Source organism: Nyctereutes procyonoides, unplaced genomic scaffold (assembly GCF_905146905.1).
Source record: "Nyctereutes procyonoides isolate TBG_1078 unplaced genomic scaffold, NYPRO_anot_genome, whole genome shotgun sequence".
Lineage (NCBI taxonomy): Eukaryota > Metazoa > Chordata > Mammalia > Carnivora > Canidae > Nyctereutes > Nyctereutes procyonoides.
This window is the reverse complement of record NW_026575126.1, coordinates 20846227-20957819: the sequence shown is the minus strand read 5'-3', so window position 1 is coordinate 20957819 and position 111593 is coordinate 20846227. Positions and strand designations below refer to the sequence as shown.

At 36.4% G+C, this 111593-nt stretch overlaps 2 protein-coding genes across 2 annotated transcripts; both read right to left on the bottom strand.

Annotated features, from left to right (window-relative positions):
* Positions 1 to 5610: 5610 nt before the first annotated feature.
* Positions 5611 to 99384, bottom strand: BTBD8 (BTB domain containing 8). The gene is made up of 18 exons (XM_055341362.1): positions 99145 to 99384; positions 93323 to 93520; positions 74244 to 74479; positions 70971 to 71088; positions 50299 to 50388; positions 41265 to 41345; positions 39990 to 40086; positions 35354 to 35442; positions 34818 to 34920; positions 23427 to 23609; positions 22604 to 22741; positions 21609 to 21738; positions 19130 to 19191; positions 14176 to 14878; positions 13836 to 13920; positions 13279 to 13418; positions 9089 to 11401; positions 5611 to 7833 (listed from the first exon to the last, which is right to left on the bottom strand). The coding sequence occupies exons 1-18, from the start codon at positions 99291 to 99293 to the stop codon at positions 7364 to 7366; spliced, it is 5385 nt and encodes a 1794-aa protein (XP_055197337.1). The 5' UTR covers positions 99294 to 99384; the 3' UTR covers positions 5611 to 7363.
* On the bottom strand, positions 61741 to 62403 carry LOC129519271 (creatine kinase B-type-like). Its single transcript, XM_055339651.1, has one exon. The coding sequence runs from the start codon at positions 62401 to 62403 to the stop codon at positions 61741 to 61743; it is 663 nt and encodes a 220-aa protein (XP_055195626.1).
* Positions 99385 to 111593: the final 12209 nt, after the last annotated feature.

Genomic DNA, 111593 nt, shown 5'->3' with positions numbered 1-111593 from the left:
GTACTTCCTTCCCTTTTGTGGCTAATAGTCCATTGTGTGCATGCACAACATTTTGTTTGCCTACTTGTTAGCTGATGAGCGTTTGAGTTGTTTCTACTTTTTAATTACAAATAAAGTTACTACATGAACGTTGTGAGAAAACAAAAAAATAAAATGGATTAATGGTTATTCATTTATTTTACTTATAATAGTCTCACTTATCAAATGTATTACTACTTTTACTACTTATTGAATCTATTCATATTTTAAAAACCTTTTATGGTTTTTTCTAATGCTTCTTTAATGAGTCGGTTAAACATCTTTTCATTGTTTACCAGCTGTTTGCATTTTAATCTAAGTAAAAAAAAATTTATAAGGGTGTTAGACATCTTTTCCCTAAGCATGTAGTAGTTTAAATGTAGGCATATTTCTATTTCAGTTTTTTTATAAAGTTCTCTTGCAAGGCTAAATTTGAGCAAAAAATTTATATGAAAACTCAGGGAAAATGTCTTTGTGTGAAAGTATTTATTTTTCTTAATATCTTCCTGATTTGGAAATTGTTTGGGATCTTAATATAAAAATGTAGAATCAGAGTAGAATTGAAATTCTCAGAATTAAAATTCTTATGTTAATGTTGGCTAAATTAGTAGTTAAGGAACCACTTTATGGAAGATGAATTATGAGCACTAAAAGTAACTCATGCAATATTAACATGATAAAAATGTATACTTCTCATATGTAGGCCAGATTCAAAGTACTTTTGGTATAAGAATTTACAATATGAAAATAATATAATTATCACTGGAGAAGAATGTGTAGATAATTCCAAGTTGAAAATAGCTCCTGCAATAGATCATTATTAAACTGAGACAAAACAAGTCCTCACTTCCACTTGTCCAAACCCCGCCACCCCCCCAAAAAAAGTTGCAGAAGATGGGATGGAAGAAAGGTCATAATTTGTTGGGTTTCTGAATTTTGAAAGACATTATACTGTATACCCTGGTTATCTTAATTGTGATATGTCCAAATTTAAAATTGTCTTTTTTCCTATCAGGAACCATCAGCCTTCCTTTTTTTTTTTTTTAACTTGTTATAATTATGGGACATGTGCAGGGGATCATTCTTATCCTTTCTCCCAGGTCTTCACCCTCAATTAGCAAACACATCTTGTTTTTTCTACCTCTGATTATATCTCAAATCCATCCTCATTTCTATTCTTGCTATTGCTTCCTAAGCTTGGGCTTCTTCTTTAATTTTTCCAATGACCCCCTTACAGGCCTTCCTTCCTCCAGCCTTTTCTCATCCCAAAATATACTCACACTCTACAGTTAATCTTTTTTTTTTTTAAGATTTTAAAGATTTTATTTACTTGAGAGAGAGCATAAGCAGAGGAAGAGGGGAGAAACAGACTCCCTGCTGAGTGGGGAGTCTGACAGAGCTAGGTCCCAGGACCCTGGAATCATGACCTGAGCCAAAGGCAGCTGCTTAACCAACTTAGCCACTCAGGGCCCCCACCGAAAGTAATCTTAATAAAAGTCCTATAATGTATTTGCCTTTAAAAAATTTAAATATTTTTGCCTAAATGGCTTATTTATTGTGCTTAGCATGACTTACAGGATTCTTCATGTTTTGGCCTGCCTGTATTTTTCCAGCTTTATCTTCCAATGCTGTACTTGGCATTCAGTGCTTTAGTTATATTAAATACCTGAAGTTCCTTAAAGTGCCCTGTGTTAGTTAGAACTCTTTGTGTTTGATCCCACTGCTTCCTGCCTCTTCCTTAATGGTCCTGATTCAGTGATTATTCCCAACTTCTTATTTTCAAAGTGCTTAAGTTGCTTCTAACTTAAAAACAAACTACCACTGTCTCCTTTTCAGGCAACTTCCTTGAAAGAGTAAGTTCTATTTCTTTACTTCCTGTTCATCTTTTTGCCCTTCCTACTACTCTAAAAAACACCAATTGACAAAAGCTGCCAGTAAAATCATGTCCAAATCTAATGAACTAGTCTAGGTGCATACCTTAGCTGACATCTCAAACAGCACTTAACACTGTTAACTATTACTTACCCCCAAACAAACCTTCTTATTTTTCTGCACCTTGTAGAACACATGGAAAATATGTGACTTAAAAGATAAAATAATCAGTACCACTTAACCACAGCCATCATTAACATTTTTATTTATTTCCTCTCTTTTTCTATATACTCTAAGTATGGAAAATTGGGATATTATAAATATGTATTTTGGGTTTTTTCATTTAAGCATCTTCCCTTGGCATTAGACAAATGTTCTGGAAACAATTTTAATCATTGCATAATGTGTTATAGATGTATCATACTTTATTTAGCCTTCTGCTACTGTTGACATTCAGCTAGTTTTCAATTTTCACTAATATATCTAGGTCTCAGATCTTATTTCTTAATAGGAGATCCCAAGAAGGGAAAAAACTAGGTTCAGGATAGGTAATAAGCATTCATGATATAAGTTGCCTAATTACTTATAGGAAAGGTAATTTACATTCCCATAGCAATGTATGAGTATCTGAAATTTATAATTCTCTTCCTAACATTGTAGTTTTTTAAAAAATACTTTCAGTTTGATAGGTTCAAATGGAATCTCGTAGCATTCATTTGCCCTTCTGATTATAGTGAGATTATACTTTCATCACTTTCATCACTCTTTCCTCCTCACTTTAGCCTTCTAGTTCTCTTTGGAATATTCTTTTTCATTCTCTTTCTCAGGCTTTTTTCTATTCCACAGTATTTTGTCCTCAGTCTCTTGAATGTCCCACAGGCAGCTCAAATGCAGTATGTCCAAAATTAAACTCATCCTAAGCTTGCTTCAATTTTTGGCTAATGATATCATCAACCACCCAGGCACCCTAGTCAGAAACCTGAGTCTTTTAAGATGACTCCCTCTTCTCATCCCCACATCAGTCCAACCCACATGTTAAATCTCTCAAATATGTCCACACCTCTCTTTCTCCATAGCCATTGCTCTAGTCTAAGCCTTGGTTACTGTAATACTTATGACTGGACTCCCTCTGCCTTGTCACCCTGCTCCATTTCATTCTATATACTGCTTCCAGAATGATCGCTCTCACTCTCTATTTAAAAAAATTATTTGAGGGAGAGAGAAACAGTGTGAATAAGGGGCGGAGGAGGCAGAGGAAGAGAGAAAATTCCAAGCAGATTCCCTGCTGAGTATGGAGCCCCACTAGGAGCTTGAGCTCAAGACCCTGAGACCATGATCTGAGCCAAAACCAAGAGTCGGTTATTCAACTGACTGATCCACCCAGGTGCCCCCAGAATGATCTTTATAAAATGCACACCCAGACTCAATTGGTCAAGTGTGTGACTCTTGATCTCAGCTCAGGTCTTGATCTCATGGTTGCGAGTTCAAGCCCCACATTGGGCTCCATGTGGGGCATGGAGCCTACTTAAAAACAAACAATAAAAATAAAATGCAAATCTGATTGTTACTCCTTGGACTCTACATCACCATCCAACTTTATCCCTTGCCCTTACCATCTGTTCCCTTTTCTCTAGCCATATGGAACAACTAGAATTCCCCACTGCTTCTAAACTCTTTCTGCCAAGAGTATGCCTCTTTTGTCTTGTGAACTCCTACGATAGTAAGGGAGCCTATCCAAGTATCATTCCAACACTTCCCTCTCCTGTATGCATAGATTACACTTTATTTTTTAAAATTTATTTATGATAGGCACACAGTGAGAGAGAGGCAGAGACACAGGCAGAGGGAGAAGCAGGCTCCATGCACCAGGAGCCCGACGTGGGATTTGATCCCGGGTCTCCAGGATCGCACCGTGGGCCAAAGGCAGGCGCTAAACCGCTGCACCACCCAGGGATCCCCAGATTACACTTTATACAGAGTTTTATTATGACACTTAACATTACAATTTCATAATAATAAAAAAAAGACTTTATTTGAGAGAGAGCATAAGCAGGAGGAGACAGGCACAGGGAGAGGGAGAAGCTGGCTCAGGGAGCCTGACTCAGGGCTCGATCCCAGGACTCTGATGCTTAATCAACTGACCCACCGGGTGCCCCTAAATAAATGCCATTTTTGAGCAATTATAAAATTCCTTTCAATCTTCTCCCAACATCTAATTATTCACCAAGTTCTATAATCTCAATCTATCTGATATCTGCGTTACCAGATCCTCCTCCATTTCCCATTTCTAAGGTTGATTAAACTATTTTAATTGCATTCTGAGACTTGGGTGCTTCTCCAAACCAGGCCATTGTCACTAGAGCTGACAGTTACCTTCCTAAAACACACCTGGTTATGTTACTTTACTTAAGAAAACAACTTTGATGACTACTCATTTTGATTATAGGTGGGTATTTCCTCAAAACATGAAAAGCTTTTCTATGGAGTTAAAAATAGAAGAATGCACTTTTCTATGAAAAGAAGAAGAAAAAGCATAGAATGCTTTTCTATGGAGTTAAAAATAGAAGCATGGAAGGAGACACAATTCTCACTAAATTCAGGATTTTTACTATTTAAACATTATAGCATAGTATTTAGTAACTTTGAGAATCCAACCCCAGCTCAGCTCTTTAGCTCTATCTCCTTTCACTCTTCCTTCTCATCCTCAACACACATCCTGGATACCATTCTTTAATGCACTGTTGTGTCTAGTATGGCCTATCACCAAGCAAATTCTTACTCATCCTTGAAAGCCAGCATCTGGTTACTCGGTTGCTCCAAGAAATGGTATAAAGAAGCTTCAAACTGTTTATGTAATCTTTATCAGTCCTCCAAAGCAAGCCAAATCAAAGTAAAAATAGGATTTTTGGGGAGTATGTTCAATTGGACTTTTTGCAACGTGATGTAAACTATGTATAAAAGCATCTTTTAAGGACATTTCTATTTTTATAGATCTATAACATACAATTGAAATAAAAACAAAGTACTTTCTATACAAGTACAACTTCAAACTAAGTCCCCTGGCCTACACTTCTGACTAGATTGCAGTCACTAAGCCCTTTATAGAAATTCTGAAGGAGTTACAGAATACTAGTTGCTCTAAGAAGCTTTCTCTAATCTTCTCTTCCTGACAAGCTGTTCATAGCTTCTCCTTCTGGGCTCACACACTCTGATCATATACAACTCTTATCTTACTAAACAATAATATAGTATATTATTTCTTAGTTTCTTCCACTAGGGTAACTAGTCCAGGGTAAGGACTCTCTCAGTTTCCTCATGTGTCAAATAAAAATGATAAGAAGATAAATCTCATAGAATTATTGTGAGAGTTAAATATGTTACTGCATATTTAAAGCACTCAGCACAGTGTATAACATAATAAAATGTTAGCAATTTTTTTACCTTTGTGTTTGTTAGATCATGAAGTACTAGCCTGAAGAGTCCCACAGGAAACAGACTGGTAGATGTGTCATTCACAAAAGAGCATCATAAGAAAACACACACATCCTGAAATTACCTAAGAGGTCACTACTTAAGCAAAATGCCTTGCAGATGTGATACGAAACTGAATGGCTTTTTAATGTATACTAGTATAAGAAGAAAGTTTTTAAGACCTTAAAACTGGGAAAGAAGTTTCATTTATAAAGTTTTGAACTTCTGAGCTATTTATTAAAAATAACATAAAACAATTTCACATTTGGAGAAAAGGAAATAACACAATGTCTTGGGAATTTGCACTGTTTCTGACTCCATCATACATTACTTCTTTATATTATAAAATATACTTTATTTTCAGGTTTTATGACAAAAATCAAATGAGTGTGTTGTATGGTAGAAATAACATATTAAAATTAAGGAATATCAGATTCTAGTCCATAAATTAGCTGTGGGACCTTGGGCAATCTTTTAACTCCTCTGGCCTTCAGAGTTCTTCTTTAGAATTTGAAAGGATTAGACCAATCTCTAAATTCCCATCCAGCTTGAAAATACAATGTTCTTACAAAACTATATTTTAACCTTTCTCTTACATGGTTTTTCCCCTCATTAGAAACTAAACACTCTTTTTTTGAGTGGGGAGCAGGAATCAAACCTTATTTATTTTTGTACCTTAGTGCCTAGAACCAATGCCTGTTTCTCGACTGAATGAATGAGTGCCCCTACAGAGCTTCTAATTTAAAAAGGCATAGCAAATTTATGGTATAACAGGTTAGTGGCTAATGTTAATGTTATTATACAAGAATAACAAATGATCGTGCATTAATATGATGTGGATATTCAATATACAGATTCATTCTATTGTTAATTTGTTGAGAACTGTTATTTTAAAAAAGGAATTCTAAACCAAAAGTTTTCCTTACTTTTGACATATTTTAGAGAAGTTATATGTAAGTTATATAGCTTTGAGGAGAGAGGCTAATTCTACTAAATCTCATCATCCTAAGGGCAGTGTCCACTTAGATCAAGTAGGTATCCAAGTGTTTGCTCTCCAGTACCATTTTGTAAAAATGATTATTATTTCTGCCTTGCTACCAAAATTACAGACTGAAAGACAATGTAATCAAGGAAATAAGGAACTAGAGCATATAGATGTGTGGAGAAAGCAAACACACGTGTGTATGTACACACATACATACAGTTTAACTCAGTAACTCAATTGCCTCATGTACCCATTTTACAATTAGTATTTAGTGCAGGCTTATTGCTGGAACAGTTCCAAAATATCTCTAATATGGAATAGAAAATGAAGAGCAATTATCTAACTATAAAGTCTATATAGATGAAACAAATGGACAGTTCTCCTGCTTCTTTTGAACAAGGGCAGATGTCTCTCTCTGGAAATACTCCAAAAATAGAGTTACAAGGGATTCTATTTCCGTTTCAGTATCAATATGATTGAAATTTGAGGTGCATTTACTTCACAATTTCTTGGACCTGCACTGTTGGGAAAGTGAAGGGTTTTTTTCCTAATATTTAGCTCTCAGGCTCAATCACACCAACCTGAGTTTCAATGTTACTCACTGATTAACTCTACATAAATTGACACAAGCACAATAAGTTTTTATTTTTAAATTATTATTACCATATGCAGAGCAAAAAGTAAAGGGACTGATCTACTTGTGCATTCACATTTTAAATTCTTGAATTATAAACAAGTGAACAAATGATCAGTTAGGAAAGGAAAACTGAAGGTTTTCTTTATAAGTCTACTAATTTGTCTAATAATTAATAAGACATGCTCAAATTTTAGAAAAACACCTTTTCCCTATATGTGATATCTTATTAATAATAAATTATGTTTACCCCATAAATTTAGAAAGACTCCCTCAATATTAAGGACAGTCTATCTCTGGCTAATGCAATTATTTGGATATAATATAAGCATCAAAAAATAAAATGGTGGCATAGTTCAAAATTTTCCAAAGTGTTAATACTCTCAATGTTGAGTTTCCAGTTCCAGAATTGTCCATTCCCCTTGGGGTGAACAATCTTCAGAGGAAAAACTAGCCATGGTGATGCTTGCTGAGGAATCATCAAGGGGAGAGGTCAGTTCACTCCATCTGTTCAAAGTGTCAACATGTGCTTTACCCTGAGGTTTTGAGCTATCTCGTGCTAAAAGTAGTGTCTGGTTGATTAGATACTGTGCTAAATTTAAGTCTTCAGGAACAGAATTCGTAATATTTAAGTTTGAATCCTGTTCAGAGAGCAATTGCTTTAATAGTGTCCAATCTTGTTCTGCAAAGTGCTGATCATCTTCAAAATCCATGTCTGTAACATGTGTTTCTGATTCCATTTTCTGCTCAAATGCTTCTATTACATCCATCTCATATACTGGAGAGAGGGTTTTTGAAGGCCGATGGTCATACATGTAGGTTTGTGCCAGTGTGTCACAATCATCTATGTCTCCTGAAATAATTCATAATACTACACAATGTAATAATTGCACATGTTGGTATCCCTCAGAGTTTTGTAGAATAATATTAAAACAATATAATATAGTCCCAAAAAACAGAATGGAAAAAATAACACTTATACAAAATTGACAAGATTATTGAGGCATTTCTTTTTCTACGTAAAAAAAAAAAAAAACAACCAAAGAATGTTTAGCAGCAAATTAACATAGGCAACTAATAATAATTCTCCATACTTTAATTTGAAAACTTGTGATACAGAAAACAAAAATTATTTAAACATAAACATAGAATATGCACATGTATCTAATTCACTACAATAGGAACTTAAAGAAGAAAAAAAGACATGGTTATTTGATGGTGACTTTTAAGGTGAGTCAGTTCCAAAAGGGGAATACATACATTTTGTCTAAAGCCTTATTTGTATATTGCACATGCAAAGGAGGATGCAAGCAAGGACAAACAAAAAAGTACAACTTTAAAGAGCTCCCTGTTGTGATTTTGCTGAACAAGGGCTATTGATCAGTATCTTTCTTAGTTCTGATATACAATAGCTATGCAGTCAGCCACTATTGCATATTTTAAATGTGGGTCATTAGTTCAAATTACTGTAATAAGGAAGACAAACACACAAAACAATTAGACAGGAAATCATCTATTCATATGAAATAAGCCTGGGCTTTTTTCATATATTATCATTGCTTCTAAATATAATCTCTTTTAGGAAATTTATCTTTTTACTTGAAAATTTTAGAATTATAGTGATGCTTAAAGTCTTAATCTCTGTAAAATGCATATAAATTATAATAATTAATCTAGTTAAAATAGTTCAGTGCTTTTAGTTATATTACTATAGTTATTGCACAGCCCTCTTAGATATATACTTAGCATAGTCCATAAATCATATCCAATGTATAATAAAATTTCTAATAGTCAAGAATTTTATGTTAGACATAAATAATAGCAAACTAAGTTTTTCTCTTCATTCTTTTATGTAAAATCTCTTAATAGATTAACTCTAATAATAACCAAAATTTTACTAGATCTTAACTCTGCACTAGGATTTTCAGTGAACAATAAAGATTAACTAGCTAGTTTTCATATTATTATGAAATTTAAGTTTTCATTTGAATTTCAAATCTGTTGCTTAATTATTCTAACTAAAATATAACATTCAGGGCTACATACAACTTTAAAATTCTATAAACTCATTTTCTTATGGATTTAGTATTTCTATTTCTGTACATTACCTGCAGATAAAGCAATATTAGCTTTTTTGGTAGCAGTAGAATGGTTCTCTTTCACTTGACCTTCCTGAGGCAGAAGTTGACTCCGACAGGAGTCTAGAAATTTTGTAGAGCTGTTCTTTGGTATGTCAGAATTGGGTTCTCTTTGATGAAGCTCCAAATGACACGGTCTTTCTTGAGATTTTATATCACTATCTGAGAGTTTGCTGCGTTGCTGAAAGTCATTATCCACATCGTTTCCACTGTTTACTTTATCTTCTGGAAGAAGCTGTCTGCCTCCTTTGGACAAGACATCTACTGTGTACTTTTTTCCTGTGGCTAAAGCACTCTGTTTATCTTTTCTTGATGAGTCAGTGCTACTGGGACCCAAGAGAGAGCTTTCGTTTTTATATACACTCTTACCTTTATCTTGTTTACATTCTAAAATACTACCTTCACTTCCATGTGTATACCTGGAATAGCAGGTCCTTCCGTGATGTTCATGAGAAATGCCATCAAAAACATCAGAAGGGGAAAGAGAATCTACAGAAGGCTGAAAGGGAGTATGGGCTTCCCCTTCATCAGATCCTAGTTCTTCACATTCATCTACTGAAAGTAAAACTGATCTTTTAAAATTCTTAGTTGCAGAAAACTCATGACTTTCATTTTCTGTTGCATCTTCAAAAGCTAAATTAATTATTCCCTGAAACTGCTGAGGAGCTGAGTTAGATGTAGAGAAATTTTCTCCAACATTTTCAGCTTCAGATCTTTCATCTTCTGTTTCATCTGCTGAGGAAGAAACTTGATCTACTTCTTGAGCAAACTGGATGCTGCCTCGTAGAATATTTTCTTTTTCTCTAGGGTGGACTACTGTAGATCGAGACCAAATTTCTGGCCTTTTCCTAGGAATCTCATCATCACTTGTTGAATTGACTTGGAAAAGATCATTACTACTTTGCTTTTTCATTTTCACTTCAATTCTTAAGTTACTATCATATATTTTTAATTCCTCAGGTGTACTGGTATCACTACTACTTCTTCCAAGAAAATCATGGCACAGCATAGTGCCACATTTAGAAATACCTCTGTCATTTGACCCATCATCATCCTGAGACCCTCCAGCATCATAGTCTTCAGATCTGGGCTTTATGTCATCAGAGGATGTGGTAGCACTGCCAGTATCAGATTCAGGACTCTCTCTCTGATGCAGACCACTGGTACTCAAATTCCAGTGGCTCATAAATGGAACTTCTGGAGTTTCATGGCTATCTGGAGTTTCTGTTGTTTCCATATCTTTAGGAGAATTTTTTCCTGATGTATGTTCCAAAACACACTTGGAGGAAATATCTGAGTCTGCTGTAGCATGTTTGATTTCACTCATAGCAGAATCATCAGATAAGTGCCTAGGAATTTTCTGTTCTTCTACATGAATTTTAGATTTTCTGTCATCTTGGACAGAATTTAAGGTGCCATTTGTCCTTCCAGGAACACATGGTAAAACATCTTTGACACATTTAATGCTTAATTTTTTATTTGTATCTTGTTTCTCTCCTTGCTTCTCCCTGTCTGATACTGAATGGATTTGCTTTGGATTTGCTGAGTCTAAATCACAAACAGGATTAGAATTCAAAGAGTTTTCACTGGGATTTGAAATCATGGATTTTAGGACAGTGGTGGTATAAAATTTTGAATCTACATTAGCACTCCCATCAAAATGACAATATATTTTAGCTGTGTTGGGATGATCTGATTCTTTGCCAGAAAATTTTGCTTCATTTTTATCTGAACCAGTCTGTTTTGATTCCAGTTCATGTTTTATTGATTTATCCAGATTTGAAATACTTTGGCATTCTAATACTAATTTCTCTTTCCCTTGGTTGCTTAATGGCTTTTGTGGCTCAGGTTTGCATGATGACTGGAAAGCTTCTGTACTGCTAATTTCTGATGTGAGATTAATTAGAGGTTCATGAGGCTTCTGTTCAGAAATATCATCCTTGTTATTATTTTCATGTACATCATGAAGCATACTTTTTTGGACAACACATGTTTCACTTTTTAAAGGTCTTTGAGAAGGCTGAGTTTTCAATATAACCTGTCCAGGATGCATTTTCTGTTTTGAATCTTTATTACTCAAAGTTTCACTTTTCTTAGACTGATTTAAGTTTTTAGGCATTGCCCCTATTTTTGCATTAACCTTGGGCAAAGGTGTGTGTCCTTGCTTGACAATCTTTTTCTTAGGTGTTTGTTTATCTGTAGTTGTATTGAGGTCCAATTTTGTCACATTTTCTTCAGACTGCTTTGAAGAGACTGAAGATTTTACTGAATTTGGTGAGTCTCCTTGAGATCCAAAGAAAAGAAAATTTAAAAATACAACGTATCTTACAATTTGTGAATGAAATGCAGTATTTATTTTCAAATTACTTTATAAGAAATAAAATAAACAATGAAATGATATATCCATAACAATGGACAACAAAAGATTAGGTGTTAGTAACATGATAAAATAAAAAATATTTTTATTACAAATATAGGTTGATTATTCCAGCATCTTAGTAAAATTATTTAAATAGGATTTTTCTTCCTCAAGTAAAGAGTTTTGATCTTTATGCCAGAATTGGATTTGCATAAATATATGAGGGTGGAAAAATCTGATTTTCTTATATTACAAAAGAGCAGGAAGGGTCTTCCCTTTGAAGTTTTTCTGGGGAAAAAATACTATTCCACACAGCTGAAAAAGGAGAATCAAACTAAATATAAAATAGAGGGATGCATGGGTGGCTCAGCAGTTGAGCATCTGCCTTTGGCCTAGGGCATGATCCTGGAGCCCTGGGATCAGGTCCCACATTGGGCTTCCTGCATGGAGCCTGCTTCTCCCTCTGCCTATGTCTCTCTGCCTCTCTCTCTCTCTGCCTGTGTCTTTCATGAATAAATAAATAAAATCTTAAAAAAATATATAAAATAGAAATGTTGAAATTACTGCAGTTTTTTCTGTCAAACATGAACAAAACTAATTTACTTTTCATAACTAAATCATTATTATTGTAGATCATTTGGGTTAACGACTTAGATGTGTAATAGAAACTAAAACTGATAATTGGAGGGAAAGGATTAATTATGAGACTCTATTTGTTTACACTGGTTAAGTCCTAGAGATGATATTTAAATCTATCAAAAAGAATTGCCAAGTCTTTTTAAATGTTTAATTTTTAGCTATTACTAGAACAAGAATAATTTTTCTGTGGCTTATTTTAAAATATACTTTCAGTATTAATTCATTATCTAACTCAAAATTGATTTTAGGGTTTTTTTAAATTTTTATTTATTTATGATAGTCACACAGAGAGAGAGAGAGAGAGGCAGAGACACAGGCAGAGGGAGAAGCAGGCTCCATGCACCGGGAGCCCGACGTGGGATTCAATCCCGGGTCTCCAGGATCGCGCCCTGGGCCAAAGGCAGGCGCCAAACCGCTGCACCACCCAGGGATCCCGATTTTAGGTTTTAACAAACTGCTCTTACCTATGTGAATGCTTAATGCATAAAGCAAGTTAATTTTAAAATCAGTTATTAGGTCAGCAGATTATGCAATCTGATCATTATGCTTTTCTTTCTTAGAACACGGCAAAACAGGCACAGAACAGAAGGAAAATTCTTCTTCCCTATATAATGCAGCTCTCAAGACTATACCATTGCTTTTGTAAAGGGCTCTAATATTAGTGCTGGTTTTCTGTATGGAATTTCTGTAGTTGTCAATGAAACTGAAAAAACCTAGGCATAACATATTAAAGGACCAAAAATGCAGATAAATTAGTGACTCTTTTAATTATTTCTCATAAAAGACAATTAAAACTAAACCCACACCCTGAAATACCAAAATACTTATCTAGGGGCAGCTGGGTTTCACTCTTGGTTTCAGCTTAGACTCAGGTCTATAAATCCATCTGCCTGCCTCCTCCCAGCTCTGCACTCCAAAGGCTGCTTGGGCCTCTTCCTTTGCCCCTCCCCATGCATGCACTCAGGCACTCTCTCAAATAAATAAATCTTTAAAAAAATATTTATCTAAAAGTTAAAGTGTAAAATCTTATCTCTATAGTATGATACAAATATAAAATGAGTGAAACCGTGTCATATTCTTATTTGTTGCTAAAGTTCCAAGTCAGAGTGCTGTTTATTCAATTTAAACACAGATGTAATACACAGGACCATATCAGCTTTACCTTGAGTTTTAGCAAGATTAGATGAGGCATTTTTTGTCCTCTGTTGAGCTGTAGCACATCCACTGCCATTTCCTTTTTTCTTTATAATAGCCTGTGGTACTGGATCACTATATCCTTTGCTAGTGACCTTCTTTAGCACACTAAGAAAAATGATTTGCATTCAGTATTATACTCAGATGGCGACACATGCACTTTTTAAAAGACCCATATATGAAATACATTTTTTTCAAAGAAATTAAAAAAAATATCTTTTTTTCTAAAAATAGGAAAACCTTATATTCATAGGTCTTTAAGTTTATAAACCTATAGGTTAATTAAGTATGATAAAGCAATACATAATCAAGTGCCACAAGTGTAATATATCATTTTGTATCAATAATCATTTTTCATAAATATACTATCTTCTAATAAAGTTTTAAAATATTGTATAAATAAATACATTAAATTTTCTAACAAAAAAGAAAAGATATTTTAAAAATATTTGGCTAGAAGTTAGCATATAATTAACTTTCAGAGAAAGCTAATGTATAGGTAAAAAAAAATGAATGAAAACTTACCTGTTATTTATATTAGTTTCTTCTTGAATGCTTTTTTTATTTGAAGTTCCATTGGCAACTTTTGAAACAGGTTGAGATTTTACTACTGTAAATTAAGAAAAGTCAGTCATGAAACTGAACACTGAATATGTGAATGTCATGCATAAATTCACTGGTCAGACACTATATCCAAAAATAAATGTTAATGTTGGAAGAAGTATGTTTTCTCTCAGTTTGTATGAACACATGTAAATAAATGCGTCTTGGCATTTGAAACTAAATAAACATCCAAACATAGAATCATTTTTTCTAGGAACTTTAACTGTCAGGAGCTATTAAAAATAGGGGTACTAAAACCCACCTACAGAAGTTTTGATATTTTCCACATTGTTTTTCAGTGTCTGTCCTGGAGGTTCACAAAAGGACAATTTATCACCAGAAGGCTTCTCTTCTACTGCTCCATTTTCTTTTGGTTCATCCAGACATTCAGTGGAAATCAGTAATTCCATACTTGAATTGGTCGATCTGCTGGCAGGCTCTGCAATGCTGAGGCATGGAGAATCTTTTCCTGTCACTTTCTTCAAAGGCTTTGCTTTGGCTTGCATGTTTAAGGTTCCAGTGAGTACCTTGGGTCTGGCACCTGTAATGTGCCCTTCCTGATTTCTCACTCTTTTCTCATTTAATGAATTTTTCTGTCCATTTGCTGCTGCTGCTGCTGATCTTTCCACAGCTTGTCTAGGTGACGCATTTGCTGACTTAGCATTATTACTGTTTTCTGTTTGGGACTTTATTACAGCTTTGGGCTTTCCAGAGACATTTTTCCCCCCAGTTTTAAGTTCTTTTGTAACTTTAGATGCTACTTTTGTACCACCCTTTTCCTTTAAATCATCATGTTTCAAAGTTTTATTTACAGTATTTCTATTAGTATTTGATGAATGTCCAGATGCTCCCAATCCATCAGATTTCATCTTTTGCTTAGTAGAGGGATAACTCCAACAATCCTTGGTATTTCCTCTCCAAGATTTGTTTTTTATAACACCAGAGTCAGAAACTTGTCTCCTTTGCTACAAAGAAGAAAAAAAATTTCTTTATAACTTGACTAAAGTCTTTGACTTATAATACTTTGTCTCAATAAGCCAACTTTTCAAAGAGGAAAAAGTAAAGATCACATTAGGATATAGGGTCACTTGATGGGCACTGAGGGGAGCACTTGACAGGATGAGCACTGGGTGTTATGCTATTGGCAAACTGAACTCCAATTTAAAAATATATTTAAAAATGTAAAGAAAGGATATAGGGTCACTCAAAATTGGATTATTTTTGATCATCTGAGTGTGTCTTTCATGACATTACCTTAATTGAATCTAAAATACAGCATAAAAAATCAAAAGGCAATGCTATTTTAAAAAGGCATACTATTTAGCTTTGTGAAGTTATGCTAGAGATTAACACCTAAAGGTGTCAGGATGCCTTGGGCCAATGATAACTATGTACAACGTTTTTTGAGGGCCCACTCCCAGGTTCCTTGCTAAAACTCTTCGTATTGTATGAAGCAACAATAAGCTCCTGTTGCTATCTATATTTCGTAGACAAGAAACTGGGAGTTAAAGCTGGTATGTGATTTACCAAGGTTACATGCTTGGTAGGATGGAAGTAGGACTTGAGCTCATGATTTACTGCTTTAAGCAGGCAGTCATCTACATGGTATAATTTGTGGGACATTATAAAGATTTTCACCAAAAACCGTCTCTTCAATCCTACCCCAAATGCCAGAAATTTTATCACTGAAGATTTAATCTTTGGGGGTGGGGGCTGGGGGCCACAAGCCTCTGGGAAACAAGACAGTACATGTGACAAGTTTGGCTTTTGCAAGAAACAAAATAGTAATACGGCACTGGCTATATGGAGAAAGTGGAGGAAAAGAGGTTCTAAAAACAGATGAAGTGGGCAAAAAGGTGAAAAGAGAAGGACCAATGTTTCAAGGTCCTTCTAACAGGTCCTAACAACATTTTAAAAAGTGGTAGGAAGTGCAGAATAAAATTTTAAAATTACATTGCTACTCTTTAGGCAATACGTCCCCCTGCTTTGAAAAGCTGTATGAAACTGCAAAGGTCTGAGGAAAAACCTGTGTTGTCTTCGTCTTTGTGTCCTTTACCACTGTGCCCATAACATACTGGGTACTCAAAAAAAATGTGATGCATGTTGACAAATCTGAACATATACTGACACATAGTTCAAGGACTAATATTCCTGAATATAAAAAACTTTTTTTACATTAGAAATTTGTCCAAGTTAAAGATAACATATATATGGGAGTGGGAATACACACATACACACATACACACACACACACACACACACACGCACAAAGTAATAACCTGGCTAAGTTTAAGGAAAAGCTAGGTGTGGTACTAATAAAGGAATTACTGGGTTCCTGTCATGGCTTTACCTACTTGACTTAGGATATCTAAGAGGTCATTGACATGTCTGAGCCTCATATTATATATTTCTAGGGGGTGGAGACTTGGTCCTACTCAGTGTAATGTTCTAGGATTCTATGTAATATTTATAAAGTTCAAATAGGTTTGGCCCTCATTTTTTGTTTTCTTGATCAAATCTTAGCTCAAAAAATAACCATTCCCTATTTTTAATATCTAAAACCAGGTAGAGGGATCCCCTGGGTGGCGCAGCGGTTTGGCGCCTGCCTTTGGCCCCAGGGCGCAATCCTGGAGACCCGGGATCGAATCCCACGTCGGGCTTCCGGTGCATGGAGCCTGCTTCTCCCTCTGCCTGTGTCTCTGTCTCTCTCTCTCTCTCTCTGTGTGACTATCATAAATAAATAAAAATTAAAAAAACAATACATACATACATACAAATAAACCAGGTAGACTTCTGATTCTAGACTTCTTCTCACCCTTAAAATTGATCCTACTTAATTTTCTGTATCCTTGAATCTATTTTAAAGCATCATGCTATGGGTGAGATCTATGTAGTACATGGGGTAACCATAAGAAACTTTATATTAACATGGTATAGCATGATGAGGATACAATATATACACACATCAACTCTATGTATTCTCTAACTTCCATCTGCAAAGTTTACATATATTTCTTATATACGAATGGCCAAGTGGGAAGATCACCGCATGCTATTGACAAAAATGAGAAAAAGAGTCAACCTTTTAAAGAATTCCCCTTAGACACCCTTTAGTTCCAGTTACTATTCCTTTTGTTTAACTTTTTATTGTAGTAAAATTCACACATAATCAAAAGATAGAATAGTATAATGAATCATGGACCTATTATCAGCTTTAACAATGATCGGTTCTTGGCCAAATTTGTTTCATATATAACTACCATTTTATTTTGAAACAAGTCCCAGACATCATTACCTTAAGTATTATGGTACCAGAACTCTTCTTAAATCTTTCTGTCTTATCTCATTAACTTTCTTCCACTTCCAGAAGATCTCATCTCTTTTTGTAAAACACATTTACTCATTCCATACCTATTGAGCATTTACTGCATATCAAACAATTGCACATAAATTATTTCACTTAATTTTCACAATAATTCTGCTAGGTTTTATTAGCCCATTTTACAGACAAGAAAGCTAAGACTCACATATGGCAGAGATAACAAATGTGAAATCAAGGCTGCATTGTCCTGGCAACTGCCAGGCAGCAGAGTTGTTTCCCTTGCACTTGACTAGAAAACCTTCCTCCTCTACCCATCCTTCCCTCCCACACTCGCACACACACTTCCCACCTCTGTGTAGGGGTAGGCAAAAACACCTTAGGCAGGTAAAGAATGATGCTGAAAGACCCCAGGAAACCTGTACCCTGCATTCAGCCTTTTGGCCTCATGGAGGCCACACATTTTCCTCTTCACTTCCTCACAAAACCAATAAAAATCTAGGTAAGGATAAAAAAAAAAAAAAAAAGTGAAGTCAAGATTTTAACTCTTATTATTCCATGTCCAGCACCCATTTCAGTATACTGTCCTTCAAAGGGAAATGTATTACCCTGTTTTCTTCCCACTGTGGTTAACAGTATAAATCCATGGACAACCTGAAAGTCAGGAAGGTAAGGAAGAGTAACAAGACTTTGTTCTATTTCACTGTAAGGCAAGGAAAGAGGAAAAGACTGGTTGATAACAGCTAGAAGAACAGCAGAAAGAAAGGCAGGTAGGATAATTATAGGGGAGCCTAAAAAAAACCCACTGGGGATAAAAGGGAACTAGTACATAGAGAAAAATGGTTCTAATGTACCACTTCAGAGTATGTTCTGTGGAACTGTATAATATACCTAAGAATGGTCAAGGGGGAGTCTAGCAGTGTTCCATGCTTAGGGAAGAAAAATGTTCAACATTATAACAAATAAAGCAAGTGATTTGTGTGTGGGAAGGGGTTAAAAAAAAGACAAAATTAACCATCTTAATCATTTTTAAGTGGGAAGAACAAAAATGCTCACTATATAGATCTTGTGCAACAAATATCTAGAACCTTCTCATCTTGTAAAACTGAAATTCTATACCTACTGAAAAATTGCCTTTTTCCTTATATCTCCAGCCCTGGGAACTGCTATTCTACTTCATGTTTCTAAGAGTTTGACTACTTTTGATCACATAAATACAGCAAGTAACTTTTAAAGTAAAACACAACCAACTATATTCTTGGTATTAATTGCCTTTTTCACACCAAAAATGTGTTATATGAATTAAAATCTTAGTATAGAGAAAACTGGGACAACTAAAATCTTTTGTAAGAAGTAGGTTAATTAGAAAATTAGACGCTGAATTAGGTCTAGGATTTTAGACAATTTCTGATCTGTCGGAATAGCTCCAATAGATTAGTTGCCAAAAAGGTTTTCAAGGAAATAAAAAAGGCTGAATATTTCACTTCCTATGCCAGCTGGATATTAAAAATTCACATCATTTAAAAATGTATAGAATATTTACTTGATTAGAGAAAGACCCAAAATTATTTTCATTAAGAATCAGCTTTATTTGGGATGCCTGGGTGGCTCAGTGGTCGAGCATCTGCCTTTGGCTCAGGTTGTGATCCCAAGATCCGGGATTGAGACCTACATCAGGCTCCCTGCAGGCAGCCTGCTTCTCCCTCTGCCTGTGTCTCTGCCTCCCTCTCTCTCTGTGTCTCTGCCTCTCTTGTGTCTCTCATGAATAAATAAATAAAATCTTAAAAAAAAATCAGCTTTACTTAAAGAATATATTTAAGGAAATCACTGAAATATAAAATAATAAACTTTAAATTATTCAGCATCTTTTTTCAGACCTGTAAAATTTTAAGTTTACCTGAGAACTACTGAATACAGGCTTTTTGCCAAGTCTTCGATCATCACCTTTGTCAAATGCAGCTGTAGAAAGAAACAATTTATTTTTATAGAAAACACTATCATTGCCATAAAACTAGAAAGAAAATAGTATGCTAGCAGAAAAAGGTGGTATTTTAGTGGAAGTAACTTTAAAAAGGCTAAAAGCAATCTAGTACACTTAAATAATTGCATATTATATTTTAGAATTTTTTTTAAGAATCTCATTTTCAATCTTATTTTCTGGTCTCTGGATTTTACATTATTAAAATAAGTAAAATAAAATCTTATGATAAGATTCATACATTTACAAAAAAACAATTTTATCAAGCTGTAATATTATAATTGGTTTCATTAAGTTTTCCAAATTTCAAAAAATCTCAGGTTGTGGCAAATTAATATTTTATAAATTATTAAATATAAGAAAGTGTCTATCCTAAAAAAATGTAAAAATACTCTGTTGAAATTGACTACAAATATTTCCTGTTTTTGCAGGTTTTTCATGAGGAAAAAGGAAAGAAAAGAGAAAAAACTAAGATACTGTTGGAAAATAAAACAAACAACCCTCAAACGCATTATCATTCTTTTTAGAATTACTTAAAAACTCACTTTCTAGATTGGGTTTATATGGGAATTATTGCAGAGCTCATGTTTTTATGTTCTTCAAATAAGAATTTGAATGACGTCAGGAAAATATACAGAAATAATGAGATGAAAGCTATAAATATAGTTCAGCTAATGTATTTCTTTCTTTTGAAGGTTATAGTTCAAACTATTTAAAACATAATTTGAATATAGTCTCCAAAAATTATTTAATATTTATTAAAACAGCTGATAAAAATATATTAAATTATACGTAACACTCCCATTGTATCTTCTATTTGTGTTCTATAGAATCTGTGCTATAAGACAAAGCAGGATCCTAGAAAATGGCATTATAAGGACTGATTTACAGTAAGCAAATGACTTTGCACAATCCTATACAAAAAGAAATTAATATAGGATTTCTCCCAAAGGTCAGTAACTCAATTAGACTATAAGAAATGCTATAACAAAGACAACCTAGAATCACTCCTTTTTCTGGGGTTTCCCAATGCAGTAACTATCCGTAAGTCAGGACTCATTATAATTCAGCATACTGAAGATTAAAAAAATATTATTACACTGATAGGATAGATTGAAAAATTCTTTTTGACAATTAGTACAATTACCAATAATTTTGTTTTACATATGTGTGTACTTATATGTATTTGAATTATTTTTAATTAACATCTTATAGAATTAAAATAAAGAACATTGTTTAAGGCATAACTTAACTATGAAATCCTTTAAAATGAAGAAAAACAAAGTTTACTACCAATCAGAAGAGAGTTGAATGACACCTACTCATGGAATGCTGATCTTATCCTATTTCTTCATATTGAATAGATTTCATAGTAAAAATTAACTGTCATCTAAAAATCAGTACAGAAATAGTCACAAGAAAAAATCTCAAATTCCTGAAGACCTTGAGATTTTTATTATTTCATGATTTTGTTCTTTTATTATTTTGTTGGAATGTCTTTGAAAAGTGCTCTTCAGTTCACATCTAGCTACACTATCATGTTATGCTCAAAATGCAAGACAGAGCAAATCATATTCTGACTATTCCATTAAAGAATTTAACATATCTATGTACTATCAAGAAATATATCACATATGGCTTTCATGTTTTATAGTGCAAAATGTTCGCTTCCTAAAATAGAGTCTCTTAGAATGTTTTTAAAAGTATACTTGCTGAATCTGCAAATATTTTTTCTAAGGCACCTGCTTAAACCCAAAAATAGTCATGAAGCCATTTTTAGTTCCACACCCTCAAAATTTTTATCTTAATGTTTTTGAAACAAACATATATTCTGAGCAATATACATCTTTTGTTTAATGGTAACATTTCAAATGGTACCTATTAAATGTCAGAGACCACTGTGCAGCTCCTGAGGGACACTCCGCAATAGCACACATTGTATCACTGAACCAATCAATTGTGAAATAAAGCCATCTAATTTAGACAAAACCACAAGAAATGACACATTATACAAAACACGGAAAAGCTCTATGACAAAATATATTTAAAAAGGAAGAGAAAGTATGTTTAGTAATATGTTCTATGTGGATTACATTTCCTATACTTCTAATCTCTTTATAAGAATGCTTTTTAAGCAAATTTGGCTGGAATATTGTTGCTAATATAGAGTAGGGTTAAAAACTGATAAACATATATGTAAAGGAAATGAGTCATTTTCTAAGAACAGCAAAGCATGATTTATTAAAACTGCCTAAACATACTATCACTAGTTTCAATTAGCAAGCTATTATTGAACAGAAGCAAACAATGTTAATCCTATCACTTATTAGCATCCTCTCAAAATATCTCTTGCACAAAGATCATAAAATAAGAATAAAAAATCCCAAGGCTAACATACCTGCTTGGATTTTCTGTTGATCATCTGTGCTCATCAGCTTCCAGCTTTCTGTGTGACGAACAGCATAGAAAGACTGAACCAGGAAGATCCACAGCTTATCACGCAGAGCCTGGATCTTGCACGTAAAACCCTGTGTTCAAGCAACAAATCAGCAGCTGGTGAGAGCCACATTGTCATAGCAACCAGTCATTATTCCTTTCCGAATCTACTTACTCCTAAGCTAGATCAATGATGTCATCACTTAGACTTTTAAAATCGTCGAGTACATGTTATTTATGAAGGCTTACTCTTCAAAAACAGAATTTTATAGTGAACACGAAGCTAAACCTTATCCTTTCAACCAAACATTATTTTAAATCACCAATGGCCTTTACATGAATACCTTCTACAGCAAGTCAACTATGACATTACAAGGTCAAATACTCTATGTAATAGTAATAAATATGATGAAATTTTTATCATTCTTGTTAAACAAATACAAAATGTCAATAATTTGCAATAAGCTAACACTAATTACATTTAAAAATAATATTTTAATTTTGCTTTTTCTTAGTCAATCCAATTTTAAATATGATTTTTTCTGAAGATGAAAAGGAATTAAAATATACTATAAAAATAAAAAACAAGGAGTACTGAAAATTCTAAAAAATTATTTAAAATTTTCTGTAAGTTTTATATTTAGGCAATTTAATAGTGACAGGGGAGAAATACAAGTTATGCTGTACCAATTAATATTGTTAGTACCAAACTAACTTTAGAATTAGTGAGTCAAATGCCAAATTCTGAACTTTTACAATAAGTCTATTGAGAAGTAAATGAAATTTAAAATTTTTTATTTAATAAAAAGCTCCAACCAGATACAAAACTAGAGCCTATAACCAACCCCCATCACCTAGTTTCAATGAACCATGCAACATTTAAAATGGGCATATATTTTAAAGTCTTGAAACAATTCAATATTATATCATTTAAATGAACTTTATCATTTTCAATACCATTTCCTTTGTACTGTCAGAGTTCAGTAACATGTCCAAAGCCATTAGAAGAGAGCAACTATTCTCAGTGGTAATATTTTCTTCAATTGCTTTTAAAATTTTGTCCAATAGATCAGCTGTGCTGCTCATTGCTTGTGACTACAAAACACAGAAATTTATATTTAATAGGAATACATGTAAAATGTGTAAGAAATGTGAAAGTCTGGCTTAACAATAGGCCATTCATCATAACTGGCCATATGCAGTCAACCAGAAATCTTATTTCCTCTGTTAATAATAATTATAATCACATAATTATAATCATAGCCGTTATTATAAAAATCTTTTTCCTTTAAAAAAATCTGTAGACACACACACACACACACACACACACACACACACACTGTTCCTAGGAGCCAAAATAGTCCCAAAAATGGAACTAGAAATAATCAAAATTCTTTATTCAATAACTAAACTTAGGAATAGTGAGTCCCCAGTAAAACTGAGAATTTTGCATGGATCATAACTGTATTACTGACAAAACAATATCTTTTTGACTGATTTCTAAAATATGGCTTATGCTAATTGAGGGCCACTGCTGGCCAGAGTTACATTCTATCTTGCCAGTGCACTCAAACCTGTTCCCTCCTGCCTTCATTATCTTGTGAGCCAAAAATCCTGTCCATCATTGCTCTAAATCCTATACAAGCATGCCATCTGCTATGGAATTTATTTAAGTCACACTAATTTAATCAAAGGCAACCTGCATTTAAAAACTCTTACATAATTGTAATCAGAACACAAAGATGGGGCTAAATATAGGATATAATTTTAGACACATTACCTGTAAGAGAAGAGCAAAATTTTCACTTTGAATGATCGTGGAGAAGTTTTCTATAATAAATGCAATACATTCTTCTTGCAGCTGAGATGCCATAGTCAGTGCTACTTCTGTCCACTTCACTCTGGGTAAACTGATGATTAGCCTGTCGCTTTCCATCAGAAGAAAAGCAGCATTCTCATCATTCTTATAATTTTTTAAAAATTGGAAAAAAGTTAGATTACTATTCATAATATAACTTTCTATGAAAATACTTTTCTTATGATGTTTCCTGCAAAAAAAAAAATCCCAAAATTCCAGGTAGCAAATGTTTTTGTCATTACTTAAAATACTTATTTATTCATCCATTCAGAATTATCCAAAAGGGCAAACTTTGAGCTGGGAATAAACTACCTCTAAAAGATGACTAAAACAAGCCTGAGAGCAGAGATATAATACAACTACAAAGAACAACTTGACCTCTCTGAGATTTTGACTATTAAATTAGTTTTTGTGCTTATAGATATCATTCATAACTGTATGCCTACACTGACAAAACCTTCTTTTCTGACTATAAAATACATGTTATTACAAATTTAGAAAGGCTAAAAATTACTTATATTCTCCAGTGATTTTCTTTCTCCTCTCTAATTAGGTAAGATTCTATATTTTATTCATTTAATGATGATTCATTTTTATACCACAGGAAAAAAATATTCATGAATACTGATCTCTTTAGTAGAATGACAATTTACAAATACTATGTGCTCCAAGGAAAAGGAAAAAATGGCAACATATACATTACTGTATCTTACTCATATTTGATTTCTAGTTCTTAAAACAATCCTTAGTAAATAACTGCTTAATGAGTAATTACCTGATAGATTGTAGTAGACTGAAAAAACATGGCCACAAATTCTTTGTAGCTTCATCTGTAAAAATTCTTTGGAATTTATTTACTCATTCCTTGAATCTAGACTGGCCTTTTCACTTGCTTACACAAATAGTGGCACTGTGCAAGTTCCAGAGCCAAGGTTTTTAAGAAGCCCTGCGGATTCTGTCTTTATGCTGTTGCAATTGTGGGACCACAAGGCCATGAAGAAGGTGGGTAAGGGAGACCCTATAGAGTAGAAACCCAAGCTCCAACTTAGCCACCAGCTGAAAGCAGTTCCAGAATGAACTCAGGAAGAATCAGAAGAATGACCCAGTCAACCCACAGAATTGTGAGAAATAATTATAATTTTAAATCTCTTAGTTTTGGAGTAGTTTGTTACAGAACAATAAATAACATAAATCTGGAAGTGACAGGCTGAAATCCTCAACATAGGCTGCATGATGTAAACTTTGCACACCCTCTGTATGTTTCAGATCTCAACTCTATCTTCCCTCATCTCTGGCCCTAAGTCAGATTCCTTTTATACATGCCATCAGAGAACTGTCCCTTTTCTTTTGGGTAGTTGATTCCTTTGTAATTATTCGATCATGAACACAACTACTTGATTAATATCTGTCTTTCTCACTAGGCTGTATGTTTACTGAGCATAAAACCATGTCTGTTTTGGCTCACCACTATATCCCCAGGGCCTAGTACAGAATTGGGTTATAGTAGACCCTCAAATATTTCTTCATTTCTTAACATCATCAGAGAGTGAGAGTCTATATGTGAATTCCTAAGCTGAATTAAGTTTAATCCTTGAACAAAACTTTTTAACATTTTACCCACTTACCAAGAATTCTTTTTAAATATATTATATAATTCCTTGCCTTATTAGAGTAAAAAAAAATCATACATTGATATAATTCTTTTTTTTTTGATACCATCATCCTTTTCTCCTCTATGACATCCTGAATAACTGTGCTTTTAGGCAGTAAGTCCAATTTGCTCTACTGTAGGGATTGTTCTGGTGGTGAAGCCAAATGTAGGGTATTCAAATAAACATGGTAAGTGTCTACAAAGTGCTTACTATACACATAATGTCATATGCTATGATAATTTTTTGATAATTTTTAAAAAATACAGATACATAGTTATAATAATTTAGGTTGGAATCTACTGGAAAACCAAAATATGGATATAAATGATAATATAAGTGGTATGTGATCTTATTCCATGCAGATCTGAATATACAACATTAAATGTTAGAGTTCAAAGGAAGAAAATGTAATACATTTCTAGACCAAATATATAAAATTTTAATCCAATAGTTAATATAACATATGCTCCAAACTTTAATATATAAAGGGCAGTACTAAGTTTCTTTCCCTTTCCTTCCCCAAGCCACCCATTTTCCCTCCTCCCAATTAATATTATTTATTTTCTGCATCTTTCCAAAGCTATTTCATACATACTCACCCAAGAAATATATGTAATATTGCCTTTATGTTACTCAAATGAGGCAACAATATGCATAATACTCTCTACCTTGTCCTTCAAACTCAGTGTACATCCTAAATATTTTTCTAATCTGAATATGAAGAGCCTTTTTATTTTTTTAATAGCTAGAACTAGCCCACAATATGGATAAGTCATTCAACTAATCCTCTACGTATATTTACGTTGTTTCTAATTTTTTGCTGTTACAATGTTGTAAAAAAATATCTTGTAGATGAAATTATTTCACACAGATGTGAATATTTCTATAGGATAAATTCCTAGAAACAGAATTGCTGGGTCAATACTATTTGTTTTGGCCTGGGTTCTGCCTGAACCCTGAGTCTGAGAAACAGGCTTATATGAAGATAGTTTATTTGGGAAGTGACCCCAAGAGAATCTGAGGCATTAGAAGAGTGAAACAGAGAAGGAGGGAAAGCCAAAGAAAGGGTATGTTTTCTAGCTCCTTACAACTCAGTGTGAGCCACAGCATCTGCATCACCTGGAGCTTGTTAGAAATAGAATCACAGGCTCTACCTCTGACTTACTGAATAAGAATATACATGTAACCAAGATTCTTTTTTTAAAAAAAGGATTTTATTTATTTATTCATGAGACACACACAGAGAGAGAGAGAGAGAGAGAGAGAGAAAGAGAGAGGCAGAGACACAGGCAGAGGGAGAAGTAGGCTCCATGCAGGGAGTCCGACATGGGACTTGGTCCCAGGTCTCCAGGATCACGCCTTGGGCTGAAGGTGGCGCTAAACTGCTGAGCCCCCCAGGCTGCCCTGTAACCAAGATTCTGAAGTGTTTTGTGTATGTACTGAAGTCTGATGAGCACTAATATAGCATTCACTATTACAGGCAACTGGGGCTCAATCTTCCTGGGGACCCTCTGAAGAGCCACAGAGAATGCACTTTGAATTATTCCGCCCAAGGGACAAAACAAGGAAACATTTAACCACTGGCTCCCATCTCCCATTAGTCAAGGCTTATCCCCTGTGGTGTTAATTTCCTTCTACTTCCAGGTTTGCATGCCAGAATTACTGAGTTGTAGGTACCCTGTGTGGAGTGACAGTGAAGCCTTAGAACAGAAAGTGAGAAATATGTGTGATGTGCCTGAGGGAAAGTGCTGCTGGACTGCATGCATATGCAGCTGGATCCTGCAGAAATGGCTGGAGTTCACACATTGGCCAAGAGGATATGAGGTGGGGCACCAGAAGTATCCTAAACATTGCCAATATATATTCAATAAAGAACTGTTTTCCAAACTGCAGATTTCTCTCCTAGCAACCTAGGGAAATATTTTTCGCGGCTTATGATCAGCATTAGAAAACAAAACAGAGAGAAAAGAGAAAAATAGGAAATATCAGTACATCGTGTAATAATAGTAAGTATTCTTTTGTAAAACTTGTTTCAGTTTTGTATGTTTGAGTGTACTAGGTTACAATGTAAAAAAGAAATTCCTAGTCGCAGTCAAAAAAGTGTGAAAAACACAGCAAAAGTTATACTAGTTATTTTCATTCTAAAAGATAGAAAATAGTTTGATATTGTAATTTTCATGTCCATTTCTCTTAAATGAAGTGAGATTTATTCATCAAATTAAGAAGTGTCTGTATTTTCTTTGCAAATGATCTAATTTTGCCCTATTTTTAATAATCAACTTGTAGATATCCTCTATATTAGGAAAATTAGAATCAAAAGTATGATATGAACTGTGATTTGTCTTTTGACTTTGCATATGGTCATTTTTACTACATAGAAATCTTGCATTTTTATGTAATCAAAAATATTTAAGGCTTCTGAATTTTATATCTCTACTCACCTGCCAAGGTTATAATTCTCCCAGAGTTTATAGTAGTATTTTAATTTTTTTCCCCTTCATATTCAAACCTTTGATCTATTTGGAATATATCGCTGGCATATGAGGATATGAAGAATAGATCCAACTTAAAATTTTTCCAGCTAGCTTCCTGGTTGTCTTAATATCCTATACTGAAAAAACACTATGATTCATATCATTTTCTAATCCTTATGATACTGCATTAATCAAATAGGTCTTAAGCTATCCTTTGGCCTTAGGACTAATAGCATAATATATATAACTTTGGTTTTTCACCCTAGGGACCATGCCCATACCTACTTTTTTTTAACTTTCCTAAATTTAAAAACTCTTCATAATTTGTTTTAAAGTGCTTAAACAGGGCACCTGGGTGGTTCAGTGGTTGAGCATCTGCCTTTGGCTCAGGTCATGATCCTGGGGTCCTGGGATGGTGTCCCACATCAGACCCTTGCAGGGAGCCTGCTTCTCCCTCTACCTGTATCTCTGCTTCTCTCTCTGTGTCTCTCATGAATAAATAAAAAATCTTAAAAAAAATAAAGGGCTTAAAGTATTTTGACACAGAAAAATTTAATGTTTTGAATTAGTTCAAGTAATTACACATTATAAAATCATAACTTTTCTGACACCTCTCTCTTAGACTCATCCCTCCACCCTGCTTTCTCTTCTCAAAAGCAATGGTCGTACATCACACCTTACTGAACTGCTGCAAATTGATCAAGAAAGAGAAAAACCTTAAAGTCTCTCAAATTAATAAAAAACAAACAAAACCCTCAAAATATAGTTCAATGCAGCATTTTCTTATCTCCCTTGGTATATGACAGTGTTGGTCATGTCACCAATGGAGTAAAGTGCCCACCATAGCACATGTACCTGAACTGAATTAGAACTAAAGGAGACTACAAAGATCACCTGCTCTTTCACTTTTTGAATAACTTATTTCCATTTTAAATTTGAAAAAATTAAAAATATTCTATTAAGAATTTTTGAATATAGTTGACATACAATGTTACATTAATTTCAGGTGTACAACATAATGATCCAATTTTCCTATACATTGTTATGCTCACCATAGTGTAGTAGCTCCCATCTGTCATCAAGCAATGCTATTACAATACCACTGACTATACTCCCTAAACTGTGCCTTTTATTCTCATGACTTATTCATTCCATGACTAGAAGCTTGTATCAACCCCTCCCTTTCACCCATTTTGCGTGTCCTCTTATCCTTTCCTTCTAGCGACCCCCAATAGGTCTGATCTTTTTAAAAATTTATTCATTTTTTTTTAGATTCCAAATATAAGTGAAATCATATGGCATTTGGTTTTCTTAGTCTGACTTATTTCACTTAGCATAATCCCTTCTAGGTCCATTCACATTGTCACAAATGGTAATATCTTATCCTTTTTATGGCTGCCTAACATTCCTGTGTGTAAGTGTGTGTGTATGTCTGTATATCATCTTTATCCATTTGTCTATCAATGGACATTTAGGTTGCTTCCATATCTTAGCTATTGTAAATTATGTAGCAATAAACACAGAGGTGCATATCTTTTTCGAATCAGTGTTCTCATTTTCTTTTGGGTAAATATCCAGCAGTGGAATTATTGGACCATATGGTATTTGTGTTTTTAATTTTCTGAGGAATCTCTATACTGTTTTCCACAGTGCCTGCACCAGTTTGCATTCCTACCTATAGTGCTTGAGGGTTTCTTTTTCTCCACATCCTCTCCAACACTGGTTATTTCTTATCTTTTTGGTAACTAGTAATTCTGCCTGGTGTGAAATGATATCTAATTCTGGTTTTGATTTGCATTTCCCTGATAATTAGTAATACTGAGCATCTTTTCATGTGTCTGTTAGCCATTTGTATGTCTTCTTTGGAAAAAATACCTATTCAGGTCTTCTGCCCATTTTTCAATTGGACTGTTTGTTTTTTGATGTTGAGCTGTAGAAGTTCTTCATATATTTTGGATATTAACCCCTTATTGGATATATCACTTGCAAGTATCTTCTCCGACTCAGTAGGTTGCATTGTTTTTTTTTTGTTTTGTGATGCTTTCCCTCACTGTGCAAAACCTTTTTATTTTGATGTAGTCCTAGTAATTTATTCTTGCTTTTGTTTCCCTTGCCTGAGGAGACCTATCTAGAAAAATGTCACCATGACCCTGTTAGACACATTATTGCCTATGTTCTCCATTAGAATTTTTATGGTTTCAGGTTCCACATTTAGGTCTTTAATCCATTTTGAGTTTATTTTTGTGTTAGAAACTGGCCCAGTTTCATTCTTTCACTTGTAGTTGTCCAGTTTTCCCAGCACTGCTTAAAAATATACTATTTTTTAAAATCAAAAGCTAAGTATATTTTATGAAGAGTTTATGAAGTTAATGTTTCTTAAAGCTTGACTATTCACAAAGACATAATTTCACATTTTCATTATAATCACCAAGATTATTATTTTGTTTCTTAAATTCCATGTGAATGAAAGCATACAGTATTTGTCTTTCTCTGACTGACTTATTTTGCTTAGCACAATACACTCTAGCTCCATCCATGTCATTGCAAATGGCAAGATTTCATTCTTTTGATGGCTGAGTAATATTCCATTGTGTATATATACATCTTATTTATCTACTCATCAGTTGATGGACATTTGGGCTTTCTCCATAGTTTGGCTATTATTGATAATGCTGCCATAAATATCAGGCTGCATGTACCTGTTCAAGTCTGTATTTTTTTTTTTTTTATCCCTTGGGTAAATACCTAGTAGTGCAATTGCTGGATTGTAGGGTAGTTCTATTTTTTACTTTTTGAGGAACCTTCATACTATCTTCCAGAGTGGCTATACCAGCTTGCATTCCCACCAAGCAAGGTAAGAGGGTTCCCCTTTCTCTGCATCCTCGCCAACACCTGTTGGTTCTTATATTGCTAGTTTTAGCCATTCTGGCAGGTGCAAGGTGGTAACTCATCGTGGTTTTGATTTGTATTTCCCTGGTAATGATGTTGAGCATCTTTTCATGTGTCTGTTAGTCATGTTTTCTTTAGGAAAGTGTCTATTCATGTCTTCTGCCTATTTCTTAACTAGATTGTTTTTTGGGGTGTTGAGTTTGATAAGTCCTCTATAGATTTTGGATATTAACTCTATCTGATATGTCATTTCTCCCATTCCATAGAGGGCCTTTTAGTTTTGTTGCTTGTTTCCTTTGCTGTGAAGAAGCTTTTTATCTTCATGAAGTCCCAATAGTTCTTTTTTTTTTTTTTTTTTTTGCTTTTGTTTTCCTTGCCTCTGGACACATGTCTAGGAAGAATTTGCTACAGCTGAGGTCAAAGAGGTCACTGCCTGTGTTCTCCTCAAAGATTTTGATGATTTCCTGTCTCACATTCAGGTCTTTCATCCATTTTGAATTTATTTTTGTGTATGATATAAGAAAATGGTTGAGTTCCATTCTTCAGCATGTTGCTGCTTTCAACACCATTTGTTGAAGAGACTTTCTTTTTCCCATTGGATGTTCTTTCCTGCTTTGTCAAAGATCAATTGACCATATAGTTGTGGGTCCACTTCTGGGTGCTCTATTGTGTTCCATTGATCTATGTGTCTATTTTTGTGTCAGTATCATACTGTCTTGATGATTACAGCTTAGTAATTTAGCTTGAAATCTGGAATTGTGATGTCTTTTGTTTTGTTTTCTTTCTTCAGGATTTTGTGCTCTTGTGGTTCCACACAAATTTTAGGATTGTTTGTTCTAGCTTTGTGAAAAATGCTGGTGATATTTTGATAGGGATTGCATTAAATGTGGACATTGCTTTGGGTAGTATAGACAGTTAAAAATGTTTATTCTTGGGGGATCCCTGGGTGGCTCAGCGGTTTAGCACCTGCCTTTGGCCAGGGCACGATCCTGATGTCCCGGGATTGAGTCCCGCGTTGGGCTCCTGGCATGAAGCCTACTTCTCCCTCTGCCTGTGTCCGTGTCTCTGCCTCTCTCTCTCTCTCTCTCTCTCTCTCTCTCTCTCTAGGTCTATCATGAATGAATAAATAAAATCTTTTAAAAAAATGTTTATTCTTCCAGTCCACAATTGTGGAATATCTTTCCTTTTCTTTGTGTCCTCTTCAATTTCTTTCATAAGTGTTCTATAGTTTAAGAGTACAGACCTTTTAACCTCTTCAGTTAGGTTTATTCCTAGGTATATTATTGTTTTTGGTGTAATTACAAATGGGATCCATGCCCTGATTTTTCTCTGCTTCATTATGGATATACAGACATGCGACAGATTTTTGTAACATTGATTTTATAACCTGCAACTTTGCAGAATTCACGTATTACTTCTAGCAGTTTTTTTTTGTTTGTTTTTTGGGGTTTTTTTTTTTGGTGGACTCTCAGGTTTCCTACATAGAGTATCATGATGTCTGCAAATAGGGAAAGTTTGACTTCTTTCTTGCCAATTCTGATGCCTTTTTAATTTGTGTTGTCTGATTCCTGAGGATAAGACTTCCAGTACTATGTTAAATAGTAATGGTGAGAGTGGACACCCTTGTTCCTGACCATAGGGGAAAGGCTCTCTGTTTTTCCCCACTGAAGATGATATTAGCTGTGGGTCTTTCATATATGGCCCTTATGATGTTGAGGTATGTTCCAACTATCCCTACTTTGTTGAGGGTTTTTATCAAGAATAGATGCTATATTTTGAACTTAATGTTAGTACTCACATAGTCTAATTTGTATTTTACTTAGTTATTTAAATGCCTTTTTTCAGGGATCCCCGGGTGGGGTGGCTCAGCCATTTAGCGCCTGCCTTTGGCCCAGGGCACGATCCTGGAGTCCCAGGATCGAGTCCCACACCAGGCTCCTGGCATGGAGCCTGCTTCTCCCTCCGCCTACGTCTCTGCCTCTCTCTCTCTCTCTCCCTCTCTCAATGTCTATCATGAATAAATAAAATCTTTTTTTAAAAAATGCCTTTTTTCTATCAACTTGTGAAATGATGAAGTCAAGGTCCACACTTCTTCAGAAAAAATCTTTGCCCACAGTGAAGACCTAGCATATTATCTTTAGAATGGCAGCAATTTGTTTTAAGATCTGCTTTGTCATTTACTGATATTGTGAACTTAAATAAAGCACTTACTTCTCTGATTGTCTTTTCTGATATATAAAAGAGAGATAAGGGTACCTGTCTTATATAAAATTTTTAAAATGAAAGTATTTTTTGAACTGTGAAGATCTAAAAACACCTATTAAATAATAATGACAGTAGTAGTAGTAGTAAGTGATGTTTCTACTTCTAGTAAACTGAATTATAGCTAGGCCATTTGTTTGCCTTCATGAACAGGGAGTAACTATTTACTGATCAAGAAACTAATCCAAAATATTAAGCAACAAAACTACACAGTCCTTCATTAGCATAAATATAGATCTATATTTATTTTTTGCAATGGTATCTCACTAGCTGGTGGCCTACCCCAGTTAGATTTAGATGTATCTTCCATGTAACCCAGTCTGATGTATCATTTAGGGTTCAATCAGAGAAAGAGAACCACTAGGAGCTAAAAAAAATAAAAAATAAATAAAAAAAAATATATATGAATCTGTTACAGGGATTTGACCATATTCAATTGCAGGAGCTGGCTACTGATGTAGTTTGAAGACCACAGGGAAGGCAGCTAAGGGAAGACAGATATAGGACAGCAAGAACAAGTTGACATCCAAGAGCACAAGCTAAAACCTACAAGAATGGACTCATTTCAGTTCTCAGTTCCTCCAACCTGGATTAAATGGATGTCCTTCAGGAGATTCTGGTGCCCTTCATCATGGAACTAAACATATCCCCAGCAGAGGGGTAATGAAAGCCAAAAAAGGACACACGGCATGGTGGAGCAGTTGCAGCCTGTCTGCTGTTTCATTTCAACAAGGTGAGCCAGTAAACAAGCAACATGTATGAGATAAAAGTGCCTACCCCAACAGTCCTGGTGTTTAAATAAAAAAAGGCTGCTGCTTCACTTTTACCCTTCAAATCTCACGCCAAATTGTCTCTCGTGGCCACTTCAACTGGAAATATTCAAAGAGGAAAATTCTGGGAAGCATAGTTCATCAGAGCCAAACTGACAATGATACAAAACCACTGTAGTCTGCCCTTTGTCAGCTTGGCACCCATACACTTCTCTTTATACAATACTTAATTCTCAAATGGAAACAATAACAAAGTTGTGTTTTCACCTAACTTAGTATAACTATCCTCTATACAACAAATATGCTAACCTTTTCCCTATAAGAGGATATAAAACCCCTTTTTTGTCTTTGGGTGATATTTATTGTTTCCAGACTGATTCACACTTCCCTTTGGTATCCTATAACTTTAACATGGAAATATAAAATTAACTATTATTAATACATCTTATATTAGATGGTAGAGATATGAGACAGTAGAAAAAGTATACACAAATACTGGTTTATATAAACAAATATTCAAATAAAAAAGGGAAATGAGTATTTATATCATCACCACTATAGCACTCATTTCTGTAACTGGTAACTTGGTTATAGCTGGTTTTTATCAAGCCAGCTGTTTCAGGATGATATAAAACATGGAAAGGCCATTGAAATCAGGAGCATCGGCTCACTGCCAGACTTGATTTACTGTGGAGTTTATTAGTCACAAGTGATGCTGTGTGAAATACCATGATTGTGAAAAAAGCTGTCTGTAAGTCCAAATAGTGGTTTTAGCAGAAACACTGGAGGCAAGGAAGGCAAATATATAGCCAGAGCAAATGTCTACTCCACTGCCTACAGAGCACTGCCTTTTCCATGATGAAATGGTCCAATATAATTAACTGGCCGCCACGTAAATCCTCTTGGGAAATGTTGCCATAGAGAAGTTTCAGTGTTATATCCCAATCTACCTTAGTGAGTGAAAATCCATGTTGTTGATACCAATGTACAATCTCCATCTATGGCACCATCCTCCTTTTGTTCATGAATCAAAATATACTTCTCAGTGGTTCTGCATCTCTGAACCCTAACTAATGAATCTGGTACAGGGGAACAGAATCTTAAGGACAGGTTTTCAACTGGTTCTGTGTTATCTGGAATTGCTTTTCTCATCTTGCTTTTATAATATAATTCTATATTTATATTTTAAACATTGAAAGTACCTATATAAAACCAAATAAACTTTTTGATGACAAACACAAAGAAGGATATTCAGGTTATACTTACTAAAGACTGAATCAACATATTAAGACAACTTTTCTGAATCTCAGGAGGTACATTTGCAAAACTTCTCTCAGACCAAAACCTTGCAAAATGCTTTACAATCCATCTGTTAAAAAAAAAAATCAAAGAATCCTGAGTTAGAGAAATATTTTTAATTATGATACTCAAATAATACTTTTATTTTCCGTGACATAAGTTGTACACATATATGTGGATGACTAACCCTTATAATTAATTTTGTGAGTTCTCTGATGGACTTAATTATCCTTCCTTTTCTGTGAACACATTTTAAATCCACCGAGTTATATGCACAGATTTTAACATAAATAATTATGGTTCAGCTAAAATAAAATTGATCCCAAGCACCTTGAGTAATATCTAAGTCAATACTTCTCCTTACAATTGTTACAATGAGTTAAGCACTAAGCTACATAGTGTGCCCAAGAAAATAGGCCAATTCCAAAATTTCTCAGAAAATTAGGAGATGGAAGAACAAAGTCCCTACATCAATAGTATCAACACTACTTCAGATCACTTACGTCATGCAGTCAGCAAAAAGACTGTCCACTCCAACTGTATGAGCAATAATCAGGCATTCTAATACAGATGCCAACCTTCTGGAAACCGGCTAAAATTGATAGAAAACAACACATGTATTATTTTTCAATTTACAGAGGCTAAAAGTGTTTGGTTCATAAAGATGACCTGATTTATATACCTAAACTATAGAATGTTTATGATTCAAAAGTCTGTTCTTTCAAAATTATCACTAACAACCTTTAGTTTTATAGAATGGTATTTGAGCTCTCAGTGTCAGAATGCATACAAGTTTTTTTTTTTTTTAGATTTTTAAAAATTTATTTATTCATAATAGACACAGAGAGAGAAAGAGAGGCAGAGATGTAGGCAGAGGGAGAAGCAGGCCCCATGCCAGGAGCCCGATGTGGGACTCAATCCCAGGACTCCAGGATCGCGCCCTGGGCCAAAGGCAGGCACTAACCCGCTGAGCCACCCAGGGATCCCCTACAAGTTTTATTCTAATTTCATTTAGCTTAATTTTATTTGTTTTATTTATTTAAATTCCATTTTTTTTTAAAATTCAATTAGCCAACATACGGTACTCCATTAGCCTCAGATATAGTGTTCAACAACTCATCAGTTGTGTATATTTAAATTCAATTTAGTTAACATATAATGTATTATTAGTTTCAGAGGTAGAATTTAGTGGACTCATCAGTTGCACATAACATCCAGTGTTCATTCCATCATGTGCCCTCCTTAATATCCATCAGCCAGTTATGCCATCCCCCTACCTACCTCTCTTTCAGCAACCCTCAGTTTATTTCCTATAGTTAAGAGTCTCTTATGGTTTGTCTCCCTTGGTTTTCATCTTATTTTTCCTTCCTTTCCCTGTGTTCATCTGTTTTGTTTCTTAAATTCCACATATGAGTAAAGTCATATGATATTTGTCTCTGACTTACTTTGCTTACATTTAGCTTAATTTTTTGTAAAATGGTATAATAATTTCTAGCACATCTCAGTGCAATGCAACCATATGGTCTAATCCGCTTCATATAAACATAACTCTAAGTATATATGCAAGGGGAGGTCCTACACTGACCTCAGACAAAATTATAGAAGTTAATTAGATCATAATTATATAACACATTTTTAAAAGCTCAAATACAGAAGTAAAGAATCAAATAAAATGTAGATATAAATAGTGACAACTCACTGCTCTTGGTGTTAAGCCTCTGTGCGACATATAGCCCATATCATTTATTTTCAGGTTTTGGATTATTTCCTAAGCATATCTATTGCCTATTAGGGTGAACAGAGTTCAGTTTCTCTCTGTACACATTCATTTGTTGTAATGCGAGGTTTATACACTTAATAAAGATCAGTAATCAGTCAATTTATAGATATAGTCTCTAAATGTGTCCTTCTGAAGATCCCCTGCTCTCAGAGAAGAGCAAAAGCTTCTTTTGAATTGCATCCAGCATTGTATTTCTAATAAGGTCAGTGATTTCCAACTTTTAAAATTATGAATTGCTATTATTTGAGTTTCTAATACAGTTCTCCTAAAAGTATATTAGTTTAATAAATTGAATATAAATATTTTGCTTTGTATATTAACAATTTGATTATCCCCTTTAAGATAACTGGAGGTACTCTAGGTTATTCTAAAATCAGAAATGGCTGTCACTATATAGATTATACAGAGATAATTCTACAAAGTTAAATAATTTGGTTTTCTGAGCCACTTTAGATAAGAGTATCAAACTCATGCGAAGAAACAACTGGTATAAACAAAAACACTCAGAGTCTAAAAAACTGCAAAAGTAAACACAAGAGTTAAAAAAAAGTCTAGCAATCTAATTCTATTTAGGAATAACCAACCATTTACAATGTGAAGTCCATTAATTGATGTATAACTTTAAAATTTTTTCCATAAAAAATATTAAAATACAAAGTAACTTAAAGCAGAGACTAGCAAACTACACTTGTGAGCCAATCTAGCTCACCACTGTTTTTGTGAATAAAGTTTTATCCAAACACTGTTACACTGTTTCATTTACATATTATCTATAGTTGCTTTTCTTCCAGAAGGCAGAGCCCAGAAGCTGTGAAAGAGAACAAATAGCCCACAAAGCCTAGAGTATTTGCTATCTGGACTTTTACAGAAAAAGTCTATTGACCACTGGCTTAGGAGATTATCTTTAGCTCTCTGAGAATTGTAATTATATAAAAATGCCAATTCCCAAGGGTTTTGTAACAGGATGACTGACTTTTAGTCATTTTCAAAATCTGCCTGTAGAATCTGGGAAGATGTGCATTTAAATTACTACCTAAAATACGTTTTTAAGAGGTGGAAAGGGGCATGTGGCTGGCTCAGTCAATTATAAATGTCCAATTCTTGGACACTTATATTTTGGCTCAGGTCATGATCTCATGGATCATAGGATCAAGCCCTATGTGGGGCTCCCTACTCAGTGGGAAATCTGCTTGAAGATTCTGTCCCTCTACCCTTCTCCTCACTCGCACACCTGCGTGTGTTCCCTTCTCACTCTCTCAAGTAAATAAATAAATCTTAAAAAAAAAAAGAGGTGGCAAAAAAATATGTAATGTAATGCTGTGATTCTATAAATGGCTATATAATTAACGACGCAACATGGTAGTAGGTTGATGTCACTTAGTTTGCTCTACTTAAGATGTCAATGACTTTTGCTGGTGACTCTTTTAGGAGCAGACTGAATTTCACCCTAGTCTCTTAGTGGATAAAGATTCTTCCAGTGGTTCATGATGCACAATGCTTCCCTGGGTGGATACAGCATCATTTGGCCCTATACCAGCATTCTCTAATCTCACATACCCACTAGGGTTCTCCTCCTGCCCATTGTACCATGTATAACTGGGGCAGGGTGGACGCCCCATACTTCTTCAATGTATGACCATAGCTATCGTCCCTAATCACCAAGCTTATACTGGCTTCTCCCTTTAAAAATCTCCATATTAGAGTATACTCTCACTGGTTTATATTCCAGGCTCTTGGAAGAAATCTCTTACCATTTTCTTTTATTCTTTAATGGAAGCTCCAGAGTGGGCTGGTTTTAGAGATATGGTATATGTCCATGTTAGGGATAAGACATATCTCCTCATTGCAGATACCCTCTATCTTTAATCTTTATTCAGGATATGCTTGTATCTTCCTCCTAACTTTCACTTGGCTGGGAGATGAGGGAAGCAGATGAATGAGAAGGAAAATCTTTCATCAAAATTCTTCACCTTCTACATATTTGAGGATACCACTTACTACCCTCCTTCTAGTTCCCTTACTTCTAGAGGCTGGAATGAATGGCTGATTAAAGGTGGCTGAGAAGTTTAACTTTTTCAGTAAACCCTGAGCGGGTGGTAGTGGAGGTGGTGCTATATGCAACTATTCATGGCTCTATTTTAGTACATGGAGTGCTTTCTCAGCTACAACTTATATAGAGGTAGGAAAAGTCTTACCTAACACAAAAATGTAAATTTAAATATTATTTAAATTACCTAATTAAAATTCATACAATGCATACTGTTGCCTCAAGTACCCAATAAGACGGGAATGATGTAAAACAATTCTGTTAAGATTTGTTTTTCTATTACTAAAGTAATACATGACCATTGTAGAAAATGTAGAAAAGCATAATTAGAAAATAAAAAAATAGGGTAGCCTGAGTGGCTCAGCAGTTTAGCGCCGCCTTCAGCCCAGGGCACGATCCTGGAGACCAGGGATCAAGTCCCACATCAGGCTCCCTGCATGGAGCCTGCTTCTCCCTCTGCCTATCTCTGTGTCTCTTGTGAATAAATAAGTAAAATCTTAAAAACAATAAATAACCTATCAGTCACAGAATAAATTAAAACAATGGAAAATCTATGAATAATGTACAAAACAGGATCTGTACAAATGCACAGTATGATATCTTTCTTTAGAAAATAAATTTATGGGATCCCTGGGTGGCGCAGCGGTTTGGCGCCTGCCTTTGGCCCAGGGCACGATCCTGGAGACCCGGGATCAAATCCCACATCGGGCTTCCAGTGCATGGAGCCTGCTTCTCCCTCTGCCTGTGTCTCTGCCTCTCTCTCTCTCTGTGACTATCATAAATAAAATAAAATTAAATTAAATTAAAAAAAAAAGAAAATAAATTTATGTTTGTATAAACTAAAGTTAAAAGTTAGTATTCATACTCTATCTGGGGAGACTGAGAGGAATATATTCGACCCCAAGTACATGCTACAAAGAGAAGTCACAGGAAGGAAGAGCACTTTCAGGAAAAAGAACCAATGAAACACTTCTAATAAATGTGTTTTGATAAATGGAGAAGGTAACTTTGGTTCCTGACTTCCTTAGTTCCAAATCCTGACTGAGTCCCAGCTATACCTTCTACCTTTGAATTATAAAGGATACTCCTATATCCTTTTAATAAACCCCATGTCAATTTTATTTTACTTAAATGATCTGAATTAGTTTTTTTGCAGACATACCATATGAGCTATTTCTTAGAGTTCCCATTAGTTAAATTGACTTAATATTTTTAAGATTCAAAGCACTATTCACTATCAGAGTTAAAAATCTAGTAGGTAATAATGGGTGACTTTAAGCATTGGGTAAGATTTCTGAGACTCAATAATTACCTTCTGAAAGAAATTACAGTAATCTCTTCTTAAAATATAGATTGCTACTTCTTTTAATCCTTCTAGTCCATACATATCGGCCATATTGAGTATCTGACTAAAATAAAAATAGATACACTGTTAATTCTCCAGTTTAAAAATCAAGAAATAATACATAGTAATTTCCTGATTAGTCTGTTTTAAAAAAAATAATAATCTGAATTATGTTAACTCTAACTTTCTACCCTATATATTTTCTTTATGGATAATAAAAAGGACACAGGTCAAAAGTTGAAAGCACTGTTACATGACTTGATTAGTGGAGATAACAAGAAGTAAATTTGGAGATGTTTCAATCAAATTCCCCTCATATTTTCAGCGACATATATAGCAAAGTTCAGGAAGCTGCTTCAAAGGCTGTAAAAGCTATGAAATTCTTTGCAACAAATTTGTACAATAAAAACTTACTTGGGAGAAGAGTAATTAATTGATGCTTATCATATTGAAAATGCCTACAAAGAGACTTTCCATTGCTTCTTTCATTTGGTAAGTATTTCCCAGCACCATACTTACTTTAGGTAGTTAGGAAACAGACAAGCCTTAAGAGCATGATAAAATTCCATATAGATTTCCAGGCAGGAAAACTTCAGTACTTAATCCCTGTGACTTATGATACTTTCCCTCCAAAATTATATTAATCAATTTATAATTAAAGGAACCAATGAATTTTTAAATTAAAGAAGCAGCTTTCATTTGTTTGATACTAGAACAGCAATAAAAGAAGAGAACATTCAAAAAATTAGAAGAGCAAGGTAGATTTCACTTTCCAGTATGATTTCAGCAACTTAGCATTTCACTAAAGAGCAATGAAGAACCATTGTGGTTTTTTAGGATACCTATATTCTTAAAGTAATTTTCGGTTTTTTTTTTTCTTTTCTTTTGCTGCTTAAGAGAGTAATCCTAAAATTTAAAAATAAAGTAGTAAGATAATTATTCCAAATTTGATAAAGATTCAACTTTATAAAAACCTGTCATTTTTCAAACAAATATAAGGTTTTCCTAACAAAATTTAAGTCAAATACTTTTCCTAATCTTATCATTGTGAGTTGCTAGATCATCTTTTCTTCTAAGGTGACTTACTGTTTTTAGATATTCCCAACACACACAAACAAGATATGGCAAAATAATAAAAGTGAAGCTTTTATTTCATTGACACTTTAAAACATAGCTCAATCAAGCAGAAACCATTAAGTCTTAATACTTCTATATTTAAAATCATTAAAAAGTAATACGCACCCAACATTAGCTTTGTCTGGAAAGTCCAAAATTCCTCCATATATAAAATGCATCATAACATTCATTTCTACATGGTTTATACTGAAAAATAAAAGAAAACTTAATTCAAATCCAGAAATAATTAAGGTTTGACTGATATCAATGATACATTCTATTTTCTTGCAAAATTTTAGCCAAGATAAAGTTTTAATCACACTTTTATCTGAATATATTATTCAAATAACATCTATACAGTTATTCCATTAATTTAAAATTAAGTATAACTGTAGCTATAGATTTTTATATAAGTTATAAAATGTTATTTGTATGTTATCAAATCACTGATTACTTGTTGAGCATCTTCTGTAATGAACTTTTAGAGTTAGAAGGGATCTGAGAGGTCACAATACAACCTCTGGCTCATTAGGAAATCATCGCTGACAAATGGCCTCTAATCTTCTTAAAGCCTCATATGAACAACTCTATTTACTGGAAAGATTCTTGTTATGCTGTATAGATTTCTTAATTTGTAATACCTATCCAGCAGCTCTAGCCTGACCAACATCCTCATTACAGATGAAAAGTAAAGATAAGACTTAAGTAGTCTAGAGTGATAATTTCTATGTCCTACTGACTACTGGATCTCAAACTGAATTCATGGCCTCCTTCCTCTTCCCCATTTCCCCCAGTACCCCAGATTCAGTCCTCTTCATGCTATTCCTAATTTGTTCATAGCACTGTAATAGGGCTTCTTGCATCTTGTCTTATCCTCTGCCTCTGTACCAAAGGGACTGAATTATCAGGTTTGTGGGTAACAAGCACTGGTCATTGGTCAGGAGGAACTTGATATGAGAGGTAACTGGATTTCTTTTTCCTTTCTTCTCTATTGAACAAGTGTGAAGAGGTGATTGGGAAGAACTCCATCTACTACTATACAGTTTCAGACTTTCTTTCAGGTGGGTTGTTATAGAGGGGACATAGTAAGCAAGTAAACTGTGGTTCTTCCATTTAACACACATTTTATTGCTTTAACAGTTTTTATCGATAATAAAGGAAATGTTGGAGCCCCTGGGTGGCTCAGTTGGTTAAGTATCCAACTCTTGATTTTGGCTCAGGTCATGATCTCAATGTCATGAGATGGAGCCCATATAGGGATCTGTGTCCAGCAGGGAGTCTGCTTGAAATTTGCTCCCTGTCTCTCCCTCTGCCCCTCCCCCTGTTCACACACTCTCTAAAATAAAATCTTTAAAAATAATAATAATAAAGGAAATGTTTTCTTACTTCATCTGCTAGTTCTTTCATATTATTTTGAATAGGAAGAAAGTGTATTATTTATTGTCCACCCCAACTCTAATACCATCTAGATTATCACCTACATACCTACGTTAGAGCCTGAGATTCATCTTAATCATCTCCCTCATTATATCCCATCACTTTCAAAACTTCTTGAATTCAGCCTCTGCTCCCTCTTTCTCCTCTCACTGCTCTGGGTTAGCCTCTTATTTTCTCTCATCTGTATTATGACTATATCTTCTCTCTCATGTGGGTTTCCTACCTGAAATAATCTCTTCATATCCCATTTCCCACACTGCTATTAGAGTGAAAACCTTTCAACAGTTCTCCATAGCCCATTGAAAAAAAAAGTACAAATTCCTTAGCTTGGTGTATAGTGTTCTTTCCCAAATGACCTCGTTCTCCCTCCCTCTAAAGAGGGAGATGAATGAACTACTCATTTCCTATACTTGAACTACTTAGAATTCCTTATATGTCTATGGCTTAGTACATCCGTTTACTGCTTAAAATTCTCTCTACTTATTTCATCTTCCAGACACCAGACATGTGGCTCTTTATCTCTGATTCTTTCCTTAATATCCCAAAGGCCAAAAAATAAAAATCACCAAATAGTAAACAGTAATAACTAACATTTATTGAGCACTTATAAGCCAGTTACTGAGCTAATAAGCATTTTGAATGCCATTTGCTCATTGAATAATAACTTAATAATAGATACAATTATTAGTCTTATTTTATAAGTGAAAAACTGAAATTAAGCAACTTGCCCAAGGCCAAATGGCTAGTGATACACTATAGTTTAAATCCAGGCCGACTGACTCCAAAGTGTAGACTCTTAAGCAGTACACTATACTATATGCTTCCATTATCACATTTATCAAACTGACTTGTAATACCTTTGTTTACACATTTGTTTCTCCTTCTAGACTGAGTTATGTTAGGGCAGGCTATACCTTAGATTTATTCTTGCATTTCTAATAGCAGCCAAATGTCAGCAATGATTCAGTAGCCCCAGGATGAGAAGAATTTTCTTCACCCATACAATATTGCAGTTCTGCAGTGGAATCAGGGTGGGAACAATGCTAATTAAGATTTCCACAATTCATTAAGTATAGTATCTATGCTAAAGGATATCTGCTAAATAATATCTGCTAATAATATCTGCTAAAGGAAATAAAGAAGGAAGGCAAGAAAAAAAGAAATAGAGTCCCACAGGGTAGGACTCAGAAAGGTGTTTGATTCTATTTCTTATATAACATATGCTCAATAAATGTTTGAAGAATGTTTAATGAATGGCTTATTAGGACACTTATAGCATCTTTCTGACTCTTCAGAGGAATACTGAGTTGCAAATATAAAGCATTTTCAAAAAAAAAAGCATTTTTCAATTAATTTAATATATATTTACTGGCCCCCACTATAGCTAAGTACTGGTTTCTGCTGATTCAAAAATCCCAGGGGATCCCTGGGTGGCGCAGCGGTTTGGCGCCTGCCTTTGGCCCAGGGCGCGATCCTGGAGAACCGGGATCGAATCCCATATCGGGCTCCCGGTGCATGGAGCCTGCTTCTCCCTCTGCCTGTGTCTCTGCCTCTCTCTCTCTCTCTCTCTCTGTGACTATCATAAATAAATAAATTAAAAAACAAAACAAAAATCCCACATCTTTAATACTTAGGAAAAAAGTCAAATCTCTACATATTCTCATTTATGTACTATGGATATGAGAAAATTTGATCTCAGACTAATTATGCCACATTATCTGTAGTCTGTTAATCTATGACACTAGCATAATTACTACAATGCATATGCCATGCACTTTCCCTCAAAATTTCAAGAGCCATTCTTATTATTGTTAATGAGAACTGGTCATTTATGTTTAATAATGGTTTCTTTCAAGATTTGACATATTTAAGCAAAAGATAATAATAATTAAGTAAAAACAAAAGTAGTGTTATTAAAATAAATAGCAAAATTTAGACATTTGAGCATATATATGTTATAAAAATGACAAGAAACCATTTTCCTACAGTTTTACAGATGTTTTACTAACCTGCATTCTCATTACAGTGTTTTAAGTCATATGTATTTTTACTAAAATTATTTATAAAGACATATTCAACTGACCTAGAAAAACAACAAATCACTTCAATAGCCTACAGTTTAAATGGAAAGACTGAAAGCACTATCTCCATTTAAATGTAATCAGAATAAAAGCTTTTAGGAGATGAAAACTTTATGTATACTCCAGGGAGAAAAACCTATGAGAGCTCTAAGACCAGAGAATAAACATGCGCCTCATTTACTAAAATCTTTGTGCTTAATGTGTGCTTCCTAAAGTTTTAGGGTTCGATGTGTGTGGGCTAAGGTAACCTAAGGACTCATCCATAAATTAATTCATTCACATTTAATATTTATTGAATGATAGGCTCTATTCTAGACCTTGAGGCTATAAGAAGCTTACATTCTAGAGGGAGAACATGGACATTAAATATATAAACAAATATATAAAGAAGATAATTTTAATAGTGAAAAGTGCCATGAATATAACACAACGAGATAATATAAATGAGAGTAACTGGAGAGTTGGATTATAGTTACTTTAGGTGGGGTAGTCTGGAAAAACCAAGGAGCCAGATCACATAGGGTCTTCTAGGTTGTAATAAGGATTTGGGTTGAATTCTAACTGTGAAGAGAAGGCACTGAACAATTTTAGTCAGAAGAGAAATATATCTAATTTATATTTCAAAAGATCATCCTGAAAATTCAGTGTAATCCCTGGAATCTCCTAGGGAAATGAGAAGATCCAAATTTATGCTCCAGAACCCCAAGCCACTATTCAAAGACTTTTATTTACATAAAATGTAAATATGTAGAGTTACAGAAATATTGGCTGTGGTTCGATTTGCAGTGCAGGGTGTGGAAAACTTCCCCCTTCTTCCATCAAAACTGGAAAAGTTTCTTACACTTTCCAACCCTGGGGCATAGGTAGAACTAGGGTTATAGGACTCTACTACTCCTACCTCAATTTATTGAAGGTTATCCCTCTTGAAAAATATCACGTTCATTTCATCTCTGAGTTACCAACTCATTAAAAACACTATGGTTCTTTTCTATAAGGACAGACAGGATTTCATTCTAATCTACTGCAGAAAATATCCCACAGACACACAGTGGTACAGTTCAAAAAAAAGGCTGCTGATCAAGCAAAGCAGGTATTGCTGTCCTGGTATTGCTAATGGCCCTTGCTTGAACCCATTTCTCTCTAGAAAATGAGAACAATCTAATCTAAGGAAAAAAGAAAAGACAAATATTAATAAACACTATATATTATATACCAAGCACTATCTCATTTAATCCTTTCAATAACCTCAGGAAATTCAGGGAAGGTAAGCAATGTCTCTAAAGTCATGTAACAAGTTAAGGCTGGATGTTGGACTGCCTATAATGACATCAAAGTCCATGATCTAAACTACACTATCCATGGAAACAGCTATCCAGGTTTACAATATATGCTAATGTGGAAAAAATTTGTTTTGTAGATTGCTTTGTTATATAAATTTCTAAAAGGTGTGATTTTTTATTTATTTTTTAAGGCTTAATTTGTTTTAGAGAGAGAAAGAGAGCACATGTGCATAAGTGGAGATAGGGACAGAGGGAGAGGAAGAGAGAATCCTTCAAGCTGAGCAGGGAGCCTGATGTGGGGCTCAATCTCACAATCCTGAGATTATGACCTGAGCTGAAACCAAGAGCCAGCTGCTCCACCTACTGAGCAACCCAGGTGCCTGAAAAGATGTGATGTTTTAAAAACCAAAATTCCTAAATCCCTTTTAACCGCAAAATTCCTAAATTCCCTTTAGCCTTCCTATAGCTTTATATCCCATGATACTAATAACATTTTAGGTGATAATTTGACACAGCGAATTTGATATGTGATGCAAGAGGGAAAAGCAAACATATTGTGTAATAAGAATAAAGGTTGTATACAAAACCCAGCAGCTTGGGCAGCCCAGGTGGCTCAGTGGTTTAGTGCCAGCCTTCGGCTCAGGGCGTGATTCTGGAGTCCCAGGATCAAGTCCCACATCAGGCTCCCTGCATGGAGCCTGCTTCTCCCTCTGCCTGTGCGCCTCTCTCTCTCTCTCTCTCTCTCTCTCTTTCTCGCTCTGCCTTTCATGAATAAATAAATAAAATCTTAAAAAAAAAGAATATAACACAATGATTTAACAACTCTGTATGTTATGTTATGCTCTCAAGTGTAGCTCCCATATTCCCTGTGCTGTGCCTTTTATTACTGTGACTTATTCATTCCATAACTGGAAGCCTGTATCTCCCACTCTTTTATCCATTTTGCCCATCCTCCTAGGCCCTCCCACTCTGGCAACCATCAGCATTCTGTATTTATGGGTCTGTTTCTGCTTTTTGTTTATTTCTTTGTTTTATTTATTTTTTTTTTGATTTTGATTTATTTTTTATTGGTATTCAATTTGCCAACATATAGAATAACACCCAGTGCTCATCCCATCAAGTGCTCCCCTCAGTGTCCGTCACCCAGTCACCCCCACCACCTGCCCACCTCCCTTTCTACCATGCCTTGTTTGTTTCCCAGAGTTAGGAGTCTCTCATGTTCTGTCTCCCTTTCTGATATTTCCCACTCATTTTTTCTCCTTTCCCCTTTATTCCCTTTCACTATTCTTTATATTCCCCAAATGAATGAGACCATATAATGTTTGTCCTTCTCCGATTGACTTATTTCACTCAGCATAATACCCTCCAGTTCCATCCATGTCAAAGCAAATGGTGGGTATTTGTCATTTCTAATGGCTGAGTAATATTCCATTGTATACATAGACCACATCTTCTTTATCCATTCATCTTTCGATGGACACCGAGGCTCCTTCCACAGTTTGGCTATTGTGGACATTGCTGCTATAAACATTGGGGTGCAGGTGTTCCGGTGTTTCACTGCATCTGTATCTTTGTTTTGTTTTAGATTTCACAGTGAAATCATATGATATTTGTCTTTCTCTGACTACCACTGACCAACTTCAGTAGCTTATTCAAGGGAAAAACAAATTGAACTGTGAAACAAGTTTGGCTACTTCTATTTGGCTTTTTCTTGGGCAAGCTACTAAAGTTGGTCAGTGGTAGTCAAGCCATATTATAACAGGAGATTATCCATCACATCCATCATAATCAAGGATGGAAAATTACAGGTAAAGTCGTAGAGACCAGTAGTTAATGATACCACTTGTTTCTTGTCTACTCACTTCTTAACAGACTTCATCTTTAAAAGCCTTGTATTTTGAATGTTTAATCTGATCACTCATGAGGGCTGACTAAGGACTTCCCTTATTCCCATAGCTAAACTCAGAGGTCATCTTAAACAGTACAAAACAGATAGAAGCGGAACATATCTGGTTGGAGGAGTGCCCTTCCCCATGTAGTTTTCCCTCAGATCCCTATCCCATGCCATCTGTTCCCTAACATACCTACCAGGAACATTTAGGGTCCTATGGGATGAAGTTTAAAAATCATTGATTTAAACAATTAGTTTAAATTAGTGCATTAGCTCAAGAACCCAACTCATTCCAATAGGAAACTTTTAAATTCTTTAGTGACTATGGTGGAATGGACACTGAATTAAGTCCCCCCAAATCATGTGATTTATATTCAGGATAAGCTCTTATTTACCAGGTGACTCCAGGAAGACATTTAACTTAACTGATCTTGCTTTTACTCATCTGCAATATATGAATACACCTGTTCTATCAAAGACTGATTCTAAAAATTAAAGGGCATAGTAAATGTGGAAGAAGCCCAGAAAAAGACATGGTGTTACTATAAGGTATTATTATTACTGGTGTGGACAGAATCTATTTGGAGAAAGGAAGAAAGAGCTACATAATAGGTATCAGATAATAAAAACTGTCACTAAACCTACAAGGAACTAAGATTTCTTCTAGGAAAAAAAAAATTAGACATGTGCTTTCTGTAAATTACTTTCCCCTGCTGTAGAAAAAGATCTCATAATCATACTCTTCTGTTGACTTTTATCTCACTACACAGGATCATGTGATTTTTAATGAATGTCAAAAGTTGCATTTTGAATCAAACTACTGTTACTTCTCCATTTACATTTCTATTGAATTCAGTTCTAATGGGAGTGGATTGACAGGTTTTTTTTTTAAATGATGTCTAAAATATCTGAAACACAGACCCTGGAAAAGTTTTCAAAATTACACCAATGTGATTATCCCTAGGAATGGCACACAAACTCTGGCCTCTACTAGCACTATTCTTTTTTTCTATATTCAGTGGATATTTTAAATTCATCAAAAAAGAAAGAGATCTTAGGGCAGCCTGGGTGGCTCAGCGGTTTAGCACGTGGCCTTCAGCCCAGGGCCTGATCCTGGAGACCTGGGATGGAGTCCCAAGTCTCCCTGCATGGGGCCTGCTTCTCCCTCTGCCTGTGTCTCTGCCTCTCTCTGTGTGTTGTCTCTCATGAATAAATACATTTTACAAATCTTTAAAAAAAAAAAAAAAGGTTGCAAAATACAGGGATATGTGTATTAAAACTGTGGTAGTATAATCAAAACATAATCTCAAAGGCCCTAGTATGAAGAAAACAGGGTTAGGACCTTTTGCAGATGTTTCATTTCTACTAAATGGATAAAATATGAAAAAAAAGAACAAAATAAGAACACATTATATATTCTTACAAATAACAGTTCCATTTTTTTATAGAGTGAGAAATTACAAAATGATAGGCATTTGTAGATATGTTCTAGATAGTAAGAGAACCAGATGACTGCAACCAAGAATCAAGATTATAGGTCAGGATGACAAAACAAATGGTAAGAATTTATCAATACTTTCTGTGCATCAATTGTCATGAAATTACCACTATCACTATTCCACACCCAAATCTCTGGCTAAGATCTAGAGCTGAGAGGTTCCCTCAGAACTCCTAGGCAATTTTCCTACTGAGAAAGCCCTCCCCCATACTATAGAATCTTGCAGGGATCATCCATGACCAAAAAAAAGGTTGCTTTTTATCATTTAAGGTATTAGTTCATCTCTTAATAACTATTTTGGCAGTTTACATAAACTGCCACCAATGTGTAGATTCACCATTGCCTCATAATAGGTCAATGAAATCCACACCTATCCAAATTATTCTTTAAAAAAAAAAAAGAAGCAAAACTACCTTTTACAGCCCAACCCACCCAAATTGATATACCAAGGCCTAATCCTCCAGTGTGGCTATATTTGGAAATAGGGTTTATGAAGGATTAAGATTAATGAGGTAACAGGGTGAGGCCCTGCTCTAATGTGCTAAAATTAGTGTCCTTATAGAAGAAACACCAGAGAGTTCTCTCTCTCCCTCTATTTTCATCTCCCCTTGCCCCCATGCAGTAAGGAAAGGCCATTAAGCACATACAAAAAACTAGCTGTCTGCAAACTGAGGTAAGAGCTCTCAAAGACCCAAAACTTGCTAGCACTCTGATCTTGCCAAATTGCGAGAAAATAATTTTCTGTTGTTTAAGCAACCCAGTAGTAGTATTTTGTTATAGCAGTCTAAGAAGACTAACACATTATCTCTATTACTAAATGCTTCCTACTATGTCATTTTCAGAAGATGCACTTTAATGAATTCCACAAACATGAGAAACATTCCATTGAACACATGGGGAAATCAGATCCATAAAAAGTGCTTTGTATGAAGGAGTATTTGTAGTCAAGTTGCCTTATAAAAATTATGCTTACCCTTGAAGAGTAATGTACTCTTGGGAGCTTTCAGCCCAACAGCCACTCAGCATTGCAGCAAAATAACTAGATCTGGCACTTAAAATGGCCCTAAAGGGAAGAGAGTGGAAAACACAGATAAACATTTATATACTATGCAAGATATAATTTTTTATGAAACTCATCTTTACCTCTTAAAATATAGTAATCTATTTGTCTTGTTTACATTTACTGGTAGGATAATAATAATAAAAATTATACATCTATATTTATACCTAAATATTTTTTTATTTTGTTTTTTAGAAAATGAGAGCATGTGCATGCGTGAGGTGGGGGGGTGGGAAAGGGAAGGAGAGGAGGAGGAGAGAAGAGAAAGAATCTTAAGCAGGTTTCATGCCCAGCAGGGAGCCTCACATTGGGCTTGATCTCACAATTCTGAGATCATGACCTGAGCTGAAATTGAATTCTACACTTAACCAACTGAACAATCCAGGTAACCGATTATACTTAAATATTTTGATCACTTAATTAAAACGTTAATTCTAATGTTTTAATTTTTTCCCCTTGAAAACTCTTTACCTTCAATGATTGAAACTATTTTCATGAATAAGAGAGTAATAAATCATTTGCAAATGGAGAAATAAAGAACAAAAGATGTTATTTAACATTTTAAGAGAGTAGCAACAAGAAAGGTACTAAAACTATAAAAGTCCTGAGTTCAAGTTCAGAACTCACCTAATTATGCTAAAGAACACCCATATCTTAGATGTGAGAAACGACAAGAAAGATATTTTCTTTTAAATTTCTATTCTATATTCTCACATAAAATGTCCATTCACTCTTTAATTCAACAAATGTCTATTGACTTCTGTTTTGTGCTAGGCACTACTCTAAGTGCTATGTATACATCAGTAAATGAGATACACAAAACAATATTATATTCTAGTGGATGGTATAGAAGAATGGAGAGGGACAAGGAGAAGAAAAATACACTTCTGGCAATGCCTTACTGGGTTATCTCAGACCAACATTCTTCAAAATAGCTAAGAAAGGGATGCCTGGGTGGCTCAGTGGTTGGGCATCTGCCTTTAGCTTAGGGCATGATACCAGGATCTGGAATCGAGTCCCACATCAGGCTCCCTGCGAGAAGCCTGCTTCTCCCTCTGCCTGTGTCTCTCATGAATAAATAAATAAATCTTTTTAAAAATAGTTAAGAAAAAAGGGAGATACATATAAATACAGCCATATACATAAATATATAAATATATAAATATAGTTTTTTTTTTTAAGCAAGATTGATTTGAAGGCATCAGGAAGATACCATCATGGCAGATTTTGAAACAACTTCTAAGAGAGAAGACAAAAGAGCTCATCAAAGTATTTTAGGTAACTTTTTTCCACTGAGGCAATTGCCAGTATCTGTGATGAACACAGATGGAAAAATCCTTAACAATTAGCAAACCAGATCAAATAATGTATTTTTAAAAAACCATTCACCGTGATCAAGTGGGATTTATTACCAAGATACAAATGAAGGGTGGTTCAGTAACTGCAAGTCAATCAAAAAGCCATATATCACACCAACATGAAAAAGGACAAAATCCATAAAATCATTTCAACAGATGCAGAAAAAGCATTTGACAAAGTACAACATTCACTTATGATAAAAACCCTCAACAGAGTAAGTTTAGAGGGAACATATCTCAACATAATAAGGGCCATATATAAAAAACATAGCTACTATCATGCTCAATGGTGAAAAACTGAGACCTTTTCCCTGACATCAGAAACAAGAAAAGGATGTCCACTCTCACCACTTTTATTCAACATAGTACTAGAAGTCCTAGCCATAGCAATCAGACAAGAAAAAATAAATAAAAGGCATCCATATTGATGAGGAATAAGTAAAACTGTCATTATTTGCAGATGACATACTACATATAGTAAACCCTAAAGAGCCCACCAAAAACCTATTAGAACTGATAAATGAATTCAATAAGGTCACAGGACATAAAATTAATATATAGAAATCCACTGCATTCTAATACACTGCTAATGAAGTATAAGAAAGAAATTAAGAAAACAATCTCATTTATAATTATAGCAAAAATAATAAAATATCTAGGAATAAACCTAACCAAGGATATGAAAGACCTGTACTCTGAAAATTATAAACACGGAATATGAAGATAACACAAACAAATAGAAAGATGCACCATGCTCATGAATTGGAAGGACAAAAATTGTTAAAATATCTATACTACCCAAAGCAAACTATAGATTTAATGCAGTCCCTATCAAAACATCAACAGCATTTTTCATGAAATTTGAACAAATAATCTTAAATGTATATGGAATTACAAAAGATCCCAAATAGACAAAGCAATTCTGCAAAAGAAGAACAAAACAGGTGGTATCACAATCCCAGATTTCAAGATATTCTATAAAGCTATAGTAATCAAAACAGTATGGTACTGTAATCATACAGTATGGCAAAAACAGACACATAGATCAATAGAACAGAATAGAGAACCCAGAAATAAACCCATAAGTAATCTGGACAAAGATTAATTTTCAACAAGGGAGGCAAGAATATGCAATGGGAAAAAGACAGTTTCTTTAACAAATGGTTTGGGGAAATGGGACAGCTACAGGCAAAAGAATGAAACTGGACCACTGTCTCACACCATACACAAAAATAAACTCAAAATGGATTAAGGACCTAAATGTGAGACTTGAAACCACAAAAATCCTGGAGAGAGCACAGGTGGTTAATTACTCTGACATTGGCCATAGCAACACTTTCCTAGGTATGTCTCCTGAGGCAGGGGAAACAAAAGTAAAAAACTATTGAGACTACATCAAGATAAAAACTTGTGCACAACAAAGGAAATAATCAACAAAACTGAAAGCCTACAGAATGGGAGTAGATATTTGTAAATGATATATCCAATAAACAGTACCCAAAATATATAAAGAACTTACACAACACCAAAAGAGCAAATAATCCAAGTTAAAAATGAACAGAAGATATGAACAGACATTTCTACAAAGAAGACATATAGATAGCTAAAAGACACATGAAAAGATGCTCAACAGCACTCATCATCAGGAAAATACAAATCAAAACCACATGAGATATCACTTCACACCTGTCAGAATGCCTAAAATAAAAAACATGAGAAACAACAAGTGTCAGTGAGGATATGCAGAAAAAGAACCTTGTGCACTGTTGGTGGGAATGCAAGCTGGTACAGCCACTGTGGAAAACAGTATGGAGGTTCCTAAAAAAGTTAAAAAAAAAAAAAAAACCTACCCTACAACCCTACTAAACTACAATATTAAAGCAATTACTCTAGTAGGTATTTACAAAAAGAATACAGAAATACTAATTCAAAGAGATATACACACCCAATGTTTACAGCAGTATTATCTACAATAGCCAAATTACGGCAGAAGCCCAAGTTTTCACTGATAGATGATTGGATAAAGAAGAAGTGTGTATTTTTATATATATGTTATATATAAAAGGAATGACATCTTGCCATTTGCAACAACATGGATGGAGCCAGACAGTGTAATGCTAAGTGAAATAAGCCAGTTGGAGAAAGACAAATACCATATAATTCCACTCATATGTAGCATTTAAGAAACAAAAGAAAGAAAGAAAGAAAAAAGCCACAAACCAAAAAGTAGACCCTTAACTCTTAGAGAGAACAGATGACTACGAGGGGAGGAGGGGAGGAGGGGAGGAGGATGAGTGAAGTAGCTAAGGGGGATTAAGAGTACACTTATCATGATGAGTACTGAGTAACGTACAGAATTGTTGAATCACTATATTGTACATCTGAAATTAATGTAACCCTGTATGATAACCATATATCCTGCTCACATAACTACATGCTCAGTTGGCTGGGCATCTGCCTTTGGCTCAGGTCATGATCCCAGAGTCTTGGGATGGAGCCCCACATCCAGGACTCTGCTCAGTGGGGAGTCTACTTCTCCTTCTCCCTCTGCTACTCTCCTCCCACACTCCCACTCATGCTGTTTCCCTCACTCTCTCTCTCCAATAAATAAATAAAATCTTTAAACATTTTTTAGTTTAAAAAATTCATCAAATTAGACTTTTAACTCTGAATTTGATTATATGTGAATTCTAAATATAATAAACTTAATTGTAAAAAGCAGAATAAAAATAAAACTTAATATAGAAAATTACAGGCCAAGATGGCTTCCCCAGTAAAGTCAAATAAACTTTTAAGGAAGATATAAAATTAATCTTACTCAAAGTTTTATTAAAATAATAAATAGAAAAAAAAACACGAAAAAATACTTTCCAACTCATTTTATAAGTTAACATAACCTTGAGACCTAAACCTAAAAATTTCTCTCAGAAATATAGATGCAGGGCAGCCCGGGTGGTTCAGTGGCTTAGCACCACCTTCATAGTCCCGGGTGTGGTCCTGGAGACCCGGGATCGAGTCCCATATTGGGCTCCCTGCATGGAATGGAGCCTGCTTCTCTCTGTGTCTGTGCCCCCCCCCTGTCTCTCATGAATAAATAAAATTTAAAAAAAAGAGAGAGAAATATAGATGCAAATATATTCAACAAAATATTAGCAAACTGAATCCAGCAATAAATACATTGAATAAAACATCACAATCAAGTTGAAATTATTGTAGGAGTACAAGATTGCTTTAATATTTCAAAATCAAGCAATATAATTTAGCACATTAACAAAATTAAAAAGTTGTGGTCATTAAAATAGATATAGAGAGGCAGTTGACAAAATTCAACACCAATTTATGATTTTAAAAATTAAAAATTTAGGCAATTCCAATCAAAATCTCAGAAAGTTATTTTGTAGGTATTGACAAAGTGATTCTAAAATGTATATGGAAATGCAAAGAACCAAAAATAGCCATAACAATACTGGAAAAGAAGAACAAAGTTGGAGGATTCAGACTACCTGATTTCAAGAGTAACTGTACAGTAACAGTACTCAAGAGAGAATCAACACAGATCAGAGGCCAGAAATAGAGCTACACAAATATAGTTAACAGAGTTTTGACGAAAACACCAATGGAGAAAGGACAGTCTTTTCAACAAATAGTGCTGGAACAATTAGACACCCACATACAAAAAAGTAAACCTAGATACAGATCTTTAACTTACACAAAAATTAACTCAAAATTGATCAGAGATTTAAATGTAAAATATAAAACCCTACACCTCTAGAAGAAAACACCAACATAGGATCTTGGGTTTGGTGAAGAATATAGATACAATATCAAAGTACAATCCATAGAAGAAAAAACTGGTAAGTTGGATTCTATTAAACTTAAAAACTTAAGCATGGAAACTAGTCAGTAATATTTTATTATATATTTGAAAGTTGCCAGAAAAGTAAATCTTAAAAGTTCTTATCACAAGGCAAAAAAAAATTTTTGTAACTTTGCATGGTGATGGATGGTAAACAGACTTAGTGTGGTGATCACTTCACCATGTATACAAATATTAAATGGTTGTTGAGCATCTGAAACAAATACAACATGTCAATTTTAACTCAAAAAAATTTAAAACTTTTCTTCTGTAGAAGACTTTGTTAAGAGAATGAAAAGACAAGGCTCAGGGAGAAAGTATTTGCAAATCACATTTCAGATACAAGATTTCTATCCAAAATATGAAAGAACTCTTAAAACCCAACATTAGACAACAAGCAACCCACTTGAAAAATGAGCAAAAGATATGAACAAAAAACTCCCAGTGATATACAGATGGCAACTGATTGTATGAAAAGATCCTCAAGATCTTCTGGCATTGGGGCGCCAGGGTGATTCAGTGGTTGAGTGTCTGCCTTTGGCTCAGGGTGTGATCCCAGGACCCTGGTATCAAGTCCTGCATCTGGCTTCCAGCGGGGAGTCTGCTTCTCCCTCTGCGTATGTCTCTGCCTCTCTCTGTGTGTCTCTCATAAATAAATAAAATTTTAAAAAAGAACTAAAAAACAAAGATCCTCTGGCATTAGGGAAATAAAAAGTAAAATGAGGGCGCCTGGCTACCTTGGTTGGTAGATCATATGACTCTTGATCTCAGAGTTGTGAGTTTGAGCTCCATGTTGGATGTGGAACCTACTTAAATTTCTTTTAAAAACTAAAAAAAAAAAAAAAAAAAAAAAGTAAAGTAAAATGAGATATAAGTACATCTATTAGAATGACTGAAATCCAGAAAACTGACAGTATCAATTACTGATGAGGATGAGAACCAAAAGGAACTCTCACTCACTGCTAGCAGAAATGCAAGTAGGGGGTGCCTGGGTGGCTCAGTCAGTTGAGTTACTGATTCTTGATTTCAGCTCAGGTCAGGTCATGATCTCAGGGTTGTGAGATCGGGCCCCACACATCAGGCTTCGCACTGGGAGTAAAGTCTGCTTAAGATTCTTTTCTCTCTCTCCCTCTGCCCTCCCAGCTCATGGGTATGCTTGCTTTCTCAATCTCTCTCTCTCTCTCATAAACAAACAGGAAGGAAGGAAGGAAGGAAGGAAGGAAGGAAGGAAGGAAGGAAGGAAGGAAGGAAGGAAGGAAGGAAGGAAGGAAGGAAGGAAGGAGGTACAGCCACTTTGAAAGATAGTTTTGGCAGTTTCTTACCAAGTTGAACATAATCTTATCAGACGATCTGATAATCATATCCTATTTAACCAGCTGATCTGAAAATTACGCCCACAAAAAACTTGCATACAAATGTTTACAACAGGGATCCCTGGGTGGCGCAGCGGTTTGGCGCCTGCCTTTGGCCCAGGGCGCGATCCTGGAGACCCGGGATCGAATCCCACGTCAGGCTCCCTGTGCATGGAGCCTGCTTCTCCCTCTGCCTGTGTCTCTGCCTCTCTCTCTCTCTGTATGACTATCGTAAAAATAAAAAAAATTAAAAAAAAATTAAAAAAAAAAAAAACAAATGTTTACAACAGGGATCCCTGGGTGGCTCAGTAGTTTGGCGCCTGCCTTTGGCCCAGGGCGTGATCCTGGAGTCCCGGGATCGAGTCCCACATCAGGCTCCCTGCATGGAGCCTGCTTCTCCCTTTGCCTGTGTCTCTGCCTCTCTTTTTCTCTCTGTGTCTCTAATGAATAAATAAAATCTTAAAAATAAAAAAGTCAAAATAAAATAAAATAAAATCACCAAGTCTAAGGCAACTATAATGTCCCTCAACAGGTGAATCAATAAACTGTGGTATATTCTTAACAACAGACATTATTCAGTGATAAAAAAAGGAATTAGCTCTTAAGCCACACAAAAACATGGATGAATCTTAAATGCATATTTTTAAGCAAAAGAAACTAGTCTGAAAAGGCTACATACTGTATGATTGTATTATATGACATTCTGGAAAAGCCAAAACTGTGAAGACAATTTTGAAAATTGCCAGAAGTTTGGGGAGGGCATCAATCCCAGGAAAGTTTTAGGTGAAACTATTCTGTATGATAACTGCGATGGTAGATGTAGGACAATATCCATTTATAAAAACCCAAAGAACTTTAAGCACAAGTGAACTTTAAGGTATGTAAAGACAAAATATTTTGGAGGAGGTCAGGGGACCCTGGGATGAAATGCAGTCTGTGACAAAAGAATCTAACTGCATTACAAATGTATGAAATAACCTCACTGAAGGGAGTGGAGAAGGAAGGTCCTGGCCTAAATAACTTTGGAAATGAGTACAGACTACAAGAATAAAGACAAAAGACCCAAATACAAACACTGTACGCCAGTTGGTGAAGCTGTTTCTCATAAAATAGAGATTAACAATTCTGTTTTTTTTTTTAAGATTTTACTTATTTATTCATGAGAGGCACAAAGAAAGAGGCAGAGACTTAGGTAGAGGGAGAAGCAGACTCCCTGCAGTGAGCCGGATGTGGGACTCCATCCCAAGACTCCGGGATCACGACCTGAGCCAAAGGCAGATGCTCAATCCACTGAGCCACCCAGGTATCCCTGAGATTAACAATTCTAAAACCATTATGTGTGTGTGTGTGTGTGTGTGTGTGTGTGTGTGTGTGTGTATACTAGAATTGAACAATTAAGTACTAGATATTGGAATGTGAAAGCCAAGCTTGTCACTGTTATAGAAGATTACAAACAAGTAAGGGAGTAGACTAGGATGATCTATGTGGTGACAGATTAGTATTGGAGACATAAATATGAATTTATACTTAGCTTAATATAAAGATGGATTCATATATAAATATTTATAGATAGGTGCATATATGCCGGTGAATATAACACATATATTTCTTTGCTCTCTCGGCTGAGAGGACCTAAAAGAAAACAGCAACAAGCACACCCAGTATCCAGATACTAGTTTCTAATTCCATTAGAATAAAAGAACCAGGGTTCATTAGAGAAATGGTTGATTCTAGGACAGATGAGTTTAGAGTATTTTTAGTGTCAAAAAGTAAGGAAATGCTACACACACACACACAATGATGTGGGGGTTGTTAAAGGGATATAAGAACACATTGAAAGAGCTCCTGTAGCTAAAGCTGGAACAGTTTCAGCAATAAAATAAATAAGCCAAAGTAAAGAATAAGCCAAATTACAAACCAAAGCACAAAATGTAAGTCAAAGTACAAAATAAATTTTTTTCCATAGACCAACAGAGTTAATATAATATTGCCATTTCCAGTGATGCAGAATACAGCTGCAGTTGTGTTTCAAGGAGAAGCTTATTGAGGATGGCCATCCCAACAGCATGATGCCACTCCTGGGCCAGTCTGCAGCCTCAGTAGATACTCTTCCATAGTGGTGAGGCCCTGGCTCCACCTCTGGTTATCCTGTACTGTCCATATCATTATAGTTCAGTGCGCAAGACTTTTCCTTTTTCATCAAAAGCCTCTGCTCAGTGCTCTGCAGCTTAGTTTCTGTTTGTCCACTCTGGTCTGTCCTTTATCAAAAGATCTGCTGAATCACTCCTGAATTTCTGTATATACTGATATATAGAAATGACTGAATAAATAAATGGGGAAAAGATGCAAATTTCTTGTGCAAAAGAATTCCAAATAATTTAGATACATACTATTCCCTCAAGAAGGTGAGCCCTAACTCCCATCCCTTAAGTGTGGGCTATATACAGTTCTTTCCAGAGAGTATAGTGTGCAAATGGGAGATAGGGGATGGTGATGAGAATAACTTTACAGTGCAAAAATCAAACAAAAACTACCTCAGCCAGGTGATCAAGGTTAACATCAACAGTAATAAGTCACTATCATTACATGTACCCATGAAATGATATAATAAGAAATGACACTTTATCCTTTTGAACTTCCTCACCAAAACTTATAACCTATTTAATGGTGAAAAAATTCAGATAGGGACGCCTGGGTGGCTCAGTGGTTGAACGTCTGCCCTCGGCTCAGGTTGTGATCACAGGGTCCTGGGATCAAGTCCCACATCAGGCTCCCTACAGGGAGCCTGCTTTTCCTTCTGTCTGTGTCTCTGCCTCTCTCTCTCTGTGTCTCTCATGAATAAATAAATAAAATCTTTTTAAAAATCAGATAAACTCCAATTGAGGAATATTTCTACAAAATACTTGCCCAGAGCTCAAACTGTCCAAGTCATCAAAAACAAGTAAAGTCTATGAAACTGTTACAGCTAAGAGAAGCCTAAAGAGACATGACCATTAAATGTAATGTGGCATCCTGGATGGGACCCTAGGGAAAAAAGATATTAGGCAAAAACTAAAGAATTCTGAATAAACTATGGACTTTAGTTAATAAGGTCTCAATGTTGGTTAATTGTACCAAATGTACTACACTAAATGTATATAAAAGATGTTGATAATATGGGAACTGCGTGAGGGCATATGAGAATTCTCTGTACTTTTCCCAGTTTTTCTGTCCTAAAAAATAAAGGATATTAAGAAAAAAATTAAAGGGATGCCTGGGTGGTTGAGCATCTGCCTCTGGCTCAGGTTCGAGTACCACATCGGGCTCCTTGCATGGAGCCTGCGTCTCCCTCTTGCCTGTGTCTCTGCCTCTTGTTCTGTGTCTCTCATGAATGAATGAATGAATGAATGAATGAATGAATAAATAAATAAATAAATAAATAAATAAAGTCTTAAAAAAAATTAGGAATGCCTGGATGGCTCAATGGTTGGATGACAGCCTTTTGGCTCAGGGCATGATCCTGGAGTCCTGGGATTGAGTCCCACATCGGGCTCACTGCATGAAGCCTGCTTCTCCTCCCTCTGCCTATATCTCTGCCTCTCTCTCTCTGTGTCTCTCATGAATAAATAAATAAAACCTTTTTAAAAATATTAGGGATTCTGCTTCCACTTTTGAAAGGTAACTTTTCTACATTAACAAGTAGAAAAGTGAATAAAATATGACACTGGAAAAAAAAAAGGTAGTATAGGACTGATTCCTAAATGAGGGAAAACTAATTAGGTAAGTCTTATAGTTATGATACTTTTCTTCCTGGAAACAAATTGTAGATCATGGCATAGGGAGAACAAACACAAGAAGAGCCTGGTTGTCTTCCTGAGTTGAGAAGACTAATATAGGAGCTTCAGGAGGATAAGTCAGATGGAATTTATGGGGCACAATACAATGGAGGAGGGAGTTATGAGAAAAAGAGCTCCAGAAATGACAGGAATTAAGTTTTGTCTGTATATAATCCCCTGCCCACCTCCCTCCTAGTAATCCTCAGTTTTTTCTCTGTAATTAAAAAAAAAAGCCTGTTTTCTGGTTTGCCTCTCTCTCTCCCCACCCCATGTTCACTTGTTTCATTTCTTAAATTCCACATGAGTAAAATCATACAGTAATTCTTTTTTTTTTGACTTATTTTGCTTAGCACAATACACTCTAGCTCCAACCACATCATTGCAAATGGCAAGCTTTCATTCTTTTTGATGGCTGAGTAATATTCCATTGTGTGTGTGTGTCTGTGTGTGTGTATATATCACATCTTCTTTATTCATCAGTTGCTGGATATTTGGGCTCTTTCCATAAAATTTGGCTATTGTTGATACTACTGCTAAACACTGGGGTGCATGTGCCCCTTTGAATCTGTATTTTTGTATCCTTTGGATAAATATCTATTAGTATGATTGCTGGATCATAGGGTAGTACTATTTTTAACTTTCTGAGGAAACTCCATACAGTTTTCCAGAGTGGCTACACCAGTTTGCATTCCCACCAACAAGGTAAGAGGGTTCTCCTTTGTCCAAATCTTCACCAACAACTGTTGTTTCCTGTATTGTTAATTTTAGCCGTTCTGACAGGTGTGAGGTAATATATCATTGTACTTGATTTGTATTTTCCTGATGATGAATGATATTGAGCATCTTCTTCTTTTTTTTTTTTTTTTTTGACTGGTAGTAGCAGGCCGAAACCCTAGTTTATTTCAGCATCAGCAACATCTTAGCCGTCACAAAAATAAACTCTACCAAGGGTGACAGAAGTCTCTACAGCGAGGCTAAGGGCTCAGCTGCCAAGTGGCGAACAACAGAGGGATGCATGGCGGGCACTGCCCAGGCAATAAGTTAGGAAGCAGCGGGGTTGGTGGTGGTGGCAGATGCTGCTCCATCTCGCTGAGCAGCTTCACACCATCCACCACTATCTGTACCAGCTCCACCTCTGAGAAGCCCAGGCGGTCTGCGTTGGAGACATCAAAGACGCCACCCACAGCAGCTGTGTCCACACCACCTGTGCCTCGTTTCTGAAGCCGCAGCCACTTGAGCACCTCCAGGAACTTCTCATGCTTGCCCAGGAGGGGCAGCTTGATGTGCACACCTGCCCGCAGGCCTGTGCCCAGGTTGGATGGGCAGGTGAGGATGTAGCCCAGGTGAGGGTTCCACATGAATTCATAATTCTTTGACTTGAAAAGTGTTTCAATCTGGGTGAGGCCGTTGCAGAACCGAGCGAACACCTCCTTCATGTTGCCCCCTTTCTGCATGGAGATGACCTGCAGGTGGTCTTCCTCATTGATCCACACCAGGAAGGTCTTATTGTCATTGTGCCAGATGCCACAGGCATCTGGCCAGTCGCAGGCCATGCCCGAGGCCAGGAGCAGGGGTGACATGGGCTTATCGAAGAGGAAGTGGTTGTCGATGAGCTGCTGCTGCTCCGCCTCGGTCATGTGTTGAGCATCTTTTCATGTGTCTGTTAGCTATCTGTATGTCTTTGGGAAAATGCCTATTCATGTCTTCTGTCCATTTCTTAACTAGATTATTTGTTGTTTGGGAGTTGAATTTGATAAGTTCTACATAGATTTTGGATACTAACCCATTACCAAATATATCATTTGCAAATATGATTACATCTTCTTCCAAAAGAATAAAATCTGTGAAAATCTGTAGTTGAGTGTAGCCACCTTCATGAATTATCTTAGCTAGATCTTCTGTATAACTTGCTATAGCTTCTACACCAGCACTTGGCGCTTCACCCTGCACTTTTTTTTTAAGATTTTATTTATTTATTCATGAAAGACACACAGAGAGAGGCAGAGACACAGGCAGAGGGAGAAGCAGGCTCCATGCAGGGAGCCCGACATGGGACTCGATCCTGGGACTCCAGGATCACACCCTCGGCCAAAGGTAGGCACTAAACCGCTGAGCCACCCAGGGATTCCCTTCACCCTGCACTTTTATGTTATGAAGACAATTTCTTTCCTTCAACCTCATGAACCAACCTTTACTGGCTTCAAAATTTGCTTCTACAGCTTCCTCACCTCTTTGAGTCTTCATAGAATTGAAGAGAGTTAAAACCCTACTCTGGATTAGGCTTTGGCTTAAAGGAATGTGATGGCTGGTTTGAGCTTCCATCCAGACCACTAAAACTTTCTCCGTCTCAAAAATCAGGCTGTTTCATTTAACATTTGTTTGTTCATTGGAGTAGCACTTTTAATTTCCTTCAAGAACTTTTCCTTGGCATTCACAACTTGGCTAAGTGTTTGGCAAAAGAGGCTTAGCTTTCAACCTGTCTTGGCTTTCAACATGCCTTCCTCACTAAGCTTAATTATTTCTAGCTTTTGATTTAAAGTGAGAGATGTGCAACTCTTCCCTTCACTTGAACACTTAGAATCCATTGTAGGGTTATTAACTGGCCTAATTTCAACACTGTTGTGTCCCAAGGAATAGGGAAGCCTGAGGAAAGGGAGAAAGATAAGGGAATGGCTGATTGAGAGAAGTCAGAACAAACACAATACATATCAATCAAGTTTGCCATGTTTTTATGGGTGTAGTTTGTGGCACTCCAAGACAATTATAATAATAACATCAAAGATCACTGATCACCACAACAAATAATGAAAAAAATAGAAATATTGCAAGGATTACCAAAATGTGACCAGAGACATGAAGTGTGCAAATGGCAGTTGGGAAAGTGGCACTGATTGGACTTGTTTGCTGCAGGTTGCCATGAATCTTCAATTTGTAAAACAAAAACAAAAACAAAACAAAACAACAATAACAACAAAACTCATACCATCTGCAAAGCACCATAAAGCCAAACGCAATAGGAGGTATACCTATATAAACATATAGCATGTCAAAACTTACATGTGTGGCAGGCATGAGAATGCATCTCTCTGATCTTTGACTGCATAATTGACCAATGGCTCCAGTAGGGCACCCTGCATTCGTTACCACGAAGCCTTGGGTACCAAGGCTTTCTCACAGGCTGTTCTCTACTAGTGACTGAGGACATCCAGGACACTATTCCAGAGAGATAGGGCCTTTTCTGATGGGTGACCTTGGCCTGGGAACTTTCTAACACTCTGCTGATTTTCCTCAGAACATCACTGTAGCCTAAGACAAATACTACCCAAGCTTCCTTCCTTTCCCTGTTCCTTCCATCATAGGCAGATCAACACAGAAGTTTGACAGCTCCTTCAGTCACCCCTGGGTTCCTTACCATGTTCTCTCACATGCATTTAGCCTACTAAATTTCTTGCAAGTATAAACCCTATCCTCATGTCTGCTTCTCAGAATATTTGCACTAATACAGCATGCTATTTCCTTTAAGTAAGATTAAAAGCATTTGAGACTTAAACAATTTCCCCGACTTTAAGACAGAAACTTCGAAAATATTCCTACTTAATTAGATACAAGCCTCAGTTTAAAAATAATGCTATATGGGGAGGCCTGGGTGGCTTAGCAGTTGAGTGTCTGCCTTCGGCTCCTGGAGTTCTGGGATCAAGTCCCACATCAGACTCCCTGCATGGAGTCTGCTTCTCCCTCTGCCTATGTCTCTGCCTCTCTCTTTCTGTGTATCTCATGAAAAATAAGAAAAAAGAAAAGAAAAGAAAAGAAAGAAAAGAAAGCTGTATGAAAAAAAATGCTGTATAAGGTGACTGGGTGTCTCAGTCAGTTAAGCATCCAACTCTTGGTCTTAACTCAGGTTTTGATCTCGAGGTTATGAGTTCAAGCCCCACACTGGGCTCTACACTGGGCGTGGAGCCTACATTTTTAAAAAAGTGCTATGAGATGGCACAGCATATTAAAAATCTTTGCCAGATTTTTCATTCTTCAACATGCCAAAAAACATTTTCTCCTTTTGATTAAATTTAATCTCAACTGACAAGGCTGCTTCTGCTTCTGGCTCTGTCAAGATGCCCTAATTTCCCCCTTGCTCTTGCATTAGCACATTGCTTGCTATTCAATACTTCCTGATGTTAGCTGAACTAGATTCACTACTCCAGGCAGAATAATGGCCTGGATTACTTGGGGAAACTCTAAAGAAGGAATTTTTCACTAAGACTGTTTTTTGTTGTTGTTGTTGTTGTTGTTTTGTTTTGAAGTACTCTTGCTCCAAGAATACTTTTTAAACTATTTCTATATAACTAAATAAAGTTAAACCCAGGGTAGTGAATCAAACTTTTTGGAGTTGTCACTATTACTGCACATCTTTGCAAGCATCTTAGAGAACACATACTTTAAAAAAAGCAAAGAGCTTTTTCTTAAGACATCCATTTTGACATCCATTGATTAAAGCTTTCATAAGATTAGCCTTCCTAAGTAAAAAAATTATTTGTAAAGTGTAATGGATGGATGCCCTATTATCCAACAAAATTAGAACTGATAGTTGTTTGGCTAATCAAAAATAATTAAGAGAATTTAATTATTTGTATATGTCATAATCATTTTATAACTTAAAAATAAATATGGAAAAGTACAACATAGGAAATATAGTCACTAATACTGTAATGACTGTGTATGGGGACAGTAGTAACTACACTTATTGTGGTGAGCACTGCGTAACATAAGTTGTTGAATCACGGTTATGCACTTGAAACTAATACAATATTGTATTAGTCAACTGTATGTCAATAAAACAATCATTTTACTGAGCATTAAAATTCCAGAAATTCCAAATTATACAGGTAGAAGTATGCTAAAAAAAAAAAAAAACTTCTATACTCTTCATGGGGAGAAAACCACCAGTAATCACTTGATAATGACCTTAACTTCTTGCAGGAAATTAGCAGTCTCAAAAAACTCTCTACCCGGGGATGCCTGGGTGGCTCAGTGGTGAGCATCTGCCTTCAGCTCAGGGCATGATCCTGGAGTTCCAGAATCAAGTCCCACATCAGGCTCCCCACAGGACGCCTGCTTCTCCCCCTTCCTATGTCTCTGCCTCTTTCTCTGTGTCTCTCATGAATAAATAAAAAAAAAAAAGAAAAAAAAAGAAAGAAAAGAAAAAGCCTCTCTACCCCTAACACTGAACAATCCTTTCTCTTTTGAAATTCTCCAAACTGTTTTCATGCTCACTTGCAACCAACCAATCATTAACAAATGTACCTGAAGACCAGTTAGAATGTCTGTCCCACTTCCAAAAACTGTATCTTAATAAAATATCTGCCAATTCTTAAAAAAATACATATGGATTCATTCACAAATCTTTCACCATAAGGCCAATCCTTTTTTTAATGTGAGTTCACTGATTAGAGCCTCTCTTTTCTCACAAAAACCATATGTATATACATCTATAATTTCGAATTCAAATTTCTCTAAAATGAAGAATGAAATCTAAAACTTTTGTGAAGCACCCGATGTATAGAATCATTTTAGATTTTTGTAACTTCCCCCTCAAACTTTTACATTGTTCATCTATACTAAATTCAGTAACAATTTTTAAAATGTCTCTTCTTTATTAAATCTTCCCATTCACTTTATTTTGTACTGGAATAACTTTTTTTTTAACTTTTTAAAATACTTTTAAGATTTACCTATTTTATAGAGAGAGAGAGAGCGCGCACCAGCGGGAAGAGGGGAAGGAAAGAAAATCTCAAACAGACTCCACACTGAGTGCAGAACCCAACGCGGCTCAATACCACAACTCTAAGATCATGACCTGAGCCAAAATGAAGAGTAAAATATTTAACTGACTGAGCTACCCAGGTGCCCCATAAAAACTCTTTCATACTCATGTATCATTGATTTATTTAATATTTCATTAAGTTATGCTGTGAAAATGATAAGTTAAATGGCATTAAAAGGTTTGGGAACAACCCAAGTGACTCTTAGAAGATACAAACTCAATGACAAGAACGGAAAGATCTAAGTACAGAGAAGAGCCTCCTAAACCTTGACAGTTCTGCCTCCTGTGCTGTTAGTATGTTCTATAGAGAATATCTAAAGAGCAGTTTTAGTCAAGTTCAATCAAGGAGATTGTACTGCATCGGGCACCCAGTGCCTTTAGCTTTGGTACCCCACTGCAACCTCCCTTAAAAGCCTGTGGCACTCAGGAATTTTCTGTTTTCCTTCGATTGTTATCACATCAAACCTCACAAATGGACATGGCTGACCACTTATTACTAACAAAGTAATTAATATTAAGATATTAGTGACTCACTTCATTGCATGGTAATTTGGAATTTTATAATTATTAAGGCTTCCTGGCAATCTGAGTAAGATAGCAAACTTTTTCTGTAAAGGGACAGATAATAAATATCAGATTTAAATATCAGGCTTTACAGGTTACTGTTGCATATGCTTGTTTTTTGTTGTTTTATATAAAAAGAGGGCAGTGACCAGATCTAAGCCATAGTTTGCCAGCCTCTACTATAAGGTATAAGACACAACAATGTGTCTCCCTTCCAGATACCCAATACATATTTATATCAACTAACATTCCCTAGAAGCTTATAATGTGCCAGCCATTAGGTTATTTTGTGTGCATTACCTCATTCAATCCCCAGAGTCATCCCATGCTATAATTACTATTATTATTCTTTTCATAGATAAAGAAATTGAGACTTGAAGGCACTTCCTGACCATTCCATAAATGATGGAGTCAGAATCTAAACCCAGAAAGACTAACTTCTGAATTACTAAACTATACACTTCTAGAAAAGCTTCTAGTTGAACATAAAACTGATTAATACTATGGCACAAACTAGAACACTGACCTTCTGACTGAGTGCCAATCTGCTAAATATTCAGAAAAAAATCTACATTTTAAAAGGGGAGTTGGATACTTTAACTCACTGAATGAAAAATCTAATGGTATAATATCAGGCACTGAAAAGAAAGGCATTTTGGAAAGGATATCAGATTGAGCATCAAAGCTAAAATCAGGAATCACTGCCATGCTATTTCAATAAATCAGCCCAAGAAAATCTTAATTATGGAACACAGAAGTACAACAGACAATCTTAAAAATGAAACAGATTCAATCTCTCTGGAAACACTACAATAATAAATAATGCCATAAAATGGGAGATCCCCAATAGAGTGGGTCAGGTGTGAACTTAGGGGTAGGCTGAAGATGATAGGAGGAAATAAAGACAAAAATGTACAATATCCAGATAGTACTCATCTGGTGAATGAGAGCAATTCAGGCAGGAAAGTAATGTTACAGAGGTCTACAAAAGTAGGTAATGCGTAGTAGCATCCCAGGAAGCAGTACTCAGAAAAGGAGTAACATAAAAATAGGATCAATGAATTCTAAGGGGTTCTCCATTTATTATAACCCCCATCCTTTCAAATAAAAAGCGCTCTCTTCATTTCTCCTTTGAATAGAAGTACTAGAGATAAACAAGGACAAAGATGTGAGAAGAGTGTAGAATATGCTTCAGAGGGGAAAAGGCCTGTGTAGATGGAAAAAAGTAAAGTAAATTTGACTTTTCCTGAAGGCCCACTGCTGTTCCATCCCTTCTTGGATTGGGGTGAAATGTAAATGATTCAAGCCACATTTCTCTGCTTGTCCCCCATAAGTGCATACAGGTTGTTGCTACTTTCTACACAAAAACTTGTTATCAAAGGCCTGTTGCCTGGATGATGATAGCAAACACCTATATAGTACTTTAAAGTATTTTAATCCTAATAATCACCCTGTGAGATGAGTACCTTGAGAATATCCTGTTTGATGAAGATCTGAAGCACAAAATGGTTAAATGACTTGCCCAAATTCACAGAGCTAAAAGATGGCAGGGCTAGAATTCAAAACCAGACAGAAAGGCTCCACACAGTTCACACACTCTTAATTACTCTATTATAAAATACTTCTTTGGCTTAATTGTGCCACCACAAGCAAGTGACTGGCATCAAACTGCATATCAAGGGCTCCAGGCATTAAGCTAGGGATCAAGATAAAGACTGGACAGAGCAACTAGCAATGGGAGAGATAATCTTGGAAGAACCAGGTATGGGGATGTTTATGAAGAGAGAGCATGAGAAACAGGGATTCAAGAAAAGAAGAAACTACCTCATTACCACATCAATTTAGACATATTATACTAGCAAACTATTTATAAAATAGACCCCTAAGGTGAATATAATTCTGATCATAAATCCTGGTAATTATTAGTACTTGCACTGATCTTTCAATATATGAGTACATATAATTTAAAAATGAAAACAGCCATATTACAAACAGATTTTTAGCCACACCACTAAGATAAATGTGAACGTTGACCAGCTAGAACAAGAAGTAATTCAGAAAGGTCTGATGCTGGGCTTTAAATTACATGACATGAATATATGTCTTCTGAACTACTGACATAATATTCCTTATATTGAATAATAAAATTATGTACTAAACAGAGAGTTGTTCAGTTTGGAGTAGGAAGGTAATGAGATTTAGATTTTGCCATTGTAACTCATAGAAGTGTACTAAGTAGTAGAAAACATTAAGCCAGATCTTCTTGTAACGTGCTCAGGAAACTGCCCTTCTAGTTAATATACATTTATTTTTTATTGCTAGGTGAACAAAATAATCCAAAAGTGTGAGCAAGAGCTCTCCAGAAATGCAAACCTAATATTCTAGATCCAGTTCCTAAAACAGTCCACTGTCAGGCAGCGCACAGAGAGGCCAAATATAGACACTGTTTGAGGATATATTGCAAATGATCACAAGGTCTTGCTTTCCCCGTATGACAACCTTTGGGCTCTATAAGTAAAACCTTGGTATGATCCCCCTGTGGTTTCAAGAAAAACCTGAACACAAAATAAAATTAAATTAATTTTTAAAATAAAACTGTGTTGCCCCCCCATAAAAAAGAATGAGAGAAGCAAACAAACACATATGCACACAATATTTGGAAATATATATCCATGATATGGAAAACATATTACTAAATCTGTATTATATCCTGTATTTTACTATATATATAATGCAGATTTCATAAAAATTGGAAAAATGTGCATATGTATGTACTTATAAAATACATGTTCCCCAGAGAAAAGCTCAAATTGTGAATGGTAGTCTGACTGAAACTGGGAATCCTAGAGTTTAGCAAGGTAATGCTGTCAATTAACTGGCAAAGCCAATATGAAGTTTGAGAGCACAAACATCAGTACTGTTGGCATAGTTGAATCCTATAATCTAAACCCATTGCTAATTTCACTAAGAATGTGCACTCTTGAGCCTAGAAGACTGGTTCTTGCCATTGCAAATAGCCTGGTTCTTCCTCTTCAGAAGCACCAGAATAACTTATTGACATTCTATTTAAACACAAAGAGAGGGAGGAAGAACACTGGGCTCCTCAGTGTTCTGGTTCCATTTTTTGTCCATTGTGAGGCTCAGCTGTACGTCTTTCCCTTGAGTTCCCAAACAAAAATCTGTATTTCTTATTAAAAATTTTTCTTCTTTTAAGCAGATTTTAGTTACTTGCAAAAAAGAGCAGGCTTTAATTTGAAATCTAAAAGCCCAGAATGTTGAAGCAACCCAATTCTAAAGCATGATAATGTTTTTTTCAAAGTACATTGAAATACTAAGCCTTCTAATCAATGCTATTCATAAGAATATCTATTCTGAATCAAAGACTTTGAACCAAAATGCATCCAGAGAAAATATATGTCATTCAAATAGAAATAATAGTTTTCAATACTATAATGCCTGTGAAATTAAAAATTGCATTTAATTACATTTTCTGTGACAGTGGCTTTCAAACCTATTTTAGGCAATAGAATATTTCCTTCTAATGAAATCTTAGGTTCATGCCCAATGCAAAGTAGAAATTCACTCTGGCTAAAACATGCGAACATGTCTGGGGAAGGGATATGTGTGCCTATGTGAACCTGTGGGCAAAAATCTCTACCCGATGTACAACCTCTTCCCCTGTCAGGGGCTCCCTGAGGTACAACCATGACACCTCTGTGACTTTTATGAATCAGAGCTTGAAAACCACTGTGCTAGAAAAAGCCACCCCTTTAAACTTTACTTTCACAACCAAGACACCAAATCAATCACATGCCTATTTACCTGTGAGCTTTAAAACATTTTCCATCAACATAAATATCAATATCTGGGCAACACTGTTTCACGTAAAGTTTCAATAAATCTTCTCCTAATTCAGATGCAGGATCCAAGTCATAATTATCTTTAAAAGAGAAAAACAAAACTAAAAAATAGTTTCTTTCTTATAAATATCCCAAAAAATGTGTTTTAATATTAACTAAAGGTTTTCCATATAGTTATCATGATTAGCTACTAAGAGAGAGCAATAGTAACTAAAATATTTAACTGGTAATTTCAAAATAAAACAACATTAAAATCATATATATCTTGCTTTGAAATATAAATTTCAACTTAAATAATGAAATATACCTTTTAATATAGATTTACATTTAAATATAGGTAATATTATCACAAAATATACCCAAATTAAAGCCACTTCATGAATATCTGACATAAGAAGTTAGAAAATTTTCCAATTTTGATGCCCTTTCTTGTTACCTATTACCTTCCTATTCCTGTTCATGACTTTTTTGGTGAAAATAACATTTGAACCAATAGATATTCAACTAAAATCAATGGGAAACTACTTAAGAATTTTAATAAAGGCAGTGCCATGATCAGACCTGTAGTTAATAAACATTGTTCTACACGGTATAAATGGAGGGTGGCACAATGAAAGGCCTAGCAACTAGCGGGGGTACAAATGCTCAAGAAAAATTGCAAAGACCTGAAATAAAGAAATGGCAGGAGGATAAAAAAAGAGAAGTGTGTAAAAATATTTAAGAGAAGGGCACCTGGCTGGCTCAGCTGGAGGAGCATAAGTCTCGATCTCAGGGTCCTGAGTCTGAGCCCAATGTTGGTGTAGAGATTACTTAAATAAGTAAATAAATAAACTTAAAAAAATATTTAGAAGACAAATCAACAAACATGGTTATGAATATAATGAAGGCTAAAAGAGTAACTGAGTAGAATGACAGTGATAAAATTTACATGATAGAGTACTTAAGAACAAATTATGTTCGAGGAAGATGATTAAGTCGGTTTGAGGCAGACTAAATTTTGAAATATTTAAGGTATATTTAGACAGATATGTCTAGTCAGTGGTTGGATATGAAGCTTAAAAAATGGGAGAAAACCAATTATTTAGGGGGTATAAAGACAATGTGCCAGTGAAGGAGGCTGACGAATGGCCAAGAAGGAGAATCAAGAGAGTACAGTGTCATAGAACACAGGAAGCTTCAAGGAGGGTGACACTCACAGTAGGAAAGCCTGCAAAGAAGTTAGTAAGATGTGGACAACGAGTATCTGCTAAACTGGTCAACATGGGAGTTTTCCACAGAGGAATAGAGAAATAGTTAAGATGGGGGTTGAACAGTAAATGAACTCTTTTCACTTACAACTGCAATGTGTTTGGCCACTTTAATGGGATGCCGTGGGGCTGTGACAGAACTTTAGACAAGAGGCAGGAAAAATGAGTACTAAATATCAGCTCAACCAACTGCTCTGGGTGGCCTTGAGAAAGTCCTTTATGCTCTTAGAGTTCTCATCTATAAATTAGCTTATAGCCACTTACTCCTTAGAGTTATCTGAGACTAAATGAGATAAACTGTATGAATGGATCTACCTTAAAGGCTAGAAGACACATCCATTCACTTATTCACCATAGTTAGATGTTGTTAACACACAAAAGAGGATTCTAAGTGGGCTTAAATCAATTTAGTTATTCTTGTTGTTGTACTAAATATTAGTAATAAAATCCTTTAGTTAACAGATACTTTCATATACATTCTGCTACAGTCCCTGTTTTGAAAATACCAGTTTGATCTAACACAACTGATATATTAGGAAACAATCTGAATGTAATGTGAAATTTTCATTTGCTTATGTGCATTTCACCTCCTCGCAGCTCATTCACAAGAAATACTAGGTCAATGCAATAAACCACACCCAGCTGAACGGAGCCATGTAAGAATACACAAAATACACAGAAACATCTTAAATATCTACCAGATACCTCAATTCACTGCATATGTTATGAGCCACATCCTCCATATCTGGTGTTATACATTTCCATCTGATTTCAGATAACCAACTGTTAGGAGACCATTTTCTATAAATATTTTTTGTGTTTCCCTATGGTCTGACCTTTCTGAGCAAAGCATTGGAAAACTTGGACAAAGAATGATTAAAGAACAAACAGGTTTGGAAGCTAGAGATAACTGTGAGGTTCCAGAAAGATTTACAGGTTTTCTTCCCCTTAAAACCATTTCCCTATACTCCTGGGTGGTGAAGCTAATATGTTCCTCTCTGTTCATCAGGGAAGATTTATTTACCTTCCAAAGTAAAGACCCCTCCCTCCTACTCTCTCTTTCTCTGAAGATGGGCAGATCTGCCAGTAATCTATCAGAGTCTCCTAATTTTAGTGTTCCTCTTTTATAGTGCAATCCCACTTCACATGTAGGGTAACATCAGGCCCTCACCACCTAACCTTGTAGGGACTGGGGTTTGGGAACTCAGATGCTCTGTAACTGACAAGCAGTCGGTTTCTTGATCCAGAGATCTCGAGTTTCATGTCAGAATATCTACTATATGTCTCTAACTATATCATCTATACTTCTATCTTTTTTTATACTTATATTTATCTATACCTTCCTATGTCCTTAACATCCTCCTTCTGCCAATTCACAATAATTCATAAGCTGCAACCCTTCTGATAACCACTTCTACAAACAAACTGAAATTCTTTTTCAAGGTCAAATACCATATTTATTGTAGTAATGTATTTCTTAACAATTCAACCTGTGTAAAACCATACCGTTTTTATTATATTCCTATCTTTTTACAACATGTCACAACAAAACTGTAAATTTTGTGCTGTGACAAAATATAATGATGATTTTATGTTGCATGTTGTTTTTAAGTAATACATATGTTATGTTATAACAACTGAATCTATAGTCTGCTTAAAGCTTTTACTGGTGTAGATTAGAATAATGATGATGACATGTGGAGGCTTAAGAGGACAATTGTGAATTATATGTGTATTATTCATAATAACCCCATCTCCAACTGTTTGGGAAAACTAGGAGTTGACTATAGGATTACTTTCACTTACCCATATAAATTTACTTTCACTTACTTTTATTACATTTACTTTCATTTATTTTTATTTTATTTACCTATTAGAAAGAAACCAGTATAATTGATTTTTGAAGTATGTTTTTCTCCAATTGTATCAGAATATAATTACTATCATGGCATTGCAATTTTATAAAAATCCACAAAAAAATGCCTCACCAGTAGAAATTAAATTGTTCTCTCCATCACTGATATCCTCTGGAACTTCATGCTTCAGAAGAGAACAATGAGATGACTTTTTATCTAAGAACTCAACAGATGATCTTACACCATTGTCAGGGCACTTTCCAAAACTGAAGTCGTGTGTCTTTTGTGGCACTCCCCTCTCCACTATCTTTTTCTTAAGAATTTCCTCTTCATAGTTTTTTATGCTTCTGTTTGATGAATATACAATCCTAAAAGAAAATGTAAAATATTAATAAAAATAATGTTGGTGACTCTTAAAACCTAGTCTCCCAAATGCTGCTTTCATATAATACGATATAATTTTTTCTAAGATTGATTGATTGATTGATTGATTTATGATAGACATAGAGTGAGAGAGAGGCAGAGACACAGGAGGAGGGAGAAGCAGGCTCCACGCCGGGAGCCCGACACAGGACTCGATCCCCGGACTCCAGGATCATGCCCCGGGCCAAAGGCAGGCGCCGAACCGCTGAGCCATACAGGGATCCCCCAATGACATAATTTTAAAACCATTTTTATCTGGACCAACTGGAAAAAGATCTCAAATAGCATAAAGTTTTAAAAGTAGAAAATGTTTTAATGTTAGAAAGTAATATATAATACAATCACACTAGATAACTTAGATAAAATGCACAATTCCTAGAAAGACACACACTACCAAACCTGACTTAAGAAGAAACAGAGTATCTGAACAGACCTATACTAACTATAGAGACTGAATTAGTAATTAAAAACTTTCCACAAAGAAAAATCCAGGACCAGGTGGCTTCACTGGTGAATCTACCAAATGTTTAAAGAAATAACACCAAACCTTCACAAACTTTTCCAAAAACTAGAAAGCGGCACACTTCCTAACTCATTCTGAGGCCATTATTATCCTGATACAAAAGCAGAAAGACACCATAAGAAAACCGTAGATTAATATTCCTTAGCAAAGTAACAGCAAATTGAATCTAGCAACATTTCAAAAGAATTATACACCACAAGCAACTGGGGTTTATCTCAGGAATTCAATGGTCGCTAAACAAATGAAAATCAATGCTATATATCACATGCTATGGTCTGAATGTTTGTAGACCCTCAAAACTCATATGTTGAAACCTAATGCCTAATGTAACATTAGGCAGGAGGTAGGGCCTTTGAGAAGTTAATTAGGTGAAGCCCTTACAAATGGAATTAGTGCCCTTATAAAACAGGCTCCAAAAAGATCCCTTGCCTCCTTCCAAAATGTGAGAACACAGTGAGAAGTCAGCACCTACCACCCAAAATAGGGTCTTCATCAGAATCCTACCATGCTGGCACTCTGATCTTGGACTTCCACCCTCCAGAAATGTGAGAAATGAATTTTTGTTGTTTATAAGCTATCCAGTCTGTAGTATTTTTTTATAGCAGCCCAAAGACATCATAAAACTTTTTAAATTTAGTTCTCTTAGCAGGACTAAGACACTATATCAACAGGACAAAAACCATATGATCACATCAATAGATGCAGAAAAAACCTTTGACAAAATCTGATACCCTGTCATGATGAAACACTCAACAAACTAGAAATAGAAGGAATGTCCTCAACCTGATAAAGAACATCTATGAAAAACCCACAGCTAACATCATATTTAATGGCACAAGACTGAAAGCTTTCCTTCTAAGATTAGAAAGGAGGTCTGCCTGTTCTCATTACTTCTATTCAACATTTAACTGGAGGCTGTAGCCAGGGGATTAGGCAAGAAAAAGAAATAAAAGGCATCTGGATTACAAAGGAATAAGTAAAGCTATCTTTATTTACAAATGACAAACTTGTATATAGAAGTCCTTGGAAATCCACCCCAAAACCTATTTGTTAAACAAGTTCTACAAGGTTGCAGGATACAAGATCAATATGCAAAAATCATTTTTATTTCTAAATACTAGAAATGAACGATCTAAAATAAAATTAGAAAATAATACCGTTTACAATAGATTAAAAAAATGCTTACGAATATATTTCACAAAAAAGCATAAAACTTGTTCATTCAAAATTACAAAACAAGGGCAGGCCAGGTGGCTCAGCGGTTTGGCGCCGCCTTCAGCCAGGGTGTGATCCTGGAGACCCAGGACAGAGTTCCACATCGAGCTCCCTGTATGGAGCCTGCTTCTCCCTCTGCCTGTGTCTCTGCCTCTCTCTCTCTGTGTCTCTCATGAATAAATAAATAAAATCTTTTAAAAAAATTACAAAACAATGCTGAAAGCAATTATGTAAAGGGAAACATTCTAGATGACTTTTGATTTTTAAATTTTATTTAAATTCAATCTGCCAACATACATCTTCCAGTGTTCATCTCATCATGCACCCTCCTTAATGCCCATCACACAGCAGATGATTTAATATTGTTAAAATGGCAATACTCTCTGAATTGCTCTATAGATTCAATGCAATATCTATCAAAATTCAACTACCTTTCTCCAGAAATTGAAAAGTCAGTCCTTAAATTCAAATAGAAATGCAAGGTACCCAGAATAGTCAAAACAATCTTGACAAAGAACAAAGATGGAGGACTCACACTTCCCAAATTCTGTTTCCTACAAAGCTACAGTCATCTGTACTATGTGGTAGTGGCATGAGGATAAACATATAGATCATTGGAATAGAACTGAGTATCTAGAACTACATATATGGGCAACTAACTTTTGACAACAGATTTGTGATATTGTGATTTATAATATGAAATACATAGTTGGTCTTTGTCCACTGTTCCTAGCACATATCTCCTAATACTCTTGTAATCTTGTAATTTCCTATGCAAGAGTCATAGAGACATCTTTTGCTATAATAATTAACTTTGTTCCCAGCTTCTGAAGTAGCTCCAGATGGATGGAAGTGGAATGGATGGCTTTTCTTACTCATAACAACAAGCCCTTGAACCACAGCAGAGTTAACATTAATGAGCTAGGTGACATTTGGAAAACCCTCAAGGATATGGGCCAGTTGGCAAAAGAGTCTGAATTAATCATCAATGGCCAATAATTCCATCCATCATGCCTAGGAAATAAAGCCTCCACAAAAACCCTAAAGGATGGGATTTGGTGAACTGAGTTGGTGAACACGTGGAGGTGCTGGGAGGGTGGTGTGCCCAGAGAGGGCATGGGAGTTCCACTCCTCCTCCCACATACTTGCCCTTTGCATCTCTCCCATCTGACTGTTATTAAGTAACATCCTTTTATAGTAAATTGGCAATATAGTAAGTAAAATCTTTTCCTGAGTTCTGTGAGCTATTCTAGTAAATTAACTGAACCTAAGAAAGGAGTCATGGGTACCTCCAATTCACGGCTGGTTGGTCAGGAGCACAGGGAACAACCTGGACTCACAATTGGCATCTAAAAAGGGTTGGGGACAATCTTATGGGACTGAACTGTTTACCTGTGGGATCAAATAATATCTCCAGGTAGTGTCAGAATTGATTTGTACTTGTAGACACCCAGCTGGCATCTAGAGAATCTCAGAATTGCTTGGTGTGGGGGAAAACTCCCACACATATGGAGAGCAGAAGGGTAGGAAGTGAAGTATACTATGAGTAGAGTATTAAAAGTAATGGAAATACACAGTAATGTGGTTTTCCTTTACAGATGTCCAACAATCCAATATGAAAAGAATAGTCTCTTAGAAAGATGATGCTGAGACAACTGGATATCCAAATGGAAAAGGTGAAAGATCTAAAAGTAAGAACTAAAAAAGTATACACAGGTATAAATCTTCAAGACTCTGGATTAGGCAACAGTTTTTTACACATAACACCAAAAGCACAAGTGACAAAAAAAGAAAAAGAAAAAAAAGAAAATGAAAATCACAGAAATTATTATAAACTTTTGTACTTTCAAGGACACTATGCAGAAAGTTAAAAGACAACTCACACAATCAGAGAAAATGTTTGCAAATCACATATCTGATAAGAGACTACATGTAAAGAATTTTAATATCCTTTTACAGGGCAGCCTGGGTGGCTCAGCAGTTTAGCACTGCCTTCAGCCCAGGGTGTGATCCTGGGGGCCTGGGATGGAGTCCCATGTCAGGCTCCCTGCATGGAGCCTGCTTCTCCCCCTACCTGTGTCTCTGCCTCTCTCTCTTTCTCTGTCTCTCATGAATAAATGGATAAAATATTAAAAAATAAAAATAAAATAAAATCCTTTTACTACAATAAAATTCTTTAAGATTTTATTTATTTATTTGAGAGAGAGAATGCTGGTGAAAGAGAGGAAGCATAAGCAGAGTAGAGGGGCAGAGGGAGAAGCAGATTCCCCATTTTGCAGGGAGTCCAATATGGGGCTCGATCCCAGGACCCTGGATCATGACCTGAGCGGAAGGCAGATGCTTAACCGACTGAGCCCCTCAGGTGCCCCAGAATAAAACTCTTACATAGAGACTATGTATAGAATGTAGAATATATAAATAATTTAAAAATATAAACAATACGGGATCCCTGGGTGGCGCAGCGGTTTGGCGCCTGCCTTTGGCCCAGGGCGCGATCCTGGAGACCCGGGATCGAATCCCACGTCGGGCTCCCGGTGCATGGAGCCTGCTTCTCCCTCTGCCTGTGTCTCTGCCTCTCTCTCTCTCTCTCTCTCTCTCTGTGACTATCATAAATTAAAAAAAAAAAACCCACCATGGTAAGCCAGGGGGGCACCTTTAAAAAATAAAAAAATAAAAAAATAAAAATATAAATACAACTCAATAATATAAACACAAATGGCCCAATTTAAAATGGGCAAAGAATGTGAATAGAGTTTACTAAAGAAGATATATAGTAGCCAATATGCACATGAAAAGATACTCAACATCATTAGCCATTAGAGAAATACAAATCAAAATCACAATGAGATACCACTTCACACCCACTATGATGACATAATCAAAATGACAGATAATAACAAGTGTTGTCAAGAATGTAGAGAAATTGGAATCCTCACACATACTAGTAGGAATGTAAAATGGTGTAGCCTCTTTGGAAAAGAGTTCTGGCATTTCCTCAAAAGTTTACCGTATGACCCAGCAATTTCACTTCTATAACACAAGAGAAATGAAAACATATGTTCATACAAAACTCTGTGCATGAATGTTCATAGAATTATTCATAACAGCCAAAAAGTCAAAACAACCCAAATGTCTATCAACTGATGAATGGATAAACAAAATATGGTATAGCCATATGCACAGAAGAGGTTTAACATAGCAGCCCTATCTTTTAAAAGACTTAATTATAAGGTTGGTCCTTGGCGGACATTTGGGAACATGATTTCAGGAGTGTTCCTGGCATTCTATAAATGACAAGCATGGCTCATTCTGCCTGAACTATTTGTATAAATAATATGGTTTATGCTTAACACCTGCTTTCCTTCCAGGAGTCTGCAATATGGATGCACGATAGATACAGGGTGCCTACATGACAAACACCTAGTAAAACTTTGGACAGAGCCTCTAATGAGCTCCCCTGGTTGGCAACATTTTAGAAGTGTTGTCATAACTCATTAACTCGGGGAATTAAGCATGTCCTGTGTGACTCCACTGGGAGAAGACTCTTAGAAGGTTGTGCCTAGTTTCCCATACTTCACTTCATATGCCTTTTCTTTTTATTTCTTTTGTAATAAATCATAGCCCAGAATAAGACTATATGCTGAGTCCTATGAATCACCAAATCATCAAACCTGAGGATGGTTGTGATGATCCTTTATCCATCATACGATGAAATATTCAGCCATGAAAACAAATGAAGAACTGACAAACACCACAACATCAATGAATCTTGAAAACATCACACTAAGTTTAAAAAGCCAGACATAAAAGGTCTTTTATTATATGATTCTATTTATATGAAATGCCCCGGATAGGCAAAACCATAAAGACAGAAAGTAGATTACTGACTGCCAGGAAATGGGAGAGGAGAGAGTGGGAAGTGACTGTTGGGGACATGAAACTTCTTTTTAGGGTGGTGAAAGTATTCTGGAATTGGAGTGGTGGTAGTTGCAAAACACTGCATATATACTAAAGCCACTGAATTATACAGTTTAGAAGGGTGAATTTTAAGATGTGTGAATTTTGTCTCAGTTTTTTAAAAGACTGAGAAAACAAGGAGAGGAACTGGAGGCAGTGTAATAGATAACTCGATCTTTATTACAAAAGGGTGCAGAGCAGGGATCCCTGGGTGGCGCAGTGGTTTGGCGCCTGCCTTTGGCCTGGGGTGCGATCCTGGAGACCCGGGATCGAGTCCCGCGTCGGGCTCCCGGTGCATGGAGCCTGCTTCTCCCTCTGCCTGTGTCTCTGCCTCTCTCTCTCTCTCTCTCTCTCTCTCTCTCACTGTGTGCCTACCATAAATTAAAAAAAAAAAAAATTAAAAAAAAAAGGGTGCAGAGCATTAGAGTACTAGCTGGCAGAGTATTAGTTGAGAGGGAAGTGAGGTCAAGAAGGGCTTCTCTTATTTTTAAAATGGGGATAAAATATCATGTTTATATAACAATGAGAAGGTCCAAAAAAAAAAAAAAAAAAAAGAAACTTCTTTTGGGGAAAACGAAAATTGCTGGAGCAATGTTCCTCAATAGGAGAAAAGAAATAGGGTGACAACTGGCGCACAAGTGGAGGGAACGGTTTTAGAAGCACTGACAGTTTATCAATAGTAACTGGGGAGAAGACAAAGCATATGGTGTAAATGGAACTAAATGAATAGATGTGGGAACAGTTTGTGAAAGTTCTCTTCTAATTGCTTTGATTTTCTCAGGGAAATAGGAAGAAAGGTCATCAAGTAAGAATGAAGATGGGGAAGAACAGCTGATGGCTCAACAAAAAGGAGGTGTGAAATCATCTAGGAGAGTAGGAGAGCAAATGGGACTAGGGAGATATAGTATGACTGCATAGAGTATGATTGACAGTCAGCACTAAGTGCCTACCTGAGGTTCATGGTCATAATTTAAAGTGAGACCAAATAGCCTATGTTTTTCTCTTGTTATTTAATTGTGTGGATGCAGGAGTAGAATAGTCAAAGAGCTGGATTTGAAGTTTGGGGTTTTGACATGCAAATAAGGCAAATTCAGAGGGGGCAAGGAGAGAGAGACTGTATGTAAAGGAAGTGATATAATGATAGACAAATTTAAGCTAAAGTAAGGACAAGAGGATAAGAGACAATAAAACCGAGGTAAGAGTCATTACAGGTCTGGAAGGAGTTGATAAATTATTATATTTGGGAGTTTTAAAGGAGTAAGGTAGAAAGACAGGAGGTGGAAGTTAGAGGTTGAGATGCTTGGAATCAAGATTATGGAGGAATGCAGTTATTGATAATGACATGATTTAGGATTTGACACGGTAGTGAGGTAGTGTGGAGAACCAGATTACTAGAAGAATTAAAAGAACCAAAAGGCCATGGTATTGGAAACACTACCTATGTGACAATTGTAATTACCAAGAATTACATTAGTAGAGAAATTAACAAGAATTTCTTTGAGAAATGAAAAGGACTGACTTCTAGGAAAAATAGTAGAGTAGGAGGATCTTAAGCACAACTCTCCCATGAATACAAGTAGATAACACTCACATCTATGAAAATAACCTAGGAAATAAACTGAAGACTGGCAGAACAGATTCTCCACAGCTAAATGTAGAAAAGAGGACACATCAAAAAGGGCAGGAAGGGTGGAGATGCTGTCAGGAGCAAAATGGCCCTTGGGACTGTTTGTGGGAAAGAAGGATGCCATGGACATGAAGATGACCAGAAACTAGCCAGGGGGGAACCACATGGGAAAGATGAATCCCCATAACATCTGGCTTTAAAAACCAGATGGACTCAACAATCAGTGGGGCTTAACACCTGGAACTTTAAAAATCAGCAAGCAAAGCTCTGAGAGAGCCAGGAGTCCCCTCATTTAAGGAGAGAGCACAACAACAGCCATGATAAAATACAGCAGAGCTGCAGCAGTTTGAAAAATACCTGGGGTATATAAGAAGGGGTTTTGGGGGATCCCTGGGTGGCTCGGCGGTTTAGCACCTGCCTTTGGCCCAGGGCGTGGTCCTGGAGTCCAGGGATCGAGTCCCGAGTCGGGCTCCCAGCATGGAGCCTGCTTCTTCCTCTGCCTGTGTCTCTGCCTCTCTCTCTCTCTATCATGAATAAATAAATAAAAACCTTAAAAAAAAGGGGGGGGGGTTATTTGCTAATATCAGAGTGTGTGCTGGAGGGGTAGGGATCTTAGGGAACTTCTCCAAGAACAAAACAGCTGTTGAGCACCATTACCCTCCCCCACACCAAAGTCTAGCTACATGGGCACCTGCAGGAACAAGCAGAGCATGTACACTATCCTCTTACATGCTAAAGTATACTCCATACCCCAATTCTCCTACAGAAATGCCCTCTCCATCACAGCCTAGCCAAGACTTTTCCCCAGGGGCTACAGAACCCTACCCACAACTGACTGACACAGACCTACTGGCTCCTCACAACCCATCCCACATTTTCCTGCAGACCTGCCCCCATTCAATACGTCCTTGGCTGAAGCCCATCCAAAGCAGTGCCATAAGCCTGGCAGTATGCAAACAGCCCTAACAGGATCCATCAACATTTCAGTGTGCCTCTGCTCTGGGGGAGAGGAGAAATTAATCACACATACCAGTCCAAATGAAGTCCCAGCATGGGTTGGGGACAGACATCAGGTCTGACGTGTACTCCACTCACCAATGAAAAATTCTCAGGAGACAACGCAGAAAAGTACCTGCAGTTCCATGCTACTGCATCTCTGGCAAATGCCTGATATGACTCAATCAAGCCCAAAGTGGCCCCAGACTGGCCCACTAACAACACAGGGACCAAACTCTGGCCACAACAGGCACAGAGAGCCATTGCAAACAACTACAATAAAGGCAAAAATGGTTCAGCCACAACACAGAGGAAAATACACCAAACATAAAAGATACCTTTGAAGTGCCAGGTTCTGGGGATACCTGGGTGGCTCAGTGGTTTAGCACCTGCCTTCAGCCCAGGGCATGGTCCTGGGGTCCCGGGATCGAGTCCTACATCAGGCTCCCTGCATGGAGCCTGCTTCTCCCTCTGCCTGTCTCTGCCTCTCTCTCTGTGTGTGTCTCATGAATAAATAAATAAAATCTTAAAAAAAAAAAAAAGAAGTGTCAGGTTCTAGTGAACAGGAGATACTGCACAATAGGCACTATAAGACCTCTTCTTCATAAGGTATTATTTTCACAAGGAGGAGAGATAGCTAATTTTTCTAACACATATAAACAGATACAGAGAGTTAGATAACATGAGAAGACAGAGGAATATGTACTAAATGAAAGAACAGGACAAAATCATAGCAAGAGAGCTAAACAAATGGAGATAAGTAATATGCCTGATAGAGAATTTATAGTAATGGTCATAAAGATACTGACTGGATTTGAGAAAAGAGTGGAGGACCTCAGTGAAACACTCAACAAAGAGATAAAAATATGAAAAAGAGCCAAAGAACTCAGCAACTGAAATTAAAAATACAGTAGAGAGAAGAAATAGTACACTAGAGGAAGCAAAAAAAAAAAAAAATTAGCAACCTGAACAACAGAGTAATGGAAAGCAATCAAGCTAAACAAGAGAGAGAAAAATAATAATAAAAAATTAAAATTGACTAAGGGAGCCCAGCAACATAGTCAAACATAATAATATTTGCATTATAGGGATCCAAGAAGGAGAAGATACAGAAAAGGGGGCAGAAAATTTATTTGAAAAATAATGCCTGAAAACTTACTGAATCTGGGGAAGGAAACAGAAATCCAGATCCAGAGGCATAGAGAGCTCTCAACAAAATCAACCCACAGAGGTCCACACAAAGACACATAGTAATTAAAATGGTGAAAAGTGGTTATAAAGAATTTTAAAAGCAGCAAGAGAAAAGAAAACAGTTATATACAGGGGAAAACCTCATAAGGCTATCAGCTGATTTTTCAGCAGAAACTTTGCAAACCAGAAGAAAATGGCATGATATATTCAATGTACTAAAAGGAAAAAAACTGCAGCCAAGAATACCCTATCCAGCAAGGCTATCATTCACAACTGAAGAAGAGAGTTTCCCAGGCAAACAAAAGTTAAAGGAATTCATAACCACTAAACTAGCTCTACACGAAATTTTAAAGGTAACTCCTTTGGTGGAAAGATCACAAATAGTTGTTAAAAAAAAAAAAGTCAGAAGTACAAAAGCACATGGGGGTAAAATTAAGTATATCTACTAAAATCAGTCAAGTGATTCCCAAACTAGAAGGATATAAAGTATGACATCATATACCTAAAATATAGCAGGGATAGGGGAAGAGAAGTTAAGAGTGGGTTCAAACTTAAGGAATCATCAACGTAATACAGAATGCTATATGTGTAAGATGTGTAGATATCATATCTATTGATTACCAGAAAACAAAAACCAGTAATACATATCAAAAGAAAAAATGGAATCCAAGCATATCACTAAAGAAACAGTGAGGGAAGAGAGTAAGAAATAAACAGAGAACTACAAAAACAACCCACATGCAACAAAATGGCAGTAAGTCCATACCTTTCCATAATTACTTTCAATGAAATAGGACTAAATGTGCCAATAAAAAGCTATAGAGTGACAGAACAGATAAAAAAGCAGGAACCATCTACAAGAGACTCATTTCATACTAAAGATACCCGCAGATTGAAAGTAAAGGAATGGAAAAGCAATCATTATGCAAATGGAAATGAAAAGAAAGCCAAAGGAGCAATATTTATATTGGACAAAATAGACTTTAAAACAAGAGATGGAAAAGGACACTACATAATCACAAAGGGAACAATCCAACAAAAATATATAACAATTCTACATATTTATGCACCCAACATGGGAGCACTCAAATATATAACAAAGTTAATCATAAACATAAAGGAAATAATCAAAACTACAATAATAATAAGGGACTTCAATACCCCACTTACATAAATGGACAGATCATCCCAACAGAATCAACAAGGAAAGAGTGTCTTTGACCTATTAAACCAAATGGATCTAACAGATATATTCAGAACATAGCATCCTAAAACACTAGAATACATATTCTTTTCAAGTACAAATACAGCACTCTCCAGTATAGATTACATGTTAGGTCACAGAACAAATCTTAACAAATTCAAAAAGATCAAACTCATGCCATGCATCTTCTCCAATCACAATGCTATGAAACTAGCAATCAACCATAAGAAAAAAATCTGGAAAGAACACAGATAGATAGATGGAGGTTAAATGACATGATACTAAACATTAAATGGCTTAACCAAGAAATCAAAGAGGAAAACAAAAAACACAGAGACAAATTCAAATGAAAACAACAATGGTCTAAATGAAACAATGATCCAAAATCTTTGGGATACAACAAAAAAAGATCCTAAGAGGCAATATTGTAGCAATTTAGGCCTACTTCAAGAAGCAATAAAAATCTCAAATAGCTGATGCCTGGGTGGCTCAGCCTATCAGCATCTGCCTTTGGCTCCAGGCATGATTCCTGGTTCCTAAGATGGAGTCCTGCAGTGGGCTCCCTGTGGGGAGCCTGCTTCTCCCTCTGCCTGTGTCTCTGCCTCTCTCTTTCTGTGTCTTTCATGAATAAATACAATCTTAAAAAAAAATCCCAAATAAACAATCTAATCTCATACCTAAGGATCTAGGGGGAAAAAAACACAAAACGAGAAGGAAATAATAAAGATTAAAGCAGAAATAAATGAAATAGAAACTAAAAAATAATAGAAGAGAACAATGAAACCAGGAGCTAGTTCTTTGAAAAGATCAACAAAATTGGTAAACCTTTATCCAAATTCATGAAAAAAGAAAAAAAAAGAGAGAATGCAAATAAACATCAGGGATGAAAGAGGAGAAATAATAACCAACACCACAGAAACATAAAGGATTAAAAGAGAACATTATGAAAAATCATTTGCCAACAAACTGGACAACCTAGAAGAAATGTATAAATTCCTAGAAATATATAACTACCTAAAACTGAATCAGGAAAAACAGAACATTTAAACGGGCCAGTTATCAGCAATTAAATTAAATCAATAATCAAAAATCTCCCAACAAAACTCTAGGACCAAACAGCTTCACAAGTAAATTCCAACAAACACTTAAAGAAGAGTTAATACCTATTCTTCTCAAACTCTTCCAAAAAATAAAAGAGGAAGGAGATCTTCCAAATTCATTCCACGAAGCCAGCATTACCCTGATACCAATACCAGATAAAGACATCCAAAAAAACCCCAAAACTATAGGCCAATATGTCTGATGAATATAAATGCAAAAATCCTTAACAAAATACTAGCAAATCAAATCTAACAATGCATTAAAAAATCACTCACCATGATCAAATGGGATTTATTCCCAGGATGCAAGGGTGATTCAATATTCATAACTCAAAGTAATACAAGAGAAAGGATAAAAACCATATGATCATTTCAATAGATGCAGAAAAAGTATTTGACAAAGTATAATTACCATTCACGACAAAAACCCTCAACAAAGGAGATTTAGAGGGAACATACCTCTGTGATAAAGGCCATATATAAAAACCCCAAAGATAACATCATCTTCAATGGGGAAAAACTGAGAGCATTTCCCTTAAGATCAGGAATAAGACAAGGATGTCCCCTCTCACCACTTTTATTCAACATAGTATTGGAAGTCTTAGCCCCAGCAATCAGGAAGAAGAAATAAAAGACATTCAAACTGGTAAAGAAGTAAGACTTTCACTATTTGCAGATGACATGATACTATACATAGAAAACTAAAGATTCCACCAAAAAACTACTAGAACTGATAAATGAATTCAGTAAAGTCACAGGATACAAAATCCATTGCATTTCTATACAATAATAAAGAAGCAGCAGAAAGAGAAATTAAGAAAACAAACCCATTTACAATTGTACTCTAAATAATAAAATACCTAGGAATAAGTTTAACCACGGAGGTAAAAGACGTACTCTGAGAACTATAAAACACTGATGAAAGAAATTGTAGATGACACAATGAAATGGACATATATTCCATTCTCATGGATTGGAAGGACAAATATTGTTAAAATGTCTATATTACCAAGGATGCCTCGGTAGCTCAGTTAAGTGTCTAATTGTTCATTTTGGCTTAGGTCATGGTCTCAGGGTCATGAGATTGAGCCCAGCATCAGGTCCAAGCTCAGTGCAGAGTCTGCTTGAGATTCTTCCCTCTTCCTCTCCTTCCTTTTCTGCCCCACCCTGTTCTTGTGCTCTCTCTCTCTCTCCAATCAATCAATCTTTTAAAAAAAAAGTCTATAAAAATAATGTCTACAATACCCAAAGCAATCTACACATGCAAAACAATCCCTATCAAAATACCAATAGCATTTTTCACAGAACTAGAACAACCTTAAAATTTGGATAGAACCACAAAAGACCCCGAATAGCCAAAAAACAATCTTGAAAAAGAGACAAAGCTGGAGGTATCACAACCCCAGATTTGAAGATATACTGCAAAGCTATAGTAATCAAACAGTATGGTACTGGATTAATGGAACTGGATAGAGAACCCAGAAATAAAACCATGAGTATATGGTAAACCAATCTTCAGTAAAGGAAGCAAGAATATGCAACAGGGAAAAGTCTTTTCAATAAATGGTGTTGGGGGATGCAGGAGCGGCTCAGCGGTTGAGCGTCTGCCTTCGGCTCAGGGCATGATCCTGGCATCCGGGATCGAGTCCCACATCAGGCTCCTTGAAGGAAGCCTGCTTCTGTCTCTGTCTCTGTCTCTCTCTCTCTGTCTCTCATGAATAAACAAATAAAATCTTAAAAAAATAAAAATTTTTTAAAAAATGGTGTTGGAAAAACTGAACCACTTCACACCAACATGAAAATAAACTTGACATGAATTAAGGACCTAAATGAGAGACCTGAAACCATTAAAATCATAGAAAAGAGCACAGGCAGTAATACCTCTGACATTACCCATACCAACATTTTTCTAGATATATCTCCAGAGGCAAGGAAAATAAAAGCAAAAATAAACTATAAGCACTATATCAAAATAAAAGGCTTCTGCACAGCAAGGAAATAATCAATGAAACTAAAAGACAATCCAGTGAATGGGAGAAGATATTTGTAAATGACATGTCTGATAAAGGGTCAGTATCCAAAATATATAAAGAACTTACACAACTCAACACCAAAACAAAAAACAAACAAAAAACCCTCAAAAATCCCATTAAATAATGTGCAGAGGACCTGAGTAGGTATTTTTCCAAATAAGACAGACAGATGGCAACTGACACATAGAAAGATGTTCAACAGTACTCATCATCAGGGAAATGTAAATCAAAACCACAATGAAATATCACCTCATACCGCTCATGATGGCTAGAATCAAAAAGACAAGAAACTAGTGTTGGGAAGGATGTAGAAAAAAAGGAACCCTTGTACACTGTTGGTGGGAATGCAAAACTGGTGTAGCCACTGTGGAAAACAGTATGGAGGTTCCTCAAAAAGTTAAAAATAGAATTACTATATGATCCAGTAATTCACTACTGGGTATTTATCCAAAGAATACAAAAGTACTAATTGGAAGATTATATGTACCTCTATGCTGACTGCAGCATTATTTACAATAACCAAATTATGGAAGCAACCCAAGTATCCATCAACAGATGAATGGATAAAGAAGGTATGGTATATATACATAATGAAATATTACTGAGCCATAAAAAAAGAATATAATCTTGCCAGCTGCAACAACATAAATGGATCAAGAGAATATAATGGGTTTTTTAAAAAGGTTTTATTTATTTATTCGAGAGAGAGAGAGAGAGAGAGAGAGAGAGGCAGAGACACACAGGCAGAGGGAGAAGCAGGCTCCTTACAGGGAGCCCAATGTGGGACTCAATCCCAGGACCCTGGAATCACACCCTGAGCTGAAGGCAGATGCTCAACCACTGAGCCAACCAGGTGTCCCAAGAGGATACCATGTTAAGGGAAATAAGTCAGAGAAAGACAAATACCATACAATTTCACTCACATGTGGAATTTAAGAAACAAAACAAAGAAAAAGAAGAGACAAACCAAAAAGCAGACTCTTAACTACAGAGAACAAACAGATGGTTACCAGAGGGGCGGTAGGTGAGGAGGATGGATGAAATAGGTTAAGGGGATTAAGAGTACACTTACCATGATGAGCACTGAGTAATGTACAAAATTACTGCACGTACAATTACTATATTGTACACCTGACTAATATAACACCGTATTGTTAACTAAGGAACTAAAATTAAAATTAATTAAGATTTTTAAAAAGTAAGAAAGAAGAAATGAGGAGGACTGACTTGGGGGAGTACTGAGGACTGGCTCATGAGATTCAAAGACAGGCAGTTTAGGAAGATGGGAGGAAGAAAGATCTAAAGGCAGCGATTGGTTTTCAAATGTTTTAAAATGTCCCTGGGAATTCGGTTTATTCAAGTATGCTGAGGCCAAATGATGAGGAAATGACTGCCATTGAAAAGATAGTTTGTAATTTACAGTCCCCAATTGGAAAGAGGCATACCACACCAGGAATGGCCACATGGGGAAGCAATAGGGTTGGTTTGGAAGCAGGAGGGAGGGCAAAGCACAGGCAAAAGCCTTCATTGGGTTTTCTGTGGGAAACAAGGAGTGAGACAAAATAAGCAGCTGAAGAAGCTTAATATTAGATAGTTTTAATAATTGGGGATTGGAGTGGGGTGGGGTGAGGTGGGGTGGGGGGTACTCTGGGCTATAAGGATGGCCTTTAGTTGCCTAGTACTTGGCCCTCGGAAGATTAAGGCAGAGAAATACTGCCTTGTGGAATGTAAGAACCAGATTGAGGAGGTGGGTGTTGCAATGAATGCAGAATTACTTGGTGTGCTCAATAGGAATTACCTAACCCTGGGGGGAACAATCTCTACTGTCAGTGAAGTCCCAGATGCCAGAGCAACAATAATACAGAAAATAAGAAAATATAGTTAAATACAGTTAATACAAGACATCTATCCCACCCACTTCCAGTCTTGTTAGTATAAGAAATATGAAAGAGAAAATAACCACCACCTGAAAACGCTGCGGGGGGAAACAGAATCTTTGTTTCTGTACTGTTCAATGTGTTTATCTTACTGACAAGTTATCTTAGCATTCCCCAGTTGTTGATGTTAAGTTGAAAATTCAAAGGTCAGGGCACCTGGGTAGCTCAATGGTTGAGCCTTGGCATTTGGCCCAGGGCATGACCCTGGGGCCCTGGGATGAGTTCTCCATCAGGCTCCCAGCAGGGAGCCTGGTTCTCCCTCTGCCTATGTTTCTGCCTCTCTGTGTCTCTCATGAATAAGTAAATAAAATCTTAAAAAAAGAAAAAAGAAAAAATTCAAAGGCCATTTCTCTTAAAAACAAAAACAGACTATGGAATAAACAATCGGAGAGTAAAAAAAGTCTTTCCTAGCACACGCATACACACAAATATACATACTCTGACAATGACAACGTGTTAAGTCTTCTTGGGAAATCAAAGATTTTTATGATACTAAGTTGAATTTTAATTTTTATTATTTTTATTATTTTTATTATTTTTATTATTTTTATTTATTTTTTATTCAGAGGCAGAGAGAGAGAGAGGCAGGCAGAGAGGCAGAGACACAGGCAGAGCGAGAAGCAGGCTCCATGCAGGGAGCCCGACATGGGACTCGATCCTGGGTCTCCAGGATCACACCCCAGGCCGCAGGCAGCGGCGCTAAACCGCTGCACCACCGGGGCTGCCCTAAGTTGAATTTTTAAATTTTAGTCATGAAGTCATGAAGCAAGAACTATTTTCCACTGCCAATCATATGATACTGTTGTATATACAACAGTTTTTCACAGACTGTTATTTCCACTCTAACTCAAGTGCATAATATCAAAGGACTCTATAGTAAGTAGCAATACAATATCTCAAAAAATTTTATTGGTTGTCTAAAGAGAAAGGATGTGCAATAAAGCCACTAATAATAACTGAATTTCATAAGTAAAATTTTAAATTATTTTTTCTGAAGTCCTATTAAAAAAATTAATCTCAATATTTTACATTATAATCCTTATACTTTATATTAATATAGATGAGATTTCAATGCAATCTGCTAAAAAATAAGGGGTACATCACAAGCACTTTTGCAAGACACTACACGAGATACCACTGAGGATGTGTACATCAATGAGATGATCTAATTTCAAAAAGCTTACATAACCACAGACGTACATGACTAACCTAATACAATACAAAATGTGATTAAGTGCTTTAAATAGAGGCCTGTGAAGGGCTATGAAGCACAAAGCCATCTACTCCAACCAACTTCCTTGTTCTAAATAGGAGAAAACTGAGGCTCAAAGAAATAAAACAAGATAATGCATAGCCCGAAGGCAGATCTCTGCCTTGTGGTCAAGTCCAGTGCCTCCTCCACTTTACTATGCTGTCTCTTTATCTTTTTTTTTCTATTACTTTTAATGACAATAAATAAAGGAAAACGGTGGTATAGTTTCTTTTCTCTGATATACAAAAATTTGATATACCCTATGCATCTTCATCTAAACATACACTCAGGGATCCCTGGGTGGCGCAGCGGTTTAGCCCCTGCCTTTGGCCCAGGGCGTGATCCTGGAGACCCGGGATCGAATCCCACATCGGGCTCCCGGTGCATGGAGCCTGCTTCTCCCTCTGCCTATGTCTCTGCCTCTCTCTCTCTCTCTGTGTGTGACTATCATAAATAAATAAATAAATAAACAAACAAACAAATAAATAAATAAATAATTTTAAAAATAAATAAATAAATAAATAAATAAATAAATAAATAAACAAACATACACTCAAAGGGTGCCTGGCTGGCTCAGTCAGTAGAGCATGCAACTCTTGATCTTGGGGTTGTGAGTTTGAGCCCCACATTGGGTGCAGAGATTACTTACAAGTAAAATATTTTTTTAAAAAAAGAAAATAAACATACACTCCAGAAATACATCATTTCATAGGGCCTAGTACAGGCCTACTACTATAAATAACACTTATTAAAATGTATTCAGTGCTTACAATATGCCATACCACTGTGCTAAGTGCTTTGGCCCAGGGCGTGACCCTGGAGCCCTGGGATGAGTTCTCCATCAGGCTCCCAGCAGGGAGTGCTTATAAGCATCTTATTTAACCCACACAAAGAGATACAATCTTGAGAAACTACATTAAAAAAGACTTCCTCCTGGATACATTTAGCAAAAATGGGTGTCAAATAATTATACATACATGAAAATAATAAAGCATTAAAATGAAATTCTATTCAATTAGAATGGGGATTAATTTAAACTAATTTCTCCCATTACTTAGGTGATTAAAATTCTAAGTTCAGCAAACACAAGTCCCTAAAATCACTAACGAGTTCAATGGATGTTCTGTTTTCAAAAATTTTGACCACACACAAGCCAAAAGAATAAAAAGTTATGATCTCATTTTTACAAACATAATTTATTTGAAGTTTTGCATACCAGTAACATAGAAGTCAGTATATAGCAATGGTTCTCAACAGGAGGTAATTCTACCCCCAAGAGGACATTTGGCAACATCTGGCAGACATTGTGATTGTCACAATTCAGGGGGTGGGGGCTCAAGAAGAATGCTATTTGCATCTAGGGGCTAGTGGACAGGGATACTGCTAAACATCTAAGATGCACAGCACAGACCCTAAAACAAAGAATTATCCAACCCAACGTATCAATAGTGTCACTGTCAAAAAATCCTGGCACAGAGTAACTCCTTCAAATTACTAGAGAAAACACCATTTTTCTTCCTTTAGGCTCAGTCTCAAATTACTACTTACTTAGTCTTTTTGAACACTAAGCTTCTAATACTCTAATATTTAGCCTCTACTAATACTAATTACTAAGATAATTTGTTATTTAAATGAACAGATTTTTTAGGTTATAAAAGATACAAAAATACAGGAAATTAAACATACATACATATATATTTAAAACAAAGATATATTAGACTTAAATATAAGAGAATAAAGATAAAGCACTTACTGTAAAAATGTTCTAAATTCTGAAGCTTCAAAGTTCTCCACAGCAATAGACTCATGATTTGTTAAATTATCAGATGTCTGTCCAATAGTGTGAAAATAGAAATCAGGAACCCTTGCTAAAAGGACTGCTTTGTGCGCTTTGAACAAAGTACAACCTACAGAAAAAGTAACATCTGTATGGATTTCTTCCCTTAGGAGCCTGTAATGAATAAAAAGGAACCATAGTTTAGTGATAATCAAAAATATAAAATAATTTTTCAAAATAGCACAAACTAAAAATATAGAGGTAAATAACAAAATTTAAAAAGTTTAATATGAAAATGAGTTTGTTCTCAGTTCATTCCAAAGAACACTGTTTAATACTGGCTTAGAGTCTAATTTTCTAAAATTTATAGTGAAAACAAAAGGTGATCACACTAAAAAGAGTAAGACTATTTTTTCAAAAAATATCTTTTAATTCCTTCTGGCAATAATAAAATTTATCTTCTGGCTATTTATGTGGACTTTCCTTTAAAATGTACCTACATTAGATTTCAGAACAAGAACACAAAGTCATATGGTCATTGACTATTGAAAAGAATAAAAATTTTTAAATCTTATTAAAAGAAGCCAAAAAAAAAAAAAAAAAGGAAATGTCAACAAAACAAACAAGCTGAGTATAATAGACAATACAGATTAGAAACTGGTACACTTTGTTCTGACTATTGTTAAATACCAAGTCTGAAATGCAGGCCTGGCCATCAAGAATGTGACATTTAAGTCCTTTTCCAGTTTTTTCCTCACACAGAGTACAAACCATGCTCTAATCTATTATTAAAATGATGGGCTCATGGGGTAACCCATTTAAATCCCTTTACTAATGCATATGGTTATGGTAAAGCCCACTGATTACATGTAAAGTGATGGAAGAACAGAAATAAGCATCAAAATACAAACTGTCATAATCTCTTGTCCCTGTGGTAAATATATATTTCTATTCTCTAAACACTAAATAATATTTCATATCACTATATCATTATCCTTGGCAAGGTATGTATTTTCAGAGGATTTCCATATCACAGGATATAACTGGCAATCACACCAGTACAGTATAGGAGGTACAAAAGTACAAGTAATGGATAAAGATATCCATTACACTGAAAGCTCAGAATGTTGCCACAGACATTCACACTCCCCCAAGACCAAGTTAATGGCTTCTTCCTCTGATCCCAAAACACTCAGTGCATACCTCTATTATAGCACTTCTGTCATTGCATCATTATTTTTATGCGTCTTTCTCACTACTAGACAATAAACTCCCAAAGGCAAAAACTGTATATTCAGTATCTGCTTGTTGAATTTTGTTGTATTTTACCCTTAACAAAACAAAGGCTTCAGAACACAAAACTTTCAGATCCTTGGAAACAATAAGCAAACAGAAGCATTTTAGTCAATATCTTAATCAATAATTTTCATAAGTGACTTTTAAAGCTATGGAAAAATGCAACCGGTCTCTCAAACATTAATAAAAACTCAAATTGGACAAATACTCAATTTGTTCCTTCCTCCCACCCACCTTCTCTTCATCCTCCCTTCCTCCCCAAGTAAGTAATCAATGCAGCTGGTAGCCATATAACCATCACTAGGGAATCTGCCTTGTTCTTAATACATGCTCATGAGTATTTGTTAAATAAAAAAATTTAATGTGTTTAAAAAATTGCTAATATGAAACTATAGTGCCTTTTATTTTATAAAACTATATCAATTACAAGCATATCTTGTGTGCTACAATTAACAGAATTATCTGACTCAGACTGGCTTAAATATTAAAGGGATTTATTTGCTTATCTAAAAGTAAAGTCTAGAGGAAGGACAGGTTGGAGCAAAGGCTCAACCATGTCAAGATCCAGCTTCTTTCTATTTCATTTCTCTGCCAACTATTGCATTAACCTATCTAATGCATTTTGGACTGCTGATTATCACTAAAAATGTACTGAGCATGAACTATATACCAGGCACTGGGGACAGATAGATGACTAAAACATATGTGCCCTTGAGGATTTTACTAAATAGTAGGGAAGATATGCCTGAAAATTAAGGAGTGTGATATATTCAATAACACAAATTTTTTTCAGAGACAGACATAAAAGACCTTACAGAGGGCAAGAAAACCAAATGAGATTTTAAAGATCAAACAAGAGTTGGTCAGGGAAGCAAGGCAAGGTCATAGAGAGTTCGTTCCTGGCTCCACATTCCTTGCTAAGGTTATGTGAGAGTATGGAGCTACAAACTGGTCAGCATAGAGTACTGTGGGGCTAAGCGACAGAGGAAGCTTCTGGGATAAAGACATGTAAGAAGAAAAGAGTTTAACTCCATCTTACAGTTGAAGGCGAATCACCAAACGTTTTGAAACACAGACACATTCATTTTTCAAAATATCACCTATTAGTTGTGTAGACAAGGAATTCGGAGGAAATGAGAAAATTACTGCACAACACAGATAAATGATGTAAAGGCTTGAGCTAGAAGAGATCAATGGTGATAGAGACTGAGGAATGGAATTAAAATATACTTTGATAATAAAATTGGCAGGACTTGGTGACTCGATGTAGAAGGTGAATAGAAGGGAATAACCTCTCTTTTTCGGCTTGGACAACTGGGTACTAATGATACCACTAACCTTTACTGTGTGTCTGTTACTCCAATCTTCATTCTCAACTCCAGACATATTTCCAATTGTCTCCTGGATAGGATTTCCTCAACATTCACCTTACTCCTCCCTTTCAAGTGCCCTAAGATTTGGCGCCATCTTCTAGGTTTCCCTTTCTCTGTATCTCCACATGTAATTGGTCACTGAGCCCATCAATTGTACATGTGAATACCTTTCACTTTTTCCATTGCCCCTGCCATTATGTATCTCTTGACTATTAAAATCTCCTAACTGGTTTCCTTGTTCCTAATTTCTCAACTTAAAATCTAAATATGTTAATCCTCTATTTAAAAAACACCAATGGCTCTCCACTATCTCCACAATACATTCCAAACTTTTCACTGAAGAAAGAAGGCCTCCGGGGTCTATTCTTAGTTTACCCATTTCACCCTCATCTGAGGTCACTTTGGTTGCAGGCCATACCCACAATCCCCTCCCAAAAAGCTACCAAATTCATTTATCATTTACATATGGCTCAGCTTAGTAGCACATGACCCTGATGCTCTTAACCACATCTGAATTTTAAATGGAATAAGCCAAGGCTAGCCAAGAGCCAATATGGTAGTTAAAGCAGCAAACTCTAACAGAAACGTTCTATAATAAACAGAAACCAACTGATAACACTGTAAGAGAGTTTGAAAGCAAATCTAAGAGTAAGAAAAAGGAATGGCTAAGGACAGAAGCAGAGATTAAGGAACAAAATTACTGAAAGATCGGTTTGTAAAACTACTGCAAAGAAAGCACACTGACTGGCTCATATTCTGGTTATAGGACCTTGGGCAAATCATTTTAATGTTTCTGGAGTCAGAGTGTCAAGGTTTTTATTCACTCTATCCCTTCATCCTCAATGTTCAATTTCCTTATCTGTTAAATGGGAATAATATTGGGACACCTGAGTGGCTCAGCGGTTGAGAGCCTGCCTCTGGCTCAGGTTGTGATCCCGGGTTCTGGGATCAAGTCCCGCATCAGGCCCCTGCGGGAGGCCTGCTTCTCCCTCTGCCTTTATCTCTGTGGGTCTCTCATGAATAAATAAATAAAAACCTTTAATAAATAAATAAATAAATAAATAAATAAATGGGAATACTACCAAGACTTACCTCACAGGGTACTAACTAAAACATGTCAACCCAGCATCTATCTAATAGAATAGCAGTAAGTTTAGCTATTTTTCTTACAATTGTCCTGAATAATGGTCCATTTCTCAATGAGGTCTTACAGTATAGCTGCTATCATATTCCAAGCAACTTTCCAATTCTACATTAGCTCGGATCTGGCTTTTTGACCACTGAAACAGTTTCCTATTTTATTCACTTCTCCATATACCCTATTATCTTCGGTAACCCAGAGATGTTTCTGTTCCTTGCTGTTTGGAAGAATCTAACACAACTTGCTTTCCCAAAATAAATCAAACTTTTTCAAATCTCTGCCTTTGTAAAAGCCATTCCCTTTGTTTAGATATCCTAATTCTCCCTTCCTGATCTTTACCTAGTCAACTTTTAATCAATCCTCAGGAGATCACTCAAATGTCACCCTAAAAAGCCTTCCCCAAACTCATGCCAGTCCCCATAACTTTTGTTTGGCTATTACTTCTCTTACTAAAGTGTAAGCACAATAATCAAAGCTATGTCTTATTAATCTTTGATTTTTCATGACCTAGTACAAATCTAGGTACATAGTGGGTGCTAATACTTCATTAATATTTGCAGAATAAATCCATTATATTGTTGTGTTTGGAAAGGATTAATTTGGCACAGCAATTAGGGTGGCTGGGAACACAAATGAAATTTTCTTGTTTAAAAAAACTGCTACTTTTTTTTTTTTTTTTTTGCTTTTAAGAGGAACTTAGGAGTTCAGGCTCCTATCCTTAATTACTGCTCAGATGAGGATAAAGATAATACTTTAGCCTCATTTTCTTTATATAAATTAGATCTGTAATCTTCCTTAAATGCCTTGCACCTTAAAGCTCACAATACAGCCAGGAGAATAAAGCCACTGAAGAGGATTGTCTCCTTCCAGATTCGCCCTGGAAACAGAACAACTTCAGCTTTATTTTTCCATCTTTTACATTAATCCCCCACTGGTGGAGACAAAAGAGCATCTCTACTGGATAGGCCCAAGTTAAAAGGAAATTTTTTTACTTTATAGAAAGCCTAGTTTATAGCCGCTGGAGCCTAAGTGTTGGTGATAGCACTTTTAAAAATGTAGAATGCTGTACCACTGTTGGTTATTAGTTATTATGTTTACTTTAGTTCAGTCTTAAAGTCTGACCCAAGCAGCCAGCATCAGCATCACCATCACCTGGGACCTTGTGAGAAATGCAAAAGCTCTATTCCTGACCAACTGAAGGAGCACTATGGCCTGGGACCCAGTAAATCTAAATCTTAACAAGCCCTCCAGGTGATTCTGATGCACAGGAATGCTCACAAAATCAGTTTTGGTGGAAATGGCAGTTGGCTAGGGAATATTTCCAAGCTTCATTTTCTTTATAAACTGAGATGTCATCAACTGGATTCACCACAGCCTGAGTTTAAGCTCTGGAAACAACCCTCCTCCGTTTGCTCCCATCCTCGTAGGAGCTGGGAGTTGTCGGGAGCCGTGGAGTGTTCTAGGTGGAGAGGGGAAGCCAGGTTGCCATCAGGAAGAATTTCTATGGAAGCATTTCTAGTAAATTGTTTAAAGACTTCAGAAGAAAGAGACCTCCGTGACTCCACTAATTTGTTCTATTTTTCCTTAGCCTATATATTCATTTTTACACCTAATCTGTCATGTTTCTCAAACTGTTTAAACTTATTTAAGTGTACGTTTCAGGACCCCCAAGCCTGGACCCATCTCGACCTTAGCGGTCTGTCTTTCAAGATGTAAGCCTATTCGAGTTATTCTGTCTTAAACTGGTGCTGCACGTCACGACGATACTCCTGGTGATTCCCTTTTTTTAAATCGCGTACGTGCTCGCCGAGGTGCTCGGGACTGCTTCAAGACGAGAGAACCGCTGCGTCTGTGAGGAGATCGGTGCACGTCCCACAAAAGCCTGAGGCGAGGAGAGCGCGGAGGGGAGGGATGGAGAGGCCGAGAAGGAGCCACGGCTTCTTGGGCGGAGATGGATGCAAGCAGCCAGAGTTCCCGCCTCCTCCTACCTGAGCAGATCCTGGCTGAGCTGCTCCGATACCACCGCCTTCAGCCGGCGCCGCTCACAGGGCCCCTTCCTTTGCAACCCCTTACTGCAAACTGCAGGGGACCCCAGAAGTACCGCGGGCGCCGCGCTGCCCTCCCCACGGCCGGCCATGTCCCACGGCGGCGCGGCGCCACGCCGCAGGCCCGGTACAGCACCTCGACCTCCGGCTGTGGAAGAAGGGGGCGTTTCCGACCGAACCCTCGGCTCCGGCCCGAATCCGCCCCTCAGGGAAAGGTTGACGCCTCTCGGGTTTGCACTCGGCCCCTTACGGCCGCGGGACGGCTCTCCGCGGCGACACGTGACCCGGGAAGGCTGTGCGCAGGCGCAGTAGCTCTGTTTACCTCGGCCCGCGGGCGCCCCGCCCCCACTGCCCGGGGAGCAAACCGTGTAGAGGGAGGGACCGGCCTCTCGGGCTGCTTTTCCTCGCGGCGTTTGCTCGGCGGGGCCTTTTATTGCGGGCCGGGTTCATATCAACCTGTGAGCCTTTCCACATTGTGTCTTCCTGGGACGTCAGCGCGCTTTTTTTTTTCTTTTTTTTCTCTTCCCCAGGAAAGAACAGTTCACAGGACCTTTTCTGTGGCGAGTCACGCTCGCTCGTTTTGTTGCTTTGGGCGAGAAAAGCCGGGGATGTGAGGAGGGGGAAAGAACTGCGTGAAATCGGCAAGAGTTACAACACCCCCGAGGCCTCTGCGAAGGGTGTGTACAGAGTCCACAAGGCCCCCCCTTCGCTTTCTAACCCAGGGAGTGGCTCAGATAACCGCTCGGGGACGTTATAGCTGAGAGATGCCGGCTCGGCTCGTGTTCCAGCGCTTTGCATATAAAACCAGAATATTTATGGGGAGGAAGGAAGGAGGCAAGGCTGAAGGGGCAGGGCAGTGAGTGGATTGGTGGGCCATGGAATTTTGAACATTTTGGCCTGAAGAAAATATCTGGACTGGATATAATTTTAAAAAATTTTCTTTTTGACACTTTGACCGAAGGAAGAAAGCTCAATAGTTCCGCTTCGTTCCAAAGCTGCGCACAAAGTATCCTTTATCGTTGGTTGGTTTGGATCAGTTTTCAAGCGATTCAGAAGTTACATTTGGTTCTTGCGTCTCTCTTCCAAATACCAAGTATTTGGAAAAAATCGATGGGCCTTGTACCATAAGATTGGCCCAAAAGTAGCTGTTTGGCCAAATAATGCCCCTCTGAAGTTTTCAGACACGGTAATGAAAAATAATAAATAAATAAATAAATAAATAAATAAATAAATAAATAAATAAATAAATAAAAAAAAACTGGATAATCGAATCTCTATTCCTGTGGGAAAGAGGAGTGTCAAAAACAATAACAGCTAGTATTTACTGAATGCTTATTAGGTGAGAGAACTGCTTTATATACATTACCTCAGTCTTCACAGCCACCACTTAGGTAGATACTGACATGAGCGAAATCTGCAGGTGAGGAAGTTGAGGCATGACAGGACAGGTAACTTCGGAAAGGTCACACAGCCCATGTAGTGGTGGTCTAGGTATTAAAGGGTAGGCCGACTAGCAACCAACTCTTCCCCTACAAACTCCTGCAAGAGTTCCACCATGTCCCTTCATCAAGGAAGTAACAGGCATTTTTACAATGCACAATTGCATTTATTAACTCACTGGTTCAGAATTTTTGACAGAATGGTTTTCTGGTTCATATAATTTAATTCTCTTACAAACACCTTAGGCAATTGACTGTGTGAAGTGATTAAAGAAAGAGTGAGCCTTTAAAAAACAAAATTCTTACAAATAAATAAAAATTTTATTTTTTAATTTTTTTTAAATAAAAATTTTAAACGAAGATCTTGTCAATAATGTTTCACATTTCACCATCAGAGAATTTTTACTTAAAGCATTATTTTCTGTTAAAAAGCATATTCATTTTCATTAATTCAGGCAATGAGGTCATTTAATGTGAGTGATGTTATCAGATTTTTTTTTCCTGAAAGACATTTAGGAAGAAAAGAATCCTAAGTAACTAGCAAAGGGAGCATTGAAGGTAGATACAGCTAAATCCATAATTTTGGGTTGGGCTGGCATTAACTATGATACTCACGTGTGAAAAATCAATTTAGGTAAAATCCTTGGGAGGCAAAAAAAACTCTTCCAAAAACTACAATTTCATGAAAGAAAAGTGATTAAGTGATTTTTTTGGATGCATTCTTTTTTCCTTCTTTAAAAATGTTTTCATTTGGGGATCCCTGAGTGGCTCAGGGGGTTTGGTGCCTGCCTTCAGCCCGGGGTGTGGTCCTGGAGTCCTGGGATGGAGTCCCACATCGGGCTCCCCGCATGGAGCCTGCTCCTCCCTCTGCCTGTGTCTCTGCCTCTCTCACTCTCTCTCTCTTTCTGTGTCTCTCATAAGTGGATAAATAAAATCTTTAAAAAATAAAAATGTTTTCATTTGAAACATTTCAAATATATGAAGTAAAGAGAGATACAATGAACCCCAGTATACCCATTACCATGATTCAACAATTATCACGATTTGGGCATGTATGCTTTATCAAGTCTTTTCTCCTTTTCGTCTTTTCTCATGTTTCCTTCTTTTCTTCCTTCCTTCTAAAATATTTGAAAATCAAACCACAGACATTGTTTAATTTCATTCCTACGTACTTCAATATGCATCTCTAAAAAAAGTGGATTTTTCTATCCACTAACTTCTTCCTTACAAATTAATAATAATTCCATTTACTACATAACCCATTATAAAATTTTCCCAACTGTCCTAAAAAATATCCTTTATAGTTGGTTTGTTTGAATCAGTTTTCAAATGATTCAGAGTTTGTGTTTGGTTCTTATGTCCCCTCTGTCTCTTTTAATCTAGAGCAGTTTGCTCTCCCATTTTTATCTTCATGCCATTGATGTCATAGAAGCCCAGCCAACTGAGAATTTTAAATTTTACTGTTTGTGTCCTTGTAGTATCACTTACTATGTTCATTTATACTGTACATTTCCTGCCAATGTTAGTTTCAGAGGCTTGATTAGATTCAGGCTCAATTCTTTAGCAAAAAATACTTAACAGGTGGTCTATTAATTTTCTATTGCTGCTTTAACAAACTACCACAAATTTAATGACTCAAAAACAACACAAAATTTTTCCTTCAGTTTTGTAGGTTAGAAGTCCTACATGGATCTCACTGGGCTAAATTCAATGTTTGAGCAGGACTGCATTCCCTTATGGAGGCTCTAAGGGAGAGTTTCCTTTTTGCAGATTCTAGAGGCTGTCCATATATCTTGGCTCTTGACATCCTTTCTCCGATCTTCCAAACCAGCAGGTTGAGTTCTTCTCACATTGCATTATTTTGACCTCTTCTTTTGCCTCCATCTTTCCTTTACATTCAGTCCAACTGGATAATCCAGGATAATCTCCCTGTTTTAAGGTCAGCTAATTAGCAAACCTAATTTTATTTGCAACCTTAATACCCCGTTGCCATGTAACCTGACAACATATTCACAGGTTCTGGGATTAAGACATGGATATCTTTTGGGAAGGTGGAGGCAGGCATTAATCTGCCTACTACAAATGATAATTTACTTTGTATCATATTAGGGGGCACATAATGTTTGGTTATTCTCCTTTTAATGTTGCTAAAATGTATCATACATTTTCATCTGATAGTTTATCTGTTGCTAATTCTTGTTTGAACCAACTAGGCATTGCAAAATAATTTTATAATTCTATCATTATCTAGATTCATTTGCTGGAAATCTTCCTTAAAGAAGAACCATTCTTCATCAGTTAGAAATACTGGATATCCAGAGATACATTTCACACTGCAAAAGCAGGATAAATACTTAATTCTCTTATTTAAATGATCACTTTTCAAAGAAAGGAGTTGGTACCCTCGTTAATTCCAATGTGTTTGATTTATTATTTTTGTTATTTTCATGAACTCATTAATTTTTATATATGCAAAGATTATTTTTATTTATTTATTTATTTTGATGCTCAAATAGCCTTATCTGGCCAATGGGAATTCCTTATACTGGCTCCTGTGTCCTTTTGACACATTCTTTAATCTGTGATAGTTTCCTTGCTCTCTGGCACAACCAAATACCAGATACCTTGTTTATTTCCTACCCCAGCTATTCCTCTAAAGAGCTACAGTTCATTTTACTGTGGAATGGTAGGTATAGGCCACAATCTGGGTGCTAAGTGTGCTCACTGATATTGGAAGGGTTGTTTCTAAGCAATACACATTTCTATAAGAAAAAAAGTTGCTGAATTTATACTATATCTGATTCAAATTTAATATTATGAGTTTTTAGATTTTTTTTTTTTACAGATTTTGTTTATTTATTTATAGAAACACAGAGAGAGAATGAGAGGCAGAGACACAGGCAGAGGGAGAAGCTGGCTCCATGCAGAGAGCCTGATGCGGGACTCGATTCAGGGTCTCCAGGATCAGGCTGCAGGCGGCGCCAAACCGCTGCGCCACCGGGGCTGCCCAGATTTTTTTGTTTTTAAACTCTGTTCTATTTTTTTCTTTCACTGAAAAACTCTTGGTTCGTAACAACATTAACAGAATAACTTATCTATACATTCCTATAGAAGTTATCAGAGTATCATAAGATGAATATTACTAATAACAATTAAACTATATTCCATTTAAGGTTTTTTTGCATTATTATCATGGAAATATCAAGTTGGGTGGGTACTAAGGATGACTATTTGTGTCCTCCCAAAATTCATATGTGGAAATCTAATCCTCAATGTGATGGAATTTGGAGTTGGGGCCTTCAGGAGGTAATCAGGTCATGAGGATGGAACCCTCAATGAATGGGATTAGTTTCTTTATAAAAAAGACCCTAGAGGGCAGCCTCGATAGCGCAGCAGTTTAGTGCCGCCTGCATCCTGGGATGTGATCCTGGAGACCCGGGATTGATGGAACCTGCTTCTCCCTCTACCTGTGTCTCTGCCTCTCTGCTTTTCTCTCTCTCTCTCTCTCTCTCTCTCTCTCTCTCTGCCTCTTGTGAATAAATAAGTTAAAAAAAATTTTTTTAAAAAAGACCCCAAAGAATTCCCTTGCCCCTTCCACCATAAGAGAACACTGTGAGAAGACAGCTGTTTACACACCAGGGAGAGCAAGCTCCTATGAGACACCATTTGCCATCTCATTGATCTTGGACTTCCCAGCTTCCAGATCTATAAGAAATAACTGTTGATATTTTAAGCCACCAGTCCCTAGTATTTTTGTCATAGCAGCCTGAAATAAGACAGGATTATAAAATATCACATATCCTGTCCTTTCTCAGGTGAGAAATGCATGGAAATGATCTCAGAACAATATTTAATTTTTTTCTGTCACTTTCCTTAAACTTTCCTCCTCTGCTCACCTCTCCCTCACTCATCTCTTTTTCCTTCCGTCTCAAAATACTAGGAAGCTAACTAATGAAATGTAAGCTTTAGGGGCCACTTGTACAAGCCCCTCCCAGGATTCCATTGGAAGACCCTAGAATTTATTTCCTTTCTGCAGTTTTGGGGGTATGTTTTTGTAAATTTTGCAAAGGTAAGAAATTATGCCACATTTGATCAAGACTTCCTTCTTAGCCAAATGTCCCCTCATATAGTGGCACTGAGTGCCTACAGGCATTTTTGGGATATGGCCATAATTAAACTAAGTTGAAGATATAGTAGTTTGGGTTAGAAAGGCATATTTTTTGGTTCACAATCATTTCCATATCTACATATGTTGTTTTCCCTGTTCTGGTGCAGGAATGGCTTCCAGGAATATTTCATTGATTCATCCTGCATAGTGACATGAAGGGATAGGGCCCAAGGTCCCATCACATCACATGTGAAGATGTCTCATAGCAAAGGGTGCTAGAAGTATATCGGTAGTTAGGAGGTATACAACAGTAAGTAGGGGCTTCAGTTCTCATTGGTGTCTAGTCAGAGTGAAAGGGGCATTATTAGTAATGCAGAATATGCAATTATAAACACAAATTTCCCCTTTGATGAGACTCATACAAAGTAGAATTTGTCAAATTCCTGTATTTATAACTTATATTTGCAATATTAGTCAGCTTTTCAGAAATTGTACTCTGTTGTAATTTCTTTACTCATTCTGAATCACTTTCAGGGGTTCAGTCAGTTAAGCATCTGCCTTTCAGCTCAGGTCATGATCCCAGGGTCCTGGGGTTGAAGCCTCTCATTGGGCTCCCTGCTCAGAGGGGAATCTGCTTCTCCCTCTCCCTCTGCCCCTCACCCTGTTCCTTCTCTCTCACTGTCTCAAATAAATACAATCTTAAATAAATAAATAAATAAATAAATAAATAAATAAATAAATAATCACTTTCATAACAAGAACAACAAAAAACTTTAAATGGCAGCCATACCATTTATAATTGTTTCAATGGTGTTCCCAATATTATATCTTTTCATTTTTATTATTTCCACCAAAAGGGTAAGAGGGTTCCCCTTTCTCTATGTCCTCACTAACACCTGTTGTTTCCTGTGTTTTTGATTTTAGCTATTCTGACTGGCATGAGGTAATATCTCATTGTAGTTTTGATTTGTATTTCCCTGATGATGAATGATGTTGAGCATCTTTTCATATATCTGTAAGCCATTTGTATGTTTTCTTGGAAAAAAAGTCTATTCATATCTTCTCATTTTTTAACCAGATTTATGTATTTGAGAGACAGAGAGTATATAAATGCACAAGGGATGGGGGAAGCAAAAGAAGTAAGAATCTCAAGTAGTCTCCATGTCTAGCCCAACATAGGCCTCGATCAAATGAAACTGAGATCACAACCTGAGCCAAAACCAAGAGTTGGACACTTAACCAACTGAGCCACCCAAATGCCCCTGTATTAACTCTTCTTTAAATGTTTGGTAGAATTTCCCTGTGAGGCACCTAGCCCTGGACTTTGGTTTGTTGGGAGATTTTTTATTACTGATTCAATTTCTTTGCTGGTTATTGGTCTGTTCAAGTTTTGTATGTCTTCCTGTTTCAGTTTTGGTAATTTATATGTTTCTAGGAACTTACCCTTTACTTCCAGATTGTCCAATTTGTTGGCATATAGCTTTTTATAATATTCTCTTATAATAATATTTCAGTGGTTTTAGTTATTATTTCTCCTCTCTCATTTTTGATTTTATTTATTTTGGGTCCTTTCTCTTTTCCTTTTAATAGGTCTGGCTAGGGGTTTTTATTTATTAATTTTATTAATTTTTTCAAAGAACTAATTCCTGGTTTCATTGATCTGTTCTACTGATTTTTAGTTTCTATACCATTTCTTTCTTTCTTTTTTTTTTTTCTTATTTTTTTAGAGAGAGAGAGGAAGGGAGAAGGGGTAGGGGGAAAGGGAGAGAATCTTAAGTAGGCTCCACGCCCAGTGCAGAGCCCAATGTGGAACTGAATCTCACAACCCTCAGATCATGACCTAAACCGAAATCAAGAGTCAGATGCTTAATCTGCTTAATGGGTCATGTTTTTTGTTTGTTTTTTTTTAATCCATTCTGACACTCTTCCATTTACAATCAGAATAATTAGTGATAGATATGTATTTAGTTCCATTTTATTACTTGTTTTATCATTGTTTCTGGAAATTTTCTGTGTTCTTTTCTAGTCCTTGTCACTTTTGGTCCTTCTTTCTCAAAGAGTCCTCTTTGATATTTCTTACAGGGCTGGTTTAGGGTCATGAACTCCTTTAGTTTTTGTTTGTCTGGGAAATTCTATCTCTCCTCTATTCTGAATGACAGCCTTGCTGGATTGAGTATTCTTCTTCCTTTCAGCATGTTGAATATATCATGCCACTCCCTTCTGGCTTGTCAAGCTTCTGTGTAGAGACCTGCAGCTAGCCTTATGGGTCTTCCCGTGCAATTTAAGTACTTCTTTTGTCTTGCTGCTTTTAGGATTTTTTCTTTACCATTATATTTTGCAAATGTAACTATAATATGTCTTGGTGTTGGCCTGCTTTTGTTAATTTTGATGGGAGTTCTCTGTGCTTCCTAGATTTGGATGTCTGTCTCCTTCCCCAGATTAGGGAAGTTTTCAGCTATAATTTCCTCCAATAAACCTTCTGCCCTTTTTTTCTCTCTTCTTCTAGGACTTAGATGATACAAATGTTACTATGTTTGATGAAGTCACTGAGTTCCCCAAATCTATTCTCATGATCCATGAACTATTCTTCTTTCTCTCTGTAGTTTTTTCTTCTTTGTTCAGCTTCATTAATTTTCATTATTTTATTTCCTATATGACTTATTCATTCCTCTGCTTCTTCCATCCTTATGATCATTACCATGTTTTTTTTTTTAACTCTTTTATTTATGTGGTAAGAGTTTCTCTGATGCTTCCATGCTTTTCTCAAGCCCAGAGAGTATCCTTATGATTACCCCTTTAAATTCTCCAACAGGCATATTACTGACAGCTGTTTTGGTTAGATCTCTGGCCATGATCTATTCTTGTTCTTTCTTTGGGGATGGATTATTTTGTCTTGATGTTAGAAAAGCCTGGAGAGTGATGGCTTTATGAAGAAGAGGTCATATAGTGTCAGTGTCAGGCCCTTGTGCTTCAGGAAGTGTCTCTGATGTGTGCTGTATGCATTCTGCTGCTGTGTTTTGCCAACTTTATCCCTCAGGTCAATCATCTGCAGAGGCTCTCCATGCCTACAGTGGGCAATGTTTGGACCTTAGCCAGAGTGTGGTGAGTTTTAACTAGGCATGCTCTGGTCTGCTTGTTAAATAAGACCTGGTGTTACTTCCACTAGAACTGAAGCCTTGCAGAACTCTATGATCAGTAGACATTGTGTGTGGGGGGTTTGTGCTGATCTTCTGGGGGAGGGGGCCTGCTGTGGTCCTTAGGAACACTAGCCCAAGAAAAGCAGCACCAGCTGAGTGCAGGGGGATAGGACTTGGTGTAAGCAGGATAGGTAGCCAGTGTTGGTGTTGTGCTATTTACTGAAGGAGAGAAATGGTGCCAGCCAGCTTCTTTGTCCCCTGGAGAGGGGTCTCTGTGCTTGCTGCTCTTGGGGAAGCATTCCCAGAAGAGCACATAATTTCCCCTCCTGTGCTATTTTCATGCAATCTGTCTCTGGGTTCCTCACCTGCCTGGAGCAGTGCAGTGCCCATTGGCTTTATCGCAGCCAAGCCTGCTGACTTTTAAAACTCCAAACTTTAGGGACATGCTGTGGCAGGGGCCTGAACTGGTCTTGTGGGGGAGGTTTACACTGCACTGGGATGGATGCAGGTTTGACCAAAGAATTTTCAGTCATGCCAGAATATAGGGGCATAGGATTTGGAGCAAAGCAGGCTAAACAGTCAGTGTCCAGGTTAGGTACCCTAAGCAGGTGTCTCTGTACCTATGCACAGAGGTAAGTGGCACATGCTGGCTCTTTTGTCCCCAGAGAGGTGACTCTGAAAATGCCACCTTTCACAGGTATGCTCCAAAAAGAGCAAACAGTCCCTCCTTTTGCTCCTTAGGTGAGCCTCAGATCATAATATCTGCCCTGGCATTGCTTGCCTGCCTTCTCTCCAGGAGTAGGATAGCGCCTTCAAGACTATTGTAACCAAACTTGCCAACCTCTAAAACTCCATTCTTTGAGCCCCCATTGGTTGCAAAAACAAGAAAATCAGCTCGTCTCACTTCCCCAGCCAATGGCTTTGGAGAAACATTCTCCTTGTGTGTTCCCCTCTGTGCTCCACTCTCTCTTGTCTTTTTCTGTGACCATGGCTACCCACCCCCCACCCCCCGCTCCACAGCACTTGCTATCCATTCCTCCCCCAAACTGAGTCTCTCCACCTCTCGCCTTTCCCAGTGTGGTCTCTTCTCTCCCTCTGGTTGTGCAATTTGTCCTATCAATCCTCAGGTTGATTTCTTGGGTATTCAGAATGATTTGATAATTATCTAGGTGTGTTCCAGGGACAAGGCAAGGCTAGGGTCCTCCTACTATACTGACACCTTAACTCCCCTTATAAATAGATCTCTTATTCTCTAACTTTAGTCATGTTGATATAAACATATCTTAAGAAAAATTGGTACTATAAGATTTAATCGAAATCTATATTTCTCAAGCACATTTTACATATCATAATTAAGTGCTTAAGCCACCTAGAATAAAAACTATTGTGTTTTTTCTTCAAGGATAATTTTATTTCAATCATAGTTTCTATCTAGAAAGTACATTCACTATTTTCAGGGCTGACTTTAAATTTGAATACAGCAATTAAACCAGTACTTAATGTGGTAATGAATATATAGAGGATGTCTAGAGGTGTAACTATGAATTATATAATTTGGTATATTCTGGATGCTTCAAGGCAAATTTCTTAAAGTTTTTGTATGAAATGTACTCTGAATTCTGTCCAGATATTTCCTGAGTCTGGAAATATCAAGACTCTCCAAACTCTGTCCAAAGTATAGCAGCTAACTCCTGCTCTATCATGAAACCTTCCTCAACAAGATCAAAAAGCTTAAACAACACTTGCAGAATATTTTTCAGTATCAGCAGGATTGCATAGGATAGTCAGATCTGTCACATATTCTCTGAATTCTATGCTTCCATCATTATTCCTGTCAAAGGGAGCAAAAATATTGTTCTAAGGACTCCGAAATTAGGATTTTTAAGTAATTTGCAAATTCTTCAATTCCTATAGTGGCGACTCCTTTAGGAGGAACTGCAATTGTAGTATATTTATCCAGTTGCTAATGAATATTATTCCAATCTAATTTCAGTTTCTGGCTAATTTTTGTAATTCCATTAAACTAGCTTCCATGGGTAGTTGAAGTTACATATGAAAATCATCAGTCTATAATCTTCATAAGTGTGGTCTATCAAAGACAACCCCCAAAGCATTTGCCATGTTGATCCTCAATGTATTGGCAAAAGAGATGGGTCTTTTTTTTTCTTGGTCATTTGGTGTATAAACAGGCATAAACACAACTTTTCTTCTGGCAAAGAGCTGACTGAAGATCAACAAATAGACTTAAGAACCTGCAAACCCCTGCCAGGCCTAGGTCACTGTGCCCAGTGTGTTTGTAGCACCCACTACACAGGAATACCTGGAGAGAAGTTCCCTAGTTTAAAAGTGACCAGAGAGGTACAGTTGGTATGTACTCCTTCCAAGAAAATCAGTATCTGTGGCCATGTCCTCTTGAATGTCACTTCCTTCAGGATTTCATCTTGGGTATTCTTCCTGGAATTTGGGGTCCTCTGGGATCACAAGCACAGGCCATGCTGACAGTAGGAGCTTTCCAGCCACTTGAATCTGCCCATTTTGATTTGCCACCAGTGGTAACCCCACCACCACACAGGTGATTTGGTCAAAGACAGTGGAGTGCGGGGCTGTAATACAGATGAGGGCCTCATCTCAGATTGCTTTTTCCTTTTCACCTTAACTAGGAATGCTGCTAAACAGAATATTCCCTGAAACATGAATTTGAGGGGTGATTGAACCAGTTTTATCCCCTGACTGTTCACGGAGTTGACTGGTCAAGCAGAACCGCCCTTGGTGGAAAGTGAGGAGAATTGGCCAGAGGATGATGAAGAGGAAGGCAGTGCAGGACTCACAGATTGGCATCAGCACAATCCCAGTGAGGTTGATGTAGCCCAGTGCCATGGGCTGATGCGCCTCTGCTGCATAAAGGGGTTAGCCACTGCAGGCATTAGGACTTGCTCATCCTGTGGCAGAAGGTGGACTCTCACACCTTCATCTCTAAGTTCAAGGATGGCTAAGTTATGAGGCCAACTTCTCAGTGATCTCGGGATGCCAGTAGATTAGATCTGAGGGCAGCCCCTAGAGCACACCCCTTCCCCATATTCAAGTACTCTTCCTATTCACACATAATTAGAACTCTTGGATACAACATGGGTTAATAGGAAATGAGGATGTATTACCCTTAATTATTTTTAAAAATCAGAAACATTAAAAATGATAAATGGCATAATAGAATATCAATAGTACAATCTTTTCTGCTTTTTGTACATGTCTTCCTTTTGACATATATGCTTAATAAATTATCTTCACATGATTTCTGATGTTTATATTAAGGATATATTATATACTACTAGGAATATTATTAAATAGATGAATATTAATTACAACTTTTTCATTTAAATGCCATTACCAGTAAAGTTTATTTACTGTGAGATGCTTTGGGACCTGGTAGTCAAATTCATTTACTCTCCCTACAAATTGATCTCTACAGAGACCATAATATCTCTTTATGCTAAGAGGTTTAACTGATGGCACCCTGAGCCTTTATATGTTACAAGCACTTTTCCACATGCATAGAAAATTAGAATACATCCATTAACGTTGGCCAGAATTAGCCATGGCACATTTGATTCATATTCTTAACATGAGTCCACATGAACCAGTTAGCATTCAAAACTGATGTAAGAAAAAAAAAACTGATGTAAGTAACAACAATAAACCTTAAAATCACCT

Excerpts from the sequence above, each read along its gene's own strand:
- LOC129519271 (XM_055339651.1), bottom strand. The coding sequence starts at position 62,403 with ATGACCGAGGCGGAGCAGCAGCAGCTCATCGACAACCACTTCCTCTTC.
- BTBD8 (XM_055341362.1), bottom strand. The coding sequence starts at position 99,293 with ATGGCCGGCCGTGGGGAGGGCAGCGCGGCGCCCGCGGTACTTCTGGGG. Across the intron at positions 19,192-21,608 it reads TCAACAGAAAATCCAAGCAG|CTGCATTTGACAAAGGTGAT; the intron begins GTATGTTAGCCT and ends TTCTTTCTACAG. Across the intron at positions 13,921-14,175 it reads AAATATCAAAACTTCTGTAG|TAGTAAAATCTCAACCTGTT; the intron begins GTGGGTTTTAGT and ends CTTAATTTACAG.